Consider the following 143,822-nt stretch of genomic DNA (forward strand, 5'->3'; position numbering starts at 1 on the left):
ATGCCCAAAAATAGATGACTGGATCAAAAAGATGTGGTACACATACACCATGGAATATTACTCAGCATTCAAAAAAGATAAACACATGCAATTTGCAGCAACATGGATGGAGCTGGAAGGGATCTGGCTCAGTGAAATAAGCCAGAAAGAAAAAGAAAAATACCGGATGGTCTCACTCATAGCAGGAATCTAGAAAACTTAAATAAGGGACCAGGAAAATGAATAACTATAAGAAAGTGAAAATCAAAATCAACAAACAACTATGAACCAGAGACACTCTATGGGGGGTAGGGGGCGGGGAGGGGAGGGATTGGGGTCAAAATAAGGGGGTTGCAATTGTATGGGGAATATAAAAATAAAATTTATTAAAAAAATACTTCAGTATAAAAGAAATGAGTTAAAAAATAAATACAATTATTAAACTATGACATTTCAGAAAAACAACTATTTTGTAGCCTTCATGGTCACAGTTACTTTATTAGTGAGAAGCTGTATTTACATGTGGCAGGCCAGGGTCAACCTTCTCCAGCTAGGAGACTCATGTCCAGTCACTGGTGAAACAGCCTTGGGGATCCTGAGCCGTGGAGTTGTGCATTAGCAGGCAGGTGGAGAGAGTCACTTCTGCAGTGCCTTCCTCCCCTTGTTAAGTCTCTTGTTCTTTATCATCAAAGGGAAGAGAAAATGACCTGGTTACCCTTCATTATAACATGGGGAGATCACCTGGTGACATAATGAAATTCTCACAAGGAAAATTAGGCTTTGTAGCCAAACTGAAAACTAAAAATTTGATTTTGTTGACTGCTCCACTGGTTTTCTTAGGCTCTGCTTCCTTTACATCAGTCTAGTAGGCAAGGAAGAAAACAGTTGTCCAGCAGTAAGACTCTTAATAAGCGTTTTATTAACATACACTATATTATTTCTGGGATATAAGGGCCCTCAAAACGCCACCCACACACACGATTCCGTAAGTGCACAAGTCCTCCGTCCTGTTTCACGGCCCTACATCCTTTAACACAACCAGGCTTGCTGCAGCTTGCCTGTCCACACCCCATGTGGAAATGGTTCCCCCAGGCAGATGTAGACACTGACAGTGACACTCATAACAAGGACAGGGACTAAGCCAGAATGGAGAAAAACAGCATCTGCTGAACAAGTGGGATTCAGACTTTATATTCCAAAGTCACTCATTCTGTTTGTCTCCAGGGGAGGATGGAATATCTTCAGGATGAACACAGAGATTCCCACTGTCGGAATATTCGGAAGACTTTCCTTGATTTCTCAGACAGACTCTATGGGTAGAAAAGATCATTATCAGGTATTAAATTCTCTCATAGACAAAGGATTGATTTGGTGTGTAAATTTTTCCCACAATGATCTGCGTATGTCTAGAGATCGAGTACAATTACACCTTAAGCCAGACTATACACCAAGAGGCCAGGCTCCAATTTACGGCTCACGTTCTCCCTCCAGGTATCCTTCTTAATCTCTGCATGTAGGGGGGGACATTGCTAACCCACCTCAGTGAAGCAAACATTTTACAGTTCCTCATCTGTGATGCCAAATTATCCTAGTTCATTATTTTTTGTGAACCAGAATTCATATTCATGTGACGCCTTGCTGGGTTTAATAGCGCCATGCAAGGTCAAGGAATAAAACAAAGTTAAATGACCCTTAGCAGTTTAAGCTATGACCTTGGCCTCCTCAGCTGATGTTTTAGCTAGCAGAGCTAATAATAGGAGGAATTTCACTGCCACTTGATCGTGTCCATGAAGTGATGTGAGATCCTGAGAAATGGTGTTACAAGGAGAACGAAGCAATTCACTAAAAGATAAAAGGTTGCAGTGAGTCAGAACACTTGGTTCTCTTTGCCTTTGAGAGACACAGTAAAGGGCACAGGGGGCTCAGTGAGACACAGACAACATCTAACAAGATAATCCATGAAGTCAACTTTAGTGTCAGACATAGGGGATATTTTCACTGTTTTCTTATCCTTTCTGAGGATGAGTGCCTCAGTGAAGCAAAGTGCTAGGAGGGTAAAGTTTGTGCTCTTCCTAATGAGGAATACTAGAAAGATGGACAGAGGGAAATTTAGTTAATATAATGACAAAGTTGGAAGAAGTTGAAGTTGAAAAAATCCAACCAACTTTTCCTAACATTAAGATCCTTTACCATAGTCTCAATAGGCTTTGTATTTCCCAGTCTGAGTAGCCGTGGGAGGGTGAAAAGACCAGCTACCAAAAAGGATCTTGAAAATCCTGAAACCCAGGGTCAGTGATGAGGCCAACTTTTCCCACTACAAAGAAACCAAACAAACAAACAAACAAAACCCTTGTAGGGTTTCATGTTAGTAGGACGATGAGAGAGAGGAGTCACTAAATACTGCAGCACACTATTTCATGACTATGTCTCTAGAATATATGTACAAAGGTAAATGTAATCTCTCCAATTTGAGAAGTGAGTAGAACTTTTGTCTGCCGATAGTTTTATATGTTTTTAAAGGCTTTTTATTGGAAAATATAGATTTTTTTGGTAAAAAATCTGAACAACCTTTGCATATTTACTAAGGGTACATATTATTCTTGAGCTTTTAATGTCAGTATGGTTCCCTCCGATGGAATCCTGTAACTCCACAAAACCATGAATCTGGGAATGCTTCTTAAAAATATCTATTGGCAAGAATTATTTTACTTTGTCCATGAAGGGTGCAGAAATTATTAAATTTATAAGGCAGGTTATAAGGTAAATTTGGGAATGAGCCAGTATAGGAAAAAGAACCCAGTTCTCAAGATTCTGTAATGTCCACCCTATCACTTCCACCCTTTCCACAGAACAGACACTTGTTTTACCACGAAGGTCTGCATTTATACACATTTATAATCAGTAGCAGTCATTTCTGCGGTGAAGAGCTGAGGTTCAGCACACAAGTCCAGGGCATGGAGCAGAGCAAAGCAATGTACCCAGAGAGGAATGAAGTGGTCACTGGAGCACTGTGCTCCAGACAGCTGAGTTAACTGGCCAGCTTCCAAATGCAAGTGACAGCAACTGATGGGAAAAGCAGCTGTTCTGCAACATGAGGCCAAGCAGCTGTCTACTCGTCTATTTCTATGTTTGTATTTCTTTTCTGCCTTGAGTCATTTTAGTTGGAAGGACAAGGAATATATCAGAACTTGATGGGATGCCATACGCTGAACTGCAGAAGGATGGAACCAGTTCCATGCCTGTTCTCTAGGAAGAAAGCAGACTGCTGTCTACCTTGATGTGTGGAAGGTTAGCGCAGGGAGGGGGCTAATTATAGACCAGTCTATGCTCCTCACCCCATGAACAGCAAGTGCTGCACACACACGGGGAACAGCTTATCTCACCAAGGAGTCGGTTTCAGCTGGCTGGTTAGACTGTTTGTGTGCCAAGAGGATGCTCAGCACTGCCTTCCAGCCTGGCTCTGCCGGGGTGCTGGCATCTACCTCTGTGCCTCCATTCTCCCTGGTTTCCTTGCCAACTGTGATGTTCACCCAAGGGCACCAGTCTCTATGCTGAGAGGTAGGATCAAAGAAACTTCGGGAAGATGTGTCCTGAGGGAAGAAGAGAAAAATGTGAAGGGCAGATGTGAGGTAACTTCAGGGAGGTGCTGCTCCTTGTGGTCAGGTCCAGAATCTTGTAACAGTTTTGCTTTAAACCCTATGTTCCCTCACATTTTAAAATTTTCACTTTCTTCCTGTTAAATCTTATCAAATCTATCCCCCACCTCATCGCTGTCCTGTATGCCTGTTTAGTATCATTCTGAAGAAACTGTTTAGTATACTGTTTAGTATCATTCTGAAGAAACAAATGGTAAATCTCCTAAACTTTTCCTATTCTGGTTGCCCAACTGTCCCATCTTTAAACTTTTCCACAAGGCTGACTTATCGCACAGAACCAGGGGAGGCCAGGGACCAGTGTGGCTGTCCATAAACCATGGCACAGGCTGTTTGTGCTCTGTGGTTTCTGCACATGCAGGTGGACTCACCGAGCTGCTGGAAGAGCAGAGGCGAGCTCGCTTGGCCCTCCGGAGAGGGCTAGATGGCACTTCCATGCCAGCAGTGTCTCCTGTCCCCATGCTTCGGGTCACTGGGCGGCTTCTAGTGGTGGGGCTAGCGGCCTCGGGGTCAGGACGCTCAACAGGACTGGAAGAGTCCCAGCTCCGCGTTCGGGAGACAATGGGACCCGGGCTCCTCTCAGCCTGAAGGAAAGGTGAGATGACGGAGGTGCAGTGTGGTATTAATGTCTGTGGTCAGGAGAAACATTTCGAGAAGTAAAAGCTAATCACTTTATAGTTCAACTGTAAGAATTTAGTTTCTGAACTGTCTACATACCTAAAGGCTTCAAGACATATTAAATTTCTATAGAAAATAATGAATTTTACTTCTCTACTGCAACTGGTGAGTAAAAGCACGGGTGTTTGCTGATCACTGTGGTAGGAAGTGAAGCCTACCCACTTATGTTAATTTCCAACTTTTCTGTGAACAACACTTTTGGCAAGAATGCTGCCTCAAAAAAGTCCCCCTCGCACAAGCCAATGAAATGCATACCTGCTCTGAGCCTGGGGGAAACGTGGCATCCTGGCTCCGAGTCATCATTCGCCGAGGAGACTCGGGCACCAGTGGGAGACGCTCTGGCCGCCCCTCAGGGCCAACGGGTGAGCTGGTCAGGCCAAAAGAGGCATCCAGGTCGGTCATGGATGACTCGATCTGCTGGAAGCCCCAGAGCCCCACCTTCCTCATACACTGTGAACATGCTATCAGGGAGAGCTGCAGAGGCTCCAGGAAGGAACTAGGTAGGAAGATAAAAGAATGTGAGTCTTCTCAAAGGGTAATTATTTCCAAGGGACTAAATGTAGCGATCTTAGCATATACTTTTTATGTCATCACACAAATCTCTGGAATAACAATCCTTTGGACTTGGGAACAACAATCCTGAGAGGTCAGGACCCCAATTTCATCATTTCTTACATATTTCCCATAGAAAGATCTAGGGGTCTTGGTGTGCTCTCCACGGCAAGACTATTTTAAAGATACGCTTTATAAGTTTCTCTTGTTCCTCTTAAAAACTTTTACCTTTTAACTGAAAAATATCCCTTTTTTATTTTATTATTTGTTTATTTTATTATTTTTTAAAAAAGATTTATTTTTATTTATATAAGAACCGGGGTATAGGCCAGATGTGCAGGAGGGTGAGAGGATTCACCACAGACAGAGCGGGGAACAGAACAGGCAGACTGACAAAATACACTGCTGAGGGGAGCAGCGGGTGAGACAGGAGAGGTCTGCTTGCCATGTGGGTTGCTCTGAGGCTGGCGGGGATCGAATCAGCACTGCAGAGGCTGTGGACAGCTTCACAGTGCTGTGCTCAACCGCCTGCGCCACTAGGGAGGCCCAAAATATTCCTTTTTTTAAAAAAAAAAGATTTATTTATGCATACAAGAGCTGGGGTGTAGGCCAGAGGTGCGGGGGGTGGGGGTGGAGTGAGAGGATTCACCAGAGACAGAGTGGGGAGTAGAACGAACAGGAGGACTGACTGAAATACACTGCTGAGGGGAGCAGCAGGTAAGACAGGAAAGGTCTGCTGTGCCATGTAGGTCAGATCCCTGGCTGGGGATGGAATTCATGCTACAGTGGCTGCCAACAGCATCATGGTGCTGAGACTTAACCCCTTGCACCACTGGGAGGCCCTAAAAAATATTTCTTTATCTACCAAAGAAAGCATTTTTAAAGTAAATCAAGATGGGTTGAGTCTTCTTTCTTAGGGGAAGCTTATGCCAAATTGAGCAGCTGGAATGGAAACACCAACACCCGGCCTGGAGGACTCCAGCTGGGGTTTCCTTTAGTAGTTTTTATCGATAAAACCGATCTTTCTTCCTTTCTAAGAACAGAAAGGAGCTTCACTAGTTATAGGGATACAAATTCCCACTTGGGAAGTGACAGAAAAAGAAACAAAATTCAACTGTGTTCTAGAATTCCTGAGTTCTAATTCTATGTTTGTTACTGATTCTTAATGTTGCTTCCACCCCCTCAGTTTCTCTGTCTCTGTTTTTTGAACAGGAAACAGCATGTGATATATTAGTGACTGATGTATATGGGTGTGAAATGTTGTCACAGTTCATGTCCCCTAACAAATTACTGGCTCACCTACACGCCCAGCCACACAGTGAGAGAATACAGGCAGTGATGTGGACTTGGATGTCTGAGCCTAATTTGGTTGCAGTTTTTTTCTCATCAGTTCGGTGATCAAGCTCATCTTCAAGCAGGTGTAGAAGAAGACTGATCCTGTCTTCTGTCAAGCACTGCAAAGGAACCAAAATAAAATGCTTAAAGCTTCAACCACCACAAAAAGAAAAGTAATGATAATGGTGTAACAGGGACGATACAAGGCAAAATTCCTGAGGGAAATGACAAACATGAAACATTCTCCCTGTTAGAGAAGACTGACTTCCAGGATAGCACTAACCTACCACACAGCTTTCTGAATTGCCCTTGATGTGCTGATAGAGAAAAGTAGCTGTTTTCTAGAACTACCAAATCTTTTCTTAGAACTAACTTGTTTTCAATTACCAACTGCGGATTTTCCCAAGAACCTGTAAACTTCAAACCCAAGTAAGGGAAACATTCCTGTTCATATATTAGACTCACAATGAACTTATTTTTTGAAAGAACAACAAAGTTTGCCACAATCTTTATTTTTGTTCTAATAAAAAATTATCACAGGTTAAAAAAATATACCTTGGCTATAGAGAGGGTGGAATTTATAAAGGGCATCAAAGGTTAATATCTTGGTCCTAAAAGGTCTAGCAGCTTCTTAAACTGAAGCAGCAAAATAGCAGCTTCTATTTCCTATAGTAAAGCTGGTCTTCACAGAGTACCCAGACGATGGTGAAATGGGACAGTAACTATTTAGTTTCAAAGTACAAATGGGGGCCTCCATGGTGGCTTAGGGGTTAAGTCTCAGTGCTATCACACTACAGCCTGAGTTTCGTCCCCTGCTGGGGAGCTGACCCACATGGCATAGCAGAACTCCCCTGTGTTGCCCATTGCCCCCTCAGCAGTGTATTTCAGTAGCTTCGCCTGTTTGCTCTCCACTCTGTCTCTGGTGAACCCATTTACCCCCTGCACCTCTGGCCTATGCCCCAGTTCTATTAACAAATAAATAAATCTTTAAAAAAAAAAAAACAAAAATAAGGGCCTCCCCGGTGGCGCAGCGGGTTGAGCGCAGTTCTGTGAAGCTGTCTACAGCATCTGCAGTGGGGGTTCGATTCCTGGCTGGCCAGAAAGATTCCCACATGGGGTGGCAGACCTCTTCAGTCTCGCCTGCTGCTCCCCTCAGCAGCATATTTCAATCCTTCTGCCTTTTCTGCTCCCCACTCTGTCTCTGGTGGATGGAACCCATTTACTTAAACCCTCAATAGTTGCCTTTTTGATAGAGCCTGAAAACAGCCCATTGAGAGATAAATAGTTCTTTTCATACCAATCTGCCTCCTCTTGTCATTAAAGAGTCGCTTCATGTACAAATGCTGGGGGCAAATGAAGGCCACTGTAGGCTAGCCAAGAAAGACTTACCATGGTTTTCAAGTCCTCGGGCCTCAGGGAAGGAAGCTGGAGATCCAAATGACAAAGGCTTTGAAAACGATCTAGGAATTCACTAACAAGCACAGTAGGCTCATCCAATGGCAACATTCCAAATCGATCTGTGGAAAGAGTAAAGTGCAAGATAATATTGGCACAAATTGTAAAAAACAAACAAAAAAAGTGAATGATACAGGAAATGTAACTTTGATGATATTAACTTGGTGATATTAAGAAATACTCATTCTTTTTTTTTTTTTTTTGGATGGGATTACGATAATACTTTGGTGATGATGTTTCAAAAGCAATGTCTTAGGAAAGGTTTCTCAGAAGCTGTTGGGTCTAAGCTGAATCTCAAAGTCTCACAGTAGTGAATGAAAGCAAAGGCCCAAAAGCTGGCACATCTTGGGAATTTTAAATAGTTTCACAGGGATGGAATAGAGTGCCTGTGGGGACAGTACTAGGAAATAAGGTTAAAGTGTAGATAAAGTCCAGACCAGGATTTTATTAATGTATGTGATTTTTATTTTTAACATTTATTTTATGCATACAAGAGCTGGGGTGTAGGCCAGAGGTGTGTGTGTGGGGTGGGGTGGGGTGGTGAGAGGATTCACCAGAAACAGAATGGAGAGCAGAACAGGCAGATCTACCAAAATACACCGCTAAGGGGAGCAGTGGGCGAGACAGGAGAGGTCTGCTGAACCATGTAGGTAGCTCCCTGGCCAGGGATTGAACTCGTGCTTAAGTGGTTGCTGTGATAGCTTCATAGAGCTGAGAATTAACCCCTTGCACCACCAGGGAGGCCTAATGTAAGTGATTTTTAAAAGAAAACTATTGAAAGAAATCACCGAGCGATCATGTGCATGGAAAATAGGGGGAGGGAGGTCAGTACCATGTACTAAGATGAAAATAGAAGAAGCAAATTCTAAAAATAAGATGAAGAGGGCCTCCCCAGTGGCGCAGCAGTTGAGCGCTGGGTTGCGAAGCTGCCTGCCTCAGCAGCGCCGGTTCGATCCCCGGGCACTGGGCGAGGGTCCCACATGGCGCACAGACCTCTCCTGTCGCCCGCTGCTCCCCTCAGCAGTGTACTTCAGTCCTTCTGCCTGTTCTTCTCCCCGCTCTGGCTCTGGTGAATTCTCTCACCCTCCCGCGCTTCTAACTGTACCCAGTGCTTGTATAAATAAATAAATCTTTAAAAAAAAAAAAATAAGATGAAGAATTCAGTTTTGTATATGCTGAGTTCCAGGCACCTGCTATATATGAAATGGAGATGTTTAGAAGGCAGTTGAAATTATCTGTCAAACTCGAAAGAGAGTTGTGGACAGGAGTTAGGAATCTGCAAGTACATGGCAGCTGAAATTATGATTGGGATCAAGAAAGCAGGGTGTACTGCAATCCCCACAAGGATGGAGACAACCATCAATGAAATCTCAAATTATAAGAAAAGAAGGGAACAATATTATCTGGCATTAAATTGTTAGGAAAATGAATATAAGCTGTCATGTCATATAGACGTCTAGCAGCAATGACTTCATGGGCGTGCAAGTATGTGAAGACTTATCAAATTGTACACTTAGGTAAGTGCTGCCTAATTCATGGCTATTATGCCTCAAAGAAGCTATTAAAAAAATTCCTTTTCCAGCTTTGTTATTAAAAGGGGCCCCAAAGCAGTAGCAGAAGTACTGCTATCACAAATTGCATAACAGCAACCATATTTTGATTTCTAATATTATTAAAGGGATCAGGTTCTTTGGAAAATTACTGATTAGAGCAGGGAAAATAAATCAAGTTAGATCCATAATATCCTGTTGTTGCTAGAAAATAAAAATGCTTTTAAGAATGCCAGAATTTAGAACAGCAAGCTTAATGGAGACCATTACTTGAGCAGTGAATAGCTGAGATGCAGGTAAGAGAATAAACAGTGTAATTAATTAAAATTACATGCTTCTGAAAGGTCATGAGTTCTTACTGATATGCAAAAGTACCAAAGAATACAAAAACAATTCTTAAAATTAATTTGAATAAGTAGAACAGATCTATTTCTAAGCATTTTGTTTCTTCTCTTAAGTGCATGCCTACTGTTTTAATTTGAGAACTTCATAGGTGGGAATGTCAGAGTAAGGACCACTGACCAATAATCTGCAACTCTATACAAGCAGTGAGAACATTAGCAAAAATTGACAAAATCTCTTGAAACTCTGGAAATTAGTCAAAGGTTTACAATAATCTGGGAAGCACTTATTCGAGAAAAATGGCTGACTCTTGGCAAGAACAGTGAGCTGTGTGGCATTTTAACTTGTCCTATTTCCATCAGTCTTTTCCCAGCTCAGCAACACGGGAGCTTTGAAAAGCAACAACCCCACCATAATGATGAAAATCAGCAGTTTAGCAGTCACTGGAGCAATAGCAGAGGGCTGGAGTTCTTCCAAAGGCCTGTCCCAGTGACTGTCATTATTTGATCAGTCTGGCAGTTGCCTGGAAAATCCCACTGGTCCAGTGTCACTAGCTTTTTCCTAAGGGAGTTTTCAAAAATAACTAGCAGCAACTTTTGAACATTGTTGTTGCCTTGAAGCAGCAATAACAATTGAGGAAAACAATAAGCTAGCCAAAAACCTCAAAATGAAAAGCTGGGCAATGAGACGTCCATCAGGGGTTTGAAAAGCTCATACATTCTTAGAATCTAGGTTGCACAGGATGTATACATGGCCAGGAAAGACCTGAAGAGGCCTTAAGTTCTCACCTTTGGCCGACTTTGAGATGCTGTACAAGCAGGAAGTGAAGGCTCAAGCAGAGTTAGAAACTGCCTACTACAGCACTGAAAGAGTACCCAGCATGCACATGCAGCACCTGGGTAAAGGCTGAGGGAATTATCAGGTCCAGGTAGTAAGAGACAAAAATGTCACAAGAATGTGACAGAACCAAACCAAGCAGTGGTACTAAGTGAAAGATCATATTTGCGATAACTTGGGAGGTAGGATGGACAGGACTGGGCAGTAATGATAGAAGAGGTAACTAAGGTGACCCAGGTTTCTGGTTAGGATAATCAGAGGGGGAGGGAGGTCAGTACCATGTACTAAGATGAAAACAGAAGAAGCAAATTCTAAAAATAAGATGAAGAATTCAGTTTTGTGTATGCTGTTCCAGGCACCCGCTATATATAAAGTGGAGATGTTTAGAAGGCAATTGAAATTATCTGTCAAACTCAAAAGAGAGTTGCAGACAGGAGTTAGGGATCTGCAAGTAGGTGGCAGCTAAAATTATGATTGGGATCAAGAAAGCAGGGTATACACCAGTCAGAATTGGGATTCACCAACAGATCTCTGGGCAGACCCTAAATACCTGGAATGAGTGCACTGGACAGAGATGGAGTCACATCCTCATAGCACTGAGTTCTCTTGTCCTGTACGTTAAATTGTTAGGCCAACAGCAGGCAATCCTTGTTCTACAGACATCTTCACTTCAAAATCTCTATTTCTTTCTTTTTTTTTTAAAGATTTATTTATTCATGCACATAAGAACTGGGGTATAAGCCGGAGGTATGGGGGGGAAAGGGGGAGAGGATTCACCAGAGAGACTGGGGAGCAGAACAGGCAGATCTACTGAAATACACTGCTGAGGGGAACAGCAGGCAAGACAGGAGAGGTCTGCTGCGCCATGTGGGTCAGCTCCTTGGTCGGGAACGAACTCATGCTGTAGTGGCTGGCAATAGCTTGACAGTGCTAAGACTTAACCTGTTGTGCCACCAGGGAGGCCTGTAAAATACTTTTTAAAATCCTACTTGATATTATACTTTGGGCTCCCATGTTCTGAAAGAACACACATATCCATTGGTTTGTGTACATATCAGTGGTCCTGATTAAAGATAGAGGGCATGTCCTGCCATGGGTCTTAAACAGGGAGGAATGGTGCTCGCACCTCACCTCTGCTGTAGGGCCGACTTTGGCTGTGATGATATCCTTACTTCAAGACTGTTATTATATTGTGTCATTTTGCCGTAATAAATTATAGATTGCGGGCCTCCCCGGTGGCGCAGAGGTTGAGCGCTGGGTTGCGAAGCTGCCCACAGCCTCTGCAGCGCCAGTTCAATCCCCGGCTGCTCCCCGGCCACCGGAGGAGGGTCCCGCATGGCGCGCAGACCTCTCCTGCTGCCCGCTGCTCCCCTCAGCAGTGTACTTCAGTCCTTCTGCCTGCTCTGCTCCCTGCTCTGGCTCTGGTGAATTCTCTCACCCTCCCGTGCTTCTGACTGTACCAATATCAGTGCTTGTATCAATACATAAATAAATAAATAAATAAATAAAAAATAAATAAATTATAGATTGCAATCATTCTCATTTGGGGTCCTATGAGTCTTAATTGGTAACTGGACCCTGTTTAACTGACACCATTAGTGCCATATGTACACCTTCTAACGAAAGGCTGGTTAGAATATGGGGCTGCTTGTCAAGATGGGAAAAGCAGAGAATCTGAAACTGGATTGAACCATAGTTACAGTTCCTCACTAGTTGGTTATGGCACCTCTGATTCAGTTTCTTCATCTCAAAAAATTAGGGTTGATAATATCTACTTCCCAGAGTCCCTCTGAGGAATAGATGGGGGTAATGTATGTATGGCTACACCACTGGCTTGTCAAATGCATTAAAAAAGTTAAGTAATAATAAATGAATGAATTTAAGTTCCTGAAAGGAAAAAAAGGAAACTTCAAAGTTTAGATTTTCGCCAAGACACAGATAATATTAGAACTACGATGACAAAGAATAGACAGCAAACGGGAATTCTTGAAAATAAATACCTGGGGAGGGGCTGTCTGGCCAGAAACAGAACTTCTCATGGGCAGTACACAAGGCTTTCTTCAGCTCAGCACATCGGTCCTTATCTGAAACCCACATGGACAGCAATGCCTTAAAAAACATATAGATCCAAAATCCAATGGCCAACAATCTTTAACAATATAGATACAACTGCAAATAAAGATAACTAAGAGAATTTGAAAGAATATGAAAATATTATCTGCATCATCTTAATATTTTCCACAAAACAAGTTCTAAGTAAAGACCCTAAGATCAATATCAAAGAGAGATCAGGTATTTTATTTGGCAGGTTGTTTCAAAGCATGCACCTTTACAGAAGTGCTGTGTCTCTGCCCAAGCATAAATTCTGGAACAATAAACACTCTGCTGTTAGTTTCCCAGAATATACAAAGGTGAGTTCAAGTTCATTCTAATGTAGTTTATTTTTTTAAAAACGGCAATGACTGAAATTAATAATTAGGATGAAGATAATCATCATCCAAATCCATCTTGTTATATTTAGTGATAAACATTCTTTTTTTTAAAAATATTTACTTATTTATGCATACAAGAACTAGGGTATAGGCCAGAGGTGTGGGGGGTGAGAGGATTCACCAGAGACAGTGAGTGGAGCAGAACAGGCAGATGACTGAAATACACTGCTGAGGGGAGCAGCGGGAGAGTCACGAGAGGTCCGCTGCACCATGTGGGCTACTCCATAGTTGAGGATCGAACTCATGCTGCAGTAGCTGCAGACAGCTTCATAGGTTGCGTCTTAATGGCTTATGCCACCAGGGATGCCTAGTGATAAACATTCTTGATCAAACCAGTGACTGATCTTTTCAGAAAACCTAGTACAGGGCATTTTTGAATATGGAGGAAAATGTCATTTGTACTTTATACTTACATCTGTCAAAATCAAAAGCTGGTTGGAAGCTAGCACAGAGAAAAGCTTGACAACTGGAGCACTTGAGCATATCACACTCAACTGTGACCCAGCCATATCTTGCACAGACGAGTGGAGACAGCTCAAGGGGCTTACCCGCCCATTTCAAAGAGTATTCATGTTAAGAAAAACAACATAGCAAGTATACTGAAACAAATAACTCATAAATAACACCTAAACTCACTATGTACATACAAATAACCAGATTAATAAAGGGAAAATGCAGTAAAAAAAAGTGTTTGAAACTATTTTTAAAGCGCAGGTATGTACTTCACAAGATGAAGGTCACTGGAGTAATAATTAGAGGGCAAGAAGTTATGAATATTTTCTCGAAGAAGCCTTATATATTTTATGTATTTAAAGTGTTTATTATTGGTTGTGGGGTAGAATATAGAAGCCATCTGCTTTCATTTAACATGAAAAACTAGGGATTTAAAAACACTAGAAAAGCATGGGGCTATGCCGAAGCAACAATGGCAAAGGTCAAACAAGCAGAAATAATTTCCACCACTCATCTATATATGCTCTCCTCTTGAACCCTTCTATTTTTATCTTCCAAGAATAAGGCAAGAGAAATTAATAATATTCATTATTCTCCTATCCGAAATTTGATCATACCACCCAGAATACATCCGATCTTGTCTAAAACATTTTATGAGCTTTACTACCCAACACTTCACTTTTGTGTTTTTTCTATATATTTTTTGTATTTCGACTTTTATTTTACCAGACACAGGAAAAAAAAAAAAGGTAAAACATGAGAAAGGATGCAAAAAAGTTTTTATAAGGGACATGGGAATTTGAAAATATTCCAGTATTAGCAAAAAGACTAAAGGTTAGAAGACAGAATTTAGTTATAAATGTTAAAGGAAATGAGATTATACAGAACCAAAGTAGTAGTATCACTTAACAGGCTTAAATTAATTGAATTTATTGAAGACCTCAACCCAACAGCCATGAAGAAATGCATCCTGCCAACTACCACAGGAGTGAACTTGGAAGTGGATCCTTTCCTAGGAGAGCCTGGAGATGACTACAGGCCCAGAAGACACCTTGACTGAGGTCTGGGCCTGGATTCCTGATCCACAGAAACTGTTAAGTGTTTGCTGTTTTAAGCCACTAAGTTTTAGGGTATTTTGTTTAGGGTAATTACTATAATAAGCAACTATTATACAGAGGAAAATCTAGCAAGAGACAGGAAATGTAATATAGTCTCAAAAAACATTAGGTTTGGGTTGAGCTTTAGGCTATAAAATCTTGGCTCTGCCATTTGCTATAAGGTTGACCTTGGGCAAGTCACATCACCTACCTGGAACTGTATCCTCTTTTGTAAAATGAACACAATAATAATAATAATTAATACCCATTTCACAGGTTTAAGGTAAAGATCAAATATGCTAATATATGTGAATACATACTATATACAAATATTAGTTATGATTCCTTCTCTCAGGTTCTTAGATTTTTCTTCTGTAAAAAGAAATGGTTAAATAAACTCAAATGTCATAGGAAATTTCTTACCAAGTTTAATTCTTAAATTAAAAACATCAAAGTAATATAATAACCAAGAGGAATCAGAATTTCTGGAGCAGGCAGTAATGCAACTCACATCAACTACAAAAGGATATAGAAAATGTTTCCACTCTGCTAAAGAAGGCTTCTTTCTTTGTAGATTCCAAAGAAGGTTGTTCTGCTTGGGGTGATCCATTAACTGACTGGAATGTGGCAGATGTGTCCTTCCTAAAATAAAGTGGCAAAACTGTTGATAATCTTTTCATGATATCGCTCTGCCTAAGTATTTTCTTTGTAGCTTCTCTGTATATCGTCTCATCCAAGGCACCGCAGTGAACTTTAATTCATCTCAGTCATTTCAGTCAGGTCATGTGTCTGCTCAAGAGACATGGTAGAGCTAAGCATGCGGATTCATTTTTATTTTATTAACTTTTTTTTTTAAAGATTGATTTATTTATGCATACAAGAACTGGTGTACAGGCCAGAGGTGCAGGGGGTGAGAGGATTCACCAGAGACAGAGTGGGGAACAGAACAGGCAGACTGACTGAAATACACCGCTGAGGGGAGCAGCGGGTGAGGCAGAAGAGGTCTGCTGTGCCATGTGGGTTGCTCCCTGGCCGGCCGGGGATTGAATTCATGCTGCAGAGGCTGTGAACAGCTTCACAGTGCTGTGCCTAGGGAGGCCCTATTTTATTAACTTTTAGTGTTATCTATTGATTGTTATGATAGATGAAGAGTTAACCCTCTTATACTACCTCAATTGGTTTCCTTTCTTCCTAAATTAGTTAGTCATTATTTCCCCACTGGTTACCACCACAATTTCAAGTGACACTTTTAAGTTTCTATATATTCTTCCATTAACCACAGGCAGTGCCACTTGACTATTATGTCTTCCAAGGTCTATTACATTCAGCCTTCTTTCCACCTTTTATCCTTCCTGCTACCTTCAGGATTTATCCAGATCTCTTTGCTTGCAAATAATCAAGCTTGTTAGCACTAACATTTTATACTGTAATTATTGTCTATGGGTTGACTATAGAACATCAACTTCATTTTCTACCTTCACAGTGTTCCACTAATATTATGCTAGCAAAATATTCTAGCTCACTCATTATTCTCCAACATTATTTTGCATAACTTTAGTAAACACAAAATAAGACTTAAGGTTCCTATGTATTATACAATTTGAACCCCTTTAAAATTCAACTTTTTTAACAGCAGAAAAACCAAGTTTGATTTTTAATAAGTATGGCCAATTTATCCACCTACACCATCTCTTCATACTCCTTCCCCAAATGAACCAATTAGAAAATTCAAATCAAAGTAAAGAGCTTTAGGAGACTTTATGAAAACATTCAAGGAGGGAGAAACCCCAGCAAAAGAATTATTTCATTTTCAGTGAAAAGCATTCAACAGTGCCTGGGGAAGGGAAGTGGGAGTGATTGCTTATGAGTGATTTTAATAAAAAATAGGATTACACTAAGTTAACAGAAATAACGTTATCTTTCTCAGAAAGTCACAGAGAGCCTCGCAAAGATGTGGTTCTTGGGAAGACACAGAGGAACCATAAACTTGGATGGGGGAAAAAAATGATGTTCATTTTACTAACCACTAACTGAAATTTATCATTTCCTTCAGTTATGAATGAAGGTAATTTAAAAAACCACAACAAAAAACCAAGAACTCACAGTAGAATCACCAGTACCTGTGAATCTGTCACCAATGGAAACCACAGATATTTTGTCTCCACATTTTGATTGCTGCCCATGTTCTGATACAACGTGTATGCCCACCACTACCTCAAAATTATGGTAAAGAGACTCACTACTAGATATTATTTAACTCTTTAAAAAGGCAGCATGTTATTGCACCATTTTCTTTTACTATCTTGATAACTGCATTCCAACATAATCCGTTTCCTTTATAACCCTTTATAATATCCTTTTTAATTCATTTTATGCATTTAAAGATTCTGAGGAGTGAATAAGCTTTCCGGGCTGCCAAAGATAGTCTAAGCCTCAAAAAGGTTAGGAAGCCCAATTAAGAAGCCAGGAGCGCACACTCAGTGGTTTTCTCTTTCCCTTTTTCCCCTGGTGATGCGGCCTCCACTATTACATCCCCAGAAGATTAAAACCACCTGTGAGTGGTAACCCCAGCTTCTTTCAAGCCCCCGGGAAGACGCCATCCCCACCGCCCCAGTGGCCGACTTAGGGGAATGCCCCCAGGCCTGAATTCCCAGGGTCGGACCCAGAATGGACTCGCAAACTCACGCTTCTGCTCCTCCCTCTTCCGGGGCAATCCCCTCATCTATTAGCTGCCGAATTTTCTGGGGAGTCCCTTCTGGGGAGCGAACAACCGCACCCCAATTCTTTTCAACAACCCCGGCAAACGGTAGACCCTCACTGGGCGCCGCCATCTTGGTCCGTTGCCGAGTTGCTTCCCCGCGGGTTTGACGGGTCGGGAATTTCCGTTCTGGGCGGTTAAGATCGTCCTCTAGATGTTGCCTTCCGAGCTCTTTGCCAGGCGACCCCAGAGCCCGCTTGCGGGGTCCACCTGCTCTTGGCCATCTTAGAACGAAATAAACCCCAGTCAAAGAACAAGGCAAGACACACTGGAGGGCTGTGGTGTTTAGGATAACGCCTAGATGAGTCGTCTCTTTAATGTATGAGTGTATTGGGGTTGGTAAACGGTTTTCAGCGTGTTGTCTTTCCGTCTTCAGCAGTGATGAGGGACCCACCTTAGGTTTTTTTTTTTTTTTTTTAAGATTTATTTATTTATTTATTTATACAAGCACTGGGTACAGTCAGAAGCGCGGGAGGGTGAGAGAATTCACCAGAGCCAGACCGGGGAGCAGAACAGGCAGAAGGACCGAAGTACACTGCTGAGGGGAGCAGCGGGCGGCAGGAGAGGTCTGCGCGCCATGTGGGATCGAACCCGCGCTGCAGAGGCTGCGGGCAGCTTCACAGCGCAGCGCTCAACCGCTGCGCCACCAGGGGAGGCTCCCACCTTAGTCTTAATTACTCACATGGTTCTCCTACGTTATACCTTTTTAAAAGGGAGGACATGGCGACTGTCACTCCAGAGTGCATAATTTAGAATTCTACCTAGAAGCTGAGTGAAGGGGTGGGTATGGCAATTTGTGCCATTTGACATTAGTGAACACTCTCTTATTTGTCCAACAAATACGCGAATGTGTCCTAACTGACGCTCTCCGAGGCGCTGGCAATGACAGAAGTGAACAAAGGAGACTCCATTGGACGTTCTTAGTAGAGTTAGACATCGAACAAGTAATTTTCCTTTTAGTTCTGACATTGTGATTATAAGAAGTACCCCTGTTCTAATTTATTCTACAGATTATTTTTTTTTAGAGAAATCAGATGCTAGAGATTGTGAGAAAGAGATCTGCACAGAATCTTCCAACACCCCAGAATGAAAGAAGTTTGTCTCTTAGCATCAACTGAAAAAGACTTGACGTGACTGAGCAATGGGCAAATATAAAAGTGACATCACACCAGACACTTCCAGCCCCTTTCTCTGGACTCGTAGCTCCTAAAATGTTCCCACTCGTCAGGATCTCTGCCTATTGGTCTGTCTTCCTTTTCTGTCCCCATCTCCATTGGCCACTTTATTTCTTCTCCAACTTAAGTTCATTACCTATCATTGATCATCATTCCTTTGCAAAATTTGAATATGGATTGAGAATTAGGTAATATTAAAAATTATTATTAGCTTTGCTATTTGTGATAATGATGTTGTGATTGTAGTTTTTGGAAGTCCTTACCTCTTAGAGATACATCCTCAGGTGTTTGTGGGTGAACAGGTATGGTGTCTGGGATTTGCTTTAAAATTCTTCAGGAAAAGAAAATGTGTAGAGGAATAAATGAAAGAAGAGTATGTGATTGTTGGATTTGGGTGATAGACTTTTGGGTTTGCTGTATTCTTCCTACTATTGAGTATGTTTGACAGTGTCATAATGAAAAACAAAATAAGCTAAAAGAATACATTCTGTTGGGCCTCCCCGGTGGCGCAGCGGTTGAGCGCTGGGTTGCGAAGCTGCCCGCAGCCTCAGCGGCACCGGTTCAATCCCCGGCTGCTCCCCGGCCACCGGAGGAGGGTCCCACATGGTGCGCAGACCTCTCCTGCCACCCGCTGCTCCCCTCAGCAGTGTACTTCGGTCCTTCTGCCTGCTCTGCTCCCCACTCTGGCTCTGGTGAATTCTCTCACCCTCCCGCGCTTCTGACTGTACCCAGTGCATGTATAAACAAAGCAAGCAAACAAACAAATAAATAAATAAATAACATGCCTCTATTAAAAAAAAAAAAAAAAAAAAAAGAATACATTCTGTTGATTATCCTCTCAATTTCCTCTTACTTTTTTTTTTTAAAAGATTTATTTATTTATTTATTTATACAAGCACTGGGTACAGTCAGAAGCGCGGGAGGGTGAGAGAGAATTCACCAGAGCCAGAGCAAGGAGCACAACAGGCAGAAGGACCGAAGTACACTGCCGAGGGGAGCAGTGGGCAGCAGGTTAGGTCTGCGCGCCAATTTCCTCTTACTTTAATAGTACCTTCTGGTCAAAACCTCAATAACAGTCGAATTCAACTCTCCACCACTATTCCTATATCCAGTCAGGTTAAAGAAAAATGCTCAGCATGCTGAGTTGTCTCATTTAATATTATTGACCTCAAATGGGCCCTTAATTCTGCCCAATAATCATAATGCATTTCCTTCATCAACTTCCTCTCCCACTTTCATAGATAACTATTTTATATCTCTCTCCTCAAACTTCCAGTACCTCTACCAATCCATCCTCCCTATCTGCTGATGATTTTGTTTCCTATTTCACTTAGAAAATTAAATCAATCAGAAGAGAACTCTCAGAGATTTCAACCACCACTTCTACATCATAGCATATTGAGTACTAGGAATGTTTTTAAGTTCCCACATTCCCAAGATAACAGCCAGAAATCAGAGCCAGTTTTGAGTTCAATCAATCAATGATAACCACCGCAGTGAACATGCTTCCACAGGCTCAATCAATGACAACCCCTTGATTCTGAAAATCAGACAATCACAAAGAAACAAATCTTTCTCTGATTGCCAACCCACCAACAATAGTCACACAGAATTATCACTTCTACAGATAATGTCAACACACTTAGACCTCTGAAAGATCTCCAACCCCCAAACTCCCCACTTTTTCAAAATCCAATATAAGATTAGCAGTCTGATCTACCCGAAGTTTGTATGTGACCAGCATGCCTTTCGCTGTCTATACCAAGCAATACACTCAGTTTTGTGTTTTCATTTCATTGAATGATTGTCTTATTCTCTGATAGTCCTTTACTAGCAGTGCTTCTCAAATGGGAATAATTTTGCCTCCCGGGGGACATTTGACAATTTCTGGAAATATTTTTGTTTGCTACACCTGGCATGATAAGTTTTACATTGCAGATGAGGGAGTAGGTTTCTAGGAGGACTCCAAGATTTTGGCCTGAATAGCCATGTATGTCTACATCTATACATTCATGCATATATATTTCCACATACGTATACATCCATTTATACATATATTTACATATTTGGGTGTCAGTGTATGACAAACATTTGGTCTTTTGTATATGTGTTGGTAATCCTGTATATTTCATTTTGTATGTTCAAATCATTATTCTGAAAAAGTGACAATACACCAGACTGAAAGAGTTTTAGAATCCTCAGTTTAAACAGTGAAATTTTATTTTATTTTATGTTTAAAGATTTATTTATTTATTTATGCATGCAAGAACTGGGGTCTAGGCCAGAGGTGTGAGGGTGGTGGTGAGAGGATTCACCAGAGACAGAGCAGGGAGCAGAACAGGCAGACTGACTGAAATACACTGCTGAGGGGAGCAGAGGGAGAGTCAGGAGATGTCTGCTGCGCCATGTGGGTTAGCTCCCTGGCCAGGGATCAAACTTGTGCTGAGACTTAACCCCTCATGTCACCAGGGAGGCCCCAAGCAGTGAAATTTTTTTTTTTTAGTGAGAAACCTGAATAGCGTCTCTTGAAAAAATCCTTTGGGGGAAAAGCAAGTCCGTGGATTTTTTTCAACTTGAATACAGTGTGGTCAACAAGGGTATTTCCAGATTTCTCCCATTTAGAGAAATTGCCCTTTCCAACCCCTCCCCTTTTTTGTTTGTGTTTTTTAAAGATTTATTTATACAAGCACTGGAAACAGTCAGAAGCGCGGGAGGGTGAGCGAATTCACCAGAACCAGAGTGGGGAGCAGACTGACGAAATGCAGGCGCTGCAGGATTGGTCTGCGTGCCATGTGGGACGCTTGCCCAGCGGCCGGGGATCGAACCAGCGCTGCAGAGGCTGCGGGGAGCTTCGCAGCCCAGGGCTCAACCGCTGCGCCACCGGGGAGGCTCCTCCCCTTTTTTTGAAGTGAAGGATTTTTCAGGAGCTGAAGCAACTACAACTTTGCTTGAATTCATTTGTAGTCCTTGCATTTTTTTTCTTTTTTTAAACTGAGTTAATGTTGATTGACACTGTTGTTGGTATTTGGAAAGTACAGGCTCTCCCCTCAGGTGTTTTTACTGTAGCACATTCACCACCAAAGCATCGTAGTTCATTGTGCTCCATTTTTTTCTTTCCTTTTCTTTTCCCACCCTGGATGCCTCAGTTCTATAGTCAGATCTCAAGGGTTACTTTTTTAAGTTTGTCTTTATCTGGATTTCTTTAACACCTATTAGGTTTAGCGGCATTTGTAAACTTACATTCTAAGAGACAATATACTGATTTGGGACTAAGAGATCTTCACTTTTATTCTTTTTTTTTGAAGATTTATTTATTTATTTGTTTATTTATACAAGCACTGGGTACAGTCAGAGGCACGGGAGGGTGAGAGAATTCACCAGAGCCAGAGCCAGGAGCAGAGCAGGCAGAAGGACCGAAGTACACTGCTGAGGGGAGCAGCGGGCGGCAGGAGAGGTCTGCGCGCTATGCGGGACCCTCCTCCGGTGGCCTGGGAGCAGCCGGGGATCGAACCGGCGCCGCAGAGGCCGCGGGCAGCTTCGCAACCCAGTGCTCAACCGCTGCGCCACCGGGGAGGCCCACTTTTATTCTTTTCACCCAAGGTTATAGAATAGTTACAGATAAAAAAAGAAAGTCCTGCTTAAAAAAGGGTATCTATGCATCCAATGTACCAAATACATATTATATAAAAGGACAAAAGTTATCTGAAGAATACATTCTGAAGATGCAATTTATGTTACAAACGGAATTAGAATAACTGCATAGGTCTGCATATATGCATATAAATACATGCAAAAAGATCTGAAAGAATAGACATCAATCTGTTAACTGTCTTTGGAGTGAGGAGTAGGATTTGGTGGAGGGTGAAGGGGAGAGTTTCACTTTTTCCTATATATTCTATTTTTTTTAAAGATTTATTTATTTTTATACAAGATCTGGGGTACAGGCCAGGGGCACAGGAGGGTGAGAGGATTCACCAGAGACAGAGTGGGGAACAGGACAGGCAGACGACTGAAATACACTGCTGAGGGGAGCATCAGGTGTGACAAGAGAGGTCTGCCACACCATGTGGGAATCTCCCTGGCTGGCTGGGAATCTCACCTGCACTGCAGAGGCTGCGGACAACTTCACAGCGCTGCGCTCAACCCACTGCGCCATGAGGGAAGCCCTATATTCTATTTTTTGAAGCTGCAATAAAGATAATTCATTATTTTTTTAATTAAAATTTATATTTTAAAGACACACATAGCTATTGGGGCCAATTTTAGGATGATTCTGACTTTATATATTATTTTATTTCACCTCAGCTAACTAAATAAAAATTACTTCCTAGGAAACTACTTTGTGTTGTAAGTACCTCACCTTTGTATGGTTCTTTATGGTTTGCATCTATTTCTCACAACTCTGAAGGGAGTGTATTAATTAGGATTTTATTGGCTTCACATTAACAAACCCAATTTAACTTTAGCAAGAAGGAGAATTTGGTAGAACAGCATTTCTTAAAATTGAGTAATATTTATTCCATGGTTTAGTTTTGTTCATCCTGTTTTATTTTTCATTTTTGCACAATGTATGCATTTTCATCTTGGTTATAGTCCCCATACAATTCCTACCATCCTTGCTTTATTTCTACTCCCTTCTCCCTCCCCACCCCCTATCAGTGTGTCTCTGGTTTATAGTTGCTTGTTGATTTTGATTTTTACTTTATTGTAATTAGCCTTTTTTCCTGGTCCCTTATTTAGCTTTTCTAAATTCCTACTATGAGTGAGACCATCTGATAATTTTCTTTTTCTTTCTGTCTTATTTCACTGAGCGTGATTCCTTCCAGCTCCATCCCTTCTTCAGTGTTGATGAATTAGTTTTTTCAAAATGTTTTTAAATGCATAAATTATTTATAAGCTCTTTATGCTTATAGTACTTATAAAACATAAAATCATAATAAACTTATAAATTAAATAAACATAAACTTGAAACAATTTGCATAAAAGACATTAATTTACTCTGATGTGTGATTTGCTTCACTGAGCTACAGTCACCAATGTTGGAGAAAAGTAGAAAAATATGGCTCACTTTAGTTTCTCTACTTAATTTGCTGGTGTAATTTAGATTCAGTAGTATTAACAAATTCAGAGAGTGACTGTTTATGAAAGCTTGTCACACTAAAGATACAAAATGGTATAATATAATTCCAAGGCTTTGTTTACTTGTTTGGGGCAATCTGACTTAATAGTTCACAAATGTTTGTCAGAGAGCATTCTTCTAATGCCTATTTAATGAGATGTCACTTGCTATCTTCATAAAACTGTCTCGTTCCCTTGTTGTTAAATTAGTTACTTAAATTTGCATTAAATGAGTATATAAGCCAACTGTCGCTGAAATTTCAGGAAATAATATCTGGACTTCATGTTAAATATTGCAGATATTGAAAAAAAAAGTCTAGCTCCAGCCCAGAACTTTGTATTAGGTTTTTGAGGGGAAGAAGCAAACATCCAAATGACTCATTCATATAACTCCTAAAATGATTAACTATTATTCAGTTTTCTTTACTAGCTTCTAGTTTTATTAAACTTGGAACATTAGGACCAAGTCCAAACTTGCTTTTGGACTGCCTGCTGTGATGTCATGCAGACTTCATTTGGTGTAAGTGCATATTTGCATATTCTATGGCAACCTTTGTCCTTATCTGCTTAGCATGCAACAACTAAAGTAATATATCACTGCATCACATTGTGTCATTTTCTTGATGTAAAAAACTAAAGGTTTTCACTAACAAAAAACTAAAGTTTCATTCTGTTTCAGTCTCTCAGTTACAAAACTCCCCTACAAGAGCACTGTCTTTATAATTGATGGTTATAAGACACTATGTGACTTAGTGCTAGAACAGTATTGCATTTAAATTAGCCTAAGCAAGAATTCCAATCTTCAGTTATATTGCTCTCAAACACACATAATGTGACATGACAAGTCTTTGCTGTGGGAGGCAGAAGGTATTTGGGAGAAGAAGTTTTTTCCCCAAGGCTGTTGCCCATTGGTGGGTTCATCCACTGTGGTGGACAGCCTCCACTCAAAAGCCTTATCCCAGTTACAGTAGCTGGAGTGGTCCTTGAAAACATAAATCTGATCATGTCACCTCTCTGATTAAAGCTTTCAATGGCTCTGCACTCCATTACAATTCTGTCTAAGCTCCTTGATGAGACTTACCTCTTCAATGTCATCTCAAGCGGAATCATTTAACTCCTTCCCCATTCCACGATGAAAACCTGGTTTTACCTTTGTGAAACCCAACGTTCTTTCCCATGTACTTTCATATACTCTATTTCATTGGGCTCTCATAACATCTCTCAGATGCTGCCACAACAGAAGACATTACACTCCTTTTGCATGTGATAAAACTGGTACAAAGAATTACACTTGTGTTCTCAATCTAGCTATAGGTTTAGAATAACTCAGGGAATTTGTAAAATACAACCACAGCTTTTGTTCCAGAAATTCTGATCCCAATGGCCTGATGGAGACTCATCAGTATCTTCCAAAAGAGCCTTATTTTAGTCCAATGTGCAATCAGAGTTGAGAATCACTGGGTTACACAGTGCTGAGCTTAAAGACACAAATATGTTAAGTAAAAGCAGGTATCATGATCTGCTGAGTACTTTTCACCACTTCCCTCTTCTCTACTCCATCACACCAAATATTGTAATTATAGAATCTTTACTCAAGGACAATTTTGGCAATTTGCTTAATTATTATATATTTTCAACAATTATAAAACAATTTCCTGGAAAATATTCTCAATATAGACTTCTTGCTAATTTCGACTGACTTGTTTTCTGAGTTAGCATGAACTTGAGTTCTAAGCGCTTGCCATGCTATCTTCATGAGTAAGCCTCAGGATAGAAACTGCTGTCTCAGGCTACTAAAAATGGCAGCTTATATAAAAAAGCACTTCCATCTCTTTGTCCCCACTACTTTTTGGGTTACACCTCTGCTACCACACCCTGTAGATTATATTGTCCTTGATCTCTTTTCAAGCTTGCTTCACTCACAGACTGAATCTTTCAGTGCCATCTCAGTCAGTTTTGTGAAATGAATAGATGCACAACTCTGGTGCTCAAAACAGGTCTGCAGCTCTGGGCAGGAGGCGGTAGACATTGGCCCTCCCACTTCTCCCTTCTGTGTCTTCTATCTCTCAGCTCTTTTGCTGGAGAGATGAATTTTGATGTCTTTTTAAAGATTTATTTTATTTATACAAAAGCTGGGGTATAGGCCAGATGCATGGGAGGGTGAGAGGATTCACCAGAGACAGAGCGGGGAGCAGAACAGGCAGACAGAATGAAAGCACTGCTGAGGGGAGCAGCGGGTGAGACAGGAGAGGTCTGCTGAGCCATGTGGGAATCTCCCTGGCCGCTGGCAATCGAACCCATGCTGCAGAGGCTGCAGACAGCTTCATCAGCGCTGTCCTCAACCAGCTGCGCCACCGGGGACACCCTAAGATTTGATGCCTTTTGATTTTTTTAAAAAGATTTATTTATTTATTTATACAAGCACTGGTTACAGTCAGAAGCGCGGGAGGGTGAGAGAACTCACCAGAGCCAGAGCGGGGAGCAGAGCAGGCAGAATGACGAAATATGCTGCTGAGGGGAGCAGCAGGCGGCAGGAGAGGTCTGCGCGCTATGTGGGACCCTCACCAGGGGCCGGGGATCGAACCGGCGCTGCAGAGGCTGCGGGCATCTTCGCAACCCAGTGCTCAACCACTGCGCCACCGGGGAGCCCAATGTCTTTTGATTTTAACTAAGAATGGAATTGCCAGATTCTACATTATTTTGAAGCAAATAACTGACAAAATTTTATCCACACGTAATTCAGCGTGTTTCTTAAAAGATAAGGAATCTTTTATTTATATAGCCACGATAATTAATAATTGTTTAATATCATAAAATATTCATTGTTCAAATTTCCAATAGTCTCATTATGTTTCCACCCCAAGTTTGTATACATCAGGATTTGCACAAACCTATTATTAGAGTTGACTGGTATCTTTCAAGTCTCTCTCTTTTTTAACTACTTTCTTGAGATATAATTCACTGATTTAAAGTAAAGACAATGTTATTTCAACTATCTCCTCATTCACTACTGCATTCCTATATTATTAAAAAATTCATTGAGATATAATTCAATGCCATAAAATATACCATTTTCAAGTACACATTTCAGTAGTCTTTAACATACTGACAAAATTGTGCAAACATTATTATTCAATGATTTGTACTAACAAAGTTAATATAACCATCACAAGTCTCTTTTTAATCTATAGATTTTTTTCTCCATACCTGTCTATTTCTTTTGTAATTTATTTGTTAAAGAAACTTTTTTGCTTATCCTTTAGAATTTCCATAGTCTGAGTTTGCTGTTTACATCTCTGTAGTATTTCCACCCCCTGCTTCTCTGTATTTCCTATAAGTTTGTAGTTAGATAAAGATGACTAATGAAATTTAGGTTCATTTTTTTCCCCCCTACAAGACTACTTCATAATCAATTTTATGTTCTAGAGGCATGTATATCTCATCTTTTATTTTGTGAAGCTGGTAGTGGTTGATTCTCAAGAGTAAATTTCTAAATTCATTAGGAGTTACAAAAGGGAGATATTCTATTATCCTTTATTATTTAGAATACTCCTATAAGAAGAAAATTTCCCTCATTCATTTGGTTACTCAGTGGTGCAGCTTCTTTAAAAAAATTAACATATTTTGATTTTCCTGTTTTAGAGTGAAGGCTTTATTTCACTTATCAGACATTTTCAGAGGCAGTGGGTTGTAGTGGTTAATGGCTAAAACACCTGCCCACAGGGATTGAACGTGGGAAAATAGGAGGCAAGATCCGTGGTGACCTGAAATTTTCATAATTTGACTTAGAGGATATGCTTTCTCAGCTCCTGCACATTTCTCTATTTTTCTCTGCTCCATGTAAGACTTCCTAGATGAGCATCAGGAAAAACGAGAAAAAGTCCTAGATTTAAGAACCCTGAAAACTTGTTTTTCCTGAGGAATTTATATGCTTTTCCTTATCATTAATAAACATTAGTGAATCAGGCCTCCCCGGTGGCGCAGTGGTTGAGCTCTGGGTTGCGGGGCTGCTCCCCAGCCACCAGAGGAGGGTCCCACATGGCGCAGACCTCTCCTGCCGCCCGCTGCTCCCCTCAGCAGTGTACTTCGGTCCTTCTGCCTGCTCTGCTCCCCGCTCTGGCTCTGGTGAATTCTCTCACCCTCCCGCGCTTCTGACTGTACCCAGTGCTTGTATAAATAAATAAAAATAAATAAAATAAATTTTAAAAAAATAAACAAAAATAAACATTAGTGAATAATCTACATTTTCCCACTTTGCACTGCGCCCAGTAAGTTCAAAACCAAATTTTTTGTTTAATTTTGGAACAATAGAAAATTTCTGATCTGCACATCTACATTTTCCTCCTACCCCTACCTTTTGTATTTGTTCCTGTCTTTATGTTGATTCCAATTTTCTACAAGCCAACAGTAGTTTGATTGAATAAAAAACATTTAGGTAGCCATCGGTCATCTGCAAGAGCACATTTTCCTTGGCTTTCTGCTCACTGCCGAGTGTGATTTTAAAAATACATATTAATGTAGCATCCAATGGCTCCTCACTGGAGGTCTTCATTGTGTTTTTAAGATTGCTGGAGGGCTTGAAAGCTTCCCCATGTTAGCAGGTTTAAAACTGTGTGTTTGCTAGGGACGTGCTTTATGCCGAGTGAAGGAGGAGTTCAGTCCGTGGACCTGAATGACAAGACAAATAAATGAACCCCGGGATTATCTTTCTCTTACATTTAAGCTTTGACTCCGCCCAGGGTTGCTTCCCCCATCTGAGAGTCCTTTGTGTGTCAACGGTCGGCCAAGGGAATCTCAGTCAGTGAAAACAGAGGAACACTGTATTGCCCCCAAATATATTTATTATGTGAAAATCTCATTTCTGGTGCTAGTGTTTACGAGAAGGGGCTCCTGAACGCCTGCGGTCTCTGATCTCCGGTTGCTGGGACTCCTGCAGGCGGGGCCTCGCTCACTCGGTCTTCGATTGGTCCGCCTGACCCTGCAAGTCTCCCAGACGCGGTGTCGCTCTGCGCGGTGGATGCGAGCGTTGAGTGGCTGCTTTGGCCTTTCTTTGCCCCCCCCAACAAGTTTTTTTTTTTTTTAGCCATAGCTATGGTTACCACGTCTCTCCCCGCCTCCCTCCACCTACCAAGAAGGCGGCCTACTATTGGCTGTCTGTCACCAAGGAAGTCAGTCATTGGCCACTGTTGAAGGCCGGGCGCTCCCCCTTCCCCGGTCTCCCGGGTCTCTTGAGGAGCCCAGGAAGGAGGCTCCGCTAGTGCCGCCGGGCCAGGGGCTGCCGGGACCGGGCTGCGGCAATTGTTAACCGGTCATGTCGGCCGCCCAGGGCTGGGACAGGAACCGCCGGAGGGGAGGAGGCGCCGCCGGCGGGGGCGGCGGAGGTAGCGGGGCCAGCGGGGGCAGCGGGGGCAGCGGGGGTCGGGGGACTGGCCAGCTCAACCGCTTCGTGCAACTCTCCGGGAGGCCGCACCTGCCAGGTGAGTCCCGGGACCGGGTCCTGACAGCTTGCGGGCGCGGCGGGGAGGTGGCTGCCGCCTTTTTCTTTTCTCCCTGGTTTTCTTTTCCTTGGGAGGAGGAAAGTCAGGCCCCACGCTTAGCAGAGGGGCTGGGGATCAGAGAAAAGGAAAGGTGTCTTTGAGGTCAGGGAGGGATGAGGAGCACAGCGGAAAAAAAGTATTTTTGCTCTGTTGAAAGCTGTGTGTTAAGAGATGTGTTTTCTTTTCAAAGGAGAGGCCGCTGTTACATTGACATTACCAAATGTTTCGCTTAATCGGTTCCCAGTCTCTGCTTCCGCAGTTTGATCTTGTAAAAGAAAGACGTTGGTGCCCAGCAGTGGCAAATAGGGGACTCAATTAAGGGGAGAAGGAGAGAGATTCCAAAGAGTGGTTGTGTAAAAACCACCTCAAGTGTGTAAGAGTTAGGTATTCTGAAACAAGGAAGGAGGAGGAAGTGTGTGTATGGCGTGGGAAATGACTGGGGGAAAGAGCCTAGAGATTAGGAAAAACGAGTGGAATTATTATTTTGGAATATCCAGAGACAAACTATGATAGTAGTGTTTGGATAGTAAGAGGAGTAAACGAAGACCAAGAATTTCCTTAGTGACACAATTACGCTGTGTCTGCAATATAAAAAAAACTGATTGACAATTGGAAAAATGTATCCAATGCCTTTGTTTTATGTTTGGGCCTGTAATTTTCTATGCTTGAGTTTAGATGTCTTATAAAACAAAGACAAATCAAATCGATACGTGTGTGCAGACAATTTTAAAGACATGCATTTTTTAAGTGAATATTCAGTATGGTAGAAGGAAGGTGGGGGAGTAAATTCTGCACACAATGTGAAGTGTCATATTGGGCAAGCTTATTTTGACGGTGAATAGGAGAACTATCAGGAATGATGTCTTATTCATTCACCCTGTTTTTTATGTGAATAATGTTGAAGTTGATTTTTACCAGTGATATATTTGTTTAACTGATGTGCTTTGAGAACATGATGGGTTTTGAATTGTGTTTACTATCGTGTCTTGTACTTTTAAGTAGTTAAAAATTGTTTGATTAATTCGAAGATCAAGGGAAATTTACATATTCAATGAGACAATTGCTTATGCTTGTGATAAGGTTATTGATGTGTTGGGAGCACACATTAACTCATTATATGCACCATTAAAATGAACATCGATGCACTGAATTGGTCAGATGTATAAGATATAGTACCAGGAGTTGGGTTTGAGATAATAGTCAGACTGGGTATTCTAAAATTGCTAAATATGTCATCTGTAACATGAAAAAAAGGGAAAATCTTATTTCTTATCCCAAATTAATAGCAAAAACCTATATTTTGTGCATTGACAGATTAGAAGATAAATCTCTTACCAAAAACTATCACCCTTTTGCCTTCAACTACTACAATCTTTAGGTCTTTGATCTTAGATTAATTATGCTATGGACTTCATATTGGCATATCCAGGCTCCAAGAACCTGGTTGGTGCACTTCCTGGCTGCCACCACCTGATGGCAGTGGAAGCCATGGTTTCTAATAAGGTGTGGGACTGTTTCTGCATTCCTTAAGCACACAAGGCCAAGAGCATCAGTTTGTCCAGAGGTAAAGATACATGCCTCAAAGATTCATGGAATGGGGTCATCAGCCTGTCCTTTTCTGTTTTCTTTTCCCTTTCACTGGCTCTTTACTCCTTCTTTCCCAAGTAGGCAACCTCTTTTCTTTACTCTTAAAATTGGGAGCATCTGGATCTCAAGATATGCTCTAAGATGCTTTCACACCAGTTCTTTATTCTCCCAAGTATTGCATTTTAAACAGCCCCTCCTACCTTGTTTGAAAGGTTTTATTTTGAGATGTTTAAAATGATTTTAGGTGATGGGAGGATGAGAAATGTCTAGGCCTGTTTTATGGCTGACGCTGGAGGTAAAATAATTTTTTTTTTTTAAGTAGAAGCAGCTAACTTTCTCTGTCCTTTGAAATCTAATTCCATTTTCCATTTTTGATCCTTCTGTATCAAGACTTTCAGATACTCTGAGCACCCAGAACCCTCTCTTCTTGTGTCTCTACCCTCTATTCAGCCCCAGTGAATCAAGACAATCGGGTCTTCCTGGAGTATTCTCTCTCTCCTTTATTCTCTCTCTTTTTAAGTCATAGCATCTTCATACCTACAGTCATGCAAACCAAAATTTGGGCATCCTCCTTAACGTTTTCCTCTCCTTTAAAGTTCAGGTGTAATCCATCACCAAGCCCTGTTTATTTTATTTCTGCCATAACTGCAGTCCAAGCTGCGATCATCCCTTTTCTAGGTCTCCTGCAGTAGCTTTCTAAGCATTCTTCCTGCTTCTCTTGCCCTCCAATTCATACAATGTGCTAATCTTTTGCAAGTGCAAATCTAGTCTCATATCTGTTTTCAACGTTTACTAGAGTTTTGTTCTTAGAATAGGAAAAAATCCTTAATGTGGCAGAAAAGATACTGCATGGTCTGCCCCCTTTCACTCTCCAGTTAATCTTGCATCATGTTTTCTCCCTCCAAAGGACACCCTTTCCCACCTCTTTAGACATTCCACTTCCAGCCATTGCACATGCTATCCCACCATCTAGGAATCCTCTTCCTACTCATCTATCCTTATTTTAACTTCTCTTCCATTGGTTCTCACCTTGATCCCACCCTGTTTTTCAGGGGAGCCTTCTCTGATGTTTCTGACTTGAGTGCTTCCCCCTGTACACACTCACAACTCCATGTGGTTCTCCTTGAGCTTACATATTTGTGTGATCCCTTGATATGTGTGATTTAATATTCTTGATATTACACACCAGTATATATGTATATACAAACATGTACACATACTCATATGTATTTATTCTTAAATTTAAATTAATACTTTGGCATTACATATAAGCAAGTTTCTTGTGAATTTGATCTGTTTTAAGGCTGATCCTGGAGGTAAAAAATTATCCCCTTATAATCCCTTTGACCCTGGACAAATGGATGAAATCAAATTCTTAAATATGTAAAATAGTGAACTAGACCTTGCATCCATAGTGACGCTAAAATGATGATTTGTGAAACCTTGCTTGTGCAACTTCTTCCCTTTTTTCTGTCTCCTAAAATATAATAGTGATTATGTGTTTGCCCCATAGGCCAAGACATCCATACCTTCTTAGTCCTGGATTTCTACCAACTCATAATCTCTACATACCTAGTAAAGAATAGGTTACAGTGCTTTTTTGTAGAATAGGTAAGTAGAAGTAGAGTTCAGGGCCAAGGAGACCATGGGAATAAGGGAATTCAAGTTATATTGTGATATAACTGAGTAAATTTCATTAAATACTTTGCATTGTTAGCTGGGAAAAATTTGACATTGTGCCTAATATGAACAGGAAAACTGACATAGAGGAGGAAAGCCATAACAAAACTGGGTAAAGATTATATAGAAAACAACTTAAAAAATAATGTGATTTATGTTCATGGATAAAATCCAAATGATAAAAAGAGAATATAACAAAAGTCGTTTTCCTTCCACCTTTGACCCCAGCTAATTTGTTTCCTTTTCTAGAAATAACCAAACATACATTTCTTGTGTATCTTTTCCTGAAGTGTGTTTGGGGCCTGTGTGTGTGTGTGTGCGCACACGTGCGCACGCGCTCGAAGTGGGTGGAGAAAGCCGTGCATGTATATATAATTTTGCACACTGGTGAGTCTGTCTTTAGAATACATTCCTAGAAGTACAATTGTTGGGTGAAAGGATATGTACTATTTAATTTTTGATAGATGTTCACAAATTGCCTTCCTTAGAGGTTGTGCCAGTTTATATGCACCACGGGCATGCTGGCTTTCCATTCCTATGTTAACAGAGTGGGCAATCAAACTCTTTTAATTGCCCATTTAGTAGGTATATTTTTCTTTATCATTTCAATAGGCATACGAGCCTTATTTGTTTCCTTTATTTAAAATATCTTTTAATATATTTTTATTTACCTGGTTGTATCTTTGGTTCACCTTTTATTGGGATATTTCATATTGCTTATAGGAACTTTATATTTTAAGGATATTAGCCCTTTTGACATGTGTTGCAGATATTTTTCATTATTTGTCACTGGGCCTTTGACCTGGTTTATGGGATACTTTTCAGCAAAAATTAGGAATTTTTTATAGTTGTAATTATCAATCTTTTTTTGATTTTAGGTTTTGTCATAAGAACTTCTCTTCCATTGGTAGAGAAGTTTTTTTCTTTTTCAATATTATTTCTAACTGAAATAATGATAATGAAGTAATTTCACTAAATTGAAATTCTTCCCCTCTCCCCATACAAAATATCAGTTGCATTAAGTATTGAGGTAGGAATCCAAGTTTATTTTTCTTCCAGGTGGCTACCTAGTTATTGTAGTATTTGAAATGTTATCTATAGGTTTACTTAGTTCCTACATAGAATTTGGGGTTATTACTGGACTTTTCTTTTTTCTTTTTTGTTCATCAGCTTACCTATGTGTATCTGATGATCCCATTTTTATTGTAATCCTCACACATTTTACATTCCAGAGTTTTCCTGAGTAGTCTTGCTTGTTTATTTTTCCATAAAACTGAGAATAAGCATTTCATGTTTCCCTCCCCCACCTTGGGGTATGCTCATTGGTACTGCAGAATAAGTATAGATACAGCGATAATTGTCATCTTCTGAGGCTCAGGCTTCTGTTTAAGAACAGGGTATACATTCATTTCTTGTTGTTCCAGTCATCTTTTGCGTCCTTCAGTAACATTTTAAGGGTTTTTTTTTTTTTTTTTTAATGTAGCTTTTCACATTTCTTACTATGTTTATTCCTTGGTATTTTATCAGTTTCTTTTGCAATTGTAAATGGCTTTCTATTTCTGTTTTATCTGTTGTCTTGTTTGAATACAGGACTGCTATTCATTTGTGAGCATTAGTTTTGTACCTTCCCTCCTTTGGAAGGCTAATACTATTTGTAATAATTTTTCAGTTGTTTTTCTAGGGTTTTGCAGTTAAATATTCATATCATTACCAAATAAAGATAACTTTATCCCTTTCTTTACAATTTTTTGTATTTATTTCTTTTTGTCAAATTGATTTGGCTAAAATAAAGTAGTAGTGGATCTTTGTCTTATTTCTGACTACAATGGGATGTTTTAGTGCTTTCCTATTAAGATTAGACCTGACTTTTAGCTTGAAGTGTACATGTTTTATAATGTTAAAGTAGTCAGTTGTTGTCATTTTATTTGATTTTTAAGAATGGAAGTAAATTTGTCAGTGCCTTTTTAGGGCCTATGGGAATTAAGTAATTTCCCTGCTTTGACCTACTATCGTGGTACACACTTACTGTTAATGGACCACCCTTGCTTTCCTGATCAACTCACTTTGTCATGGTGTGTTACAATTTTAAATGTGCTGTTGGGTTGAACTTTACTTAGTAATTTTGCAGCACTCCTCATAAACTAAATTACTTCATAGTTTTCTGTGTTTTATCTTTATTAGATTATACCATTTCATAAAAATAATTTCAAAACTTTCTTTTTCTATGCTTCTCCCTCCCTTTTCCCTCTCTGACTAACTGGCGTTGAAGTTAAAGGTTTGGTTGAATTTACCAGGAGATATTGGCTTTCCCATTCTGGGGGTGAGGGTAGCTCCTTGAAAATTATCTATGAATATATATTGACTCTTTACAATTTATATCTTGGGGGTGGGGAAGATGTGATCATTTGTGGAATTTGGAAATAATCCATTTCATCTAACTTTTCAAAATTATTTGTGTGGAGATTTTTTTATGATTTAAAACAAATTTCCTATACTTGTGACTACATTATCAATTTATTTAATAACTTTTTATTCTCTGTATATGAAGTCTTGCCCTTTATTCTTGTTAGAACTACCTCTTAAATATTTTTTAAAAATTAGTTTTACTATTTCTTTTCCCCCCTTTATTATTTATTTTTCATTGTTTTGAGTCTTTAGCTTTCCTTAGGTATTTGTTTTGGGATTATTTTCCTATCTTTGTATGATGGATGCTTATAATGTTCTTTTTCATTCTTCCCAAGTGTTTAAATTACAAGGTTTTTCTGAACACTGTTTGTATCTATTGGATTAAGACTCTTGTAGAGATTTTCTAAATAGCTTGCAATTCCATTTTTTAATTTATTTTCTTTAGCACAAAAGTAGTTAATCCTTTTAACCTTTTCCCTCAGCATTCTACTTACTTGTTCTTGATAGCTTTATTGAGATGTAATTCACATGATAAGTAGTTTACTCAGTTAAAGTATATATTTCACTGGTCTTTTGTATATTCAGATATGTACAATCATCACCACAGTCAATTTTAGAACATTTTCATTACCTTAAGGGAAAAAGCTTTACATCCTTTGGCTGTCTACGACTTTATCTTTCTGCTCCCCTTACACCTACACCAGCACCATGCAACCACTAATCTACTTTGACTCTATAGAGTTCCCTATTAAGGACTTTCTCATATGAATGAAATCATATGTTATGGCCTTTATGACAGCCTTCTTTCACTTTGCATAATGTTTTCAAAGTTCATCCATATTGTAACAGGTATCAGTTCTACATTCTTTTTTATAGTTAAATAATGTTCCTTTGTATGGCTATACCGTGTTTTGTTTATTTATCCATTGATGGCCATTTAGATTGTTCCTACCTTTTTTAGCTATTATGAATAATGTTGCTCTAAACATTTGTGTACAGATTTCTCTGTAAACATGTGTTTTCATTTCTCTTAGGTATTTACCTAGGAGTAGAGTTGTTAGAACATATGGTAACTCTATGCCTAGTTCATTTCGGGAGCTGACAAAATATTTTCCCAAAAGCCTGGAATTTTACATTCCTACCAACAAGGTGTGAGGGCTTCAATTTCTCTATATCTTGCCAAAACTTGTTATTATTTAACTTTTGGATTCTAACCATCCTGATGGGTTTGAAGTGGCATCTTTTTCTTTAGTTTATTTTCCTATGGCTTTTCTTTTTTTGTATAATTGATATCAAGCATCTTTTCATGTTCTTATTTTGAAATTGGAGCAAGCCCAATTTTTAAATTGAATTTTCTTTTTTATCATTGAGTTTTGAGTACTCTTTATGTATTCCAGATACATGTCCCTTATCAGACATAGGATTTGTAAATATTTTGTAAATATTTTTCCTATTCTATTATTGTCATTTTACTTTCTTTTCTTTTTTAAAGATTTATTTATTGATTTGTTATTTATTTATGGTGTACAGGCCAGAGGTTTGGGGGGGTGAGAGGATTCACCAGAGATGGAGCAGGGAACAGAACAGGCAGATTGACCGAAGTACACTGCTGAGGGGAGCAGTGGGTGAGTCAGGAGAGGTCTGCCGCGCCGTGTGGCTTGTTTCCTGGCCAGCAGGGGATCGAACTCATGCTGCACAGGCTGCTGAAAGCCTCATAGGTTGCATCTTAAGCAGAGGCTGCGGAAAGCCTCATAGGTTGCGTCTTAACTGGTTGTGCCACCGGGAAGCCCCCATCATTTTACTTTCTTAAATGTGTCATTTGAAGCACAGTTTTCATGAAGTCAAATTTTTCTTTTTTCTCTTGTTGCTCTTGTTTGTGGTGTCATATCTAAGAATCCTTTACCAAATCCAACGTCATGAAGAATTACTATGGTTTTGCTTTACATTTATGTTTTTTATTCATTTTGAGTGACATTTTGTATTTGGTGTTAGCTAAGGATTATCTTAACTGGCTGTCCCGTTGTTCCAGCACCATTTGTTAAAAAGACTATTCTTTGTCCACTAAATGATCTTGGCACCCTTATTGAAATCAGCTGACCATAATAAGCATATAGATGTATTTTCAGACTCTTGACTCCATTTTATTGTTATTTATGACTGTACTTGAGCCAATTGTATACTACCTCAGCTACCATTGCTTTGTAGCAAGTTTTGAAATTGGAACATATGAGTCCTCTGACTTTATATTTCAGATTATTTTTGGCTGTTCTGAGTGGCATGCGACTGCATATAACTTTGAGAATTAGCTTGTCAGTTTGTACAAAGAGCTCAGCTGGGGTTCTAATAGAGATTGCATTGCATCTGTATGTTGGTTTGGGGATTATTACCATCTTAATAACATTAAGTCTTCCAATCCATGTACACGGGATGTTTTTCTATTTGTTTAGATCTTCCCAAATTCTTTCAATAATGTTTTATCATTTTCAGTCTTCATTTATGTCTTGCTTTCTTTCTCAATCCTGCCACCTATGTCCCTTACTACACTTCAGCACTGTTATGCTACTTTGTGGTGCTTCCAGTGAAGGGTTCATTTTCATGCTGGTTTTTTTTTCCCTCTTCATATTTCATCTCTTTCCATTATCTGTCTTCCTTGAGCTAGAATTTCTTAAGTCTTTTCCTCCCTTTCAATCATCATTATTTTTGGTAAAACTTACCATCTCCTACCTCCTACCACCACTATAAAAGGAATATAAACTCATTGTTAACATTTGGAAAATATTGAAAATTTAAAACAAGGTGAAAATCATCTATAGCAATTTCACTTATAACAATATTTTGATATATTACTTTTAGTTCCTTATCAATAAATTATGTTTTATTTAATATTATATAATTAGCGTATTACTAGTAACAAGTTGGGATTCTTTAAAACTGTTCTGTATTTAAATGTTTTACTTATAAACATTTCTTTATATTTTCTGTTATTTTACCAGGTAGAATTGAGATTTCTCCTCAATTTATTATATGAATAAACTTTTAGGTTTTTTTTTCCTAGTTGATGTCATATTTTACTTCTGACCTTCACAGACAAGCTTTCAGAAAGAATATTTATTTTAATTTCTTCATTTTTTTTCCCTATTGAATCTGTTGCAGTCTCACTTCTGCCTTCATTGTTCTACTCAAGTGCTTTGACTAAGGTAATAACTTTCTAATGGCTAAGTTCATTAGATACCTTTTAGTTTTCATCCTACCCAACTTCTGTAAATTTTGATTTTGGCTACCTTCTGTAGTAGAGCCTGGGAATACACAGTAATTAGACAAAGTCTGTATTCCTGAAGAGCTCTTCGTTCTCCTTTTATCCCTTGAACTCATTAGCTTTCCTTTATCTCTCCCTTAGTTGCTACCCAAGATTATATCTTGGTTATATATTTGTTTTCCCTTCTTACTCTTATGTTTTCCTGACAACACCCAAATCTGACTCTAGCCAAGACCTCTTTGCCTGGCCTGTTTGTTAATGGCTACCATGTGTTGCTACCCAATTGATTGATGAGTACCTTTAATTCAACATGCCCAAAACCACTTTCATCACCTTTCCTGCCAAACATGTTCTTACTGTGTTTCTTATCCTCCCTAATTGAATAGCTACGTCATCAATTTAGTGACTCAAGCCAGAAACCTGGGAATCACATTAGATTCCTTCCTTTTGTTCACCTTCACCCCTGATTCCTTGGTCACACAGTCTTGTCCATCTTTCTTTTTTGCCCTATTTTTTTTTTTTTTTGACCCTTTCTATGTCACCAGTCTTCTGTCCCTATTCCATCTTAGATACTTACACAAGATTAATTTTCCTAAAGTGTAACTATGATTCTGTTGCTCCCAGATCAAAAGCATTTCATGACTTCCTGGATTTAGAATCCAGCCTAGTCTCGTGTTATTGTATTTGTTATATATCAATAAATGTGCTCCAAGTCTTATCTACGATGAAAACATTGAGTTGTCTATGAGTCTAGACAGTGAAATTAGAGGTATGATGACTAGCAAGAAATAGTCCTTGAGATAAATAGTCTGTGGAGTTGAATGTACATTCTTGAGTTATTTCCTTTTTTACCCATGGTAGCTCCTGCCATATGGTTTCATCAACAAATTATCAACTCAGTTTGAATCAGATGTATAATTGATCAAACACCAACCCACAATTATCTTGATGGCACATAAAACAGATTCCTTAATGTAGACAAATACACAGAACTGATACAGGAATATGAAATTTCTAATGTGTTCTCCAACATTGGCACTTTAGGGGGTAAACATATATTTAGCTTTATATACATGTGTATATATAAGGTAAAACATTGAGAAAACCATTCAGGGAGTAAAATTACTTCTTAAAACTAAATAAATATTTTTCTGCTTAGTGATGATTTTTTTAAAAGATTATTTATGCATACAAGAGCTGGGGTACAGGCCAGAGATGTGGGGGGTGAGAGAATTCACCAGAGACAGAATGGGGAACAGAACAGGCAGATTGATCAAAGTGCACTGCTGAGGGGAGCAGTGGGTGAGACAGGAGAGGTCTACTGCGCCATGTGGGTTGCTCCCTGGCCTGCTGGGGATTGAACTCATTGTGCAGAGGCTGCAGATTCCTTCATAGTGCAGTGCTTAACCCCTTGTGCCACCAGGTAGGTCCCTGCTTGCTTATGATTCTAAATCTAAAATTTACCTTTCTTAATAGAAAAAAAATGCTTTAAGGCAAATTTTCTTATGAAATATTATCTTTCAAAATTTTTATTTCTGAATAGCTGTTATATCTGAATGAAATGCTGCATGCAAATGTCTTACTAGAAATCATGTCTTTGGCAGTTCATATTTGATATTTCTTAGTTTTGCATTTAAGATATTTATGTTGACCTCTGCTTGTTGCATAGTTTTTCAAAATAGCTCTTTTTAATATATTAAGCTTTTAAAAAGTTTTTAAAATATCAGACTGAAGTTTATTATTTAGTAAATATTTATTGCTTTTGGTCAGATTTAGTGCAACACAAGATTTTATTGCCTTTGGTCACGTCTAGGTATGTTCTTAGCAGACATTGCATTTGCCAACAGAAAATGGTAACCTGAGAGAAGAGAAAATGAGTACATAAAGAATGGTTTTCACTCATGTTCAAAATTATTTTTCTAGTTTTAATCAAGGAACAGACTAGCAAAATAAATAAATGACATTTCTAGATACAGTCATATAATTGTTAGAAATTGCAAATTTCTTTCTCTTTTGTTCTTCAGTTTCACCTGCAGAAATAGGGTGGGGCCTGTGTTTCTTTTTCTTTCTTTTCTTTTTTTTTTAAGATTTATTAATACATACAAGAGCTGGGGTACAGGCTAGAGTTGTGGGAGGTGAAAGGATTCAGCAGAGACAGAGTGGGGATCAGAACAGGCAGATCGACTGAAATACACTGCTGAGGAGAGAGAAGGCAAGTCAGGAGAGGTCTGCTGCGCCATGTGGGTAGCTCCCTAGCTGGGGATTGAACCCGTGCTGCAGTGGCTGCGGCGAGCTTCATAGGTTGCGTCTTAACCCCTTGCGCCACCAGGGAGGCCCAGGGACCTGTGTTTCTAAAGAATTTTTCACCTTTGCTGGGGAATTTGGACAGCTACATCTGAAAGAATAAGTTTGGATCATTCACTAACCTCATACACAAAAATAAACTCCAAATGGAATAGAATACATCCGAGAAAACATGAGTGATATATTCCATGGCATCAATGATAAGCGATGTTTTGACGCCTGTGGTAAAGGAAATAAAAGCAAAAATAAACAATTGGGGACTACCTCAAGTTAAAAAGCTTTCATATAATGAAAGAAATACAAGATGATTAAAAAGGCATCCATTGAATGGGAGAAAATATTCACATATTGTGTAATTGTTAAGAGATTAATATACAAAATATATAAAAAGGTCACACAGTTCAACTATAAAAAGAACAAACAGCCCAATTAATAAATGGGCAGCAGATATGAACAGATAATTCACCAAAGAGGATATCCAGAAAGCTAGCAGACATAAGAAAAAATTTCTATCATTTCTTCCAATGAGAAAAAGGCAGGTTAAAAATACAATGAGATGCCAGCTCAAACCTGTGAGAATAGCATGTATTATAAATACCCCCAACAAGTGTTAGAGAGGATTCAGAGAAAGAGGAACTGTCTTTTGGTGGGACTATCAATTGGTATAGCCACTATGGAAAGTAATCTAGATTTACCTTAAATATCTAAAAATGGAAATACTATATGACCCAGCAAAGCCCACTCTTGAGCATGTGTCAAAAGAGTATGAAACCATCAACACAAAAATCCATTTGTTCTACAGTGTTCAAGGAAGCATTGTATACAATAGCTAGGACATAATAGCTAGGACACGGAAGCTCATCGATGGATGTTTGGATCAAGAGGACATGGTATAGCCACACTATGGAGTACTAGTCATCCATAAGAAAGGCTGATATGTAGCCATTTTCAATAAAATTGAGGGAGTTTAAGAGAATTAAGTGTAGTAGTTATAGTAATAGCAGACAATTTGGTAATGTAGGACAAGTTCAGTGAACACCGTGAGGACTCTCAGGTTCAGAGGGAGAGGTAGGGAATCGGACAAGGGGCTACAAGGGATGGTGGTAGGGAAGAGAAAAAAGTGAACTCATTTTTGGTGATCCTTAGAGGAAGGTTGCAAAATTTTGGTTCATCAGGCATTGTCAAATGTATTGATTTAAAAATCTGTTTTCACATTGTGTCTCTTCGCCTTGTACATTCATCTTCTCTCTCTCCCTCTCTCTTTCTCATTTTTTTGGGGAGAGAGGTTACTCTGTGGATATTCAACTTAGAGTGCAAAAAATCCAGAAGCAAGAAAAGACCAAATAATATAGTATGACTTTTGAGTGTGTTATTACTGTAAAATTTTACTTCAGTATAATCAGGATTTGCATATTTCTTTGCTAGTAAAGAAACTGATTTGGCTAATTTAGAGTTATCGGATGCTTTCTAATATCACTGTTCTTTAAATAAAACTTTGCTGGAGATAAAAAGAAAGGAGGCAGTGTTAACAGATTCACTGATTGTAGTTAAGACAGACACATTGGCAGATACACTATAGAGCACAAATGCAGGCACTGGAGTTTTTTATTATTGTTATTCTTATTATTTTGAACACTGAAAACAGCCTATAAGAGGTTTAAAAAACTTTTTTTGTAAGCTGAAATAAGAATTTTCACCAGGGATCCTTTTTTTCTTTGTCTGTCTAAAGGTGAAAGAGTTACAGAAAAAGGGTGAGAGAGAGGCTAATTTGGGAAGGAATATCACTAAGTGAGAAAAATTAATTCATTGTATCTTAGAATTTCATCTGTTTAGCTGTGTAATCCTAAAGTAGCTAACAGTACATACAGAGTATGTTGAGTTGTGGAATTTCCTTCTCTTTTTTTCTCTCCACCAAACTACCTGTGCCTATACCCCATCTGCTAAAAATATTTTTAAATTGACTTTTTGTCTTATTCCTTTTTCATTTCCCCCTCTTCTGAGACTTCTTAGAATCATAAAGTGTTAAAATTGAAAAAGTTATTTTGCACTACCTTTGCCTTCAAATATGGGAATCCTTTAGAAGTTAGTCCTAATCTTCTTTTTAACCTCTGTCTTAAAGAGGTCTACTTAATTTCAACCTCCTAGATTAATGGGCTGCCCATTACTCTGTGAAGAGAGCAGTGAGATGATTTATTGGCTCTAATTATTAGAAAGAGTTCCTTAAATTCAGCTGCAACTTCTATGAGTTCCTCATGGTTGTTTCTTGTGGCGGAATGTGGAATAAATCTAGTCCTTTTTCCACTTAACTACCCTTTTGAAAACAATTAGAACATTCTGCTTCTAAATTCTTTTTTATGTTTTTAATCTGGGGTCCATCAATTTATGAGCCTGTGAATAGTCTTTCAGGGGATTATATCATATATAATATTGTGACTAGATGTGCATATTTTCTGGGAAGAAAACCAATAATTTTTAAAAATTTCCTACTGAAGTTAATATGCCAGACGTACTGGAATGGGCCTGGTAATCTGCTTTTTGGTTTTATAATCATTCTTTTTAACAAGCTTATGGCAAATTAGCTAGCCTAGCATCTCAGGAACTGTTGCACTAGGTAAGTTCTAAAATTCTTGGGATATTTCTGATTCCATTGAGAACTGCAGAATTACAAGTTTTGGAGACCAGTTAGTATAAATATAGCTTATAATGTAATTATAATTAATTCTTCCTATCAAAGGATTAAACTAGCCCAGAAGTGGGGGCTTTCTTACAAAATTCATTTCAAAGTTTTGGCGGCCATTTATAGACATTAAGAGTATATTTAGCAGGGCCTCCCCTGGTGTCGTAGCAGTTGAGCGCCGGGCTGCGAAGCTGCCCTCAGCCTCCGCAGCGCCCGTTCGATCCCCGGGTGCTCCCCGGCCACCTGAGGAGGTTCCCACATGGCGCGCAGACCTCCTGCCGCCCGCTGCTCCCCTCAGCAGTGTACTTCGGTCCTTCTGCCTGCTCTGCTCCCCGCTCTGGCTCTGGTGAATTCTCTCACCCTCCCGCGCTTCTGACTGTACCCAGTGCATGTATAAAACAAACAAACAAACAAATAAATAAATAAATAACATGCCTCTATTAAAAAAAAATAAAAAAAGAGTATATTTAGCAAAAAAAAAGTGAAAGCACTGTTATAAAAAGACGTATGTACTCCTGTGTTCATAGCAGCACTTTTCACTATTGCCAAGTCATGGAACCAGCCTAAGTGCCCTGATAGATGACTTGATAAAGAAATTGTGGGGTATATACTCAATGGAATACTACTCAGCTATTTAAAAAGATGAAATAGTGCCTTTTGAGACAAAATGGATGGACCTTGAAATGATTATGCTAAGTGAAATAAGTCAGAAAGAAGTGAAACAGATGTCAGATGGTTTCACTTAACTGTGGAATATAAATAACCAAGAAACATATACTGGCAAAGCACAGCAAAAAATTCCTAGACCCAGTGAAAAATATACTAGTTACCCCAGGGAACAGCACATGGGGTGAGAAGGGGGTGGGAGAAGGAAAGAGATAGGACATCAACACAGGAAGTTTGGGGGGGGCATGAGTGAAGCATGTGCACACACGGAGGAGTAAAAATGTAGCCCCCAAATTACACAGATGTGGAAACAACTGACAAATTGATTTTAAAAAGTTAATGCAAAAGAATATGATGATGCTTTTTTAAATCAAGAGTCTTCCTAAGATAGTTGTTTGTTAGAGTCTGATTTAAATTATTGCAGGTCTATTAATGGTAATACTTTTTGATTAATTTTATTCTGTAAAACACATTTTCTTTTTTTACCCTTTCTAAGAAAGGGGAGTATAGCTGAGGCTGCAGCCACTGTGAACGCTGGTTTCAGGGTCACATGTGCCTTTTGGAACTGCTTGAACTCAACACAACTCCTCCTTTCTACCTTCTCTGCTCCAAAGGCAAAACTCCTCAACCAACTTTAAAATGAAGTAATACTTTATTTTAAAATAAAAATAAAGTATTTGAAGCATACTTTGAAGAATGACATTGCAATGTGCTGTGATTACCTTAACTTTTATAGAAGGATAGAAATCTGTTATAGCCTTACTTTTTTCTACCAATGTCAGAGGGGTAGTCTCAGAAGAGATGAGACTGAAATGAAAGAAAACAGAAAACTCTAGGGAACTTTTAATGAACAACAGAAATGGCAAGCAACAGAGAAGGGGTAAGAAGCAGCAATTTTCATTTGCCATTTATTTTAGTGCAAAAAATATTTGTGTTGATTTTTAAACAGATACATATGAAAACAGAATGTTTGAAATATAGTAATAATAAACATGGGGTATAAAGACGAAAGATATAACAGATCTGATGTCTGGGGCATTTACCTTAATATTGTAACTCCCTAAAGCTCACATCCTAGCTTGAAGACCTTTAAAGTTATTTGCATGTTCAAGTTGCAACACAGTTGTTCTCAGCCATTTTTTTTTTAACTCCTAAAAACCTAAAGGATGGGAAATAGCAGTTATTCCATTAGTTACAATGACCTACTATAATTTTGCTTCTTAATGAGGGGCAGTATGTTCCTTGTGGCAACTTCTTTGATGGATTGGGAGAGTACCTTTGGGTGAGAGTCACTGCCTTCATATTCAGTCATTCCTTCACTGAACAAGTATTTGTCAAATGCCTCTGTTAGACACATATTTGGGTATCAAATTGTGACTAAGATTACTGTAAGTGTATGTGAGCGTATTAAGTTCTATCCAATTTTATCACATGTGGATGTGTGTGATGACCTAGGCAAGAAAAAGAACAGATCCATCACAAGGCTTCCTCATGTCACCTCTTATAGTCCCAGTCAGCTCCCCTGTGAACTGCTGGTGACCATTAATCTGTTCTCTGTCTCTAAAATTTTGTCATTTCAAGAATGAGCAAACAGAATTTTGCAGTAAATGGAATCATACAATATTTAATCTTTTGACATTGACTTTTTTCATTTAGCACTCCTTTGAGAACCATCCGAGTTGTTACACACATCAATAGTTCACTGATACTTAGTAGTATACATGGTATGGATATACTGTAGTCAGTTTAACCATTCACTTGCCTATTATGAGTAAAGCTACTATGAACATTTACGTACAGGTATTTGTGTCAACATAAGTTGTCATTTCTCTGGTATAAATTACCCAACACTGTAATTGCTGGATTGTGTGGGAATAACAAAATTAGTTCTGTAGAAATTGCTGTACTCTTTTCCAGAGTGGCTATACTATTTTATAGTCCCACCAGCAGTGTGTGAGTGATCCAGTTTCTCTGTATTTCTGCCAATATTCACTTTTTAATTTTACTCATTCTGACTGGTGTGTGGTGATAATCCATTTTGATAAAAATCAAACCAGGTATTCCATTTTGTTTTGCTTTTTTGCAACAAGTGTGACTAATCTTTGTGATTTTAAGAAAATCAGAGGGGACTGACTTCTAACGTATCTTTAGGTTCTCAGAGTGAGACTTTCCATCTCTTATTATAGATACATGGGTTTGCTTGTGAACTCTCAATTCTGTTCCTTCCTTATGGCAGGACTACACTCTTTTGAATACGGGATAGTCAGTTTTGAAATCAATAAATGTGAGTCTTGAGTCTTTCAACTTAGTTCTTTTTCAAGGTTCAAGGTTGTTTAGTGTTGTGGATTTCTTGCATTTTCATGTGAAGGTTAGCATTAGTTTGTCCATTCCTGCAGGAAAAGTTAATTGGAATTTTGATAGTTTGCTCAGTTATCTTTATATCTTAACTTTAAAAACTACTTTTTACTTTTTCCTTCTATACATTATTCTGGTAAATTTCTTGACTCCCTCTTTCAGATTACTAATTTAATTTGCTCTTAAACTGTTTACATTTTTCAGTCTTAACCTATTCAATTTTTTAGTGCAGTTACCGAAATTTGATTTCTAAGATCTCAAGTTGATTTCTTTTTAAAATAAATGTATTATCGTACATATCTCTGAGGATGTTAATTGTATTTAATTTAAAGTCTTAATTGTGTTTAACTTGTTAACTCTTTTTGCGTGTAGGTTCTTCTGTCTGTTACACTAATGCCTCTCTCGTTCATGTTTGAGTCTGAATTTTGTCTTCATCTTTATTTGAGAGTCCTTATTAGCCTTCCTGTGAATCTTGTATCTATTAATGCAGCAGGTCTCCACTCATATTAACTAGGGATGGAATGTGCAACAAGATGCGATGTAGCAATCTCCAGCCTTCTTTGGTGTGACTATGCCCTCATCTGCTTGGAAGTTAATATCTACACAGGGCTCTGAACAGAGCCTTTCTAATTCAAGTGCTTATACTCGTTGTTCCTACCTGGGAGTGGCACCTTTTGTGTTTGATGTGACTTTTCCCATTTGGGAGCAAATACGTCTGTTCTATAAAGTTTGACCCAAAGATGAGAATGGGTGAGAAAGATTCATCTGCTTTATAAATTTTATGCTGCCCTACCAGTCATACTGTAAATTGTTTCAGTTCTTCCTGCTGTCTTCCACCTCTGGGCTTGGTTTTCTCTGAAGACCACTTGCAACAGCCCTCTACTCTTGAGTATATGGGACTATAGTTTCTTCTTTTAAGCTGATTCTATCAGCTTTTCATCTTTCAATTATTTCTCATGGTCTTAGTCCACTAAGGTAATTTTTCTTCTTTTGATTAAAGATTTTAAAAAATGATTTTAAGTAGTTGCCAGACTTTGGAGGAAGAGAAACTTGCTCATATTATGCCCAGCCTACCATCTGGATTCAGTCAATGACTGTGTCATATTTATAGTGAAAAAAACTTAATAAAAGGATGATATTTTAAAGTCTAGCAAAAAAATAGAATATTGATAAATTCATTGAAGAAATTGTTTTTTGTTTTTGTTTTGAAGAATGGAAGCAATCACAAATGAAGATGGGTGGTTTTGGATATGTAAAAATAAAAGCATCAGTAAACAAAATATCAGAATGCATTTATATGAAATTAGGAAGGCATATATTGACTGTGTTACTGGTTTCTCTTTTTTCTGCTTTTTGGGTGAAGGAAGAAAATATGGGTTCTGAAATCAGCGCCTGCATTATATGAATAACAATTCACAGAGTCAGCATTAACCTATACCTGTGACAGACTTATGTTGTTTGTTGTGAGACAGTCAGGCTAAACATCTTTGACAGAGGTCTGAGAAAATATTAAAAAATGATTTTTAAATCAACCTGGGTTCAATAATATTCATTGTTATTACCTCAGTGTTACTCTAAATTTGTTTTATATTTTTCCATTATAAAATGTCATGGAATTTTTGATAATAGAAAAAGAGTGATAACCCCCAACCCCAATTATAAGCACTGTTGATACTTTGGTATTTTTCTTTACAGTATTTATATAATTTAAAAAATTTATAGTAATGTGGTATTGTTTTTCTTCCAGTCCAAAAGTAATGCCTACTCAGTGAAAGCTTGGAAAATAAAGACCAGCACTAAGGCGAAAAAAACAAAATTCACTCTAATAACCAGTCAAAGATAACCACAATTAAAATTTGATGTCTATCCTGGTATTTTTCATGAATATATACAAACATGTTTTTCTTGACTAAAATGGTATATTCTAGTACTATTTTGTACCTTCCTTTTTTCATTTGCAATATATTGTGAATATTTTCTCATATTAGTAAATATTCTTGTATATACTTTTTATTGGTATGTAGGATATTATATGTAGGATGTGTATGTTTATTTGGCATACTTATTTAACCATCTCCCTATCATTGGACATTGAAAGTGTTTCCAGTTTTTTGCCATTATAAATAATATCATAGTATCTTTGTCTATACATCTTTCCATGCATCTATGATTGTTTCTTTAGGAATAAGTTCCTAGAAGTGGAATAGCTGGGTCAAAGGGTATGTACATTTTAATGCTTTTGATACATAAAAATGTCAAATTTTAAGCTAATCACCTGTTATATTCTGTCTTGTATTGCTATCTAATTGTTTATGTGTCTGTCTTGTCTCCCTAATTAGAATATAAGCTTCTTGAGGGCAAGGGAAGTTTCTTATATATTTTATGTATCCTTTGACAGTGTGGTTTACAGTGTTGGACTTACGAGTCATCAACAAATATTGTATTGACTTAAAACTGTGATTCTACGGACTTAGATGTCATAAACCTATATTAAATATATATATATGTATATGAATATATATGTATATGTGCATATGTATATATGTATATGTATATATATGGGATATACATAGGCTTGCAAATTTTCTCTCTCCAAGAAAAGAGTATCAGCTACTGTTTCTATCACTTTATCTCATTAAATAAAGAATAATAACAGAAAATTTCAGATCTCTGAAAAAAAGGACAGGACTTAAATGGAGCACATTATTAATTTTTTGAAAAACTCACTGCCATGTCCATATTTTTCTCTTTTGTGTTGGACTGGTGAACCTTCACCTTACCTAGACAGAGGCCTGTAGTTCAGCATTTGGGAACTACTGATTTAAAAGGTTTAGAGGATTAAAAGATAAGTCCTTTTGTAGATATATAATTCTACCCCTTTCCTACAAGTCTGTCTTCTCCAAAATATTAAGTACACAAGTGTAGGTAATGCTATTTCATTATACAGAATTTGTGTATCTTTATGTGCCAGTACTACAGTAAGCAGGTCTTGCTGATGACTATCAATATATTTCCAATTGCCAAAACCAAAACCAACTTACTTTCTAAGGAATTTGAGATAGGGTAGGTGTGGTGCAGTAGAAAGGTGGCAGGCTTTAAATTCACAAAGTCTGGGCTTTTGAATCCTGGCTTTGGCATTAAGTCATTTAATTTTCCTTTAATTTCTTAAGCTTCCTTGTAAAATTAAGATCATAATATCTTCCTCAGAGTGTTTTTACAGCATTTACTTAGCTGTAATGCAATTATTAATTAGACATCTGCCTTTCTCAAATGACCATGTGCTCTTGTGGGTAGCAGTCTTACCCTTTTGCAACCCTAGAGCCTGGCTTAGGACTCAAAGCAAAACAGGTGCTTAATGAAATGACTTGCATCCACACGGGATTGTGGTGAGAACCAAATGAGGTAATAATGTGTGGAAGCTCTTTGTAAACTTTAAATACTATACAAATGTTAATTGTTTTTATTGTCAATAAGCTATCTTTGGGAGCTATCAAAACTTTGGGAAGAGACAAAATTGTCTCACTTAGCAGTTCTATATATAATGCTTTGCATTTTTCTTATGTTTTATAAGAAAACAAGTATGAGTTGGGGTCAGTGTGGAGCTAATTTGCTCCCTGGCAAATTAAAAGGCAGGTAAATCCTCACTGCATTCCCAACTTGCATGGAAGTGCCAGGATATTAAATGTTTGTTTTATTTGGTTGCTACCAGTTACCATAACATTTTAATTATAGCAAGATAGATTAGATTATTTCATATTTTAAGAATGGTGCCTGGTGCTAACCGTATCACTGATAAAACAATGATACCCAAATTTGGATGAGAACAGGAGCCTATGTTATGCCAAGTTAATTTTAGTCAGAGCTCCTTTTTTGACATTCACTGACTTTTAAAAATGTCATAATCTCTAATCTGTTTGAAATACTCGTGGTGAATTTTTGCCACAAGATGGCATTGGTGATTATTGAATGCTTGTGCTTTTGAACCAGAATTTCAACAATGGTGCACACAATTGTTCATATTCTTTTGGGGATAATTGTTGAAAACCTTCATCACTGCTTATATACTAATTTAATTTTGTTTTGACTTCCAAAACAGGGTTAAATGCTACTTTACATCACTTCTTTCTGTATTCAAGTATTGTTTTGTTTCCTGTTTTTCTGTCTTTATAACTACAGTAACTGTATTATTTGCCATGTGTTGTATGTGTCTGACTTATTGCTGATAATTGTGGTAACAGGTAAGAAGAAAATACGATGGGACCCAGTTAGGAGGCGCTTCATTCAGTCCTGTCCCATCATAAGGATCCCTAACAGGTTTTTGAGAGGTGGGTGATAACTAGCAAGAGATCTGTACTTCATATGGGTTAAAGGGAACTTTGAATGAATTTTCTAAACTCAAAAGTTTGGTTTTTAAAAATTGTCTAAACAGCTAAAATTGGAATAAGAACGATCTAGAGCTAAATTTTAAACCTATGTTTCATATTGACCAGTTGTGGAATTGTAAGTTTTAGGAAGTTAAAGTCTCTTAATGTGTATTAGATGGTTGAAAGAAATTTCACTGTTATCCATATTATTCCTCTGTAACCCTGTTAGGAAGAACTTTGAATAATTTATAAGAGACAGATGTGGGAAAGAATTTTCTAAATATGATTCTAAGAAAGAAATAAAAATTAGTTTATGTGACTATATAATTAAAAACTTCATGTTAAAAACCAAAAATAAAAAGATGAGGGAGACTAAGGAAAGAAATATTTGCAACAAATAGTTAATATCATATATAAAGAGTTATTATAAATCAATAGTTTAAAAGTAAATGCCCACTAGAAAAATAGGTAAAAGAACATGAATAATCAATTCATAAAAGTGAAAGCTCAATAAATGCACAAATATTTATTTTCACTCTTGTTGCAAACATGACAATCAAGATAATAAGATTATTTTCACCTATTGGGTTGACAAAGACTAAAAAATAAGAATACTCAGCATTGGCAAGAGTAATGGGGAAATGAGGCTCATAGTAGAAGAAAGTAGAAATTTTACACCATTTTTCTGGATTCAATTTGGCAATATGTATCAAAAGCCTTAAAAATGTTCACATCCTTTGACCTAGTAAATCTTACTTTTAGAAATGCTGAATTCCTTCTAAAACATAGTCTATACTAAAAAAGAAAATCTCAGAAGAGAATTGAAAATTCTAGTTCACACTATTTTTCTAGATAAAACAGATTATCACATAAGCATGTTTATTGTTGTGATTTAAACTTTATTAAATAATTTATAAGCCAGTGTATTTAATTTTGACTAAAGAAATTATAAAAAGAGGCAGCTTTTTATCCCGCAGCTCCTATAGATGTGTCTATACCTAGTGGCTAACCTACTTTAAACAGTTGAACTCCAGTTGTTGAAAAGAGTAAGATGAAACCTAAATGGGTCATGAAAAGATACTTAGGGTGGGTACCTTTTTGAATAAATAATTTTATTGTTATAAATTCAGAGGTAATTTTAAAAATTGTGTTATGTGACAGAAAAAATGTGCACATGTTGCCAAATAGGCACATCTAATTCTTTAACACTTTTTCTTTTTTATAAATTAGGATACTAATTTATTGATTTACAACGAGAAAGCTAACTTGGGTTGACTTAATATAATTAAGAAATAATTAGGTTATAGAATTTAATATAATGTCAATTATATACAGATATAAAAGTGAAAGGAAGTAGTGAAATAACATTATACTTTGGTGGTGGGATTTTATTTTCTCTTGTATGTTTTCTGTTTCTCAATTTCCTAATGTGGAACAAAGAAATTAGCACAGGTAAGTTTTCTACCACTGGTTATTTTATTGACCCTAAATTGCCTCACAATGGCTGAGAAAGATGGTCCTTGAGACTGCTGAGGAAGGCAGTGTAAACTCAGCATGGGCAATATCCACATCCAGTGACTGCCTCTGTCAGCGACCTGGTCTTAGTCCTCACCTTCTTTGACTTGTTTGTGTAGTGTTTGATGCTGTTGACCACCTGCACCTTCTTAAATTTTTCTCTTCTTTTGGATTACTTTACTGTACAATTCTAGTTGTTTTCTTCCTACCTCTTTAATTGTTCATTCTGTTTCCTCCACTAGCTTCTTTCTCCCCACCTACTAAGGTGGGTATGCTCCAGTGTTCCCTCTGTCCTCTCCATTATCTCCTTTGGTTACCTCATGAGCTTTCAGATGTAACTATCTTCTTTCTTTAGTTCGTTAGTTCATTCTTTTGTTCTTTCAATATTCTTGATTGCCTATCATAGAACAGGCACGGTGCTAGCTCAGTGATCTAGAGAATAAAGAACTAGGTTAACAGACAGTTATAGAATATTTCAAATTTAATTCTTTGTGATGAGTGCCCTGGTGAGGTAGTATGGCAGGGGTGCACAGCGAAGAGGTAGTTGCCCCAGATTGTAGGCAGGAGGGAGAGAGAGGAGTTGCCATCAAGGTGACTTTTCAGAAGGGATGTGCTTCAAGGCTGAGCAGGTGTTGGCAAGGGAGAAATGGAGCATCACAAGCCATGAGGACCAAGCAGCTTGAGTAAAGGCGATTAGGCAAAATAGAGCATGGTGTAGGATCTTCCACATAGTGGGAAAGAGTGAAGGGGGGCTAGAGCCAGTGGCACATCGTGCTCGTGGAGTTTTCTGGATCAGTTTGCTTTTTTTTTTAACTAGTGAAGAGATTTAATTGAAATACCAGTATAATGTTATTATAGTGATCAAGGTGAGCAATGATGGAGGCTAAAACTAAATTAATTGTAGCAGGGCCAGAGAGCAGGGAATTGATTTGAAAGATGAGGGAGTGGAATTCCGTGAGACTTGATGACTAATTGAAGAGGAGGTGGAAAAAGTCAAGAAGCTCCTAGTTTTCTGTATGGGCCTTGACACTCTTTACCAGGTGTTATGTAGGTGACTAGAGGGGCAGATTTGAGGGAGTAAATGATAAATGCAGGGTAAACTCCTCGAAACAATAGTATATCCTTGAACATTTAGTCTAAGAGTTATTTCCTGGGTTACTTCCTTAGCAGTCCTGTCTCCTTGTTCTGACGGAACCCTCTCTATACCTACCTGTGCCAGCACTTAGCACACTGTAGTCTCTTGTTTACTGGTCCCTGTCTTCCATTAGACTGTAAGCTCTGTAAGGGCAGGGATGGTGGGACAGTGCCTTTCCTTTCTTTATCTTCAGTTTGTAGTACAGTGCACATCGTAGGTATATTGTATGTAGGTATATTATATGTACCAAATTTAATAATTTGAATTGAATCAAATTATTAAAAAGGATGCTGTCAGGGAATAGGATGGGACTAAAATTTTTCTCTGATCATGGTGACAGTAATGAGTTGCTGAGAATATGAAAATGCTTTTCTTAGATAAAAAAAAAAACTTATCTATACTTGTGAAATTGACACTTTCAAGCCTCTCATTTCAGGAATCCTATACATTACCCCTGCTGATTCTGATTGAACAGTTTCATAGAGCTCGTTTTCTTGCCACTAGCTTCTTTCACTAGATTTTTTTAAACTTTTTTAAAAAAAGATTTATATATTTATGCATGCAAGAACTAGAGTACAGGCCAGAGATGCAGGAGGTGAGAGTATTCACCAGAGACAGGGTGGGGAGCAGAACAGGCAGACTGACTGAAATACACTGCTGACGGGAGCAGCAGGCGAGTCAGGAGAGGTTTGCTGCGCCATGTGGGTAGCTCCCTGGCCAGGGATCGAACTCCTGCTGCAGTGGCTGCGGATAGCTTCATAGGTTGCATCTTAGCCCCTTGCGCCACCAGGGGGACCTTTTTTTTTTTTTTAAACGTTTTAAAAAGACAGCGTTATTAGGGAAAGGAAAAAAAGAAGCACCTGCATAGTCACGGGTGGGTAAGGAGAGTTACCTTGCTGTTTTGCAAAGCCATAGTCACAGGTGTCAGGAGAGCTGTTTCACTAGATTTTGTATCTTCTCTAAAAGATAGTTTATCAATTAAAAGTGTGATGTGATTACAATACTGGTGTAGTAAAAACAATGGATTTTCATTACAGAATGATGAACCAAACGCACCCATTTACTTTCCCATACTTCTCAGATATAAATGAAAATGACAGTCATAAGATATAATCATAATTGTATTAAAAAATAGAAAAAGGGAATCTTTGAAGTCAGATTACCTACATCTGAGTCCAGTCTCCACATTTACCTAATGTGTGATTATAGGCAAGTTCTTTCTATCTTTTTTTGTCCCAGTTTCCTCTCCCATAAAATTAGGATGATGATGCTAGTACCTGTCTTTATCCAGGGTTATTGTAGGAATCAAGAGAGATAATATGTGTAAAGCATTTAGAAATGTGTTTGTGTTTAGCCAACGTTGAACTGATGTTAGCTGCCATCATTATTGTTACAATGCTAAAAAATTTGAGGAATTCCAGGGGTAATAGAAAGCAGTTGGAAAAAAAAAAAAAAAAAAAAAGAAAGCAGTTGGATTATCTTTATTGAGAAACCAGAACAGAATAATCCAAAATAGAAGCTCTGCTGCATGCTAGAAGTCAGAGATTATTTTAGGAGGGCCGCGTTCCTGAACCTCTAAGAATCAGCAAATAGAGAGGAGAGAGCAGGGTAGGGAAGAAGGAACATGAGAGCAAATAATTAAGGTACTCGAGACAGTTGTTTCCCCTGCTCCTCTCCCTCCCTTCATGTAAAATACTCTGGGTCCCTGCAGTGGCTCAGCTGGTAGAGTGGAGGACTGCGCGTATAAAGAGCTCTGGTAATGGCATGAGTTCCCTGGATGAAGCTATGAGAGCAGCTTTTTAAGCAAAGTAGTGGATTTGGTTTGGGAAGGGTTGAGTGGTATTGGAAAGTGAACTTGAGCACAAAGCAGAACTTTAGGTAATGGTCCCTCACAATAGATTGGAAGAGGAGAGTAGGGTGAGGGGAGGGAAAGAAAGGAAGCTCCATCAAGGTTTGATGTACATTAAAAGGACACCCCCCCCCCTCTTATTTTGGCAAAAAAAAGTCCTTTTTTCTCCATTTATTAGGGAAGCTTGTTTGTCAGTGTGCCTCTTACCTGCAGAGATCCACAGTTAATCCATTAGGTTTGGAGCGAAAGTAGTACAATTGTTGAGGAAATCCATGTCTCTGATAATTATTAATCAATGTAGACTTTCTTTTATTAATATGAATAGGTTGTCATGGTCCACCAGACATTTGCGGGAAACTAGATTTGAGAGATGACTAAGTTGAACAAATTAACAACTGATCAGGGTTGTTAGAAACAAATACTAAGGAAGACGAATGGACTTTCAGGAAGTTTTGATTATAGGAGGTTTCCTCAGAGTCAAGAATGAATTGGATCCATAAATAAAAAGCAAAACAGTGCAGAAAAATAAATGATAAGGAATTCTATATTGAAGATTTGATTGCTAAAATAAGAACACAGTTGGAAATGTTAAATATTAGACACACATAAGACCATTTATGAGGATAAAGTGGAGAAAATACACAGACCATGAAGTAAGAAGACAAAAGAATAAGTACATGAGGAAAATTGATATTTAAAGATAGTTCTATGTGATCCAATATGTTTTTTAGAGTCACATAAATTATCCATTTTAAGATAGAGACTTTCTCTGTCTCGGGTAGACTGTTTTCAAGTACAATGGGCCCACCAAAGAACAAGCAGGGAAAATGCAAAAACAAATGAAAAAGCATCTCTCTGGACATTTCTGAATTGATTATGAATCCCGAGGTAGGAAATAGATTACATAGGAAGATTTAAGATGAAGAACCAGACTGATACTGGATTTCTCATCTGCAACATAGTTTGCTGTAAGTGCCTTCCTTGTTCTGAGGGAAAACTAATTTGAACACAGAACTCTGTGTACCCAGCCTCACTAATGTTTACGTAGGGGTCAGAATAAATCAGAACTTTGAAAGTTTATGACAACCAGCCTCTGCCTTTTTTGAAAATTACTTGAAGAGAGAGTTCCACTAAAATGAAAAACAAATGCAGTGAAGTAAGGTTTGAGTATAAGAAGCAATAGATTACAAAGAAACGAGTAAAATTTAAGAGCAATGTCTAAAAAAAGGGACTGTGAAGCCTAATATAATTGTTCAGAAAAAATTTCTAAAAATACAGAAGAATTATATGTAAGTATGTGTTTGTATGTATTTATGTATTTGTGTAACATTCCGTAACATTCAGATTGAGGGTAGGGAGAAAGTAAAATTGCTGAAGATCTTTTAATTGTTTTATAATTTTTGGGTCTAATATGTGCTTATTTAAAAAATTGCAAATAAGGGCCTCCCTGGTGCCGCAGGAGGTTAAACGCTGCACTGTGGAGCTGTCTGCAGCCTCTGCAGCACAGGTTTGATCCCAGCCAGCCAGCGAGAATCCCACATGGCGCGAAGCAGACCTCTCCTGTTTCCCCTCAGCAGTGTATTTCATCAGTCTGCCTGTTCTGTTCCCTCTCTGTCTCCGGTGAATCCTCTCACCCTCCCGCACTTCTGGCTTGTACCCCGGTTCTTGTATAAAAAATGAAATAAATCTTAAAAAAAATGCAAATAACGTGGAAATATACAAGTTGAAAAGTGGAGATCATTATCTCAAGCATACATAATGAATTTGGACAAGCCAGTAAGAAAAAGATAGACATCTTAATAGAAAAATGTATAAAAGGCCTGAACAGAGACTTCCCAAATTGAAAAATTCATTTGTCTAAAAATATGAAAAGGTTTTCAACCTCATTAGTTAGCAAAATGCATACATCAAAACCACAATAAGGTATGTCTACAAAGCCCCAGGAACTGCTAAATTTAAAAGACTGACAATGCCACTATGAAGTGGTTTGTAAACAGTTTGGCTTTATCTCTAAAAATTTCCATACATTATGACTCAGAAACTGTTTCTAGATTTATAACCAACAATTGTGGGCTCCTGTGCACATATCAAAATGTTTATAATAGCGTTACACTCCATTAATGTGAAACAACCCAAATGCCCATTCATGCAGCATAGATGAGTAAACAAACTGTGGTATGTATTCATACAAAGAGATACCACTGGGCAATGGAAATGGACAGGCCACCTGTATCCTCCAGTAAGGGTGAATCAGAAACATATTATGAATGACGGTGCCCAGAAAGAATACATGCTCTGTCATTTCATGCAAATACACTTCAAGACTAGGCCAAAAATAGAGAGTACTGTTTAGAGATGTAGCCCTAGATATAATAAAACCATAAAAAAAGCAAGTTTTATAATTGCCATAAAAATCAGGAATGAGGTTTCCTCCGGAAGTAAAGGAGGTAGGTGGGAGAGGATGTAAACAAAAGGGGACATTACATACATTCCTAGTTTGTTGAAACCTTTTTTTTTAAGTTATGCACATTCCATACCTGTTTTATCTTTCACAATGAAAGACGTTAGAAAAGGAGAACAGAGGTCCCTCTTCACATCACTCTGCATGTAATACTATATTCCTTTTTTTTTTTTTAAAGATTTATTTATTTATGCATACAAGAGCAGGGGTACAGGCCAGAGGTGTGGAAGGTGAGAGGATTCACCAGAGACAGAGCAAGAAACAGAACAGGCAGACTGACTGAAATACACTGCTGAGGGGAGCAGTGGGCGAGACAGGAGAAGTCTGCTGCACAATGTGGGTTTCTCCCTGGCCGGCTGGGGATTGAACTCATTGTGCAAAGGCTGCGAATTGCTTCATAGTGTGGTGCTTAACCCCTTGTGCCACCAGGGAGGCCCCAGCAATAAAATATTTTAAAATTAAGGAATGTACATTGATTGTTAGACATAATACTAGTTATTGCATGCTTTATAGTGTAAATTTTATATACTTTTATATGCACTTAAAACTAAACAATTTGCTACTTGCTAGAATGGAACCTGCAACATCTTTGAGGTGTGGCTGTTTTAGTTGTCATGTATCTTTAGCCTTGACTTGATTTTGCAGCAGTGCAGATTAGTGACATTGTGCTTTGGTTTGGGTTTGTCTCGTGTTTTCTCATGATTACATTCAGCTTATGCATTTTGGGCATTAGGTGTTCATCTCATTGCATGTGATGTTGATTTGTGCAATTATTGGTGATGTTAACTTTTATCACCTGGAGTATATGGTATCTGTCCATGGGACTTTTTATAGATTTTAACAAACTGATTCTAAATTTCATTTGAAGGGTAAGTGTTTAATTAAAGATAGCTAAGACATTTTTGAAAAAGAATGATACAAAGGTGAATTGTTCCACTAGATATGGAAAGATACTTCAAAGCTATCATAATTAAAGCAGTGTGGTAGTAGTATAGGAATTGAAAATAGTGGAACTGAACAGAGCTCAGAGGACCGTGATAGTATGTAATTAAGGAGATAGAGTGTGACAAGTCTCTCAAGTAGGTTTTGCTAGATACTTGAAACCCATTCATGGTTACACCAGAATCTGTCAAAGCAAGTTACTAATATTGTTGTTATCTTAGACACTAAGATTATTCTGCCCTGGTATCCCAAATCACTATATATGCATATTATATAGTGTTTGGAATTCCTGCTTTTGGAGAAGTAGTACTGCATGCTAGTGTGAATGGTTTGCTTTTGCCCAAACTGCTTAGACTCTGGAAGTAGTGAAAAGGTCTCCCTGCTGGTCAAGGGCCAGAGCCAGCTGCTCAGTCTTCTCAGGTAGAGGTAATGGTGGGTTTTATATTTGGAAAGAAGTAACTATTTAAATAAAACTGATTTTATTCTTTAGGCTATTTGGTATTTATAATTAGTTAATACTTTTAGGAATAAAGGGTTTTATTTTTTAAGTCACTTCCCTGCAGTGTTTGATAGCACATCCAGAGGTACTACATCTTAGTAAGCAGTAAATATTATGTGCTACTTTGTTTGCAGACTTTTGAATTTAAGATGATGTGATACTATTATAAATTGATTTTGTGTATTCTTTTTTTTTTTTAAAGATTTATTTATTTATTTATACAAGCACTGGGTACAGTCAGAAGCACGGGAGGGTGAGAAAATTCACCAGAGCGGGGAACAGAACAGGCAGACTTGATGATATACACTGCTGAGGGGAGCTGCGGGTGGCAGGAGAGGTCTGCGCGCCATGTGGGACCCTCACCCAGTGGCCGGGGATTGAACCGGTGCTGCAGAGGCTGCGGGTAGCTTCGCAACCCAGCGCTCAACCGCTGTGCCACCGGGGAGGCCCGATTTTGTATATTCTTAAAGAGCAATATATTTTGGTCCAAAGTGATTAGACATGGTTATTGGGATTTTCCTAATTATACTCTAGAACGTGTCGATTTAGTATATGATAAAGGTGGTATTTTAATTCAGTGTAGAAGGGATGACTTTTCCTAAGTAGTTTGGGGACAATAGACTATCTGTTTTGGGGGGGAAAAACTGGGACCCTGCCAAATACAATGCACATATATATTCAAGTTCCAAATATAAAAATAAAAACTGTAAGAATATTTTTATAATTTTGTAAAGATGCAGAGATAAACAAGATGTAGATCAGAAGAACCTTAAAAGATTGAGTCATATTACACAAAAATTTCCATTTGTTAAAAATTACCATAAACAAAGACAAATAGCCTAGAAGAAAGAAATAATTTATACAAATCTCTGAAGAGACAACCCAAAAGAGAAGTGGCAAAGGATATGATCATGTGCTTTCCCAAGAAGAAATGCAAAGCCTGGAAACATGTGAACTGGTAAAAAAAAATTAGGGAACCGAAAATTAAGTTGGCATCACTCTGCACCCATCAAATTGGCGCAAATTAAAAAGGTTGAAGAGGGCTTGAATAGGCACTGCCATACACCACTGCTGGGAGTATAAATTGTTCTAGTCTTCCAGAGAGCAATAGGACTATATCAGTATTACCTCTATAACAATTTAAAGTGTATGTTCTTTTAACCCAGAAATTCTATTTCCTGAAATACTCATACAATTGAATATGAAAACGGGAAGCTTTGTGAGAGTGAAATCATTGGCAGCCACCTAATCATCTGTCACCTCCTCTCAGACAGCTAACGTCTTTCTGCATTTGGGCTAGTAGAAACTAAAGCACATTTCCCTGGTTACCTTCAGCACCTGCTGACTCCCTGGGGTAAAGAGCAAGTGTTTGTGACATGGTGAGCAAGGGGAGGAGAAGGTGGCTCAGACATCACAGATACACACACTCCCTCAGCTTGGTGCTCCCTTCTGGGTCTTAACAGCTCACCTCTCAGTTTTAATTTTTGATGTCTACATTTTCTAATGCAAGTTCCTAAATCAGGTAACCCGATTCTGTGGGTGATTTTATTAGTATCAAATAATTTTTAGGAGAGTGGGGATTTTACATGAGTAATTCAGGGGGAGGAATCAGAACTGTTTTAAGACTCTAAAACTCAATTTCATTTTGGTCAAGGTGGTTGATCCTACGCTATATCCCACATAATGAAAATTAATCCTTAATCTCCATGGCATTAGCTCTGACAAATTCCCATGATTTATTCAAGATAAAATTTGGCTTTCTAATATGTTAGTCACTCTTGGGCTATAAATATTTACAAAGAAATCTGTAGTTACTGACTAAAGAGAAAGAAGAATTACCTCTTTACTCCCAGCTATCAGATTCCTTGGCAGGATGTTTAATATTTATCAAACATTGATCAGATGCTCTGTACCCAGCAGTTTAATTTGCATAGGTAATGAAATTATTTACAGAAGCCAACAATTGAGATAGACCAGTGCTATCCGATAGGAATATTACATGAACCGCAAAATTAAAATTAAAAGTAAGATAGCTGACATTAATTTTAATATTTTTACTGAGCCCAAGATGTAAAAAAGATTATTTCAACACATGTCCAATATAAAAATGAGTAATTTTTTACATTCATTTTTTGATATTAAGTCTTTGAAATCCAATGAGTATTTTACATTTAAAACATATCCGAAGTTGGACCAGCCTCATTTCAAGTGTTCAGTAGTCTGTGGCTAGTAACTACTGCATTGGACAAAGCAGGACTAGATTTATAAGCTCCAGAGGACAGAGATAGTAATGGTGTTACCATTGTATTCCCACCACCTAGCACAGTACCTGGTAGATAGCAGGTATCCAGTGATGAATGAAATAGTGGATAAATATAAAACCATTTTCCCTGATTCTTCAACCTTCAACACATGTGTGAGCTATATTTGTCACAAAAAAATGTTTGGCAATAAATTTATGGACTATATTCTCTGCTGTATAGCCAGTTAGAGACAATCCTAGAATATACTATACTTCTTTTAATATTTGCGCAAAAGTAGTTTTAAAAATTATCTGTTGGCTCTAGAAAATAAAGCAATGACAGTATAGAGATTCATAGCATTCTTGTCTATTGGCCATGCCACTCTGTCATGTTTTTAATTTGTCTTGCTAATCTTAGAAGCACTTTTGTTTTGAGAAGACCATTGCATAATGCAACCCCTGTACTTGAAATCATATCTCTCTTAAGCATAATAATACCAAAGTCCACTGAGAGCTGTACAGTTTTTATCATTCTTGCCACCGTTTCCTTTGACCTGAAGTTAAAATAAACAAAACTGCCAATACCAGATTTCCAACTGCTTTAGGTGTTATAGGTGATACAGGGTAATTGTTATATATGATCTTTGCCTCGAGGAGCTTATAATCTATTTGGAGAAGAAAAGCAAATGTTGATGAAATGAGTAGAGAAAAAATGGAATTTGTAAATTTGTTTGATGTTTTCTTTGTGCTTTAATCTTGGTGAATACAAATATATATACCTCTTTCCTCAAATATCTCACATACTGGAAGGATTTTTTACATGTACCACTAAGCATCTGAACATAATAAACAAGTATAGTTAAGTCTGTGACTTACAGTAATGATATTCCCTTATATAGATAAGGAAGGTCAGATTCAAATCTTGATATTTCTCAGAGCCCATGCTCACTCTTTTACACCATGCTTTGTGTATTTCAAGACTCCTAGAGAGAGAGATTGAGTTCTTCACTTGAGGTAAACACAGCCTAATAGTAAGTTTTCTAACTGATCATAGTTTGCCGAATATTCATGTATTTACATAGTCACAGTGTAATGATTTTATTAATATGCATATCCTAATATTTGAGTAGTATGGTACTGAACTCTAAGGGCCCCAGGTCTTTATTGATGAGGCAGAACTACATGGGCTAGACTTGGAGGCACTTATAAAACTAGGCGTTCAAGGGTAGGTAGGCCAGGCCAAGTCTTAAGAGAAGCACTTGGCTTTCCAGCCAGATACAAACTTAAGCCAGCAGGGTATGAGAAACCGTAACAGGCCATGTCATAAAAGACTAAATTGCTGGCTTTGAGGACTTCATACTTGAGCAGTAAGGAACCATGAAAAGCTCTCGAACAGGACTGACGAGTTGGACTTGGAATGATTCAGTTATTCCCTGTTTTTTTAGTTACTCTAGATCTATGTGATTGCTTTTCAGTACTTGTTTAAAGGATACCCTTAGAAAGTGGGATTTTGATTAGGAAGGATAAATATATATAAAGCCTATGTTAGGTAGGTAATAAATGTTTATTTGTTTAACACGTTTATTAGGCACCCAGCATTTTTTAAATATTAAATAACATACTAGTATCTATTCCTAACTCATGAAAGTAGATAAGTCCTTAGGGGAACAGACAACTATAGTAGCTTCTTATTCCATCCAATATATGTTTAAGCATCTTTGGTTCTGTAGCATTATAAGGGTTTGTTCTGGTGTAAAAAAAAAAATATGCAAGGATAATCAAAATAATATAGTCTTTTTACTCTAAAATAATCCTGAAATACTATTAGTGAGCTAATTGATGTAATTTAAACTTCAGAAAGCTTTCAAGTATAAATTGTGGAATTAGCTTTTCTTAATAAAGCTCTTAAGAGTATGAAAGATACTCTTTGAGATAATATAAGGATATTCTTTGTTAACTGCCATAATGTCTGGAGTGGTATTTAAATTCTAAATTTTACTATAACTCTTTGAAATCCAGTTTTCTTTTTAAGTATATAATTATATACTGTGAAGAAACCATAGGTTTTATGTATGTGTATTTTTATTTATACGTGACTCATTCACATTTGTGATTATATTTATGTAGTTAATATTTTCAGTTTAATTTAGTTGGCCTGTGTTTTTTCCTCCTCTAAGAAAATTTGTCCTTTTAGCTTTTGGCTTATTAAACCCCTCCTCCTCCTTTTCTTGCAAATTCCAAATTACCAGCCATTTCTTGAGTTTTTAATGCTATTTGCCACCTTTGAGAAAATCTCTTTATAGCTATCAAAATCTGAAAGTAATCCTATGAACTAGAAATAGAAGCTAGCTCCTAAAAATCTTAAATAACCTAAGCAAATAAAAGTTACATCTGTCTTATAAATCTTCCCTTATCCCCCTTTAAGGCTAAAATGATTGTTACCAAATTTTTTTTGTGCTTTTTATCCTACTGGGCCATCTATGGAAAACTGTCCTCTTCTCTCCTAGGCCACAGACCTCCACCAGCACGAAGTGGACATCGTTGTGTGGCAGATAATACCAATCTGTATGTCTTTGGAGGTTATAACCCAGATTATGATGAATCTGGAGGGCCAGATAATGAAGACTACCCCCTCTTCAGGGAGCTTTGGAGGTATCATTTTGCTACAGGAGTATGGCATCAGATGGGCACAGATGGCTACATGCCCCGGGAACTGGCATCTATGTCACGTGAGTGAAGGCAGTTCTGAACTTCTGACTTTATGAAACGTTTGATAGGTCAGGTTCAATGTCATGTTTTTTTGTTAGTAATTTTTAATATAGTCCTGTATTGCTTAACAATAGGGACAGGTCTGAGAAATGTGATCTTAGGCAGTTTCACTCAGAGAACATCATGGAGTGCACTTCCACAAATCTGATGGCATTGCCTGCTGCACACCTACATTCTGTTGGGGACCACTGCCATTGTGTATACGTTCCATCACTGACCATATGTCATTACACAGTGCGTGACCGTAGTACTATAGTATGATTAAACCCTGTTAATGGATACACTTTTTACTATGGTAGTAATCTTGCACAGTGATTGAGAGTCACTTGGGGGTTGGATAGTCCTGAGTTTAAATATAGCTTTCTACCATTTACTTGCCAGATAAATGGAATTAATAATACCTCAGAGGGTTCAGTATAAGGTACTGTATATACAGACTAGGCAAAATGCAGTAGATCAACAAATGGGGTTTATAATGATGATAATAGCTGTTGAGCAGATGCCAGTTCACACATAGTATCTGTTTAATCCTCATGACTTTCCTGTGATGCAGGTACTGGAATTCTTGGCACTGTACAAACAAGAAAACTAAGGCTTTGGATAGGCCCTCAGGCTAATGACTAAGAAACTAACACTACCTGGGACTGAATTCTAGTTTTGCAAGGTTCTTTCCAGGAAATCTTCAACAAGTTATTTAAACCACTTTCCACTTTTGTTTCATCATCTGTAAAACAGACAAGATAGTAATAGTTCCTATCTCACGGTTGTGAAGATTAATTTAGAGAGATTAAAAAACTTTTCCTGGAGTTAATTGTATCAATTGAAGAATTGTTAAAAAATGCCTTTCAAATAATACAGTAGCACTGTTTTGAGAGAGATAGAAAGCTCATGCATGCCTCTCTCTCTCTCTCTCTCTCTCTCTCTCTCTCTCTCTTTGTGTGTGTGTGCGCGCGCGCGTGTGCATGCGTGTGTTGGCAGGAACTGAAGAGATAAAGAGAACACCAACTTCTAGCCTATTGGCATTTCCTTTTATCTGGTAGAGGATTAAGATGACAGAAATCATAATTTGAAATGTAGAGATCATTCCTCTGACAAAAACAAAATGATCCTTTTATCCCTTCATCCTCAGTTTCACTGTTCTTTGCTAAGGCAAAGGTGATACTTCATTTTCCTCAGCTTTCCTGCATGCTTGACCTGTCTTAAGTGGTAGGGGTGTCCTGTAGTTCATCCCATTCAGTGTTGTTATACATAGTATTTCATGAATTCCACAAATACCTTGACAACATCTCACATACCTAACAATGAACTGTGTGATGTATAGTTCATATAATGTGAATTATACCTTTTCTTGCAAAACTTTGTATAATTAGCTGTCATTGGTTTGAACTATTTCCTGAGCACACTAAAGCAGACATTTTGTCGTTTTTCAGCTGTTCTAGGTTTACATAGGAACACACTGCAGGTAGCCAGTAGGTAAATGGAATTTGTGCTTCTCCTTCCCCAGTTGTGCTTCATGGAAACAACCTACTAGTGTTTGGAGGTACGGGCATCCCATTTGGTGAGAGCAACGGCAATGACGTCCACGTCTGTAATGTGAAGTATAAGAGATGGGCTTTACTCAGCTGTCGGGGGAAGAAACCCAGTCGTATATATGGACAGGTACCAATCTGTGGCCGGTCATGGTGGATGTATTTGTTCAAATTTTTTCTAGGGGACGTCAGAATACTTATTACTATCATTTTTTTTTTTTTTAATGGAGAATCAATTTGCTGTGGTTAGTATTTGATTTTTCAGTTCCGATGTAAAATTTCAATTTAGAAATCTAGTTGCTTGCTTTTTCCCTTCCTTTTTCTCCCCTCATCTTTGTTTCTAATCCAATTTAGGATCATGATCTAAACCTGTAAGGAAGTTTCTTTAAATGTCAGACCACACTCTCCCCCCACTCCCACCTCCAGAGAGTGGACTACATATTTCCTGGTTCCTGTCATTTTTGGAGTGATCTGATTCTTTGAAGAGCTTTCTGACCTAAGTAACAGAGTTTTAGATGGCTAAGAGACTTTCGTACGGGCCTGAAGTAAGACACAGAAAATGTAGAAATTAATTTTCAGTTGGGTTTCAGTGCTTAAAACTTTAGGTTCGAAAAATTAGAACCAATAGAGAGCAAACCACCATACGTCAAAGACCCTTTGAGAGAAATGGGCTCGTCTTAAAACAACCACGCTTTGGCTTCTTAACTAGCTGGCATTAAATCTCAATAATTCTGAAAGGCTGCTGAGCTACATGTAGAGACTGACACTCTCACAGACCAGCTAACTCACAGACCAGCTAACCCGACCCCAGGGGGCATTTAAATTCCAACTGATGACCATAACAATAGCTGATTACACATGGAAGAAGAGTCTGGTGGAAAATGCCCAGTTTTCAGGACTGCCAATTCTAGACTAGACTTCTTAAGGGATTCTGGTAACCTATTTTCATATCTGTTCCTTCTTCATAAGAACCTTTTTCTTCAGACTACTTAAAACCAGAAGTAACTTTCAATGGAAATGCTCATGATCTACAAATTCTTTGGTTGACTTGGAGCCTGTAGGCCTTTCTAGGTAGAACTTGCTTTCCAGTCGAGGAAAGGCTTCCTTTTCTATAAGTCATCTATTTTAGAAGGTTGAAAAGTACAAGAGAATTTCAGGAAACCTGGTTTTGGGTATCTAGTAAGATTACAGTCTTTAACAAGGTGTCAATGAGCAAGTGTTTTTCCTCTTTCCTCACTCTTCAGGCCATGGCGATCATCAATGGCTCCCTTTATGTCTTTGGAGGAACAACTGGCTATATTTACAGCACAGATCTGCACAAGTTAGATCTCAATACCAGAGAGTGGACACAACTGAAACCAAACAACCTTTCCTGTGATCTACCAGAAGAGAGGTAAGTTTCTAGGATTAAAGCATATTTATTCTTTCTTGCTAAGATTTAACGTTTTTCAGAATGTTGGCAATAGGGTTTGAAGAAAACCTGTTGGCCTGATCAGAATAGCAAACTGGCTGTTAGATCTCAGTTCAGATTAAAGAAGGGTCTCCTGATCAGAGAATTTTCTAAACCATAATGGAATGCTTTTCATGTCCCTCTTGTAGTTAAGTTTTTCTGCATTAGTAAGATAACACTTTGAAGGGGAACCAATAATAGCAATTGTAATTAAATTTCATATTATAGGCAAAACATTACTTTTTAGTTTTTGATTTTCCTTCTTAACTTGCATATATTAGTATTCTTTGGCTTGTTTGCTCACAGATAGATTTCCATGACAGGGCATAGTGCCATGCCCGTAGTGGTACTCAGTGATGTCAATTGGAGGGAAGGGAGGTAGGAAAGAAGAAAGGAAGGGGTAAGGGAGGGCGCACATTTTAAGTGCTCTGGTTAAATATTCAAACATCATGTGTTTTTCTCTCTGAGTTACCTTCTAGCAGCAGTCTTAAACCGTCACTTTTCCCCCTCATCTTAGAATTAAGCTCACTGAAAGGCTTAAAGAGATTTTTTCACATCCAGTTTTAAAAATTAAAAGTAAAATAGTTTTTATTTACTCTGGTTAGACTAATCTAATATCTCTTTGTTGCTGTTAAGCAAAAGGGTGTGTAGGTGCTCAAGAAGAATTTATCTTTCTTGTGGGATGTTAGTGGGCTGATTACTACAGAACTACCAGGAGAGGACTTGGGTGATGGACTGTTACTGGAATAATTTTGATGTAATTTATTTTATCAGCACCAGGGCCTTCAGGGAAAGGAGGAAATAGATTAAGTTTTCAAAGCATTTTCACATGGTTGCCTTTGAATCATTTTATGGACATATTATAAATTGTTTCAGCCTCTAGCTAGACTGCTTGGATAAAAGTTCTGGTAGGTGTTTCACATTATATTCACAGTTCGATGTAGCATAATTTTTCTGATATCTTTGTATCTGTTAAAGAAGTATCTTAATTTGAAAGCCCTTAGTCTAGGGCTTCTAATTCAATGTAGGCAGATAACTTTTTAAGACTAATAATTTCCACTCTTATACAAAGTTATCACCGAAAAAATTGTAGAAAATACAAATAAGCAAAATGAAAATATAAAATATAAACCCAAAGGTAACCGTGGTTAACCTTTTAGATGTATCTTTGTAGTCCTGTCTATGTATAATTGTATCTCTAAATGGGGGGAGGGGCTATAGTCTTATCTGCTCATACATAGCTGGTTTGTTCTTTTTCTTTCCAGTTAATTCTCAATATATTAATCATCCTCTAGGCCTATATTCTTACTGGTTGCATACTAACCCATTTCATGTATTTTCTATAATAGTTTAACCAATAGTAATTTATTATAATGGTGTAATAAAAAGCCTTGCAACTCAGTCTTAAGTAGATCATTTTTCAATTAATTGTAAGTGGATTTCATTGTATATTTTCAGATACAGACATGAAATCGCACATGATGGGCAGAGGATTTACATCTTGGGAGGTGGTACTTCCTGGACAGCGTATTCCTTGAACAAGGTATATTTCAAAGAGAGAGAGAGAAGGCTAGAGAGGGGCATATTTCATACCAAGCAAGATAATTCTGTTACTCAGATTATTTAATTTTTGAGCAGGTTTTTCATCAACATCTTTGTTTGAGTTAACTCTTTATAATATAAAGCCAAATTCGGCACCCCAGTATGCTTTCCAGTTGCACTTACCATGCACTGAAACTACTTTGCGGATACTATCTGCTGTGTAAGCTAGGTGAGGAAAGTGACTAGTAAGAAGATACAATAGCTTGAATGGAGCAACTAATTAGAATTGGAACCAGGATTCTCAGAATGTCACGTCCCTCTTATCGTCAGTGCCGTGTATCTAAAAGAACAGGCATGTTTAGGGCTACATGTCATTAACTTTAGAAAGCTGAGCTCTGAAGGGCTTTTATTTATCCATCCCTGTGCCATTTCTAAACCCACATGTCATGGGAATTCTAGTTAAGGCTGCAGAGCTCCTGGTCTGCGTTGGATTGTTAATGGTGTTTTTTAAGTTTTGTCAAAACTGCATTCCTGCATTCACTTATCACACTCGCTTCTCTTCTATTATAAAACTGATACATGTTCAATTGCAGGAAATGGGGAAGTTACAGATATACAACTTTTTGAACTGCTTTATTTAATTTTTTGCCTTGTATGAGGATTAGGAAGGATCAGGGAAAAGAAGTCTTTTCAGCCAAAAAAATATGTTGGATAAGGCTATTGTTAAAAATTCAGTTTTCAGGCATGCTAAGATTCTTGGTGTGTGTGTTTTTTTTTGTTTTTTTTTTTTTTTAAGATCCATGCATACAACCTTGAAACGAATGCCTGGGAGGAAATCGCAACAAAACCCCATGAAAAAATAGGTAAATTTAAAATATTCATTTATCTTTAAATGTATTTTCTACTTTCCCTTGTTTTAGAAGGGAAAAAGTAATTTTATTAAATTGTATAAGTAAATGATAACTGCTCTTGTATACCTAGTGCAGTTACTATTCTTCATCAGCAATTGAGCACTTTTGTTGGAGGTGTTGAATTCTGTGGAAGCAGGGAAATATGCGTGGGGTAAGAATAGGCCCTTAATCAGGATTCTCATGTCTCTTTGTGGGTCAGAGGGCTTGGTGACCGCTGCCCCCCACCATCCCATTTTGTTTTCCTGTCACCTTAACATTGTACAATTATTGGGAGACTTATGACTTTATTTTGGTATGAAATGGGATTAGAAAGACTAATTAATGTTTATTTAATGCAACAAAGGGACTGTCTTGATGGGATTCCTCTTACTATGTCTTTCACCATGTCATGCTAACGTTATCCCTGGTCTTTCTGTGAATGATGGAATTTCCACGTTTGTGTGTTCGGCAGGTTTTCCTGCAGCCCGAAGATGCCACAGTTGTGTTCAAATTAAAAATGGTAAGGATTCTCAATATTGTTCTTGTTCCATTTTTGTAAGTGTGCATGCTGAAAGAGTCTTATTTCTTAATGATGGCTTTTTAGGTGAGGCATAACTTAGGGAAGAGTCTATTTCTTGTCATATAAGCTTAAAAGGAAATCTTTGAAGTTACACCTGTTTCAGCAGTTTTCCCAAAGCACACCAGTATGGTGTTTGGGTTCCTTCAGTCACCAGAGAACTCAAAGATTGTCAATAAATAAGCTTAATCTTTCAGCCCCATCCTCAGCCGATGTCATACAATACAGACCATGGTGGACAGTGTATTAAAACTGTAGTAACTCCATCAGAGTATTATTTCATAAAGTTTATTCTGTTCCCTGTCTGATGCCAAATAGAACTCTTAACTCAATCTTTGTTCATATTACAACAAAGGCATTGTATGACTTAAGAAAGCAGGTACAGCTGCTTTACTGCGATAAATGACTCCTCTGGATAATCTGTCTCTTAATTTACAGCTTATTTTATAGTTTGATATACCACCTTCAGTTTTTCCTGGGAGGAAGGTGTATGTAAATGAGTTTGATATGCTGTATCCTTTCTGCAGCTTAGTTCAGATTTAAGTAGAATGTGCTGCCATGACTAGCACGAGGGTCTTATGTTTCTGCTTTTTTGCCTAAAACTTACGGGTAATGGCATTGTGTTGGTTTCCCTCAATTGAGAATGGAACTGTACTTGAACCCTAGCCCCCCTAGTTTTTATTTTCATATCTTTCTGTCCACGACTGTATCTATTATGAAGATGTTGTTAAAGATGTTAGCAAGAAAAAAAGATTCTGTAATAGCAAACTTCGGATTAAGAATGTTTTTAAAACTTTCAGTGTATTTTGTAGTTTAAGTAAGTTTTGGCTTAAGTTTGATCTAGACTTGAATTAAGACGTCTATTCAGTTGATGCTTTTGAGACCAGGTACCAACACATGGAAATCTTAGTTCTGGCCATTTTATTGGAGGGTCACAAAGCCTTGATTACAAGTTGTCTAATTAGTTACAACAAATTTAATTTACAAAAAACAAGCAAACACACCCTTTGATTTGGGGGTCATTTTGTTCCCCTCATTAAGAACTGAGTCTGCAGTCTGCCATCTTTTTGGTTGAAGAAAGGTGAAGAGCCTCTTATAATCCCAAACTGAGTATTGCAGGGCATGTTTCTCTTCAGGTTAAATGGACATAGGAGATATTTGTCTCTATGGGCAGATAAATATCTACCCTTTCCAGGACATTATTTAAAAGTTTCGCAAGCTGGAGGTCTGCAGATTTGTATTTTGTTTGGCTCATATGTGTGTGGAAATTTTTTGAATTAGTGGCAAACACTTAAAAATGAAAATGTGTCACTTTTTTCAAAATCCAGATTTCCAGCTTCTCTTGAAATATTGGAAAACCTGGTAGTTGCTGCTGTTCAGTCTGCATGGTGTCCATTAGTGGGAGCTGCACTTCCATCTCCCCCTTTAGAGCTTGTGCACCCCTGTTTGTTCCCCCACATCTCCTATTTGTTCACTTTCCCCAGACCTCGTTATTACTCACTTTCCATATATGCGTGGCATCTGTTGCTATTTAAATTTGAGAATCTAGACATGAAGCCTCCAGAGAGACTTGCCTCTTGGGATCTAGCAAAGATTCTAAACAAACCAAGGGATGAGACGGCAGCATGGAGCACCACCCGCTCTTGTCCTCTGTGGCTTAGGGAGACCCACTGAGCTGGCCCCGTAATCCGCTAATAACGTGCGGTAGCTGTGACTCTTTTCCCTTGTGTGACCTTGGCGCTCTCTTTTCTTGATAGATGTGTTTATTTGTGGGGGCTATAATGGAGAAGTGATCCTTGGGGATATCTGGAAGCTGAATCTACAGACTTTCCAGTGGGTGAAGCTCCCAGCTACCATGCCAGAGCCTGTTTATTTCCACTGTGCGGCTGTGACACCAGTAAGTTTTTATTTTCATATCTTTCTGTCCACGACTGTATCTGATATTGAAGATGTTGTTTGGGATGTTAGCAAGAAAAAAAGATTCTGTAATAGCAAACTTTGGATTAAGAATGTGTTTTTAAAACTTCCTTTCAAAGCTAACCCTTGCTCTGAGAAAAGGGGAAAGAAACTCTTGTAGACAAGTTTAAAAGGGCAGCGCAGGGCCTCCTCGGTGGCGCAGCGGCTGAGCGCTGGGTTGCGAAGCTGCCTGCAGCCTCTGCAGCGCCAGCTTGATCCCCGGCTGCTCCCCGGCCACCGGAGGAGGGTCCCACATGGCGCATGGACCTCTCCTGCCTCCCGCTGCTCCCCTCACCAGTGTGCTTCGGTCCTTCTGCCTGCTCTGTTCCCCGCTCTGGCTCTGGTGAATTCTCTCACCCTCCCGCGCTTCTGACTGTACCCAGTGCTTGTATAAATAAATAAATAAATATTTTAAAAAAAAAAAAATAAAAATAAAAGGGCAGCGCAGATGTCAGAGAATTGCTGCATGTAGCACTCAGGCTCTGCTAGTGATAGCAAAGCTTCTTCCCGGAGGCCAGGACAGTTTAACCCCCAGGATGCCATATTATCGGAGATTCCACTAGTTTCTTGAAGGCAAAGGACTTTATTTCCATCTTTGTGTTGTCAGTATTTGGCACAACAGATACTTCATTTAGTCTTAGTGTTTGGTGAAGTAAAAAAAATAAAAAAATTTCCCTTTAGTAACTCATTGTTGTTTAAACCCTTTTTAATCTCTGTACGCTGATGGGATCATTGAGAACTGTTTAGTTGCACCTCATCTCAATTCAACCTGCTGTGCATCTTTTTGCTGAGTCCTTAGCTTAAGAACCTGTTTCTCTCTCCCCTTTGAATTTGTCCTCTTTTGATTGCCATCTGTTCACAGGCCGGTTGCATGTACATTCATGGAGGAGTGGTGAACATCCACGAAAACAAACGGACTGGGTCATTGTTTAAGATCTGGCTGGTGGTACCTAGCCTGCTGGAACTGGCATGGGAGAAGCTGCTTGCGGCCTTCCCTAACCTGGCAAACCTCTCCCGAACACAGCTTCTGCACCTTGGACTCACACAGGGACTCATCGAGCGCTTGAAATGAGGATTTCTGGACTGTTCATTAATACTGGAAATGTTAATTTAAAGAGACTCCTTTATTTATGGGCAGTATAGAATGTGCTACAAAGAGGATTGGTTACCCTGATCAAGGCCTTATTCAGAAAATACATCAGATGCCTTTCTGTAAATTGGTTTTAAGTTTATGGAAATCTCACTTTCTCTTGTGCTTCTTTCTTTGCTTCTCTCCCTCTTGCCCCAATACACATACTCACTACCCTTCTTCCTTGATGGAGTTGAGGGAAAGTCTGAAAGTATCTTAATAATGTTATGAATCAAGTTAAGAGAAAGAATTTTGTAAAGGGACTCTGAACATATGATCATGTCAGCCATTGCTCTGCAGAGTAAAACAACATTAACAACAAAAATAAAAATAAAATAATTTTTAATCCAGAAATTTTGGGGCTAGAACAAGAAGGCTAACCTTGAGACTTCTGCAGGTTATGTAAACAGATGTTTAACTGTTCTCAGAGTGCATCAAACTGAGTAGCTGAACCCACTGGCAGTGATGGTGGACATCTTGCAGTCCCCTGCCTTTGGAGGAAAGTCAAGCAGCACAGCAGCTCCTGATTAGTGATTTCTTTCCCCACGGTGCCAGCAAGGTTAGAGTTGGCTTGTCAAAAGACGTGTGTGTGTGTTGTAGTTGTGCTTTTTATTGTTGCTCTTAGAAATTATGACACCGAGTACACTTCAAATCAAGAAACTTCTGGTGGTCAAAGTTTTTCATTCTGGCAGTTTTGAAGTTCTCTTACACTTATTGCTGGCTTCAAGTATCTCTTTGACTTCTTCTTGGGGAATCATGTACCCTAAATGTGTGGTGTAGTGTCATGGGGCATACGCATAAGCTCGTGAGAAGTCAGGGAGGAGCAGGGCAGAGAAGGCATGTGCCCTCTGGGTCTGTTAGCTTGGCTTCTGCTCTGGGCTCTGAGCTTTGATCTCATGTCAGCCATTTCCATTTCAGTACTTGTTTCTTTCCTAACTCTGGGCCATGCATCTGCCATTTTCTCAGGCAGCGGGTTTTGTCACTAGAAAGCCACCTTGCCCTTGATTTTTCTCTTAGCTTATTGCCGCATTTTCTATCTGCTTTCATGTGGATGTGCTGTGATAACTTCTAGTAATCAAATAAAAAAGTCTTGGAGAAAAAGCCACAGGCCATCCTTCCTGAAGAACTTGGTATATCATTTTAGAAACTAGCCTGAGAAAGGAATAAAACTGAGTATCACCTTTTTGCTGTGAAATTTTAGTTCTAGTTAGGTTTGTTCTAATTCTGAAGGAGAAATGACTGAAATGTTTACTTGCTTTGCCATCAGGCTGCCAGAGTAGTTGAGCACGTCACTAAGATGCCAGCCCTTGGATGTCCTGGGGTGCATGGGAGGCGCTGGAGGCAGACAAGAGGGCACAGTACTGGTTGTCCTGCTGGCTACCTCATGACAGGAGACCCAGACAGGAGATTTAGGACATATTTTTCCTTTAAGTGCCTCTTTTTCACATAGCTTTTAAAGTCACTCTTCTTTTTCCTTCATCCCAGAGTGATCTCTAGCTCATGTGTGGATTTAAAACCAACTCTGCATGATAACTAAAAAGTCACCACACCATATTCAGTTCTAGAAAAGAAACAGACACTGCGGCCTCTAGACCTGGACTCCCAATTACCAGGCTTTATTATAACAACCCGTCCATTTTGGGTTGAGTTTAGGGAGCCTAGATTTTGCAAAACCTGTAATAACCATCCATCTATGAGTTTGGGTCCTTTTGGGGGAGGGCATGGCAGAAAGGCAGCCTAAGGAGCAACTCCTCCAGAGGGCCCACCCTGTCTCGCCCCAAGAAGGCTGTTCGAGTTTGGGTCCCATTGCAGGGCTTGCTCCAGCAAGGCTCCTTCCAGAGCACGTCAGTCTGAGCAGCTCTATTCAAAACAAAATTTTGCTGTATGACTCCAGCTTGATCTCCAGATGCTCGATGGAGAGATCCCAGAACTGAAAAAGTCATGCTGTCTAGGGTGGCAAGCAGATCTTTGTCATGGATCTATATGGGGACCAAAGATGGAATGCTCAGCCTGGGTGCTTACATGTCCGTGGTCCTTGGGCTATGAGCAGGTGTCCAGTTCTGCTGCAGCAAGAGCGGGAACATGAGTCTGGTCCAATCCACACTTGAGGCATCCTTTTGTTTTAAATCTTTTCTAAGGGCAGTCTTTTTTGAGGTAGACATTGGAGGCCTGACATCCAAGACCTGGCATGTGAAGGTTTCATAAAAGTACACATCCTTGGTCTAAAGCGCCTTGTTTTAATCTAACACTAGTGAAAACGAGGGAGTATGACCAGCCCTGCGTGCTGTCACGCCACACATGCGCACGTGTTCTGGATGCCCAATGAGACCGTGTGTATGATGACTTCAATGTAGATGATGAGACTTTTATCTAAGGGGTCACCAGGCATTTAGTGTACCTATAACCAGCACTCTGAATTCCTGACACTTACTTGACTTAGGAAAATGTTACGCCTGCTGCTTCTCTGCCTCTTTGAGGTACTCCCAGCCATCCTACTGCAGTCCTATGAATTTAAGTGCAATATATAGAATCACATATGGATATATACAGATTATATATAGGGTGTGGCTAGAAAACAGGTAGACTACTTTTTTGTATCTGTCTTGGGGAAGCCAGTGCTTTAGAATCCAGTTATACCAAGAAATTTATGATGTGATTGACTGGTTTCAGCCAACTCTGGATAAAGCTGGATTTTAAGTTCTTGAAGACTTACTGTTCCTTGGGTTTCTCAGAGTTGAGACTTTTTCCCCAATCATCTTTGTACTTGCTCACGTTTGCTTATCTCCCTACGTTCCTTCGCCCTGGAACAAGGATGTCTACCTGTAAGGAGTTTCCTAAATGAAGAATTAAAAGCTAATATTTAATACTATCAGTTTTCCCATGTATATACTAATTTATCTTTACTAAATGCTTTACTAAATGATGAAAACAAGGCTTTCTTCATTTAATGAAGTATTTTTCACATGCTGGAAAATCTATGAACAAACATAGAATAGACTGAAATGTTAGCTCTTCTTCAGGGGCCAAATTGAAACCCTTCCCACTGGCAGAATCTTCTTTTTTTTTTTTTTTTTTTTTTTTTATTTTAGGGTCCTAGTGACATGACATAAAATTTTGCTCTAGACTATTCATATTGATTGCATAGCTAGATTTTAATGTATAATAAAAAAATTAACACTTACGCAAAGGTGTATTAACAGTGACCTTTGGTGATCCAGAGTAGCAAGAGAGTAAAGCACAGATAATTGAAATCCATAAATAATCAGTGTTTCAATTTTTCTATCAAACAATTGATTCATTTACAGTTGTTCTTCCTCCCTCCTGTTTTCCCATAAGCCCGTCCTCTTCAGTGGTGTGGGATTAATGAGTAATTAGGAATGGAAGAGGAGGATCGAAGTAACCAGCAAACATACACGCAGCCCCGGTGGCAATAATTGGTCCGCCGATGACCACTGTTGAGAGCTGAAGTGAGGAGCCATGGGGTAGACGTTACTCTCCGCTCTTCTGCTTCAGCAGAGTCTCCGGCCCTGAGTTCTAGGCTGTCCTTCCTGCCACCACCAAAGAACTCTTAGCGCCTCTGGGAAGAAAAGCTGTGTATGACGCAGAGGAAACCCCATCATTTCAACACATTTCTTTGGCTCTTGACAAATACTTGCTTTTCCTCTGTTCTTGCAGGAGCCCGACTTTTCCCTTTGGAAATACCTTTTTCTCTCCATGTAGCTTGGCATATGGGAGAGGTTGTCCTCTAAGACTTTGTTGGTCTTCATTCTGTAAAGCCAGTTTGTTTTTCTGTGGTCCTACGGATGTTTTGAAAGTGGCACAGGTTACTGAACTGTCTGTCTGCCAGCATTCTGCTGTAGCACAAAGCCATTCGCCTGATTCTTCATTGTTCTGCCATGAGCTCCAGGATTGGGGGGGGGGGCAGAATTTATGGTCCTGTGAGCATTAAACTCCCCCAAACTGGTTATATTAGCATCAATTCCTTTGGTTTCCCAAATACTCCGAGATTCTAGGAGTGCTGGCAGGGCCTGCGGTGGGCGGGCTGGAGTCCGTAGTCTCCCTGCACGTCGCCCTGGAGCATGCCCAGCCCTGCAGCGTTTCCCTTCCCAGCCTGTTAGATTCAGCAGAAAGCAACTTCTTCTTTAGTCTGGTGTTATGAAAAGAAATTCTGAGTTGTGCTTCAGAAGTGGTACCAGCTTTTTGGTATCATTCTCGTGATCGCTTTTTTTTTTTTTTTCCCACATTTTAGACGTTTTTTAAAGGCCCTGCTTAGTCAGTGTACAGGGTGAGTCAGAGGCAGTTTCACCAAGCTGTAGTAATTGCTGTTTTCCTAGTTGCACATTTAGAATACAAAGGAGGCATCAGAGACAAACTGTCTTTCTCAAAAGCACTTCCTTGTACACAGAGTCTGAGCAGGGACAGTTCCAGGCATCTCCCTGTAAGACACCTGCCAATGAGGATTTTGCTGGAAGAACCTAAGCAAGAAAGGGAAACCTCTCTCACATGCAGTCTGAGGGGCGAGACTGGGCTGGGCTCTTGGTACAGGGTATGCTTAGGCCACACACGATGCTTGCCTTACTTTAAAGCTATTTGCCACAGTCCTATTAAATAGTGTGGACGTCCTTTTGCAGTCTGGTGTGCATGCCATATGATCGGGACAGCTTCTCCACCGCACCTGGTTTCCTACCAGCAAGTAGGAGATATAGTGAATACCCTAAAATGTCCAATCTGTATTTATGTACCTTGTCAGTGTTTTGCTGTCAGTTTTCTAAAACAATCTGATCAATAAATCTTACCCAAATCTATTCGTTCCAGGCCACCTTGATTGTGTGATTTGTGTGTGTATGTGAGCTCCCCTTATATGACCAAAGCTTCAGCTCCCCCCCCCCACCCCTGCCACAGTGTCTGCCTTTCTGTCGTAGCTGTGAGTCATCCGCCTTCCACCCCTACCACTGAGGGCCCCTCCTCACCATCTGGATTCCTGGACACACAGTAGTCCCCTCATCAGGACCCTGCTCCCCCAGGAGGACATCAGCAAAGGAGTGGCTGTGGGGCAGGTCACACTCCCTTTCGCTGCTCTGTCCTGTAGATCCCCTGAACCAGCACTAGGTAAGGTGTATGGGCAGAGCTTTGAAGTGAACTCAAGTTTCTGTCTGATTTGGTTCTTAGATAAGGCCCCTATCAGCTTGGAGGAAGGTGGTACAATGACTTAGTTGGTTTGGGTGGTTTCATTCTTTCAGGTACAGGAACAAAATTCTAGTTTTCTTTTCCTTAAAACATGCTGCTGTCATGTGGCTTAAATGAACAGACATGTATAAAATGCACAGGATGAAGCCAGGCACTTCATCAAGGTATTCACCGGCGCTGCTCTTTGTAGTTAACGGGACAGAAAAGAAACCACAGTCACTCAAGGTTTGTGTGTGGTTTTTATCCTGTTGCCCAACTTTTTTTTCTCACCATCCTGTCCCTTCACGAAATCAGGTAAGACCATGATTCCAGGCCAGATACTTATTCTGTCATATACTCCACAGGTGAGTGAAAGGTTTCTGAGCAAAGCAGCCTGGCTGATCCGCCCAAGTGGCACAGGGCCCGGGCCTGGCCACGCCTCTCAGGTGCACACGTGAGGCGCTTTCTCAGATTCTCAAATACAAAAAAAGTGTCTGAGCTCCTCTCCAGCAGGCAGCGCAACAGGAGGCCCTGGGCAGCTCACACAGGAAGGAAGGTGCACAGCATGACTGCAGGGGGCACGGGAAGCAGCCGGGTCAGAAGCACGGCTGGGAGGAGAGAAGGCCAGAGACAGATGGGGACTCTGGCCACTAACTATTTCAGGACGCTGCAGCAGACCAAGAGCGCTTGAGCAGCATCACAAATGGCAACTGTGAAAAGAAGAGAAAGCAATCTGCCCCCTTGGAGAGAACAGACTGGTCAGTTCATCCTTCTTGAAACTTCCACCGAAGGCTAAGGCTACTCTCACCAGGACTTTCAAGGGTTTTGACAAAATCTTCCCCAGCCCAATACAAGGGGGCAAAACTTACTTGCTCTGCTGGCTGCAAAGAAAAGGGCGGCCGTGCCCGCAACTCCAGGGGCCATGGTCAGCAGCGGCAGTGGGTGGTTAAGCAGACTATCTTCCCACCCTAGCCCTCGCACTTGCCCTCACCTCCCAGGCTGGGCAGGCTCCTGGCTGTGCAGAAAGCATCATGGGGCTACAGCCACGGAGGTGCCGGGTCCTGGAGTGAGGGCCCAGGAGCTGGACACCTGGTGCACACAGCGATGGCTGGCAAAGTGTGTTCCTCCCACTGCAGCAGGATGGCCTGGCACTGGCATTCAGGGTGGGAGAGCCCTACTGGGGAGCCCAACTCCCCCTTAGCAGGGAGGGGAGGGCTCCACCTGCCTGCCCCCCAGAGAGGTGGGGCGGCCAGCTGGGGGCACTTACTACCCGAGGGCCCAGTGTGCTGTGCATCTGGTATACCCGAGCACCGCCTTGCTGTCAGCGAAGCTGTGGTCTGGGGAGGAGCAAGAGGCTAATGTGAGGAATTCTGACACTTGCCCTTGAAGAGTTTGGGAAAGCCTCTCAGAGGACGCGGTGAATGTGCAGGGGGAGCTACAATGGAAAGTGTGTGTGCCTGAGGAGGAACGCTGTTCCATCAGGGATGTGGCATTCTGGACAGGAACAAAACCCAGCTCCCATTGTCTCCTGGAAGCAGAAGCAGCCACGTGGCAGGAGCAAGAGGAGCCCCAGGGGAGGAGAGAGCTGGGAGGATGAGGAAGGGAGACAAGCCACACAGATCAGGAAGAGCTGGGCAGGTGGTCTGACTTTTATTCTAAGAGCAGTGGGAAGCTCGAAACCAGAGAACAGACACCCCTGCGGGCTGCTGCAGAGAGCGAGTGGGGAGCAGGAAGCAGGGCCCCCAGAAGACCTGGTGGTCAGGGCGCAGGGCAGGCTGGCCATCAGCTCCCACCACTCCTCACCCGCAGCAGGTCGTCCCATCCCTGCAGGGGCCTAGAAATCTGGGGCCACAGCAAGGAAAGCCTTGCTGGCTCAGCAGGGTAGGAGGAGGGCGGGAGTGGCTCATCTGAGTGGCTTCTCGGGGAGGGGGCCCCACGATTGCTGCTCCGGACCCCCGAGCCTGGCTCCACAGCCCACCACGCCTAGCCAGAGAGGCTCAGGAGGGGAGGGGGAGCCTCCCTGAACCGGAATGATCTGGTTTAGAGCAGCTGGCTGCCCCTCCTCCCTCTCTCCTTCAGTGACTGGCTGGTTTTTGCCGCAGCCCCTGACCAAGGTAAACAGCTAGGAGGGAGGCAGGAAGGATGCTCTGTTGCCATGGCAACCCAGAGGGCCGTCGGCTGAGCTCGCTGGGATGGGTGAGTGTGACCCAGGGGGAAGAAAGGACTCACTAGAAAAGCAACAGGGAGGAAGCCCCTCCACACACAGGTGGGGGCCACGAGGTGGGCCTGGCAGCGGGGAGGGGAGCAGAGCCCCCTTAGTGGAGTGGCAGATGAACAGGAGGGTGGGACACACAGAAAATGCAGCCACACACGCTGTTGCGACAACTGTCTTCCCAGAGCTTAGTCCTCACACCCACGGAGCAGGAAACAGAGATGCCAGCGCCCTCAGGGCTCCCCAGCCCCTCACCTGGCCGGCCCTTTCCAGAAGCCCTTTCTTGGGGCACTTAGCCCTGGGGTAGCCATCGGCCCAAAGAGAGGTTTTGTCTGAATCACCAACTTTGGGTGGCCTTCCTCCTTCAGACCCCTGGAAGGCGGACCCCTCAATGTGGCTCCTGAAGGGGGAGGCTGGAAAGTCGAGTGGGATAGATAACAGAATGACCCTTGTCCATGGGTGTGGAGGTCAGTCAGGGTGCCCCCCCCCACCCCCCGCCACTGGGGTCTTCTCTCAGGAGCAACCATAGGGCATCAGAAAACTCTTGTGCTTTCAAGTCTTTGTACTGGGTTCCTCAGAAGCTCATCCCATCAGAGACGGGCCCAGCAGCTCCCACGAGAGGCCTTTCTCTCCTTGTTTGACCCTCACCTGTGGTGCTGCAAGGAGAGAGCACCTGGGACAGAGAGCGGGGTGTGCTAAGCGTCCTGTCCCCAAAAAGCATAAAGAACCTGGGGCAGCTCAGCCCAGAGAGCAGCGGGGTGGCTGCCCTTGGTGGAAGCTGCAGAGAGGTGGCCCCAAACCTCAGTGGCCCCAGTCCTGTGGGGAATCCAGGTGTTGGGACTTCAGGACCCAGGACTTCCCAGCCCTGGGCTCACCCACATGCTCAGCCCACACCCTCCATCTGTTGGATGCTGTTGTCTACCCGGGAGAGGCCTTCAGCAAAGAACCCAGGGGTGGGAGGCACGATCAGGAACAGTGCAGAGACACGCTTTTCCTTCGCAAAACATCCAGAAATGCCAAGTTTGCTCAGTTTTTTCCATGGCCGTGGTGCCCAAAGTCCTCAGACCTTCAATCCTGCAACTGTTCCTGACACTCTATTCCAGCAGCCGCGCCTTCTTGCCTCCATGCCCCGTCTCGGCCCCTGGCCCTCGAAGGCTCCTCCTCCAGTGTCCACAAAGCCTCAATCTCACCTCCTTTTGTTCTCCTCACATGTCACCTTCTGGATGAGGCAGAGCCAGAGCAAGGATGGTGTGAGCGAGGCACTGGGCCCACTGTTTTACCAGGCCCCAGGGGCCCCAACCACCTTTAAAGATTCCTTCTATGCCACAACCCTGACTGCATGATTGAAGCCGCCCTGAGGGCCAAGAACCCGCGCACTGGGCAAAGCAGGGTGGAGGGCAATAGCTCAGCTGTGCTCCCTGCCCCCACCCCATAATGAGGGTGTTAGAGGATTGCTGGGGGTGGGTGGGAATGAGGCTGTGCTCTGGGAGCTTCAAACCCAAAGGGGACCTGCTGGGAGGCCTCCACCACTGACAGACTCAGCTGATGCATAGGATCGAGGTGTGGGGGTAGCAAGCGCAGGGGGTGCAGGAGCACCTCTTAGAGCCACACTAGCCTCCCAGTCGGGGCTCATTGACGTCAGCAGCCCAGCGTGTCCCTCTCTGCTTCATGAGGCCTCATGAGGCTCCTCTCATCGGTGCAAAGCCCCCTGTAGCTAACTGGCAGCAGCAGGTTCTAACAATCCGTCAGTCAAAGCCCCCACTTGCAGCGTGAGTCACCTTCAATTTCCTGCCTGCCTGCCTCTTTCCTGATTGACCTGATCAATTCAGGACAGCTTTTATTGCTTTTGGCAAAAAACTGCCATGAAGATTTACAGAAACAAAAGCTGCTACAATGTAATCTTCAGAGTAATTTACACAGTGAGTTTCAAAGATGAAAAGTTAGCATTTCAGAGGTAATTTCATAAAAAGGATTATCAGATTAATCACTGTGTCAAGTTAATAGTGGTGTCTAAAATAATTAATTAGCTTTCTTGCAGTCAGCAATGCAAAGAGGGACTCTAAAAGGTGTAAAAATAGCTGTGTCAGACAGTCAGTCTGTTTTGGGTGATAGATCTGGGGAGAGTTCTTGTTGGAATTCCTCTGGTGGAATGTCTGGGTGGGTTCCACGCCACAGAGACAAGAGAAGAAAGTGGAAAACTGTGAGAGCACTCAAGTCTCCCCAGGATCTTTGGGATGGGACTGGAGGGAGCTTGCCCGCCCCCCTGACGAAGCTGACGTACCCACCGCACGCCGAATTGTCCAGTGACACCCGGAGAAAGCGCGACCAGGCTGCGCTGACAGGCGGTCCTGGTGGACAGCCAGGTGTGAGCTGCCGCCTGTGTGTGAAATTACCTGCAAGGGCGGCGGGAGGGAATGAAATCAATTCAGGCTGGACTAGTTACAAACACGTCTGGAAGGCTCTGCGCCCGCGTCGCACTCAATCAGCCACCCGGTGCTGGGGCCAGGCTGTGCCCTCGGTGGGTGTTAATGGGTCCTGTCGTGTCCCTTCCAAAAAGATGGGCTGCCGTCCGAACCCTGGTACATCAGAATGTGACCTCATTTGGGGGAAAGGTTTCCATAGGGATCATCAAATCAAAGTGGTTAGGATGGGACCTAATCCAATATGACTGGTGTCTGTAAAGTGGAAATTTGTTTTTTTTTTTAAGATTTATTTATGCATACAAGAACTGGAGTACAGGCCCGAGGTGGGGGGAGAGGGTGAGAGGATTCACCAGAGACAGACGGACTGAAATACACTGCTGAGGGGAGCAGCGGGGAAAAGGAGAGGTCTGCTGCACCATGTGGGTAGCTCCCTGGCCAGTTGGGGATCGAACTCATGCTGCAGTGGCTGCAGATAGCTTCACAGTGCTGTGCTTAACCCCTTGAGCCGCCAGGGAGGCCCTAAATTGGAAATTTGAATGCAGGGACACACACGGGCACACGCTAAGAGAATGACAAGTGAACTTAAGACAGACATAGGGTGACCATCTCCAAGCCAAGGAACACCCTTACTTAGCGCAGGGACCAGCCCCACTGAGACCTTGATCTAGGACTCCTGGGACTCCAGACCTGCGTGACAATACTATATTTCTATTCTATATCCGCCACCTTGTTGTGACACTTTACTATGGCAGACCCCGGAGACAAGTTCAGTGGGACATGGGGAGATGGATATGCAATGACGGGGCTTGTTGTTCTGGGCATCCTGTATTGTTTTGTTTCTTTAAGGACTTTTTTTTTTTTAAAGATTTATTTATTTATACAAGAACCGGGGTACAGGCCAGATGCACAGGAGGGTGAGAGGATTCACCAGAGACAGAGCGGGGAACAGAACAGGCAGACTGACGAAATACACTGCTGAGGGGAGCAGCGGGCGAGACAGGAGAGGTCTGCTGCGCCATGTGGGATTCTTGCCAGGTGGCCGGGATCCAACCAGCGCTGCAGAGGCTGCGGACAGCTTCACAGAACTGCGCTCAACCGCCTGCGCCACCAGGGGAGGCCCTCTTTAAAGACTTTTTTTAAAAGAGCAGTTTAAGGTTCATAGCAGAATTTTTTTATTTTTTTATTAGATTTATTTATTTACACATACAAGAGCTGGGGTGTTAGGCCAGAGGTGTGGGGGATGAGAGGATTCTCCAGAGACAGAGTGGGGAGCAGAACAGGCAGATGTACTGAAATACACTGCTGAGGGGAGCAGCAGGCAAGTCAGGAGAGGTCTGCTGCACCATGTGGGTCAGCTCCCTGGTTGGGGATCCAACTCAGGCTGCAGTGGCTGTGCATAGCTTCATGGTGCTTACACTTAACCCCTTGCGCCACCAGGGAGGCACCCAGAATTTTTTTAAAGAGAGCGTAAGTTTCACACAGAGAAGGTTTCCCATATACCCCAGCCCTCCCTTCCCTCACAACCTCCCCCACTGTCACCGTCCTGAACCAGTGGTTCTGATGAACCCACAGACACATCCTCACCCCCCAGAGTCCGTGCGTTACATGGGAGTTCACTTCTGGTGTTGTATGTTCTATGGGTTTGGACAAATATATAAGGACATGTGTCTACCACTACGATGTCACACAGAGCAGCACCACCACCTGAAAATGCTCCGTGATCCTCCCATTCGTTTCTCCTCCCACCACTCCTGGCAGCCCTGATGATTGTCTTCATGGTTTTGCCTTTTCCAGAATGTTCCAGGAAGCCTACAGCAGGTAGTCTTTTCAGATTGACTTCTTTCACTTAGTGATGTGCATTTGAGTTTTTTCTGTGACTTAGTAGTGCTTCTTTTTATGAGCAGAAGAATAGTCCATAGTCTGGGAGGGCCACACAGCACGTCCATTTCTGTATTTTTTTTTTTTTTCTTTAAAAAGGAAAACTTTTTTTAAACACCAGCCTAGGGCATTAGGTAAAAATGTCACAAATCTGAGAGGTAGGTGCAAGAGTATTCTCTGTACTTTCTCTTAAAGAATTAAACTGAGAAAAAAAGCAGTGTGTGGGGGGGGTGGGGATTAAAATGACTCAATTAATTCCTGCTGAGGTTGCTGACCTGGCGCGCTGAGTCTTGCAGGCCCCAGTTGGGAAGAGCCTGCCGTGAGGAGAAGGAGCCAGCCTCCCCGCCTCTGACCTGAGTTGTGCGCCAGGACCCTGCTGCTCTGTGTCACACGAGCTTTAAACAACATGGGCTGGGGGCTCAGTGATTCTACTTAGAATGTCATCTTCTAGCCCGTTGCTGTCTTCCCTAAAATAAGAAAGGACGACCTTGAAAGGTTGTAAGGATTAACCCCAAGAAGAAAATCAGGATAACCTGGAAAGGACCAGGTTGGTAGGTGTCTGGGGATCAGAGCCACACGGAGCAGCACAGGAAAAGCTCTGGTCCCAGACAGGAGCTACACTGGCCACCCAGGGGCCACCCACCCGTCCTTGTCCCAACTCAGGCCTATGCCTACCTTACAAGGACTCTGTCCAGGGAGCATGCTTTTCCTCAGCACTCCTGCTTCCCACCTGGCCCCTCCAACCTTGCAGCCTGGAAGAGCCCTTGAGGGCATGACAGCCAGGTCCTTTAGAAAGGGCACCCATGACTAAGATGTGGGTGACCTCCTTGGCCTGCTTGCGGGCCCATCCAGTATGGCGGGGGGAGGATTTGCCACAGGTTGTGGAGGAAGTTTCCACAGGCTTCCACAGGCAATGGTAAGGAGGGTAGTGGGCTGAGAGGGGCACTAGCCACAATGCTCGAGGCTGCAAGTACATCGTTCAGTGGGGACATTTGCCTCGTCTGCCAAGCCCGTCTTGGGGAAGAAGAACCCAAGCCCCTTCCTTCCTCACAGCGCTGCAGAGAAGGGAGCCAGGGCCCGGCTCCCCCTTGAATCCCGCCACCCAGTCTTCCTTCTCGCCTTTGCTACCTTTTCCCAGGGACACACCAAGAGGAGCCTGGGCGAGGGGCCTGGCCAGAGGAGGAGGTGTAGGGATTCGGGGATGTGCAGGGATTCTCTTAGGTCTAGAAACTTCAGGTCTCTCTCTCTGCGACTCCTTAAAAAAAGGGAGGCCAGCAGGAAGCACCAGCTCTCTCGCTTCCTCCTTTCTCTGTGGTCTTCGCCCCTGCTGGGCGTTTGCCTGTTAGCCCATCTTTGCTTCACAGATTTAGGTTCCCGCTTTCCCCACGAGAACAAGATGGCTCCGGGAAGGGGACTGGAGCCTCTGGGGTTTGGAGGAAAAATTCAACCACTTTTTTGTTTTTGTTTTTTTTTTCTACCAGTGTAATTTATTTTCTGCTTCTAGACTTTTCTACCACTCACTCTGAACTGTCAAGCCTTCTGAAGATGCCATGTTGGCTATTTGGACCCAGAAGGGGGAACAGAAGAGGGCTGGCTTGGGGTGGGACGAGAGGATGCAGGAAGCAGATGATGTTTTAGATATAAGCTGTTTCGGGGCACAACTGTTCTTAATTTGGGAAGTAAAATTTTTGTAAACTTGGATCCTAAAGTGGTGTAATTGCTCACGCTTCCCCGGGAGGGAAGTCAAGGCCAGATGGTGCGATCCATTTCCCATGCACTCTGGCAAGGTCACTGGAAGGGCCAGCTGGCGGCTCTCTTATTATTGTGGAGTTATTTAATTCTTTAACGTCCTACTGATTAAAGTCCTTAGGTCTCAAGAGACCGGATGTGAGCCAAATAATCTAGCCCTGTTGGTTTCCTCTTAATGAGATGAGGACTGGAGAGGCCTGGGATGGACTGATGGGGAGGCCGTCTGCGGGGGTGTTCCCTGGGCCCCGCGGCCCACTTGGTGAGCTGTGAATTGTGTTCATCCTCTTTCCTGCAGGGAGTCTTGTCAGTCCCTATTTTCCAGAAGACTCTTGTAATGGTTTCTGTAGGACTTTGCGCTTCACAGACTTCAATTAAAATTTGACTCAGCTCGGGGGGCGGGAGGCTAAGGAACTGTCACAACACTGGATTCTAAAAGCCCGCATCCTCCCACTCCACCAGGGCTGCTTGGTCCAGGAGCGTGGAAGGGGCAGCGAAGATGTGCCACCCCCCAGGTCTGGCAGTCTGGGGCCAAAGGAGGTGCATTTTCAAGTCCTGTTTGCTGCAGAAAGGCTTGGAGCAGCTGTAGGGCAGTGGGTGCCCCCAGGTCCACCGGGCCCAGAAGGGCCAGCGCCTACCCAACCTTGCTTGCAACTAAGAAGACCCCAGGCCACAGGCCAGCCACCTGTTGCACCGCCTCTGCTGTGCCCACGTCTCCTCCCCCTCACAGTCACATGGTGATGGGGCTGGGGGGAGATCACCCTAGCCCGGGGGCCCCCCATAACTCCAGCAACATGCATACTCTGTTATTTTTTTTTTAGCAAGCAGTTTAGCATCAGCTGGGTGCAGAACCCCCCTCTAGCCCCTGGGGAGCAAAAAGAAAACAAAAGAAACACAAGACCATAGGCTGTCCAGGATGCTCCGCTGGTCAGGGAGCAAGAATCTACCTGCCAAACAACCTGACAATGGGACCCACGGGGGCCAGTGTGTAGTTATGGCGTGTAAGCCTCGAGCCTTCACAAGATGGGGCTCCTCAGATGTGACATTCACCTGCAGGAGCACTAGGCCCCAGGGACAGTCATGACCCGGGCCGGGCCAGCACTGTGCATGAGGTGCCAGCACAGGGCTCGGAGCCCGCCGCCCCAGTTTTTGCCATTAGCTGTGAACTGAGTCACCACCTCCCGCGGCCGTGGTTGTGCCGAAGGGTGAAGGCCCCTGGCTGGCGTTCCTTTACCAGCCCTGCCGTGAAAGAGCCTCTTACCTCAGGCGCTGAGATTTATTGATCTCATTTTGCAGACGAAGAAAATGGAAACAGGCAAGGATAGTGATCAGCCAAGGTGAAAGCAGCGAGGCCCTGAGCATATTAAGTGTTGAGATAAATTTGCTGACACGGAAGGCAGGGGAATGACACTGAAGTGTGACAGTCAGATGCCTTCTTCTGAGGTCGGTGACCACAGGGGCCAGGGGCCGGCCCGGGCTGGCCCTTCCTCCTCTGAGGCTGGCCAAGGAGAGGCGTGGCCTCCAGCCTCCTGGACTCTTGCTGGTGCCCGCTGTCCCCCCAGATAGGGCCAGGATGCTTCTGGCAGGAGAGGGGTAAATACGAGTGGCCGCCACACAGGTGTAGAAAACTCCTTGGGCCTGGAACCATTGGCACTGCTGTGGGAAACTAACATCCAGCAGCTGAAGCTCCCCCTGAGCCTAGGGAGAAATGAAGAACCACAGAGAAGTATGTTCTGGCTGTTATGGGGCCCAGGATGCAGGGTGAGGGGCCTGGCGCCTGGTGAGTTTGCCACAGCTCTCCAGCCCATAGTAGCTGGGCTTCCTTTGTCCATGACTCCCCATGTCACCAGCTGCAGAGTCACGGAGAGGCAGGGACATGCTGTCAGGCTGGGAGCAATTCGGGGCACCGGGCCAAGGTGCCCTTCCCTCATGGGGTGTGGACACGGCCTGTGCTATTATCTGTATTTCTGCCCCTGCTGGGGTCCAGGTGTGTCCTCTGGCTAAGGGCTACCCCAAGGCTGGGGCAGTGCTGGGTGGGAGACTGGGGCCTTTGGAGGCATACAGGGCCAGGCCACGTTTCCGTCACAGCTCATTCTTCAAAGTGGGAATTCAGTGTGTGATGGGGGTGGTGGGGAGGAGAGGCCAGTGGGGGGCCGGGAGGGGCAAAGGACTGAGGATGGAGGGTTTGGGGTCAATGGGGATGAGCCAGGCCCGGATCAGAGATGCCAGTGGACTCTGGATTCTAATCAGGAGCAGGTGGGTATTAGCCCCCAGACTCCAGGCCCCCAACTCCTGCGGCTCTGCAGGAAACCTGGCACCTTACCGAGCACCAGCTGCTCGCCTGGCACTGAGCTGGCACCCAGGAGAGCCCATTGCGCACGGGCGGCCCAGGGGACTGGAAGCGTGACTCACTCCCTGCTTGCTAATCACTCCCCTCTCCTCTACCTCCCGTCTCATGGCCTCTGTCCCCTAGAGAAAAGCATGGCCATCTGACGCCTCACCCGCCTTGGCCTCTCGTGCTCCCTCATCTGTCCTTGCTGCTGCCCCTGCTCTGTGCAGCCCACCCCCAGCCCCGGCCCCCCACCTCCTGCTCCAACCTCCATCGGACGATGGTGTGTTTCTGCCCACCCAGTCACTGTCCCTCAGAGAGTCCTGGCCCTGGCAGGCAGGCTGCGTGTGGGTGCAGCAGTCCTCCACCATCCTCCACCTCTTGGGCCACAGACCCTCGGTCTGGAGGCAGCTGTGGAGGGAGAACAGAGCACAGTGGCCATCATTCGCCTTTGCAGGGTCAGAGGTACCTCCATTAAAGGGAGCCAACAAGAGAGAGGCCCCTTCTGTCCACTGGAACCAGAGGCTGGAGGGACAGTTGGCAGCGGGATGTGCTGGGTGTGTCAGGTCATGCCTGTGACCTGGCACCAGGCCCACAGAGGCCGGTCTATAGGAATAAATGATCACCTCCTGCAGCCGGGCCAGGGCGCTAGTGAGGCAGTGTCTGGAGGCCTCACAAGGGGGCCAGCACCGAGGAGGATCCGGGGCGCTTGCAGGCCCCCTCGGAGATTCCTCAGCCTTTTTTTTTTTTTTAAGATTTATTTATTTATTTATACAAGCACTGGGTACAGTCAGAAGCGCGGGAGGGTGAGAGAATTCACCAGAGCCAGAGCGGGGAGGGGAGCAGAGCAGGCAGAAGGACCGAAGTACACTGCTGAGGGGAGCAGCGGGCGGCAGGAGAGGTCTGCGCGCCATGTGGGACCCTCCTCCGATGGCCGGGGAGCAGCCGGGGATCGAACCGGCGCTGCAGAGGCTGCGGGCAGCTTCGCAACCCAGCGCTCAACCGCTGCGCCACCGGGGAGGCCCAACACCTGTAAGTTTTTGTGGCCCATGACAAGGAATAGCATCTCCCATAAAAGCTGAAGAAACAGGAAGTCAGAGACTCCACAATAGAACAGCTCCTTGCCTCTGCCAGGACGTGCACAGCCGGCTGCACGAGCCTGCTGCTTGCTGGTGCTCAGGAGGGCCCTGACTTGGTTGTCTTGAAAATCCTCGATCATTTCTGAACCAGGGGGGTTGCATTTTCAATTGCACTGGCCCCAGAATCACGTTGCTTTTGTTGGCTAAAATCACGTTGCCAAGTGCTGGGCAAAGGAGGAACAGCGTGGACATATTTGCAATGCTTCGCTCTACAGGGTTTTGGTGTCCGGAATACAGAAATGTTGACCATGTCCTCATTTCCAGTGCCTGGCGGAGAAAGGGGACCAGGGGACAAAGCAGCCCACATCCCCCGCGTTCCTGCTCTTGGGGTTAGGCGCAGAGGGCTCTACGGGTGTAGTCAGACTGCTACGTCACTAAGTCACCTTCTCCTTCTCTCGGGCCAGGGTTATTAGCTGGCTCCGGCCATGGCGAACAACACTACTTTCCCCTGCAGCTAGTGTCCATAAGATCAAGTGCGGGCCCTATGTGTGCCCCGTGCAGGAGCCAGCCTCGGAGACAGCTGGGTTTGTCCTGACTTCTCAGCTGTATTTTCGACTTACCGTTGAAAAGCTTTAAACCTTTAGGCTAATATCTGAAGGAGTCAGAAAAACATGCTATTCGTTGTCATTATTCCAAAATAGAAATTTATGCGAGTGTGAATTGGCACATGGTGGTCCTTGAATGTCTATTAGTTCAGAGAGACGATAACACTCATGTCCCATCTCTAAGGGGGAGGCTGGGGGGGGGGGCAGCTGATGAGTAACATCTCAGACATGTGCAGTGAAGAAGAGCTGCTCTGGGTGGGGGGGCTGCGAATTGTGGGGTGCTATTTTAGGGTAGCAAGAAAGGTGGGAGGAGGTGATACTTGAGTGGAGATGTTGATGAGGACAGGAAGGAACTGTTGCAGAGAGCTGGGGAAAGAGCATTCCAGAAAGAGGGTTATGTTCAAACTGTTTTGCCAAAAGTGGGGATCCTCTGCTTAGGATTCAGACTTCTATTTCCAACTAGCTGTTGTCATCTCCATCTGGATGTCCCAGTGGCAGCTCAAACTCAATGTGTTTAACATTTCTCTTCAGCTCTAAACCAGTTCCTCTTTCGCAGAGTGCTATTTCTGTTATTAGTGCCACTCTCTTTCTAATTGCCTAGATGAAATCTCAGAGTTGTGTGCACTAAGTTCCCAAGTTGTGACCTTTTGAGAGGTAGGGGGTGGTGGTCATTTTTCTTGCACAAATGCTTTCTAATCTTGTCCCCCATGTCTAAAATCCAGACCAGGGATTACTGCAAAGGGCTCCCAGCAGGCCCACCTGCCTGTAGGTGCTTCTGCTCTGTCCAGCTTCCGGGCTACGGTCCTCTTCCGCTTCCTCTACCTCCATGTGGACTTAATTCTCTGCTCAAAAAGACCAGAGTCTCTACAAATGAAGCCTGCCTCTTTGCCCAGGAGTGAAGGTTTGCATTTCCTCCAATCCCATCTTCTCAGGCTCTGAAATACACGTCAGTTTGGTTCTTTGCAATTTTCCAAAGACAGCTCTTCCTTGCCTGTCTTCATGCCTTGGTTCCTGCTTCTTCCTCCTACTGAAATTCAATTGCCTCCTCTCCCACAAACTCTCTCCTCAGTTTCTCACTCAGCAGTGACCTATAAAATCTTATTTGCACCACTTTCTTTTTTTTTTGCAACTGGATCTTTTCCATCATAAAAGCAACATGACACTGAGTAAGAATTGAAAACAGAAAACCACGATCCATCTTCCCATTTCAAGGAGTGAGTTCACATCGGGATAGTCTTTTCTAGTCCTTGGCGGTCTGCATGCATATTTTTACAGAACTGTAATCACGGTAGACCTACAGCTGATTTATTTTCACGTCCACCCTTCTATCTTTCTACATCGTCTTTCCAAAGTTGTAGGAGTTTTTAAAAAGAGGTCAAAATAAAAGTCTGTAAGCTTCTGATTCCAGGGTGTATCTCACTGAGTTGATGCACTATAATTTATTAAATCATGTCCACCACTGGACATGTGGATGGGTTTTGCTTTTAGCTGTTAGTCTAGAAACTGTTAGAGGAAAAGAAAGGTATCTTATCTTGGTATTCCTAGTATAGCCAGTGATAGTTACTGGATGGATAGAGAAATCCATGCAGTGAACATCTTCAGGCATAATTATTATTTTCTGTTGAATATTTTCCTAGGATTTATTTTCTGGGGATAAGTGAGTCAGAGTATTAATCTATCTATCTATCTATCTCTCTCTCTATCTATGGCATATATATTGCTATATATATATATATATATATATATATGGCACATTATAGCAAATTGTTTTATCAAAAATGGCCACTCCAATATATGTCCCATCTCACATGCTGTGATGAAGGACACCCCTCCATTGAGAGGTGGGGTCTACCTTTCCTTTCTTCCCCCTGAAAGCGATCAGTTCTTTGTAACTATCTTGGTTTCTTCACTGGAGCAGCAGATTCCAGAGAGGTCCCTCAGAAAATACTTCCTTTAGTCCAATTAGACACATACTTTCAGGGAACAGGATAATGGTGCCTTGTGAGTGGATCCCATCAGGGAGGCTGGCAGAGCCTTCTTAGTCCCAGTCCTTATACCTTGCATCACCCAGTATAGTTCCAGCTGTAAGATGCCAACAATTTTGCATCTTACTGAGAAACTAATGGCTTCCCCTACCCTCCTTCATCCCTTACCCCATATGCATCCTTAAAAAAAAATTAAAATCAACTTCAAAGAGCCCAATGAAAAGGAATGGGAATATAGAGGCCCCCCTGCCCTCCCTCCTTCTACAAACTTAGATCCCACTGCCTCTGGCCAGCTTCTTGCTTTTCTTCTCTGCCACTTCCGTGTGAAAAGCACACCCACTGTAAATTCCAGAAAAAGATTGTTTTTCAAATGAATTGTGTCTACTTAACACAATTATTAATTCCGTAAGTTTCTATTGAAGACCTTGGGGAACCTGCAGCTTAAGAGAAGTTCCATCATTTATAGGCGTTCCAAGCACCCACGGGATCAGCAGTTTTTCTTGGTCTCTGAATAATGCCTTTTTGTTACTAGTTTGATGAGGTGGACAGTCAGTCCTGGGGAGAAGGGCCGCTGTGCGGATTCTGCACCTTCTCATGTCTGGGTGGGTTTGTCTTGGGAACTCTGGTTGGCTCTGGCATCACCACTGTCCCAATAAGACAGGGAAAGGGAGCGGAGGGGAGGGAGAGAGAGGAGAGAAACCGGCAATGGAAGTATCTTCTGTCCAGGGCCCTGGTCCCACCTTTGCACCTGGAGCTGCTGGATAGAGTCTGAACACCCATGACCCTGAAATGGAGTAAGTGGGTCGGATGGTGAATGACTACTAATGATTGCTGAATATTAGAAGCGTCTGGGGTCTTTATTTAGAAGTTTGGGGACCTCCCTGGTGGTGCAAGGAGTTTAGCGTCAGCGCTACGAAGCTGTCCGCAACTACTGCAGCACAAGTTCAATCCCCCGCCAGGGAGGGGACCCACATGGCGCAGCAGACCTCTCCTGACTCACTGGCTGCTCCCCTCAGCAGTGTACTTCGTCAGTCTGCCTGTTCTGTTCCCCGCTCTGTCTCTGGTGAATCCTCTCAACCCCCCCACCCCGCACATCTGGCCTGTACCCCAGTTCTTGTATGCATAAATAAATCTTAAAAAAAATACTTGATGTTTTATAAGCAGAAATGTCACAGGAACTTAACTCTTGTTTGTATCAGTTATCCTGTGGTCAAATTGGTTTCCTTATACATCACTTCACTTAAAGCGGCAGTTTCCACCAACCTATGGAAAAGTGAGGCTCACTGCAGTAGCGCTAGCACTGCCCACTATTACACCTAACAAGACAGGCTCAGCAGGGCAAGCCAGAGGCAGCTGCAGCTCCCTCACCAAAAGCAACTACTGGGGTGGGACAGTAGGGAGGTGGATGTGAGGGGAAAGAGTTGTGAGGTGGAAAAAGTAGCAGCTTACTCGGAGAGATACAGCAGTTTAAATGAAAGAGAATTCTCTGGCTACACAGAAAATACCTATGTCTTATTTAAGAGACTGTTCTAGGACAGGACGTTGCCTCTGAGTCCTAGCCCAGGCACTCCATCTAAGTGGAGTCTAACCACCACTTTAAGGTAGTTAACTCCAGGAATTTTCAAGATGGCATTAAAAAAAAAACAACCAACTTTAAAGAACTCATGCAGAATTTTCACTGGAAGCAGAACATTGTAGAGGATTTATTTTTAGGGGCGGTTAACTGGAGATGGAAGCCATCTAACACCTTTTCAAACCGCCGGGCTCTGGGGCTGATGGCTGTGGTTCAGACTCCTGCCAAGTCTCCCTTTCCGAGTCAGCTGGGCTACCCTGCCCACAGGCTGTCCAGTGGATGATCCCCTTCCCCACTAGGAACACAGGGGCCTTTCTTTAGAGTTGGAGCTCAGTGAGCTGATGCCTGTATTCTCGGCCAAAACTACCACAGAGTTGCTGATCCCAGTCTCCACACCATGTGTCTGGGGAAGAATCATGCCTGGCTGCTGGTCCTGAGAAAACAAAGTGTCGCCCCCAACAGAGCAGATCACCACCTTCTGACTTTCCTCCTACGGGATGCAGTCCATGAAAGCAGAGTGTGATTCAGGGTTGTTATTTTTCCTTCTAGTTTAGAAACGGGAAAGGAAGGAGACGGTGTTTTCTTGGCATACCAGAGAGCCCGGCCTTCAGGCTCCAGTGTGGTACTATATCCTGACCAGACTGCCTTTGAAATACTCATTTTGGTTTAGGGGCATGAGAGGATTTATTTATTGCTGTAAATATCATCCATGACAGCCCTGGTTTGCATGTGAATTTGCTATGAATCTTTTGGGGTAGCTGCTGTCCTAGGTGGACAGAGGTCCAGGTGCACCTGGGGTTGCTCTCCTCGAGGCACTCCCTGCAGGATTGGACTCCTCTTCCTAATCCCGACTGAGGGGCCACTTTGGGCAGAATTCGTAACTCGTCTCACCCTAGGGCAGTGCATTTCATGTAGTGTGGAATGGAATTAGTGAGGAAAACCCAGGGAGCGAATTGGAGATGTGGCTCAGAGCCTCACCATGCTGCAGGCCCAACAGAAAGTCACTGGCACACCCAGTGAGAGGTGGCGATGTCACCGGGGTCTGAGAGGCACGGGTCCTGATCAGGCAAACTCCTCACACTCTTAAGTGGGCACCTGAGGCCCACACAGATCCCTCCCAGAAACTTTCCTGCCTGAGCGCCCAGTGCTCTGCTGCTTTATCCCTCACCTTCATCCCTGTCCACAGCCCAGGCATGAGTAGGACTGAAGCCACCAGGAAGACAGATGGGCCAGCCGGCCTCTCCTGGGCCCTCACATTGGATGCTGAAGCATCTGGGACAACTTGCTGCAAAGAGAAACAGCCTCACCCCAGGTCACTAAGGAAGACCCCCTGAGTACACAGAATCAGCTGCATCATTTCCCTAACAGCCTGACTTGTTAGGCGGTCCCCCTGCTACAGCTGTCTAGTCCTGGGAACGCTTCCTCCTCCTCAGGCCTAGCCACCAAGGAAAAGCTGCTTGGCTGCTCAAAAGGTGTCCTTCAAGGAAAAGGCAAACCTTTCCCAAAAGGTAGTTTACGTTTTCCTGAACAGCAGCACAGCTCAGACTAGTAAAACACACAGTTCTTTTATGAGGATCAGACAAGAGATGAGAACCCACAGTTAAAGAGACTAATAGTCACTTCTGAGCCCATTCATATGGCTGCTGAGTGCTTTTTCTGTGCCAGAAAAAGGGGCACAGATCTAATCACCCTCGGGGAGAAATGACTGCCAGCTGGAGTGGCCATGACCAGCTCCAAAAAATAGCAGGTTTAATTAGAGGGAAGTCTCAAGGCAGGGGTAGACTGTAGAGGGGCGGGGATATCCCCAGAGAGTGAGCAGGAAGAGCAGGAGGTAGCAAGCAAAGAGACTTGGCTGGAGCCAAGGATTGGGGTGGGTAAGGCTAGCCTGGCCAGATTGTGAGGGCTTTAAATGTCAGCCTAAGGAATTTATCAGGGGAATGAAATGATCAAACAGGTGTTTTAGGAAGACGAATTTGAAGAGAATGTGCAGGATGAATTGGACAATCTGGAAGCATGGCAACAATTAGGAAGCTGTGAGATTAATTAGGCTGTTGTAGTAGTCCTGTGTGAGTTGATAAGGGTGTAAAAGAGCATAGTGGCAGCAGAAATGGAAAGGGACAGCTGCAAGAGACATTGTTAAGAAAGAATGGATGAGCTTCGCAGCCTGATTGGATTGGGGACCCAGGGAGCTCAAGAAATCAAAGATGACACCAGAGTTCTGAGCGTGGGCAACGGGTAGTACAATGAACAGAAAAAGATGTTAGAGGAGGGAGCTGGTTTCAGCAGATGTGAATTCAGCTCCAGATGTAGAGTCTGCAGAAGGATATCCGAGTGAAAACGTCTGACAGGCCACAGGAAATGGGACACAACAGCTCTAGAGAGATGGTACAGTTGGCGATAAACTTGGGAATCAGGGCAGAGGTGATCAATAAAGTTGTGGCATGAATGGGGTCTCCAAGGAAGGGTATACTGCGAAAGAGGACAAAGCCTGACCATGAGGAATGTCCATGTTTCAGGAATTTATATCACAGAGATGACCTGGGAGTGCCATCCACATGTCGCAAGTCTTCACCATGAAGACATCAGTGTAAAGTGTATATAAGTTTGGGAAAGCCAAGCAACACAGTAGTTTTTGTTTCATCAGGAATTAAATGATAAACACCTAAATATGCCCCTAAAAAAAATTTGGTGTATTTTGGTTGTCTGCCTGTTCTGCTCCCCATTCTGTCTCTGGTGAATCCTCGCAGGTGGGGTAAAAAGATGATACAGTGAATGTGATCTAGAGGATCAGTAGATATAATTCTACAAAGGATGAATCAAAAGAAAACTTGTGAAAAATATTTTGTAATTAACATTTAGAGAAATTTTAACTCCAGGGCCAAAAAAATTTACCACATTTGCAGTGTACTGTCTTCCTGAAATGTGAATTCATCAGAGTATTTTTAATAAAAGCTGTATTAAAGTATACAAGCTGGCTCCAACATCAGTGAATACAAGTTATTATAAGAAAGTAACCTAGGGCACAGTAACCACCGCTAGACTTAGCAAGCAAACAAAATACCTTTTGTAGTGTGTACTCTAGTCTTTTTATAAATATTAGGTTGTCAACAAAGTCATGAAGCATTTTTGCTTGAAAACAAAAATACACCACGACTTTTCTGACAACCCAATATATTTATTGTATATTGTATTTTCTGACAGTCACTTAAAATTACTAGTTTTGAACTTTTGTACTACAGGCCATCATAAGTGCCATAAAGAAATTCTGTCTGAAAATTGTTAAAATTTTCCTCCTTACTGCTTTTTTAAAGATTATGCAACTGAATAACTTAACAGCACAGCAGTTGTTATTCCATAATACCTTTCAATAGGTGACTTAGATTAGGAAATAGGAGACTTAGATTTTACCATGTTTTTATATTTAACATGCTTAATTGACATAATCTTTTAAATTATCATAACAAACATGTTTGACATATAAAAAAATAGTGGAAAGACAGGAACTTCTTTCCTCTGAACTTCTGACTTTTTTAAAAAACAGAATTTACAAATTATACAAAATGCACTGCATATATAATACTGACATGCAGTTATTCGCAGATTCACAAAGGTGATGGACGCAGTCTCTAGTAAGACGTCAACTCAGAAAATACATGAAATTGTCTGCTAGCTTTAGAGACCCGACACATATATATAAGAAAACAAAACTTGGAGAATGAAACAAAACTTACAAACTTGATAACTTCTTACCCTCCAGATATTTCAAACATAACTAAAAAAAATCTGAACACGCATCATTAAAATAATACATTAAAATAATACATCACAGAATAGAACTGAATTGTTAAAATCAAACATTCTTAAAACCAAAGTTTTTTTGATGTCCCCAGCCTCTTAACTCAGAACCAAATAGTTTAATTCTTTCAGTGAAATTTAATCCAAGAGTCACCAATACTATCAAACTTTTTTTGGTAATCTTTAAAAAAACACATGGTCTAACACATTACTTAGAAATTTCTCTGATTTCTTTAAATATTGGCCTTAGGCTGATTTGCAGAACACTAGGGAAATACAGAGATTAAAAAAAAAAAAAACAAACCCAAAAAACAGAACACCTAAATTAGCAATTTGCTTCTTTTTAAGTTTTTATACTAAATAATGATATTAAAAAATCATTTTTGTGAGGAAGAATCAGATAGATGATTCTCATTTGGGAATTACAATGCAAATGGACTCTTTATATTTATTTCATTAAGGAAGAACTGTACTGTTTTGGTCAACAAAAACTTAAAGGACTGCAGTTTTATACCTAACTGGAAAACCTGAAATGTGATATAAAATTGCAGGTAGTATCTAGTGGTGTAGAAGTAGTTATGGAGATAGTTTCACAAAGAAGTTTCCCAAGAGCTAATATTTTGTTAAATCCAAAGAGTCTGTAAAGTACATGCAACTGTCTTACTTCAGAAGAGGCAATGACTCCGAGATGCTTACATTCAACTTCTGTGTCCAGTTACATAAAAGTCCAAATGCTTGGAATTGACACACTACTCGCCAAATATCCATAAAATATTCACACCAGATAGACCAAGATTAACTCTCCTATAGAGAGAAAAAAAGTTTTAGTGAAATTGTCTGCCAAGCATTGAAACATTTCAAATAACGAAAGCAAGAGTTTTAACAAGGAATACATGTTTAATTGATGACATTTAATGCTATTCTGCAATGAGTTATGTTACACATGGTTTATCAGGTGAATACTTGTAACAGTAATTACTTTCTTAACTGTGCTTAAAACCCAAATTTAGAATAAATGGTTTTATGGAGTGTTGAAAATTAACTTTTCAGTGGACCTGAAGAACTATTACACCAGATAATAGAGTTAACAGGGTAATTTTAGCAAGAAAGATTAAAGTGGAAGTGTCAACTGAATTGAAAAGATGGAGGGTATAGAGATGCTAGCTAGGCCTCTTAGAAAATGTTCTCTTTGGGGTCTCCCTGGTGGCGCAGCGGGTTGAGTGCAGCACTGTGAAGCTGTCCGCAGCCTTTGCAGTGCCGGTTCGATTCCCGGCCGGCCAGTGAGATTCCCACATGGCGTGGCAGACCTCTCCTGTCTCGCCCCCAGCTCCCCTCAGCAGTGTATTTTGGTTGTCTGCCTGTTCTGCTCCCCATTCTGTCTCTGGTGAATCCTCTCACCCTCCTATGCCTCTGGCCTGTACCCCAGCTCATGCATAAAATAAATAAATAAATTTTAAAAGAAAAAAATTTTTCTCTTTGACCTGAATTAGGAATTGACTGATTATTAGGGATTGTTTAGTGAACTTGCATAGGGGTATTAACTAATACAAAGCTTAAACTAAACCACACTGCATGTAAGAAAGGGAAAAATCTACTTCTATTTCAGAGAGCAATCTGACTGTATTCAAAGTATAAGGGGAAAAGAGGGTCCTAAGATAAACCTCTTGCCTAATAAAACAAGAAATCAACCTGAAATGTCCAAAACTGAAGAATCAAGAGCGACATAACTTTATGTGAAACTATGGGCATAGTATCAGAAGAAAAAGCTGGGGAGTGGGCTTGGGGGACACAGGGAACTGCCTTCATGAACCATTAGTACTATGTGACTTTTAAAATTGAGTATTAATTTTGACAACAAATTAAAAGTACAGATTACAAAAATGCCTTTCAAACAGGTCATTTGTCAACTGTGTTTTTCCATTTCCTTACTCCCTCACCAACCCTGTAAATGATCAATCTCAATTTGATAGAAAAAAATATTTTAGTTTGTTTGTATATGAGACTAAGCGTTTGTGTGTTTATTAGCTGTTTGCATTACTCTTCTGTGAAAACGTCTTTTGTGTCAGATCATTTTCTATTTTTCTAATTTATATATAAGACACATATTCCTATATTGTGAAAAAATAAACAAGGATGTTTAAAAAATTAAAAAGGGCCTCCCCGGTGGTGCAGTGGTTGAGTGCTGGGCTGCGAAGCTGCCCGCATTCTCTGCAGTGCCAGTTCAATCCCCGGCCGCCAGAGAGGGTCCCACATGGTGCGCAGACCTCTCCTGCTGTGCCCGCTGCTCCCCTCAGCAGTGTACTTTGTCAGTCTGACTGTTCTGCTCCCCGCTCTGGCTCTGGTGAATTCTCTCACCCTCCCACGCTTCTGACTATACCCAGTGCCTGTATAAATAAATAAATCTTAAAAAAAAAAAATTAAAGATATATACATATTATATACATGCTTTTTACATGTGATGGATATTGACTTGGATCCCTTATGTATTGCAATCATAAAGCTCTGTCTCAGTTTATGATTTAACTTTAAGCTTTACTTACGGTATCTTTTGCTGAACATTTAAATTATTGTGCAGTCAATTCTGTCTAGGTCTCCCCCCTCTCCCAAAAGTAAAACACTCATTTCATTCCAGTAACTGTGTAAATATCTGGCACTGAACAGATAGTGTATTTGAATAAATCTGCTGCTTTATGGGCACGATTCCAAATGGATTATATTTGAGCCATTCATTTCCTTTAAGGTACAGGGTAGTACTTTTTAATTGTTTTTACAATGTATTAAAAATATCTGTCAATCATATTTTAAAAATTAGTAACTCAAAGCCCCTCCGTTGGTTAAAAAAAATCCCAGATAAATAAAACACATATTAATAATCTTAATCTAAATTGTTTTGCTTATTAAGAGAGTGCTTTAATTCTCTTTGGTCTCTAATTGGCCAAAACTAAAACTGCCCAACTAAGTTTCCAAAATTTTCCATTTTTATGCTTGTTACAAACTATATATGGCACTCAACACAAGCTTCACGCTATGATGATGACAGATCATTTATGCACCCAAATATCAACTTGGGCCTATAGAGGAAAAGATGCATTTTCAATTAAAACCAAAAATTCCTTGATTATTTAAAATATTCTAAATTAATCCTTCATTTCAAAAACATGGCTTTCAGAAACATGGTTAAGTGGAGAATAGTCATAAAATATTTATAGCATATTTCACCTAATATATAGATGCACATATTTATGATTAAATGCTGCTAGAAATATTAGGAAAAACAGTTGCATTTACTGATATGCAGAAGTATACAAGATACACCGTAGATGAAAAAGGAGGTCAGAGTACTACATTTGGATAGAATACATTTTTTAAACATAATGAAAAACCAAACTGAATAATACCCAGAAGTAGTCTGGAAACACACACCTGAAACTACTATTATCTATTAACACTGGGTACCTCAAGGAGGGGCACTGAGAGAGGCTGATGAGAGGGGGAATTTTCAATTTCTAGTTTATCCATTATTATAACTTTTAAGCATTTCTATAACTGAACATGCATTATTTTTGTAATTAAAAAATAAAGAGAACTGAATTAAGTTTTAGATGCCCCTCAAAGTGAGTTTCCTATTTAATCTTTCTTCTTTTAAGAAATATAGGATAAAAGAACTACTGTTTATAAATTTCTATTTATGGTTTTTTAAATCTTTGCATCCAATATATATCTTTTTTTTTTTTAAGATTTTATTTATTTATTTATTTATACAAACACTGGGTACAGTCAGAAGCGCGGGAGGGTGAGAGAATTCACCAGAGCCAGAGCGGGCAGCAGAGCAGGCAGAAGGACCGAAGTGCACTGCTCAGGGGAGCAGCGGGCGGCAGGAGAGGTCTGCGCACCATGTGGGACCCTCCTCTGGTGGCCGGGGAGCAGCCAGGGATGGAACCGGCGCTGCAGAGGCAGCGGGCAGCTTCGCAACCCAGCGCTCAACCGCTGTGCCACCGGGGAGGCCCTCCAATATATATCTTTAAGGGTATATATTGGCTTTTTCTAAAGACATGCTAGAAATAAAATGTGATTTAAGTCACAAATGTAAGCCATACATATGATTTAAATTTTTCTAGTGGACACCAAATAAACATTAAGGTAAAAACAGATAGGTGAAATGAACTTTTAACAATATATTTCATTTAGCCCAACATATTTCAACATGTAACCAAAATTATTGAGGTATTATTTTATGCATTTTTTGCTACTAGGTCTTCAAATTCTAGTCTCTTTATTTTACAATTATCAACACATCTCAATTCAAATCATCATGCTTTAAGTGCTCAGTGCCCCCTGTGGCTATGGCTACTGTACTGGACAATGGAGGCCAGAGCTCGTATAAAGCAGGACGCCTAAACAAAACTCACAAGGCATGCCTATCAGAACTGTGGTGAACCCCCGATGTGTTCTACTCCAGGCTCTTCTTTTTTTCCTTTCCTGAGCCTCTGGGTGGGCAGAGCTGAACTTAGAGCAGAGGTTTTGACTCCCTGACTTGCATGACCAGACTTACTAGCTGGGCGGGGTCCACTTACTTCAAATGTTATTTAATACAGTAAATTTCATATTACCAAATGATAGTGAGTTTGAATTTACTGTAATAGTATGTGAGCTTTACTACTAAACAAAGTAACCAATTCAATTCCCATTTTTCCATCCCAGTTAAAAATATTGTGGAATGGGCACTGACTCAGTTTCCTTGATAGTGTAAGCATATCAAAAGTTTTATATCTGAAGTGGGATGGTTTGGGGAAAAAAAAGACTAGTAGTTTTTTCAAATTTGAAGTATAAGAATTGATAGGGATCTCAGAGTTGTTACATTTGTAAAGCCAATGATGTGGTCTAACTACCTTTTTTACTAATTGGGAATTGGAGGTTCTGGGGAATTAATAGACATGCCCAAGATAGCAGAGGTCCTTAGTGCCAGGGCTCAGCTACTACTACAAGCCGTATCTCTTGTTGCTCAGTCCACAAATCTTTTCAGTCTATGATAGTGACTTTTGCAAAATCTTACCTTAGGAAGGAAAACAGTAAGCAGATTAAGTACTTGTGTTTTTAACGCATAAGTACCTACCCAAGCATTCCTGACTCTTTGGTCTTTATGATGTAGAGGAACATTAATAATGTGTGAAACATATTATTTCGTCCCTAGATGAAAACAAAAAAAAGATGAACCATCAGCATTGTATGACTATCTGACTATAATTTTAAACCAAACCAAAAAGAATTCAATCTGTTAGGGAAATGCAAATCCTATCAATGCACATTCTGTTAATTCAGAATTCTAAGTACTTCAGATGTTTGTTCATTATTAAACAAAGTGTCTACTTTGTGCTAGGAAGTGGCAATACTGCAGTGAATAAGACAGAAGACCCACATAAGCAAAGAGCTTGAGGTCTAGTATGAAAGGCAGAGAGTAAACTACGAATGACAATACAGTGGGTATGAATGCTAAGAGAGGAGGAGGAGTACACGCTGCCTTGGGAACATAAGTGGGTGTCTGATCTGGAATCATGAGGCGGGGAATCCCTCCTGAAGTAAAGATTTTAAAGTTGAGACCTGAAAGATGAGCAGAAAGTAAACAAATTGGGCTGTTCCAGAGATGGGAGCACCATTTATAAAGGCTGGCAGAGAGTTAGCCAGAGGGTGTTGCTCCTGTACATTACACACGAAAATGCTCTATCCCCAACATTAACAGCAGAAACAAGAGTGATGATTAAAAATTTTTAATTATACTTCAAATTACAGTGTAAGTAACAAATTAAACAATAACTTTATTTTATCTATTAGGGACTTGAAGGCAACATTTTGTGAGCCCTAATATATCAAACTATTATATAAATAATTTCTCATCTGCAATATAGCTCCTCACATTAGAGTTTCAATTTACCTGTTTTACTCTGATTTTTACCTGTTTACTCTGATTTAGTGTGCTTTTACTCAAGAACTTGAGGAGGTATGATTTTTAAAAGACAGTGTTTCTTTAGGGGGAAAAAAAGGATTTGCATGGACACTCATAGGAATGCTAATGGCTAAAAATATTTACACTTACAAATGTATTATTAAACTTGAAACAAATGAAATTAATATACTCTGCTGGGAGCTGAGAGAGAACACAATTTATAATTACTGTCAATGTAAAAGTTCTTAGTAAAAATCCAGGTAACAAAAATAACTACAAAGGTCATCAAGAAAATAGATGTTTATAATTAAGAATAAAATATCTGGATCAGAGTATAACCTGGTACAGTAATTTTTTAAATCAAGTAACATGGTAATATATTTTAAAAACACTGAAAAAATTCTGTGATCTACAATTTGATTTTTGGACTTTGGAATGAACGAATTATCTAAAATGCAGATGGTTATAAGCATAAAAATGAATATTCAGCAGTACTTATGAAAATGAAGAATTAGAAACACCCAAAGTGTCCAGCAGTAAGGGAATGGTCAAATAAATTATGTTACAATTTTACAAAGTTTTTATAGCCATTAAAAACTATTCTTATTTAGATTTTTAATGGCATGGAAAATTATGTTATAAAGTTAATTCTAAAAAGGACATAAAACTACATAAACAATGAATTCAACCCATAAGAAAACACAAAGACCAAAATGAAATTTATCAAAAAGACAATACACTAAAATGTTAACAATAGCTGCCTCTATGTAAGACTAATGAATGACTTTTCTTACTTTTCTTTATACTTTTCCAAATTAAGTATATATTACTTTTATGGTTAAAAAAAAAGATATACAGGAAACACATTTCCCTTAATTTTAAAAGTTTACCTAGTCCATAAACAAGAGAATGTAATTTTAAAAACATATCAACGCAAGCCATCCGTGACATTCTGTAATAGCAACTTCTGAACAGAATCGTACCTTTGGAAGATTGTAGATATGACTCTGGTAGATTAGCTCATAATGAGGAGGGTTAACAGCACTCTGATAAATGCAAAAAACATTTTCATTGGTCACATCTGTAAAGGAAATACACTACATTAAACAACAAAACCACCAGAAACATTTCATGTGAAAATTTCAACGCATTCTTTCAGGTAAGGGTTCGTCTACCTGGCTTATTTGGTGTCTGAACAAAATGCTGAGAAGTAAATGTTTTTCCGTCAGGATACTTAGGATGTGGAGGTAATCTGGAATCAAGATAGGTGCAAAATACATGCATGATGATCTAAAGAGAAAACAATTTTTCAAAGTCAGCATGAAATTCTAACACGGTTATAGTCTTTTAAAAACATCTGTGCTTTATAAGGACTCCAACTGAAAAATTTTCCCTAAACAAAGAATTAACAAAAATGCTTTCAAGTGGCTGTAAGAGGAAATCTACAGAAAGAAAAGATAAAAGTTAGATATTCCTTGGGCCTCCCTGGTGGCACAAGTGGTTAAGCGTCAGCACTATGAAGCAATCCACAGCTACTGTAGCATTAGTTCGATGCCCAGCCAGGGAGCTGACCCACATGGTGCAGCAAACCTCTCCTCTCTTGCCCGCTGCTCCCCTCAAGAGTGTGTTTCAGTCAATCTGCCTGTTCTGCTCGCCACTCTGTCTCTGGTGAATCCTCTCACTCCCCTGCCCCCCAACCTCTGGCCCACATGCCAGCACTTGTATGCATAAATAAATCGATCTTTAAAAAAAAAAAAAAAAAAAACTTTGGAAAAAAAATAAAGTTAGATATTGCTAGATTTCTGTTAAAGTTGATCAAACTCATAGAGTTTGAACAAAATCAAGATAAAACACACACTCAATTCTCTGAATATCAACATTTAAAACTTCATTTTCATTGTCACTGTAACTTTTTTTTTAAAATTATGGCTTTATTTATTTATTTATTTTAAAGCTTTATTTATTTATATAAGCACTGGGTACAGTCAGAAGCGCGGGAGGGTGAGAGAATTCACCAGAGCCAGAGCAGGGAGCAGAGCAGGCAGAAGGACCGGAAGTACACTGCTGAGGGGAGCAGTGGGCAGGAGAGGTCAGCGCGCCATGTGGGACCCTTCTCTGGTGGCCGGGAGCAGCCGGGGATCGAACTGGCGCTGCAGAGGCTGCGGGCAGCTTCACAACCCAGCACTCAACCGCTGTGCCACCGGGGAGGCCCGTCACTGTAACTCTTGAATGCTCAAAAATTTTATACTCTTTGATCTCATAAATCTAACTCTAAGAATCTTTTTTAGTGATAATCCAAATAAGAAAGAAATATGAGCCAAGATATTGCTTGTAACATTACTTAAGATAAAAAAACAAAATCTCTTCCCTACCACATTTCTCCAAGTTTCAGGTCTAAAATAAGAGACAAGTTAAATAAGTATATAATAATGAGTAATAATGAAAAAAGATTGTACTATAACAAAAAACCGCAGAAGACAAAAATCTTACATACTGGATGATGATGACTATGATAAAAACATTAAAGATAAAAACAGTAAAGGAGCAAAAAAAAAAAGAAAATACATGAAAATAGTAACAATGTTCGAGTTAAGATGCTGGTTCAATTCTTTATTCCAAAATTCTGTTTAATACATAGTTTTATAACAGAAAAATAAAACCACAAAATCCAATAATAAACTGAAAAAACAAACTAGGAACTTACAGCAGAATCAGTGGGGAGGTCAGTATCCCACTTGCGTCCCTTGAAATCTCCACCTCTATTCCATCGAAATGAGCTCATACAGCCACCTTGAGAAAGTTCTTTAACAACAAAAAAGAAATATAGGAAGCTATGAATATGCAAAAGGCAAAAAATGAAAAGAACATGTCATCTTAAATATTTGATCAAAAGACCTTACCAATTTATGAAACAATTTTGCCAAAAAACGGGAACCTGAATTTACAGGAAATACACAGGACAGAAGATCATATAAAACTATACCATGGGGATGCATCCAACAAAGTGCAGACCAATGGAAACTTTACAGACAAACAATATATTTCTTTGAACAAGTTTCAAAGGAAAAAAAAAAAAAAAGGATGGAAGGGAAATCTATAGCTTAAAATAAGCTTAAACATATCAACCAATCATAACAGAATATTATCTGAGTCCCAATTCAAACAAATAATATCAAAAAGGGGGCAATAAATAACATCAAAAAAGGGACACTGGCTGGAAATTTGAATATTGGCTAAACATTTCATAATACAAGCTGTCAAAAAATCTCAGGAGTGATAATTGTAATGTGGTTATGTTTTTTAAAGGCCTTATCTTTTAGAGATAATGTTTACAGATGAACGATAACAATACACAGGAGTTCTTCAAATAACATATGAAGGGAAAAGGCAACTAGGGGTATGGTATGGCAAGGACAGGGACTGCCCAGGCTGATGGTTATTGGGGGCAGGGTGACACAGACAAGAGGGTTGAGCCTACTGTTTTGCCAACTTTACGTGTGTTTGTATTCCTCTTATCTAAAGTTATAAAAAAAAAATCATGGTCAGTGATTACTCTTTAACCTTAGTCCAAACCTAGTGGAGAGAGGAGGCACAAAATTAAGATTTGTGATAAATTTGAATAATGAAGTATTTCTAAAACTTGTTTTAATGATAACAAAATTATACTAACTTTTATCCAAATAAAAGTAGAAAGACATAAAGAGTGTGTTGGGAATATGAGAGAGGTAAAGTTCCTGATTCTCAAGTCAGTCTCCTTAGAAGATCACACTCCCCCACAAATAGTAAGAATATAACAAAAGAATAAGAAAGCAACATATTAAATATGAATTATAAAAATGCCAAGAAGGATCAGCACAATGAAATTATAAGGAACAGAGAATAAGTAAAATAGTTACAAAATTCTGTTCAGCTCATATTTGTTTCGCTATATAAAATTTTTAATTAATGTATTCAAGGCTAACTACATTATTTTGACAACTGTTAGCATATGAAAGTCAAAAGTTGTTCAAGTATAAGCCTTAATTCAGTCACAATTCAATATATATTTGTAAAACACAGGATCACACTTAGTAATACTTTTAATTTCCTCAAAACATTTTTTCCTAATCATCTTTACATATAAAATCTCAAGGTAATGAAAAAGTGCTTGTTCTTTTCTTCAAATCAATAAATAGTTACCTTTGATCCTTTCAAACAAGTATTCCTGATTGGGCGTGAGGTCGAGATACTGCACGATGGTGTTCAAAGTTGGAATGAGAGGAGCTTTGACCAATGCGGCTTGCTTCAAGCTAGTAATACTAGCCTCTGTTGGAAACGAAACACACAGAACACGGATTATTCTTCATGTGGGTCTCTAAAAGAACTTAAAATACTCCTCCTTTTGTATTCCAGTAGCTGCGTCTTCTCTGCCTTCATGTCCTTACACAATCAGTGAAGTCTTCCCTAACCCCTTCCCCCGCCCCTCCTCTGTGCTGTTTTCCTCTCTGGCACTAGCCACTATCTAATATACCTGGTTCATCTTGTTTATTGTCTGTCTCACCTGTGAGAAAGAAAGCTTAATGGAGAGATCTGTGGCATTCTGCTCACAGCTACGTCCCCAACACCTAGAATAGTTCCTAGCACAGAATAGGCACTCGAGAGGTGCTGAAAGAGTAAGTGAATGTAATAATAGCTCATCTAACAATCTGCATTATCTAATTTATCTAGAATGTAAAAACATACAAACACACTCCAAAAGCAGCAGCCAAATCCATTTTGGCAAATCTATAAACGATTAATATGTTGATGATTTTTGTAGGGAAGGCTGATGGTGGGAAACAGGTGAAGGCTGCTAAAGATGACGAGCTTTCTTTTTTGGGTGCTGAAACATTCTGAATTTGATTGTGGTGATGGTTGTCCAACTTAAACCTTGGAACTGTAGACTTTAAGCAGTTGAACTGCATGGAATGTAAATCATATCTTGGTAAATTGTTCTACTTGTAAAACCCTATAGACATTGTAACATTCAGGTTCTTTGTTCACCTCAAGATAACAAAGGAAGTGGTTAAATAGCTCATTACAAGAGGGAATTTTCCACTTGGCAGATTCATTAAAGGTAAAGTCAAACGCTGGGCTCTATTTTCACATACCTCCTATTTGCAGTTCTGGACAACCCATCCGTCTCATCTGCGTGCTGACAGACTCAATCTCTTGCACAAGTGGCACTAATATTGTCTCATTGATCCACTAGTAAGAAATCAAGTAAAGATTTTACACACATAATTCTAAGTTAGCTCTCAAATAATTATTTTTAATGAACTCCAAGAACTGTTCAACTGTTTTGTACTTGAAAATTAAGTGAGTACAGTGAAAGAGAATTGAAGTGGCAGCTACCTGAAGTCTAGATAATTAGGTAAATAGGCTTAACTAACATATGCTTGTTTTTTCCAGAAGGAAAGATGAAACATTCAGCTGTAAAGTTTTTCTTAAATTTTATGATTATTATACTAAGCTAAAGGATAACCTTCAGTTTACATTTCTAGGGTAATTATTCAAACAGTTATTCATGTAGTGTTTATATTGATTTGTGGTAAGACAATTTTCAAACTAACATACTTGATTAACTTCCAGCAGGCTCACCCAATCCTCTAACCACAGAAAAGCAAATGTATTATACTTGAAACTAGTGTGTGAATGTTACAATATTACTTTAGGACTAAGGATTTTTAAACACCATTTGCAAGGCTAATATCAAACTCATTCTGGATGTGGAAAGACTGTCCAAGGAAACACCATCTGGTTTGCTGGTGTGTCATGTGTGTTATGTGTGCTCATAGCAACTGCAATCACTATTTCTGTTTCCACGTCTCTGTTTAACTAAAAATGGAAGGATGCAACACAAGCCTACAATTCCTTATACAAAATTCTGAATTAAAAACAACAACAAAAAACAAACGTTTTTGGGAATCCATTTAGCAAGGAAATTTGTTATGTTGGCAAGACCTGGACCTGAATCCTCATGAAGCTATTTAAAGACTTTATCCCACTTAGTGTAACTATTCATTTGCTTTATTGCAGAAAAGTAATGTGGTTGATTACCGAATGTTAATCACTGCACTAGTGGTATTACAAAAATATAGGGTCTAGACATGTTGCTTTTCAAAACAATTTTAGGGCCTCCCCGGTGGCGCAGCAGGTTGAACGCCGCGCTGTGAAGCTGTCCTGCAGCCTCTGCAGCGCAGGTTCGATTCCTCGCTGGCTAGGGAGATGCCCGCATGGCGCAGCAGATCTTTCCTGCCTTGCCCGCTGCTCCCCTCAGCAGTGTATTTCGGTCATCTGCCTGTTCTGCTCCCGACTCTGTCTCTGGTGAATCCTTTCACCCTCCCGCGCCTCTGGCTTGTACCCCAGCTCTTGTATAAAAATAAATAAATCTTAAAAAAAAAAAAAAATTCAGAACACTGTCGTCTATGGAATTCAGATAAGGGATTGTACCTGTAATTCTTTTAAGTTAATATTCCAACCAAGATTTCATATTTTAAATATATTAGCATTTTTAGACAAACCTCAAAGTAGATATAAAAATAATACAGTTCCAGGAGATTACTTCAGCCATTCAATCTTCAATATTTATTAAATGCATCCTACCTGCCAGTCACTCTTTAGCTGCAAAGGAATGGTCTAAGGGTTCCTGGAGAGAGATTTAGACTTCATCCTCAGGAAGTCTGACTGGGTAGTTCTAGAGTTGGGCTCAGAAATTTATTTTTAAAAAGCCGTTCAGGTTACTGGTTTAAGAAAGCAGGCTGCTATTTTTTCACCACTCCCTCTTCAGCCCTATTAAAGTTATAGTAAAAGAGACTAAAAAAGGAGTACAAGTGATTTTAATGTATTTCTAGAAACTGCAGAACGGATGGCTAAGTGTGGAAGGATGCAAAGTGGCAGCCTGCATAGACCATGAACATAGCCTGACTGCAGTGGAGCAGGGCACCCGTCCGGCAGAGCCTGTGCCACGCAGGTACTGTGGAGAGTGGGAGAAAGAGCCAGGGCTGCCAGGGGAACTCACTCTACAGGGAACAGCCTGCCTTCTGCACCATCATATTTGTTTCCCTTACAATTCTGGACACATAAAAGACTGGACAGAAAGCTTTTGAAAACTAAAATTGAGACACTGGGAAATGGCCATCTTAATTTCCTTTATCAATTCAAGATACAATGATTTACTAAATATGGAAGGAAAAAAGTCCCACAAAAATGAATACCATAAGATAAATGTCATGTTTAAAACCCTGACTGCACAACTGAGACTACCAGAAGGTAGGGGATAGGTAGCAAAATATGGAGGGGACCCAATGGTAGAGGATTATGGGTGCCTAGGTGATGGGTATGGTGTGGCAACAAACATCTGAAGAGATGTGAACCTACATGTCTGAATCATATAGGGTGCTTTATACAAACACCACCTCAATTAAAAAATAATTATTGTTAAAAAAGTCATATTGGCCTTATAGATGTACCACCTAAAATTTAAGTTTATTAATTCTGATATTCCAATAATTGATAACTCTAACTGATATTCCAATAACATACCTTGTATATTAACAGGTACTAATATTGTCCAAAGAGTAATGTCAGAACTTACATTTCTGAACTTGGCTGTCCATGAATCCATATGATCAAGAAGCTGTCTATTCATAGTCACTCTTGCCCAAACCTATTTAAAATGTTTAAAATGAACAATTACTGATTTATTACAAATCAGTTATTATCTTCCCTAAACTATGTGAAAAACTTTGGGGGAAAAAAATCTTAAAATATTTATGAAATACACAATATTCTTATTACCAACTTGGCTGTTACTCATGTAGATAAATATTTAAATTCCTATGTTAATATGTTTAGGGAACACAGGTCTTACTTTTAAGAACAAAATTAAAATCTTGTATTCTGTATCAAACTGATGAAGTTACAGACTGTCAAGTGTTCTAATCCAAATGTACTTTAAAAGCAAGAGTTTTGGATATATCAAGTACAATTAGATATGTGAATCTTTATAATGAGTGCAGAAAAATGTTTTATGCAGGACATTAATGTCAACTATGTGCCATAAAGCATAAGACATACAATAATTCAGTTTTGGGCTTACAAGTAAGATAGGAGCCTTGCCTTTTCCTAGGCTATGCGTCTAGAAGTAGAAGTGGAGGTTACAGGACAAAAAGCTTCCAGACTTTCTAATAAGCTGTAAATCACAAATAGTAAGTCATTTTTATTTTCCACTTACCTCTTCTGCAGCTTGTTTGGAACTGAGATCGGCTTCATCTTTGTTAGCACTTGGGGCCTGAGATCTACAAGCGAGCTGATACTGAAACTTCTTTAAAGTCTGTGCATAATCCCCCATAGAACGACTGTAATTCCAGAAAGTAGGACTGGTAGAAGGTGAGGTAGAATCTGGGCTCCCTGTAATGGTCAATGTAAAGAGCTTCAGTCTGTTACAGAAATGCTTACACCTTGAGCTAGCACACGAATACTGGGTAGCCAGTTTCCTAAGCGGGGCAATCAAGTAAGACCAAACCTCAAGGGTCTTCTCTTCTCCCCAACACTGTCCCTTCCTTAGAGAACATAGACTGCTTGTGCTAGAACATTTTCTGTGCAGTTTAATAGTCACGACATGTAGTTGGCTGACAGTATCTGCTATCTGCTTATTGTTGTTGTAAAATTAAGCTTGTTTCATTCTGTATGACTTTCAAATGATTCAGTGAGAAACAAAAGACAAATTTCTTCAAGAAATAAACAGGCTAAGGGGGCCTCCCTGGTGGTGCAGGTGGTTGAGCGCCACACTGTGAAGCTGTCCGCAGCCTTTGCAGTGCAGATTTGATGCCAGCCGGCTGGGGAGAAGCCCACGTGGCGCAGCAGACCTCTCCTGTCGTGCCAGTGGCTCCCCTCAGTAGTGTATTTCATCAGTTTGCCTGTTTTGTTCCCCGCTCTGTCTTTGGTGGGTCCTCTCGCCCTCCCGCACATCTGAACTGTGCCCCAGTTCTTGTATAAATAAATAAATCTTAAAAAAAAAAAAAACAAAACAAATAAATAGGCTAAGGAAATTCCTGCATTTTTAGAAGCTTTTTCTGAATGGGATAACTACAGTCTCCTATTAATAAACTACTCTTTGGACTAGCAGTTAATCTCACTCTTCCCTGTACTAAATTATATTCTATATATAGCCTGGAGTAATTCTTGTGTTATAGCAAACGAGACTGATTGCACTTCTAAATTTGTAAATTTACTTGAGGAAATGCAAATAGTTATGGTCAGAGATCTAATCCCACAGAGACCTCTGCTACAGTACTCATCACACTTGGAGGTATGTTGTCTCTTTTCCCAAATAGAATTTAAGCTCTTCGAGGGCAGTCTCGCTCTCCCTAGCATCTGGCACACTACTTGAATAAGTAGCACGTGTTCAAAGACAATTATATGATCCTTATGAAAGTTATTATTTTTCCTGAATTTAACTATTACCTGAAACATTTACTGACACTTTGCACCCAAATATAAAAATCACAGAAAGCTAATTCTTTAAAAAAAAAAAAAAACTTATTAGAATTTCTAAAAGGAGTCCTATAAAGTAATAAAACTGGTTTTCTTCTGATGTTTACAGGAAAGGATGAGAAATCATGAGAACAATATATGGCAATATTTCAATTTATAGCCTCAAAACTTTGAAGATCAGTCAGTCTTGTACAGTAGCTTAGGTGACTAACAATATGTTCCATGTTGGAATAAATAATAACAGAGTAACAAAGTATCACAAAAAGTATATAGTTAAATTTCCAAGTAGGACTTCTGATTAAATTGACTTACAGTAATAAATTAATGTCATGAAAACAAATTTTAGAACAATACAAACATTGAATAAATAAGGAATAAAAAAGGAAGAGACATGTTTACGACAAAGCACAAAGCTATGCTATTCTGATTAATCATTTTGACTATTAACTTAAAAATTAAAACCAAGCTTTCTGAAAGAAAACTTAAACCTGAGAAAACTTTCAATGAAGACTAGTTTTAGATGACGGAACAAGTTTTACAAAGCTTAAAAGAATTAATATGATAGAATTAAGAGGTTTTACTATTTGTTATACATTAGCCAAAGTACAAGCAAAATATATACAGAATCACTGACAGAATAGGGCCTCCCTCTAGTCACAACCACAACAGAACAGCCCCAAATCTGTAGCTGGAGAACCCCATAGACTTGAGAATCAAAGCATACAAGAGATTTGGAATTCTGGCAACATAATGAGCCGCAGAACCTAAAACATCTCTCACTATAAATACCTAAAAGTGTTTACTAAGTAAGACACATTATTTAGATGAATGGAACTTGTAAAAACCAAGGAGAAATAATCAGTGGTTAAAATGAAGAAAGAATTGAAAATCAGAGTGGCTATGCATGAGCTGATGCTGTGGTGGCTCTGGAGAATTTTGTGGGAATTATCGGCTTGTATTTCAGAGTCCAGGTGGGAAAGGGAGATAAGAATGTGGGTCCAGAAGAGGTAAAGAATTGCACCGGACCTTCTTCTACCTCCATTCCCTGCATTAACATAATGCCAAGAATCTCAAAGGGCCACAGAAAAAGTATCTGTCCAATGGCACCAGAGATAACAAGGAAATTTATCTCAGGTTGTTTTGAGAGTATTTTTTTTAATCCCCGAAATTTAAAAGGTATAGATCCATCTTCATGTGGGTTTAGAGTACCCAGTTACACTACCTGTTGAGGTCTAGGAACCTCCAAGTCTAGAAATGTCTTAAGTTCAAGATCAATGATACTATTTAAGCACCTACCAGGCACATATATAAAAACGGAGAGAGAGCTTCCATCCAGCCTGCCCAGGACAGGACAAAAACACACATAAAACAGCACTGAAGATGAGCTTACCAAAACAAACATAAAAATACATAAATCACAAAGAAATAAGTGTATAAGATGCATAAGAGTCAACAAAACAAAAAATATTTATATTTAACTTTCAAAACTTCAATTGAACTACTGGACAGAGACTTTTACAAATTATGTTTTTAGTGACTGAAGAGTTTTAAGAAGTTGAAAACATAACAAGGTACTCTAAAATAAATCAGGAATAGATGAAAGGGTACCAAGTAAAACTTGAAAAAAATGAGAACAAAACCATGACAAAAAACTGGAATGAGTTAACTAAACAGCAATTTAGACACTGCTGAAGACAGAACTAACCATGAGTCCAAAGTGACTATAATGAAAGACTGTGGGATGACGGGCAAAACAGAGAGCTCCTCTTAATAGAAAAATGCCAAATTATTAAATGTAGAAGAAACAAGAATATTAGAAAGTCTTCATTTTGTAACCACTACTATAATAAGTCATTTGGCAAAGGATCATCAGTGAGTGCCGAACTGGGTGGAAGGCTGTTAGAGAACAGGACAGTCACATGCCTCAAAGAATCACATGATAGATTATTTTTTTTTTAAAAATCAAGGAATTTTATTTTATTTATTTTTTTAAAAAGATTTATTTATTTTTTTTTTTTAAAAAAAAGATTTATTTATTTAGTTATGCAAGCACTGGGTACAGTCAGAAGCGCGGGAGGGTGAGCAAATTCACCAGAGCCAGAGCGGGCAGCAGAGCAGGCAGAAGGACCGAAGTACACTGCTGAGGGGAGCAGCGGGCGGCAGGAGAGGTCTGCACGCCATGTGGGGCCCTCCTCCGGTGGCCGGGGAGCAGCTGGGGATCGAACTGGTGCTGCAGAGGCTGTGGGCAGCTTCGCAACCCAGCGCTCAACCGCTGAACCACCAGGGAGGCCCCACATGATAGATTATTAATATAAGAAAAGTTATGATGAGGAAATCAGGTGACCATCACAGTGGCCAAGTGATTCAATTTAATGTTACAAAATAAAGGGACAAACTGATATCATGTATCTCCTGATGTGACACATTGAAAGGAACACACACCACCTAAGCTGCATTCTTGCAAAAAAAAAAAAAAAAATTTCGAAACACCTAGCCTGACTTCTTCAAAGTGTAAATGTTATAAGGGACAAAAGACAAACAAGGGCCTCCCCGGTGGCGCAGTGGTTGAACTCTGGGCTGCGAAGCTGCCCACAGCCTCTGCAGCGCCAGTTCGATCCCTGGCCGCTGGCGAGGGTCCCGCATGGCACCACAGACCTCTCCTATCTCGCCCACTGCTCCCCTCAGCAGTGTATTTCATCATTCTACCTGTTATGTTCCCTGCTCTGGCTCTGGTGAATCCTCTCACCCTCCTGCACTTCTGACTGTACCCAGTGCTTGATAAATAAATAAATCTTTTTTTTTTTTTTTTAAAAAAAAAAGGCAAACAAGAACACACAAATGCCCTAGATTAAAGAAGAAAAAAGAAGTGTGACAACTAAAGGCAATCTGTGATCCCTGACTGAATCCTCCATCAGTAAAATTTAAAAAAGCTACACAGGTGGTTACTTGGGCAACTGCGAGAAATGTGGATATGAGGAACAGTGTTATCTTAAGTATGATAATATAGCATCAAAAAGGAAAACTGGACTTGTTCTTAGGAGATGCATATGCATGTGAAATATTTAGGGATGAAGTGGCTGTTCAGTTAAAAAAAGGGTGTGAACAAGGAAGAGTAGATATGAACGTCTGGTTTCTTGTTATTGGAGAAAGGATTTACAAATATGGAGAGAGAAGAGGCTAGAATAAATCCTAGATAGTTTGACTGGAATTGAAGGTATCACTATAAACTAATGGCTTTTAATACATATGGATGGATGGATGAAGAAAGACATATGAATATGTGTGTATATTTATGTTTTTGTTTCTTGTATGAATGTATATATATTTCCTAGCTGTCTGCTAAGAGAATCTAGAATAATTATGCCCCATCAACAATGGCATATCCAGTACCCAGACATTCATTTCTAAATATTCACCACTTAAAGGAATCACACCTCCTTGGAGAAACGGGCTGACTCTAGAGTGAGTTAGCCAAAGAAAGTACAAGGTAAGCCTGGAATGGATATCTTCTGATTCTACAAAGTTAAAAAAAAAAAGTCCTCAAAGAGTGATGGCTTCATGTCAAAAGTACACAAACTCTAGTTTAAAGAGGATCCACTAGCCAAATCTGATATAATCTAAATATTACATTAAAATGACCTAATAGAGGAGGAAAAATTCTAACCGTAGAATGCCAAGACATAAATGTAAAAGATGGTTGCTTAAAAATGTGAATGTATTTAATACCGCTGAATTATATTCTAAAAAAATGGCTCATTTTATCAGAATAAAAATGTTTATAAAATATAAAAAGGATCAGGGCCTTCATGGTGGCACAAGGGGTTAAGCGCCGCACTATGAAGCAATCCACAGCCTCTGCAGCACAAGTTCAATCCCCAGCCGGCCGGGAGCAACCGACATGGCGCAGCAGACCTCTCCTGACTTGCCCGCTGCTCCCCTCAGCATTGTATTTCAGTCAGTCTGCCTGGTCTGTTCCCCACTGTTTCTGGTGAATCCTCTCACACCCCCCGCATCTATGGCCTGTACCCCAGCTCTTACATGCATAAATAAATAAATCTTTAAAAAAACACATAAAAAGGATCAGTATAGATAATGACCAACATAGTAAGTAATTTTGAAAACAATCTCAAAGATGTTAATACTTATAAGTAAAAATTTGATGAGGAACAGACTCATCAAGACTTTAAGACTATTTGTATAGTCTTAAAGCAACTCCTCAAAAACATTTATTATCTGCATATTAATTTGTACAAAACACTTAGTTACCCAAAACCTAAAGGTATAGAAGAGTTACAAATATAGGGATAGATACAGATATGCGAGGAAAACATTAACCAAAAGAAAATTAGTATAGCTGTGTTAACTTTAGACACAACAGACTTGAAAGCAAAAAGCCTGATAAAAATCTCTGTGTGTGTGTGTGTGTGTGTGGTCAGAAAAGTCATGGAGTATTTCTTCTATGCAAAAATGCATCAGACTTTTCCAACGACCCAATATTGAGCTAATTTTTAACTTAGAGGAGACATTTAAGGGAGACAGCCAATGTGAGCTTTTAGTACCCTTTCTTTCTTAATAACTAATAGATTAAGCAGACAAAAATAAAAAGACAAAGAATTTAAGAACACCATCATGAAAATTGATTCAATGAACACCAGTATTTAGAGACTATGCATTTTTTCACAATATCAAGAAGCATCTGCAAAAAGCAATCATAGAGCAGGTCTAAATGCAATTTTCAAAAAATTAATACGGTACAGATCAGAATCTCTAGTCACAGTAAGTTAATCATTTAGAGGAAAGAAATAAACAAAGCTTTCATTTCATGTTTGAAAGTTAAAAGCAACACTAACAACTATAGGTTAAAGAAGAAATAAAATTGAAAGTGAGAAAATATCTGGATATGGAAAAGATGTGTAGAGAATACAGATGCTGTACTTTATAATTTATACTTTATAATTTCCAATATACCTGAACTATCTCAAATTTTTAAAAACAAGAAAAAGCATGTATCAACAAATAACAAGATAATATTGATTTGTTTCTTTGACATTTGTAGCACTTTCAGGCAAAATTAAATTAAAAATCAATGAAGAGATTTCAAGTGACACAAAGAGTCATGGTCCAATAACCTGCTTCCTCATCGTGACCACGCTTTAGCACCTAATGTGCTTTCTGTCAAAGTTCCTGAGGGGGAAAAATCATTACTCGGTTCAATAATGTAATTTGGTTTCAAATAATTGACTTTGTAATAATCAAATCCACCCCAAATAGATTAAGACTTGCTAACATTGTTTCCCAAGGTAAACTAAAGATGAGTTCAAAAATGTTCTGAAAAACAGCAGCACTTCTAGAGTAAAAGTATGCTTTCCCCTGCCACATCAACCTCCCAAGCACTACCTGACAGGGGACCAAACAGCACTTCAAATTTTGGTATGAACCACTTCAAGAACATTTTATGGCCTCAACTATTAAGTAGAAATTATTAATTTGACATATGTGAAAAAGCTTCCATCTTTTTCTTATAGATGAAAGGCTCAAGATTACTCAGTTCACCTACATTTTACTTCTTAAATCTGGTAACCTTAATTCTTTTTTAAAAGATTTATTTTTATTTATTTATGCATAGAAGAACTGGGGTATAGGCCCGAGGTGTGTGGGGTGAGAGGATTCACCAAAGACAGAGTGGCGAGCAGAACAGGCAGACCTACTGAAACACACTGTTTAAGAGGAGCAGTGGGCAAGACAGAATTCTGCTGCGCCACGTGTGGGTTAGCTCCCTGGCTAGAGATCAATCTCAGGCCTTAGAGGTGATAGAATGATAGAGCTGAGACTTAACTCCATGCCACCAGGGAGGCCCCAAACTTAATTCTAATGGCATAAAATACATAACATATAAAACAAAATGCATTTCTCTTAAGGTACCCAAGGAAAGACACTTAAAACTGAATTGTGGGTAACAAAGTAATGGAAATAATGGGCTAAGGTTCATAGGGTTCATATACAGTGACATAATTGTGTACATTAGATCTAAAAAAAAAATACATATGTACCCAGCTTAACTCTATGCTGTTTCTCCTCTTCACTTCTAAGAAAAGTATCCAAAGTTCGTAGGTCTGTCATGTAGTCTTCTTTGTCCGTGGGGGAGTTATAGACAGTAGGTGAAGAACGGTAGCGAGATCTCAAGCCACTGCTCTCCACTGGTCCAACAGTGGCAGGGTATGGAGAAGAAGGAGAGGGGCTATAGCTTGCCAACTAAACAAAATAAAAGAATTTTATTTTATTTTTCTTTCAGTAAAATGTATTTTTGCTTTGATTTTTGACGTTTAAAAAGTAACACACAAAGCAGAACGACCAAACTCCAGAACATTGCCAATACCCAAAGATGGCCATGATGGAGCAACAGGAACACACATTCACTGCTGGTAGGATAGCAAAATGGGACAGCCACCTTTCTACAAAACTAACACATTCTCACCTTGCAACCTAGCGACTGTGCACAGAGCAACCTATATTGGGGTGTATGAGTAGCTTTGTTCATAATTGCCCATATTTGTAAACCACCAAGATGTCCTTCACCAGATGAATGCATTAATAAGCCGTGGTACCTCTGGATAATGAAACCTTTTTTTTTTAAAGATTTATTTATGCATGCAAGAACTGGGGTGCAGGCCTGAGGTGTGAGGGGGCTGAGAGGATTCATCAGAGACAGAGTGGGGAACAGAACAATTAGATTGACCAAAGTATACTGCTGAGGGGAGCAGCGGGTGAGTCAGGAGAGGTCTGCTGCACCATGTGCGTTGCTCCCTGGCTAGCTGGGGATTGAACTCATGCTACAGAGGTTGCAGACAGCTTCATAGGTTGTGTCTTAACTCCTTGCGCCACAAGGGAGGCCTTTTTTTTTTTTTAAGATTTATTTATACAAGAACTGGGGTACAGGCCAGAGGCGCGGGAGGGTAAGAGAATTCACCAGAGACAGAGCGGGGAACAGAACAGGCAGACTACTGAAAACACTGCTGAGGGGAGCAGCGGGCAAGACAGGAGAGGTCTGCCTTGCCATGTGGGTATCTCCCTGGCCGGCTGGGAATTGAACCCGTGCTGCAGAGGCTGTGGACAGCTTCATAGTGCTGTGCTCAACCTGCTGCACCATCAGGGAGGCCCTATTTTTCTATATTTTAAAAACCAGTCTGATGCCATGTGGGTAGCTCCCTGACTGGCTGGGGATTGAACTCGTGTTGCAGAGGCTGCGGATAGCTTAACAGTGCTGTGCTTAACCCCTTGCACCACCAGGGAGGCCCGTGTTAAATACTTTAGAAATAGATTACTAGTGATGGGCATTACTTTTATTAACTATTTACTCTAGCACATTGACACATTTTTTTCTACTGGGGTTTCACAATCAATTTCTATTAGTTTGTAACAAATTAAGGATTAACAAAACTTTTAATGCTGTTTGAAAATAAAAGTTAATCCCCTTTCAAATGCCCTAGTTTAGTTTTGCTCAGAGGCATAATATTTTAATCAGTAAGCTTTAATAGCAAGAGCAAAGTAGCCCAACTCTTACTCAAAATTTTCTTGGTTCATTTATTTTTCTATAATTTATTTATAAAAATTTATTTTTTATTTATACAATAGCTGGGGTACCGGCCAGAGGCACGGAAGGGTGAGAGGATTCACCAGAGACAGAGTGGGGAGCAGAACAGGCAGATGGACTGAAAGCACTGCTGAGGGGAGAAACAGGTGCGACAGGAGAGGTCTGCGGCACCATGTGGGAATCTCCCTGGCCAGCTGGGAATCGAACCCACACAGCAGAGGCTGTGGACAGCTTCACAGCGCTGTGCTCAACCCTCTGTGCCACCGGGGAGGCCCTATTTTTCTACAATTTAAAAACCAGTACATAAACTCTAGAAACACATCAAAAAGTTGGTGGATTAGAACCGACTGGATTGTATTAACATTATATATTATTGTGAGAAGAAAATCTTTATAATATCTTATTATCCAAGAAAATGTGCTAAGGAGAAGAAAGATCTTTATACATGCATCTTATTTATCCAAGAGAAATGTGCTTAGGACGGTGTCTTCAAACCTTTATTTTTAGTTTTAGTTTTTTAAATTCTGGTCAGAAATAAATTGTCTAATTTTTTTAATGATTATTTTTAAAAAGAAAGGTGCAATATTCAATAGTTATTGATATAGTTTTATTAAATGTTACTACTCAAATCTTTCATATCCTTAATGCTGCCTACTTTAGTAGACATAAATTGATAGTTAGTCTTCTACTAAAACTGAATTTATTTTTTTTCATAGCTTGAAGTTTATGCTATATTACATAATGTATAAGGATCATGACAGTAACATTTATTATTATTTCTTTCTTTCATCAATGTAAAACGACCTTTTGGCTGATAAATTGCTTTCTCCCTTTAAAATTGTATTTTGGTGATACTACTGCTAACTCTTACTTTTGTGTTTTCCTGATATATATTTGTCTTCTGTACTTTCTTTTGATGTTTTCTTAATACATCATTTAAGACTTTAGAACAAGAAAGATTAATAAGGTGAAAGATCTCAATTCATCATTTCTTTCCATTTAATTTGTAAATTCAACAATGAACAAGGCAGAAAAAATCACTGGAAAAGAATGGGTAGAAAAAGAGTTAAAATAAGGAAAGATTATTTATTTAAAAATAAATGCTTTCCTGGTATTTTGGTAGTAGGTGTGACTCCTTTTTGTAATAAGCTCTCATTTAGCCATTTCTGAAACAAAACAAGCAGCAGTGTTTGACATTATTTGTTAATTCACTTAATACTCACTACAGTGACATTGCTAAATGTAGCACTAAAATACATATCAGGGAAATAGAAGACATCCCAGAAAAGGACCCTATAAGAATATATATATAATGCAAAGGAAGAATCACAAAATGATGAAGGTAATATTTACTTAATATATTGGTATTTGGAAAACTAATTTATTTTGGCAAAAACCCCAAACAAGAAAACCTTCATCTCATACATCATAGAGAGGGCGGAAAAATCAATCCTCAAAGTTTAAAAATTTTTAAAGTTAAAACAGAAGCACGAGCAAAAGATAGATTTGACTACTAAAAATTTAAAACTTCTATTTTTATGTTTTTTAAAAATCCCATGGAAAGTGCTCACACTTAAGAGTTAAATTCTATAAGCCTAATTTTTGGCTAAGATACTACTCCAACATGATGAAAATCATACAAATTCTATAAGGATTTACAAAAGTTTCATATAAAACAGCAAAGAATGCAAGAACATGAATAAAGGAAACTAAAAAAAGTATAGTTTCAACTTCAAAAGATCTTGCAGAAAGATCCTAGATGGTGAACTGAGGTTCATTATCTTTGTAAAATATAAATTTTTTCTTTCATTTTAAGATGTGGTATAAAAAACTTCTGACTAGTGTCAAGAAATCTGGGTTGTATTTATGGCTCTTAAGTGGATGATATTGGCAAGTCAATTGCCCACTGCCGCTCAGTTTCTTCATTGATGAAATGAAGAGTCTGAACTTAGTAATGAGTTCCCAATTTCAAAATAATGTGGTTGACTGAGAAAAAAAAAGTCATTACCTTATTATATCCACTGACAGGAGAGTAGGTCATTCCAGGGCTATAAGAACCACTGCCACCTGATGACAGGCCTTGAAGCTGAGGGCTGTATCCAGTTATACAGCTGGTGGTGAACTTGGGGCTGGTACTAGGTGAGCGAGATGGGCTATAACTCAACACACTCTGTCCCTGAATTGAAGGTGAGGGGAGAGAAGAAGGGATTTGGGTTGCTGCCATATCATGTGGAGGAGTAGTCTGTACAACTAGAAGGAAAAAAAAAACAATAATAAAGTATGTGTGTACATACAGCAATAACATTTCTGTGAGAACAGAATTAAGGAACTTTTTCTTCAAGAAAAAGGAAAAGCAACTTGGCTGTTAAGTTACAAAGTATTATCACCAAATGACAAATTACATACTATTTCCTTAGCTTCAAAATAAGAAACCGGCCTTAATGCAGCAAGTTAGTAAATTTAATTTTAATTGCAATTAAATAATGGAACAAACTTTCCTCAGGTTGTTGAATGTTAGCTGCACTCAACTCATTCAAGTGGGAATGATAATCATTGGTCTTAAGACAATTTATTATAGACCTGTTTAATATAGTTGAACCAGATGGCCTTAGAAGTTCCTTCCCACTGAGTCTATGAAACAGAAAATTAAATTGAGAAAGATTTATTGCCAACCTTTCCCCCACCTTTGCAAGAGATATAAAACACTTACCAGCTGTTTTCAGACCTAAAAGTGTTTGCTGTTCAGGGCTAACAACCAGACTTGTTGGTGCCACAGTATATTTGAAATATCTCCAAAAATCAAATAAGGCATTTAGGCTGAAGAGAGATGCTAGGGCAAGCTCTGGAAGAGAACAAGAATTTACTAGGAAAATAAAGGGTAAAAGGGAGAAATAAAATCCTATTTTAGCAAATTAACAGAAAACTGAAAGTTATCTCTTAATTCCTCACAAGTACCATTTAATGTCCATTTTGTGTAATGAGTTTATCATTTATCCTTCAAGTTTACACAATAAATACTTCATGGTCACTGTACAATGAATCAAGAGCTGCAGAGAATTCAAGTTACTTTTGGAGAATATAATGCTAGTTACTGAAGCCATGACTCTCATTTGGGCCTGCTGATCCAAAGGTCTTGCTCTTTCACTTGCCCCACCACCTCCCTCTCATAGACTTCAGGGCTAGAAGGACTCTTTATACCCAAGATCTCGTGAAGCAGACAGAAAGGAATGAAGAATCCAAGGCAGGCATTAAGAGATTAGAAATCTGGTTGGTCTTGAGAGATACAAAGGTAGAGAAGTAGGAAGGACATTTGAGGGAGAATAACAAATACAAATCTCACCAGCCCAAACTTTTTCTTTACAGAACCAACAATTCCCTGTAGTCATATTGTTTATTAATTTGACTGTCTCCTCTATACTAGACTATTCCTTCCAGGATGACAGGTACCTTGTTTCCTTTCTGCCTAGTGCCACATTCTGGAACACAGCAAGGCTATCAAATATTTATTGAGTGAAGGAATGAATACTAAGTTCAATTAAATTTAAACAAAACCTTTCATTGGTAGTAAATCAAATTACAGTGAAAAATTACTTACCAATATACCAGAGGGGCCAGTATGTCACATTATAATATGAACTAATCAATTTTCCAGTCCTGAAAAAATTAGAAAGTCTTTTCAGTAACTTAAAAAAATCAAAACACACAAAACCCCATTGGCTCCATAACATTATCATGGAGGGAGGAGAGGTGTAGGGTTGGGGGTGGCTAATTAACTTACATTTCAGTATATATCATTCCAGCTACAGATACATTTAGGAGTCCCCAGGCTAAAACCACTTTCCTAGCTTCTGTTTCTTTTCTCATCTTGATAGTTCTGTCAATAAGGGAAGCACTGGGACTTGGCTCCCCTTGCATCTATTCAGAAACAAAAAACACAAGAATTAACCCAAAGTAAATAGTTTTCCATCTAAGAAATCAAAGTGGTGTCCTTTATAGAGGTAACTAAAAATTGCACATACTTCCCCTTATCTTTAAAGTATCTTGCCAAAATGTTTTACATTTTAACATATGAAAGGGAATCCCTAGGTTACAAGTTCATTGGTGCCATTTGCAATCAACAGAAAACTGGCAGGCCACTTGAGGGAACAAATTAATATTTCCACAAAATAAAAATGTCTTATTTTTGTAATTTAAGGGTTGGTGATTATGTCTGCAACTAGTCTGTAGTGTGATTTTGGATTATGTCACAGGGGCCCAGGGCCTAATCTAAGTTTTAGCAGTAAGTACTTCACAAAAACTATAAGCCACAAAACTCTCCTACATCTTCAGGCGGAGGCCATTGTTGGTCTGATCCTAAATAACAGCACTGCACGCTGCCAGCTATTTGGCGTCGCTGTTAAATTATTAGGATTTAAGTTTTAAAAAGGCGAGTACCCCCAAGTTTTAAAAGGATGAGAGGGTGAGTGGAGGGAAAGTGTGCATTCAGTTTTGGTCCACAATGATGTTTATATTTCCATTGTTCTGCTAGGTTTCATCGCTTACAGACAGGTTTAAGGGCAGCTACAAGGAGTGGTACCCCACTGAGTACGGAGCAGCACCCCGCCCGCCACCCAGTCCCCAAGTCACACCTCCCCGTGGGGGAACTTCCCTCCCTGGCTGTACCAGCACAAACTTGAGCAAGCCCTACAGCTTCATTCCTCCCTCCCACTACGGATGGTGGGACGCCTGGCCACATCCCACTCTGGGGGAACCCTAGGCAGATCGGCGGGCGCCGAAGCCCCACGTCCCGCGCGGACTTCTCGTCCAGGAAGCACAAACATGACCCCGAAAACGCACCATGTTCTTCGACCGGAAGCCGCTGGCTCGCGCCACTCCCTACTGCACATGCGCGAAGCCAAACGCCAAAGGGAAGGCGCCGGGCTTGCTGGGCGGGAGTTACCGGAAGAGCGAGACTCTCTCGTCTCGCGAGAAGATGAAATGGGCAGGGGAGGCGGGACCGAGGCTGGAGCGTTACCAGGGAAACAGCTCTCGGATTTGTGGCTCCCGCTCTTCTGTGAGGAGAAAGCTGGGCAGCAAAATTCAGATCTGGTTCTGAACCCGCAGTAAAAAGTAATCATTGTAACAAGCTGAATTTCTATTTAGTAATATAGTTTTAGCTTCCTCAGGGCATTTAAAGTAGATTTTATTAACCAGAGTGGCTAATTGTACGCTTCAGGGTGCGTGGTAAATGTGTCCACACACCCTCCGCAACGACAAAACACTTCTCACCTTCTGTGTTAAGAAAAAATAAAGTGTTCTGACCCGATGTAAAATTGTAAATATCCATGTAATGAGGGTGCAGTAATAAATACCAAAATGTGTTGTTGCTAGTGGTTTTGAGGTGAAAAAAGAAAAAGTCTTTCAGTGCATATTGGTTGTAAGAATTTCTGATCCTGAGGAAAAGGCTCATTATGGAGGTCAGTTTGGTTTTATTTAACAAATACAAACGGCTACAATGTGCCACTGAGCCCTTCGCGGGGCCGTAAAAGTAAGAGCTCCCAGGTTGTTGCCAGGAGGAGCTCAGCCCCAGGGAGGAGGGCAGGTGCACTAGGGGTGCAGGTGAGTTGAATGGCCGCAGATGAAGGGCGTTGGGCCCAAGTGCCCAGGAACTTTCTAGACTAGGCGAGGAGGGCTTGAAGCACACTGCCAGGGGCCAGGGTGTGCAGGCACCCTCCCTTGAGGAAGCAGGAAATTGTGTCCCTACCAAAAGCATTAGCCCGTGTCACAACAAGCTACTGGACTGTTACGTCGTCACATGCATCCCAATGACCCAAATTTTTCCTAAAATGTTCCTAAAGTGAAAGGGAGGAAAATGAAGTTTTCTCATGGTTTTGCATAATAATGAAAACCTGTAGGTATATTATGCTCTTAAGGATCTAATAGGCTTTTTTAAAGAGGGATTTTTACATTGCCTTAGCAACAATGGTGTTTTGTTCATGTTACATTTAGACATGAGCTAACTTAAAAATTGTTCAAAATGTAGTCAGTTTTAAGAGGTTATAAGTCAAAGTAAGAAAACACATCCTCTCCATTTCATATCTGATTCTTCCCTGGGAAGAAATTGTATAGGTTTGTTGTGATTCACAACAGACACATCTATATTTACTTTCTTAATGTAATCTCTATATAATCAATGTCATATAATCTTAATTAAATTTACACTTTTTGTGCATTTATTCAAAGCTTAAATACGAACATTACTACCAAATTTGATATTTACTATTATGTTTTAGTTTGCTAGGGTTGCTATAACAAAATGCCGCAGTCTGGGTGACTTAAGCAACAAAAAATGTGTGTGTGTGTTTTTTGTTTTTACAGTTTTGGAGGTTGGAAGTCCAAGATCAAGGTGCCAGCAGGACTGGAGGTAGGCAGGTGCACTAGGTGGGCAGGTGAGATGGGGCACATTTTTCTCCTGAGGGCTGTTTCATTGACTTGCAGTGTCCTCACTTGGCCGAACCCCTGATGTCTCTTCTTTCAAAGGACATTGGAATATGGCCCTATCCTTATGACTTCATTTATTTATTTATTTATTTATTTATTTTTTTATAGAGGAATGTTTTTATTTATTTATTTGTTTGTTTGTTTGATTATACAAGCACTGGGTACAGTCAGAAGCGCGGGAGGGTGAGAGAATTCACCAGAGCCAGAGCGGGGAGCAGAGCAGGCAGAAGGACCGAAGTACACTGCTGAGGGGAGCAGCGGGCGGCAGGAGAGGTCTGCGCGCCATGTGGGACCCTCCTTCGGTGGCCGGGGAGCAGCCGGGGATCGAACCGGTGCCGCAGAGGCTGCGGGCAGCTTCGCAACCCAGCGCTCAACCGCTGCGCCACCGGGGAGACCCCTTATGACTTCATTTAACCTTAACTACCTCTTGAAAGGCTTTCTGCCCAAATATACTCAAACTGGCAGTTCAACATGCAGATTCTGGGAAACACAATTCCATCTAAAACCCATCAGAACTATGTAGGCCAATTTACAGTATTATGATACAAATTGAAGAAACAAACCAACAAGCTGAATGACTACCTCAGAGACTTTCAATTTTAAAGCCACAACAAATACCATATATGCAAGTTTCAGAAAAAAATTAAGGCAGAATACACTTTATTGAGATATGTGGCAAATAGCAAACTTTTTCATAGAAGTAGTTTAGATATCTCATCCAAAGAAATCCAAGAGCTATTGTCAGTTGTGTCATAGTTGCTGAAGTGTATGTCACAATAGGTTGCCAAGGAAGTTGTCATACACATGGAGTGGAGTGCTTCCCACACATCTTCATCCCTTTGAGTATGTTTTATTTTCGAAGCCAGAAGTCATCATGGGGGACCTTTTTTCCTTATTTTGGCACGTGGATCCTCCCCCTATTCCTTTAAGTTTTTCCATGCCAAGTCAGGATTATGAATGCCGGAAAGATGACTCTTGTGGAACAATAGGGAGCTTCCTGCTATGGTATTTTGTCATCATATTGATCCTGATGGCCTTGTCTCGAGCTTCTGTCTGGGTAGGATATCCTTTTTCATTAAAAAAAAAGTATATATTAGGGAATTTTCCATACTATATGTTTACTTTGATGTAGCTGCTTTTTATTTTAAAGATTTATTTTTGTTTGTTTATGCATAGAGGAACTGGGGTGTAGGCTGGAGGTACAGGATGGTGAGAGGATTCACCAGAAACAGAGTGGGGAGCAGAACAGGTGGATCTACTGAAATACACTGCTGAGGGGAGCAGCCAGTCAGACGAGAGGTCTGTTGCACCAAGTGGCTTAGCTCCTTCACAGGGCATGGAACTTTTGTCACAGTGCCTGGTGATAGCTTGATAGGGCTGAGACTTTCACCCCTGTGCCGCCTGGGAGACCCAATGTAGCTACTTTTTAAAAGTTTGTTTTGTAATTTTAAAAACAATGCAGTCTCATTCTAGAGAACCCAAAAGTTAAGTAAAGAATGAAGAGGAAAGTTAAAACTACTATAACCCTATTTCCTAGGGGTAATACTATTAATGTTTTGGAGCATGTCCTTTTAGTATTTCCCTTTTTCTCTATCCAAATATATTGCTCTTCATCTTGCTTTCTATCTTTGATCTTACATGTTTGACCTTATATCATTTACAGTCTTACCCTTGCTTTTTAAAAATCTAAATATTTTGTAACACTTCCCCAAATTATATGCACACTACAGCATTCTTTTTTTTTTTTTTTAAAGATTTATTTATTTATTTATACAAGCACTGGGTGCAGTCAGAAGCGCGGGAGGGTGAGAGAATTCACCAGAGCCAGAACGGGGAGCAGAGCAGGCAGAGGGACCGAGGTACACTGCTGAGGGGAGCAGTGGGTGGCAGGAGAGGTCTGCGCACCCATGTGGGACCCTCCTCCGGTGGCTGGGGAGCAGCCGGGGAATCGAACCGGTGCTGCGGAGGCTGCGGGCAACTTCGCAACCCAGCGCTCAACCACTGCGCCACCAGGGAGGCCCCACACTACAGCATTCTTAATGACTGCATAATTTTCTGTCTTGTGAATATACTGTAATTAATGTGCAGTTTGAGATACTTACCTTGTTTGCAGTTTCTCTATATGCTATGTGATATTGGGTAAACTTCCTTACTGGTTAATGAGCTCCAAATTCCTTTTGTAATTTTAATAAGATAAATATAGGATCTGGGATTTTATAATAAAGCAGGGCATTCTGCACTGAGAATAAGATGCAGAACTAAACTAAACAGGACTAACCACCACTCTCAACCACCTCTTCATAGAAGAATATGCCATCCTCTTAGGAATAAGATAGCTTACTTTATCAGCATTAGAATGTTTCAACATATTATGAGTAACTGAGCTCTTGTAAATTGCTGACATGGAATCCTTATTAGCTGTTAGTACCAGGCTGATGATTAATCAAACCACCATCATTTGGTATTATAGTCAGAGCACTGGACTGGCAATGGGCAGCTAGGCTGGTGCACTTATCAGCTCAGGATGGAGAGAAGGTTTGTTATTGTCTTTGCCAGATGGATTCCATTATAATAATCAAAGACGCTTCCCCTCACCACATCCTCCCCCCAAAGAAGTTTCATTTAAAGTCCAAATGCTTCTTTAGGTAGATATTTTGCCAAAAGGAGATTTAGAATAGCGATAGCTTATACACATGTCTTACACTCCCTAGCTAAGTATATTGAATTTGTCTAACCTGGCAAGAAATGCTACTTTAGAAAATTAACGAAAAATTGAAATTGATTCCTGGCAATTTCATCATGAAGACCACTACCGAGGTCTATGCTATTCCTTTGCTCCTTGCTTGCATAAGCTCTTTGGAGTTACAGAGTCCTGAACCTCAAGGACCTTAAAAAAGCATAAGGTCCAGTCTCCCATTACAGGCAAGTGAGACTTAGTACCCACCCCCCTGCCTTTTTTTTTTTAATTGATAAGGCCCAAAGAAATTAAGTGATTTATCCAATGTCACACAAGTGGTTAGTGACAGAGCGAAATAGACCCAGGCTTCCTGCCATATTACTTGTTTGCTTCAAAGCATAGTTCCAAATGTTGAATCAAAACTCTTCAGTGCTGATTAAAACCTTAATTATCTTAGAGGTTTGTCTTTCACTTTGTATCCTTATGGCAGCTACAACTGGCTGGACTGCTGCTTCTGAAGGGTCCCAGATTGGAAATCTGAGAACCATATGAGAGCTAGTCAAGAAGGATGGAATTTCTCCTTTACTTTGAACTTCATTTTCTCTGCTTAACTCAGTCTTTATTTACAAACCTCGAAGTAATGGTAAAAGCGTGATGGAAATGTGGTGGTAATTATCCTCAAACATGAAGCACGCTAATTTCCTCTGGATTTGCCACTTTTAAAGATGCCTTTACCCTTTTGCTTTCAGATGATAAGTACTATATTTAGCTTATATGTTTGTTTAGTGTTTATTCAGACTGTCAGTGCTGGGATTTTTCCTGACCATACCAGTCCAAACTCCTCATTTGCATATGTGGAAACTGAGGTGTTATCACAGAGTTGCTTAATGGAAGAAGGCAGAACTGTCCCCCCATCCCCACACGATGCTATCCTGTCCTTCGGGGAAATACAACTGCTGTTTTAGCTCACTGAGTCACACACATACACAGTTCATAAAATGCTTTGGGTAACCACAGTTCATATGATTTCACTTAGCTTGATGTAAAAATCTTTCTTTTGATTTTGTGATTATATTCTGATTAGACATCAAATCAAATATGAAGACTTTCTGTGAGATTGATATAAACAAAGTGTTTTTTTTTTTTTTTTAAGATTTATTTTTTATTTATTTATACAAGCACTGGGTACAGTCAGAAGCGCGGGAGGGTGAGAGAATTCACCAGAGCCAGAGCGGAGAGCAGAGCAGGCAGAAGGACCGAAGTACACTGCTGAGGGGAGCAGCGGGCGGCAGGAGAGGTCTGCGCGCCATGCGGGACCCTCCTCTGGTGGCCGGGGAGCAGCCGGGGATCGAACCGGTGCCGCAGAGGCTGCGGGCAGCTTTGCAACCCAGCGCTCAACCGTTGCGCCACCGGGGAGGCCCAAACAAAGTGTTTTTAAACACGTTCCCACTTACACTGCAAAAGCAGGCGTTATAGAAAATAGGGAAATAGGAAAGTAGAAAAAATAAAGTTTGCTCTAGATTAAATAGGAACACCCACTGATGATTAACTATTAAGTTTATAAACTAATTTCTCTCTCTCTCTTTTTTTTAAAAGATTTATTTATTTATTTGTGCAAGCACTAGGTATAGTCGGAAGTGCGGGAGGGTGAGTGGATTCACCAGAACCAGAGCAGGGAACAGAACAGGCAGACTGATGAAATACACTGTTGAGAGGAGCAGCGGGTGCGGCAGGAGAGGTCTGTGCGCCATGTGGGACCCTCGCCTGCGGCCGGGGATCGAACTGAGGCTGCAGAGGCTGTGGGCAGCTTCGCAGCCCAGCAGTCAACTGCTGCGCTACCAGGGGAGGCCCTATAAACTAATCTCTTAATAATCATCTCGATGTGTATTAAATTGAAAATATTCCAGACCTGCCACAAAAGCATTTTTTTAAAAAGAGAATGGTAGCAGTAAGGAAAAGAAAGAGGTACCTTGTTAGAGATAATTACCTAGCATTGGCGAGATAGATATATAGAAAGGACTGGGCCAAGGAGTATAGATTGCAATTATGAATATCCAAGTATGGCACTTTCAACCCAAAGGAGTGTGACTTTCTATGTAAATCCATTTTCCCCAGTTGTAGACAGTTTAAAGAATTAGAAGGGGGCCTCCCCAGTGGCGCAGCGGTTGAGCGCTGGGTTGCGAAGCTGCCTGCAGACTCTGCGGCGCTGGTTCGATCCCTGACTGCTCCCCAGCCACCGGAGGAGGGGGTCCTGCATGGCGCGCAGACCTCTCCTGCCGCCCGCTGCTCCCCTCAGCAGTGTGCTTCTGTCCTTCTGCCTGCTCTGCTCCCGGCTCTGGTTCTGGTGAATTCTCTCACCCTCCAGAGCTTCTTACTGTACCCAGTGCTTGTATAAATAAATAAATAAATCTTAAAAAAAAAAAAATTCAAGTTAAAAAAAAAAGAATTAGAAGGAAAAACGTATATTGCCACTCAAAGTCAATCTTTGCTAATACTTGCATAGATTCTTTAAAATCTGTTCTTTCATATTTTTAGCTAATTTGTGATAATGCTGCCTATGCAAGTTTGCAGCTTGATTTTTAACAAAACTTTCTTTTCTCATGTTATGATCCTTTTACTATCCTGGGATGACTATTTTTCTGTGCACCAAACTTTCTCTCTTCGGAGGGTTACTTCCTGGTGATAGATTTCTAGAAGAATATTTATGTGTCAAAAAGTATTAGGAATATTTCTAACATTTTTGAAACATTCTGAAAGAGTTATTTTATATTTGTGTCTTTGGCAAAGACATTTTCAGCACCAAAGACTTACCTGGAAAATGGGACAAATATTTTTTGAGTGTTGGGGCAAGAATAACTGAAAATGGAACTATTCAAAGAAATCTATTTCTCCTGGTTCCCATTTTCACAGATAGTATATTATGGTTGCATTTTGGAGGGGCATGTCTAAAAGATTTAGGAGATATTTAGCCTAGGAATTCAGGTAAAGATTTTAAAGAATTATCAATCAGGTGACCAGATAAAAAATGCCCTTTAAAAAATAATTTTAAACTAATCCTAGTATGATAAAATCTGTTTGTAAATGTCATTTCTCTATAAATGTGAGTGCAAGAAAACTTTTTGACCTATAACTTTTGATTAGTATTATTTTCTCTGAAGTTTTTGTTCCATTTTACTTGCTTCAAATATTTTGGTAGAGTCTGCTACCAGAGCCTGGTCTTCTTTAACGGACATCAGAAGTGAGATGACTATAACAAAAACTCAATAAATATTTATTGAATTGCACTGAATGTTTAAAATAAGACATTATAAAAAGGGTCTAGGGTAATTATGTTTCTTAACAAGTAAATGTGAGTGAAAAGCAGCCAACTGACATCACTATCACTAATTTATATTTCTGAAACAGATGTCTGAGAAGAAAAAGGATGAAGACAGTGGGGCAAGCACTTCAGTAAGTAAAGGTGAGAGCCAGGACACATGGTATTGGACTATGATGATAGAACTATGTGTTGAGTGTGAAGTAAATAACAAAGGTGAACACTGCAGAGATTGGTTCCCCATGCCTGTGGTGGCCCAGTTGGTGGGGTCCTTCCTTTAGAGCAGAAAGATAGCTTGGCTGCTTTAGCAAAATTATTCTGAAAGAGTTATTTTATATTTGTGTCTTTGGCAAAGACATTTTCAGCACCAAAGAGTGGGACACTTACCTGGAAAATGGGACAAATATTTTGTGAGTGTTGGGGCAAGAATAACTGAAAATGGAACTATTCAAAGAAATCTATTTCTCCTGGTTCCCATTTTCACAGATAATATATTATGGTTGCATTTTGGAGGGGCATGTCTAAAAGATTTAGAAGATATTTAGCCTAGGAATTGAGGTAAAGGTTTTAAAGAATTATCAATCAGGTGATATTATCAATCAAGATGTTATAAATTACTGATAGGTAGAACTCAAGTTCTCTTTTTATTCTGTAGCATTCTCCCTTCACACAACTTGCCTTTCACATGCCTTTATTGTTAGTTTTATTAGAGACTTGTGAACTGTATGTTACATCTTTTTCAATAACCTATATAGCCAGTGGTATGCTGGTAAGTACTTAACAATGGATTCTCCAAAAATGTGTGTATACATATATTCTTAATTTTAAAAAATGTAAAGGGCATATATCACACAATTTTAATTTTTTATTATTTTTATTTATATATTTTACATCATTATTAATTTTTGAATAGTGTCTGATTTCTCCTCTCAGTTGCTGTCCCCATAAAATTCCCACCACCAAGACTCCTGTGAACCGTTACCATAGACTTGTGTCCTCTTCCCTCCTGTTTTGATTCCTCTCCCTCCCCCTCCCTTGCTGAATCTCTGATTTATAGTTTGCCTGCTGGTTTTGTCTTTTTTTTCCCCCTGATCCCTTGTATGGTTTCCCTATGTTCCTCCTATAAGTGAAACCATCTGATACTTTTCTTTTCCTTCTGACTTACTTCACTGAGCATAATCCCTACCGGCCCCATCCATGTTGCTGCAAATGGCGTAAGTTTATCTTTTTCAATTGCTGAGTAGTATTGCATTGTATCACACAATTAAAAAGGAAGAAAATATGTAACACTCTGTTTAGTTCCATATAGAAAACTGATTCTCACATAATACTTTCCATGATTTTTGCCAGACCTGTGCAGCCCTAAGCCAACCTATGACTGCAATTGATGAACAAGAGTAGATCATTCCCTTTAAGTTCAATGAAATTTACTTACCTTTCAGTTAAGGAGTAAGATAAAAGTGAAACAGGAAAATATATATTGGAATTTAATTTGGTTGTCAATGATGTGAGTGACTTCTTTTCTGACTTGTATGGGTATAGAATACACTGGAAGACTTTTCTCATTTCTAGATGTCTTTCACAATGTAGTGGCTACAGGTCTGACACTTTTCAATGTAATCTATGTTGGTAACATGTTCTCTATCTTTTTCTTAAGCTTAGCCAATCAACAAAACCATAAAGCAAGTCCAATTTTTAGCATTTGTGGATTTCCATCCCATAAAACTGATTTCAAGTTTCTAACATTTGTCACTGAACATAGAGTTGGAAAGAGATGCACTAAAGCACATCATTTTTAGTATTTCTAATATTCAGGTACAATAGACATAAATAGCTTCAAGAGAATACATTATAATAAAATGTAAAAATAATTAGGAAGTGATGGGTTTTGAGTACTTATTATGTTTCTTCATAATAAATTGTTTAATGGTAAGTTTGCATAATTTAATTTTTACTAATGGCTCATAAAATTACTGAAAGTTTAAACATCAGTTCTGTGAGCTACTGGTACAGGCCATCCCTGATACACCATTGTATAAAGAAAAGATCCTTTTTAGTTTCTGATACCCAAATCACATTCATGTACACACTTGAATCTTTAAGACTTCAAGGCAAAGGAAATAAAAGCTATTTCCCTGGAAAAATTTGGAGTCTTTTCCCTTGATCTAATATTGGGGTTCGGATCACAAAACTTTAAAAAAAATATACCAAATATCTCTCTGACCCTTCTTGTGTCTAGGAGATTTGGTATGGTATTGGAAACTGCAGTGAGCAGCCATTATCTGCAAATGAATGGAGAAAAGTGGTGACTTGGAGAAAAATAGTGATTAAGAATGAGCCCATACATCCATAGGCTTATTAGGTAATGTGACATTGTAGTAACCAATAATGTGCCTAACTTATTGATTTGTTTTGTTGGTTGTTAGCAAGTAAAGATTCTTCCCATAAACGATCAAACAAAGATGGTGCCTGGGACTCTTCACAAATGATGAAAAAATCAAAGCTGAGCCAACTTACCCCTGTGACTAACTCAGAAGTGGCTTTGGTCAATGCCTATCTCGAACAAAGACGAGTCAGCCGCCATTTTCAGTTCAGCCAGGTGAATCAGACCCATGACAGCGATACTACTGAGTGTGACAGTGACGAATCTAACTCTGGAGCCTCCTCGTGGAAGGAGAGTGAAAGTGAACACCACCTACCCCCAGTCCATGTTAAGAAGAGAAAAATAGTTCAGAGGCAAAAGAATCTGGGAACTCACCAAACCAGGGACAGGCCCTGTCTCCACTGCAAAGCCATGAGAACCAATGAATGGTTGATACGCCATTTCCTTCAAAACACTTCAGTAACAACTCCCATAAGAGGAGATATTCCAGAGGAAAATTGTTTACCTGACATTGACAAAAAATACCAGTAAATTTGGAATTTTATTTGCTACTTACCTTACTTGAAGCCAAATGAAGAGATGAATGAAACATGAAAAATCACCAGAGCTCTAGGTGAGGAGGCTTTTACAAAAAAAAAAGTCTTTCTACCAAAAACAAAAACATACTTTGAACCCAAGCGGTAAAATTTCAGATAATTATTTGTCCCAAAACAGGCCAGTGAATTTGTTTATGGCATCATTGGAACATCCAAGTTCTGTTCCTGCCATTGTTTTTTATTCAAAAGAGCCCAAGACAGATATTTTATGCTTTGAGTGTATGTATTTTGTTTTTGTCTGTATACAAATAAGGAAGCTCTTTGAAAATATACTTACGTTCAGAAACCATTTCAGTTTATTCATGTCTTTATTATCTGACTGACTAAATGAATTAGGTGAATGGAATTATGAAATAGAATTGACCATATTCTCCAAGGCCATATTTTCAGGTGACTCTCCCAAAGTGGTATTGTTATGCAAGTGTCAGCTTCGTGCTGGTGAGGAGGAGCAGAGAAGCTCAAAGCTGGAACAGGTCTGATTCCTAGGGTAGACCAAGGAGCAGGAGGCAGCATTACCAGAGGGGCAGCTGGGCTGTTGGCTGTCCGTGGTTATTGTCCACAGGGCACGGCAAGTATTAAAGAAAAAATCATTCTGACACTTAGTAAAATGCCAAGAAACACTTAATTCAACATTATTGTAACAGGGGTCAAATGTATTGCAAGAGGGGCAAGAAATGGAGATCATCTCCAAATATGGCAAGGAAATAGGGGATTTGATAACCAAGGAACTGTTGCTAAACTGACCTAGCACCATTCTTTCTGAACTAGCCAGGCCAAAGACAGGACAGACACCAAAGCTGAGATCTGGTTAAGAAGAGACCTCAGAGGAGCTTGACTAAAGGTAGGTCAAATAGAGAGACTTTGTCACAAGTTAATCTCAACCTAGACAGAGTTAGGACTGGGTTTTCTAGTTTAGTGGAGACGGCACTGGTGGGGAATTCAGGCAAGCCTAGATAGATGAGTTGTCATTGGAGTTCTTTCTTCCGATGAATGACAGAACCCCATCTGGGAAATGAAACAAGATCCAGATCTCAGGAGAGTTGGCAGAGGAGATAAACAGCAGGGGTTCTGGTCACAGGGCAAAAGTTCAAAGATGGGATTAAGACTTGGGGAAGGATTTAGGTAACAAAGTATAAAGACTGCAGCTTCCTACCAAGAAGTTAGACTTTTGTGGGGGTGGGAGAAGAAATCACAGAGACTTCAGGCTTAGGGATCTCCATAGTAGCAGGTTTCTTAACTGACTGCAACAAAGAGAGATTGGAGGGCAATATGGGAACTCCACATTGGAACTAAGTCAGTAGAATCCAGGACATGGGGTGACAATTCTGAGCCCATTTGTGGAGACCTGTCTTATTCAGATCACCTCAGTACTGGAACAGATCTGAAGCTACAAGTGAAAAACAGGACAACTTCAAGATTCAGGTCAGATATTATCAGCCTTTTCATGAAGACTTCCTTTACTCTTTGACAACCCCCTCCATTTTGCTTTCCACAAACAGAACTTATTGCACCCTTCCTCATGATCCAGCATAACTTGAAAAGTTCTCTATCTCAGTACTCTTAACATTTTAATGAATGTGCTTAATGAATGTATTTGTAAGTCTGTCATATATGTGTATATATACACACGTATGTATATGTGTGTATATCATGTCTATATGTATGCATATGCATACATATATATCCTTAAAGTAGAATTCATGATTTATGTTTGCATCGGTGTGACCTAGCACAGTACTAGACAATATGAAAGATAAATAATGCAGTTGAGTCAATGTACAAAGTGACTCTTGAATGCAAAAGGGAAGAGCAACCTGAGGCCAATATCTAAAATTTAGTGAATGATTCTGAGATTTCTAGCTTGATACGATCAAAATACTAAAGTTGTCTTACTTATTAAATAGGCAACAAAACCAAAACTCTAAAAAACAAAAAGCCAAACTAAAATTATCAACATGAGTTGCAGAGGCAGGATTTAGATCCAAGTCATCTGGCTTCAGAATTTGGGTTTTTAATTATTATGATCTTAGCTATTCTCTGAGAATGGAAGATCCTGATTTTAAGACAATTTCATCATCCTCCCACCCACACAGCCAGCCATAAATGATGTCCAAGCAGATATAGTATTACCAGGAAAAGGATGACAATTGCCATTTTCTAAACAACAGAGTAAGAACCCATGACCTAAATGTTTTGCTTGTGGATCTAGGATATAACCAATGACACTATTACCTGAAGAAGCATTTATATTAAAAATTGCTACTTTTCCTGGTCTTAACCAAGGGCCTAGAATAGGCCACAATGGGGGAAAAGGAGGGAGATGGCTGGCTGTAGGAAAAATGAATCAGGGTTGAACTGAACCAGGGACTCTAAATATGAGGGGACACTGTAATCTGTGAGTACATGAAACCGAAAACAGGCCAAAAATAGCTAGAAGGGTATCCAAAACTAAGAGAAAGGCACAGACTTAGAGGAAAAAGGCAATGATATGGTAGTATGAGAAGCAAAAGCATGGCCAGCACTTGGTTCTGGCTTGTTGAGTGAGGTACAGAATGGGTGAATTGGGAGAGAGGTCATGAAACCAGGACTGCAAACACTAGTCATGCCAGGGTGTTACTTTTTATTCAGAGCCTGGTGTGGACTATCAGACAGCAACCCCCACCCCCCCGCCCTCCGCTTCAGCCTATCTTTGCTTAAAGGGATAAATTAGTAAAACTGATTTCTAACAGTAAAAGGTAGTAACCTCTTTGGGAGGCTTGCTTGAGGGAAGACATGAAATTCTTGGTCTATCTGTGGCTCATGCATACAGCTATGTAACCAGAACTGACCTCTGTGGCAATGTCCACCTACATCAAACAACACAATTCTTGCCTGGTACTGGGTTGCGGGGAAAGTTCTAATTAGCTGGATGTGGTAAGGAATGAGTATGCACATAGGAAGTGTTTGGAGAGGGGTTGGAACATGGGGATGCTGGGAAGTATGTGCCAGGGTAGACGGTCTCAAATTCTGAACCATTATCTGCCGTTATAGGACTGGTGGTTTGGTCTTGGTGGGAGGAGAGCTGAGCCAGTAGGTTAAATCTAAACCAATAACCACAATAATAGTGTTAGGGGGAAAAGGATGTCCCAAAGCTAATTCCATATAGGCTTTGTGGACTCCACCCCCACCCCAGGTCAAAGCCAAAGACACTGGGAACTCCAAATCCCATCACCACCAAAGGGAAGGTGGCTGGGACCTGAGGGTGGGGTTAAGCAGCCAGGTGGATATAAAAGGCAGACACGTGGGCTTTGGGGATCCCCCATTTTTGGCTCTCCGCCAGCTCGCAGCGTCCGGCCAGCTCTGAGAGTGACTTTGGGTTTCCAGGTCGTCGGATCCGGTAGGACGCATTAAAGACTTTATTTCCCTATTTTCTCCCTGAGTTGTACATTTTCCTTATTTCCTTTTCTCTTGTAAATAAACCTTTTATTAACCTTTTGTGTGTGTCTGTAGTAGAGTATTCATGAGTCCCTTGTAAGCGCGCGGGTGAGGACCCACAGTCAGGAACCCCGTTTAATATCGGGGTTGCTCTATAACAGCTTTTATAGGACTGGTGGTTTGGTCTTGGTGGGAGGAGAGCTGAGCCAGTAGGTTAAATCTAAACCAATAACCACAATAATAGTAGTGATAATCAGTAGCATTCGGAGAGCTTGTCATATGCCAGGCCCCACAGTAAGCATTTCATAAGGAATATTTACTTGTCACAAGTGTGCAGAATAGGTGTTTCCCCAAATTCTCAGACAATTTAACTGAGGCTTCTGAAAATCAAATAACCTACCCAAGATCACACAGCAGGCGAGAGTGTGGTATCTGGGTCTGTACTTTTGTCTGACCACAAAGACTTGGTATTTAGCCACATTCTTAATTGAGAGCAACTTGGAAAACCAAACACCAAATGCCAAAGCGAGTCCAGAGAGACTGTTATAGGACAGGGAGAGGGGTAGCCCAAGCCCCGCAAACCTGCCTATTCTAAATGGGTTCTGCCATCCGCCGCATCAACACAAAACATAGGAGACTTTAATGGGAAGGAACTTTAATAAAACTAGGAAACAATACAGGTAAGGCAAAGAGTCTAGTTTCTAAATGAAGCATCCAGAGTTACCCATCCCCTCGTGGGTAAAAGTCCATCCAAATGGGATTGGCCCAGAGCAAGGCCCCAAAGCCTGCTACACATCTAAAGCATCTTCCAGTGGGGACCCACAGAAAAGGGTCACAAACAACTGGACAAGCCCGGAAGGAAAAGAGCAAAATCAACATCAAGATAAAAGCTGCCATTGTCACCTCCCCATGGGTCTCACCCACGTCTGTGTCACCCAGTCCACAACCCAAAGACAAGCGCAGTTTCTTTACGTGTCTCTAGGCTCCATGCGCCTCCTCCAGGTCTCCTGGCTCCATCCTGCTTCCTTCCTTCCTCAGTCTCTTCTGCAGCTTCTCCTCTTCCTGCTCAGCTCCACCCTTCCTTGGGTGGGGCAGGGAACCTGGAACCTCCCCCTTTCCTGGGGACCACCCTGTTACAAGACCAGAGAAGGACTGTTAATGGAAGATGGACCTAAAAGTCCGAAACTGAAAAGAGATGGTGTTACAGGCTCTGGCCTGAAAGAGTGGGTCCTTTGCCCTCGAGGGAAAGAATTCACCAGAGAATGCAAGGTGTAGTTGAACCAAGCAAGGTTTTATTAGCGACTAATGCATGAGGGAGCCAGTGCAGGAAAGGCCTGGCTACCCGAAGCGCGTTAGAGGAGGCATTTAAAGGGTAGGTCCATGAGGCAGGGGCAGAGGAGAGCAGCAACATGGCTTGTTCTGGGTTGGGCTACACCCGAGCATGCACAGTTGGCTTACGTTCCAACTATGCACGTGGGCCCTTGGCCTTCTCCCTCCAGGAAACTAAGATAATCATTAGTCAGGATCCAACGCTTTTGTCTGTTACGGTGCCTCATGGTCAGTGTGGGGGCCAGACTTTTTGGAGTGGCTGTCTAGACCATGACTCAGTCCACCTGGTCAGACAGTACTTGGGGCAGATCATCCTACCGGCTGGCAGTTTCTCTTACCCAGGCTGTCTCCCTGTGACTTACTTCGCCAAGTCAGAGGGGCATCACACCTGACTGGGGCGGCTGGACTGCGTCAGCTCTCCTCATCTGCAGGGGAAACCTGACCAGCTTATAAGGCACAAACTCAGGGTGGTGGTTTGGAAAAAGGGAGAAATGGAATCCTAGCCAGGAGCGTTGATGAGGATAGGAATGAGCTTGGTGTTGAATATCTGGGATCAAACGGCAGTTGGGGGCAGAGCAGCCAGGTTGATGGCCAAGGATTTGAGAGGAGGTTGAGGGGAGCACACCATCTAGAAGCCAAGACAGCAACCCCGATCCTTTCACAGGAATACCCTCTCCCAAGAGATTCTAGAGTAGTGTTTTCAAAACAGCAGCCCATTGAGGGATTGTGAATTCAGTTTAGTGGGTTGTGACTTGCATTTATTAAAAAATAAATAGAAAATAACCACAGTATCGCACAGAATAAGGGTAAGCATTGTTTTTGTTTTAGAGTATGTGTACTGAGTTGCCATGCAAAATGTGTTTCTTTACTATGGTGAGATAAAAAAATAAAAGGCACTGTTTGGAGGAGTTTCCTTTGTAGATTTTCTGTATTCATCAGCTACTCCACTAAGTTAGTGAAGGCAGTTTTCAACGCTCCGTGCATTCCTGATTGCTGTGTGCTAGTAATGAGTAAATCTTCACCCACACTATAGAGTGGACCAACTGTCTAGATTAGTGGAAAGCCTGAATGAAATTATACTACTTAAAAAAGAACTTTAGGTTTATTATTTTCAAATAGAGTAAATGGAAGCAAGCTAACCAACTGTTGCGGGGTACACAGGAGTGGGTTTTGCCTTGGTGAATAGACAAGAGTAATTTGTAATTGACATTTCAAAGAAGCCTTAGAAACAGGCCAGCCTTTGTTTAAATCATAATTACCCTGTTTGTATGTAAAAGAATACTTCTAAAGCTTTTCAAAACAACTGGTTCTTTTAAGTAGATAATTATTCCCCTTCCAATCTTGTTTACACTATTCAGAACTTCAGTGAACTCTTTTTTTTTTTCCATAGATAGTACAAAGGTTAACTTCAGCCAGCCCTTCCTCAAATGATCACAAATTCCCAATTAGTGAATTCTAAACAGGGTTTCCCTGTAACAATATACCAAAGACTTGTATGCTGTGCTCTTTATTGCTTTGAATACCATCTGACAAGTTTCCAAGGACCAGGCCACCTGGATATTCTCTATCTGTCAGGAACATGTGGTCAGAGAGGTGCAGGAGAAGGTGAGGGGAAATACAAATCAGGCGCAAACATGCAGGGCCAGTGAAAAAAACAAACAGAAGAGGTTTTTTTTTTTTTTTAATTTAGTATCTATTACATATCTACTGAATATAAAATGACAGGCACTGGTATAAAGAAGAATTGCACTTTAAATGTAACAAAGCGACAGACAGAAACAAAACTAAGCTTTGTTGGTATGTAGATGGAAGTGATTAAGAGACCTGGAGAAGTGGGCAGAGGAAAGGTGTATTATGAAAAAAAATGATATGTGTCCTCTTTTGAATAATGTATCTGTCACAGATACATTATTTCCATTCAGTGCACAAAAGGCATTATGGGAACTCTTTTTTTTTTTTTAAACAAAAATGTTTAGAATCCCGGGCAATACTGTTTCCCATTTCTTATCTTTTATGTTCTGAGCGTGGCCTCTTGGAAGGCAGTTCCTCAAGCTGCCTCACTCCAGGGGCCTGCTGTCTCTAATTGTCTTTGTTTATTAGCACCCTCTGTCACCATGAAGTTTCATGTGTTCAAAATCTTGATTTAGCAGTGAGAACATCAGACAGGGAGCCAACTCTGCTACTAATTAGTATAAATCAAATGGGGGACTCGGGAAGACACAAACCAGGTCCCCCTGGAAGGGTCTGGGGCCAGGGTTGGTAAGACTGACTGGCAGGTCAGAGAGTTGAGTAAGAGACAAAGGGGCTTAGTGATACTCCATTTAGGACCTGGCGCTTTTTTTTTTTTTTTTTTGCCTCCTTTCTCTGGTTGTACCCCTTCAGATGCAAAAACCTGGGAGCCTCCATGGATTGTTCTCCTTGCATTCTGGCAGCTCCGTTTTGTTCCATTGTTCTCCTTGCCTTCCAGGCCTTAGAGTTTAGATGCAATGGTCTGTGCTGACCGGGTGGTGCCCCTTCCTTGTCATGAGTGGTTCCCACATGGACATGCGATCTAGTTCTGGAAAGAGAAGTTTGGGGGTGCGGGCATTCTGAGAAAAGTTTCTTCAGTTAAAAAAAAGACCCTCACCGCAAGAGATGGTCTTGCCTTAGGTGGATGACTGAGTCTGAATGTGACAATTTAACTGGGAAGCCGCCTGTGTCCATGCAAAAGACTAGGTCTTAAGTTGCTGAATTAAATTCTGCAGCCATCCTGCTTTTGGACTTCTTGGGAAGCAAGAAAATTCCCCTTATTGTTTAAGCATTTTAATTTTACTGGCAGCCAATATAGGGTCTTGGTCATCTTCTAAAGCAGCTCCTTTTATCTAGAAGGTGAAACAGGAATGGAGGACTTGTCTCCCTATCCCACCAGAGATAGCCCTGGTGAGCCCCCCCCATTTCCTTTATTTACCCTCTAGGCTTAACAAACTTTACTTTCTTACATTCTGAAGAAAAAGAGCA

At 40.4% G+C, this 143,822-nt stretch overlaps 4 protein-coding genes and 1 long non-coding RNA gene across 11 annotated transcripts; 2 read left to right on the forward strand and 3 right to left on the reverse strand.

The window, feature by feature from the left end:
* Window positions 1-457: 457 nt before the first annotated feature.
* On the reverse strand, window positions 458-17,346 carry ZC3HC1 (zinc finger C3HC-type containing 1). Of its 2 annotated transcripts, none has more exons than XM_037513146.2 (10): window positions 17,109-17,346; window positions 14,954-15,065; window positions 13,287-13,437; window positions 12,382-12,465; window positions 7,587-7,714; window positions 6,162-6,316; window positions 4,566-4,806; window positions 4,004-4,216; window positions 3,363-3,569; window positions 458-1,289 (listed from the first exon to the last, which is right to left on the reverse strand). In XM_037513146.2, exons 1-10 carry the CDS (start codon window positions 17,252-17,254, stop codon window positions 1,221-1,223), a joined length of 1,506 nt encoding a protein of 501 aa, XP_037369043.1. In that variant the 5' UTR covers window positions 17,255-17,346; the 3' UTR covers window positions 458-1,220. The 2 variants fall into 2 exon arrangements, with proteins under 2 accessions (XP_037369043.1, XP_037369042.1); XM_037513145.2 differs by having other exon boundaries at window positions 4,566-4,677; window positions 17,109-17,341.
* Window positions 17,347-28,650: 11,304 nt separating this feature from the next.
* Window positions 28,651-77,594, forward strand: KLHDC10 (kelch domain containing 10). Of its 3 annotated transcripts, XM_037513147.1 has the most exons (10): window positions 28,651-28,951; window positions 50,181-50,267; window positions 63,457-63,678; window positions 65,223-65,377; window positions 66,492-66,640; window positions 68,156-68,240; window positions 69,036-69,102; window positions 69,602-69,649; window positions 71,464-71,603; window positions 72,525-77,594. In XM_037513147.1, exons 1-10 carry the CDS (start codon window positions 28,786-28,788, stop codon window positions 72,732-72,734), a joined length of 1,329 nt encoding a protein of 442 aa, XP_037369044.1. In that variant the 5' UTR covers window positions 28,651-28,785; the 3' UTR covers window positions 72,735-77,594. The 3 variants fall into 3 exon arrangements, with proteins under 3 accessions (XP_037369044.1, XP_037369045.1, XP_037369047.1); XM_037513148.2 differs by lacking the exon at window positions 50,181-50,267 and having other exon boundaries at window positions 28,679-28,951; XM_037513150.2 differs by lacking the exons at window positions 28,651-28,951; window positions 50,181-50,267 and adding an exon at window positions 60,101-60,229.
* Window positions 39,694-42,504, reverse strand: LOC129145352 (uncharacterized). Its single transcript, XR_008550855.1, has 3 exons — window positions 42,296-42,504; window positions 40,367-40,463; window positions 39,694-39,798 (listed from the first exon to the last, which is right to left on the reverse strand). It is a non-coding gene; the product is annotated as an uncharacterized LOC129145352 (long non-coding RNA).
* An 18,858-nt stretch (window positions 77,595-96,452) lies between the features above and the next one.
* TMEM209 (transmembrane protein 209) lies at window positions 96,453-125,550 on the reverse strand. 2 transcript variants are annotated; one of them, XM_037513151.2, is made up of 15 exons: window positions 125,467-125,550; window positions 124,409-124,545; window positions 124,226-124,284; window positions 123,341-123,472; window positions 122,639-122,880; window positions 119,090-119,291; window positions 111,778-111,953; window positions 111,139-111,210; window positions 108,653-108,749; window positions 107,703-107,828; window positions 106,228-106,325; window positions 104,699-104,813; window positions 104,507-104,604; window positions 102,696-102,769; window positions 96,453-98,386 (listed from the first exon to the last, which is right to left on the reverse strand). In XM_037513151.2, exons 1-15 carry the CDS (start codon window positions 125,467-125,469, stop codon window positions 98,332-98,334), a joined length of 1,686 nt encoding a protein of 561 aa, XP_037369048.1. In that variant the 5' UTR covers window positions 125,470-125,550; the 3' UTR covers window positions 96,453-98,331. The 2 variants fall into 2 exon arrangements, with proteins under 2 accessions (XP_037369048.1, XP_037369049.1); XM_037513152.2 differs by lacking the exon at window positions 125,467-125,550 and adding an exon at window positions 125,293-125,459.
* Window positions 125,551-125,622: 72 nt separating this feature from the next.
* On the forward strand, window positions 125,623-136,365 carry SSMEM1 (serine rich single-pass membrane protein 1). 3 transcript variants are annotated; one of them, XM_054691908.1, is made up of 4 exons: window positions 125,623-125,739; window positions 126,988-127,033; window positions 133,193-133,247; window positions 135,530-136,365. In XM_054691908.1, exons 3-4 carry the CDS (start codon window positions 133,193-133,195, stop codon window positions 136,015-136,017), a joined length of 543 nt encoding a protein of 180 aa, XP_054547883.1. In that variant the 5' UTR covers window positions 125,623-125,739; window positions 126,988-127,033; the 3' UTR covers window positions 136,018-136,365. The 3 variants fall into 3 exon arrangements, with proteins under 3 accessions (XP_054547883.1, XP_054547882.1, XP_037376540.1); XM_054691907.1 differs by lacking the exon at window positions 125,623-125,739 and adding an exon at window positions 126,467-126,520; XM_037520643.2 differs by lacking the exons at window positions 125,623-125,739; window positions 126,988-127,033 and adding an exon at window positions 127,890-128,167.
* Window positions 136,366-143,822: the final 7,457 nt, after the last annotated feature.

Source organism: Talpa occidentalis, unplaced genomic scaffold (assembly GCF_014898055.3).
Source record: "Talpa occidentalis isolate TD23 unplaced genomic scaffold, MPIMG_talOcc4v2.1, whole genome shotgun sequence".
Taxonomy (NCBI): domain Eukaryota; kingdom Metazoa; phylum Chordata; class Mammalia; order Eulipotyphla; family Talpidae; genus Talpa; species Talpa occidentalis.

Bases quoted from the DNA above. Each gene is read 5' to 3' on its own strand.
- ZC3HC1 (XM_037513146.2), bottom strand. From the start codon at position 17,254: ATGGCGGCGCCCAGTGAGGGTCTACCGTTTGCCGGGGTTGTTGAAAAG. The intron at 7,715-12,381 runs GTATTTATTTTC...CTCTTTCCACAG, and splicing joins GCCAGACAGCCCCTCCCCAG to ATCGATTTGGAATGTTGCCA. The intron at 6,317-7,586 runs GTAAGTCTTTCT...GTTCCTTTGCAG, and splicing joins CCGAGGACTTGAAAACCATG to TGCTTGACAGAAGACAGGAT.
- KLHDC10 (XM_037513147.1), top strand. From the start codon at position 28,786: ATGTCGGCCGCCCAGGGCTGGGACAGGAACCGCCGGAGGGGAGGAGGC. The intron at 65,378-66,491 runs GTACCAATCTGT...CTCACTCTTCAG, and splicing joins CCAGTCGTATATATGGACAG to GCCATGGCGATCATCAATGG. The intron at 69,650-71,463 runs GTAAGGATTCTC...TTTTCTTGATAG, and splicing joins TTGTGTTCAAATTAAAAATG to ATGTGTTTATTTGTGGGGGC.
- TMEM209 (XM_037513151.2), bottom strand. The intron at 108,750-111,138 runs GTAAGTTCTGAC...ATTTCTTACTAG, and splicing joins GGACAGCCAAGTTCAGAAAT to TGGATCAATGAGACAATATT. The intron at 98,387-102,695 runs GTAGGTACTTAT...TTCTCTCTATAG, and splicing joins AAAGAGTCAGGAATGCTTGG to GAGAGTTAATCTTGGTCTAT.
- SSMEM1 (XM_037520643.2), top strand. From the start codon at position 127,985: ATGGGGGACCTTTTTTCCTTATTTTGGCACGTGGATCCTCCCCCTATT. The intron at 128,168-133,192 runs GTAGGATATCCT...TTTCTGAAACAG, and splicing joins TGTCTCGAGCTTCTGTCTGG to ATGTCTGAGAAGAAAAAGGA. The intron at 133,248-135,529 runs GTGAGAGCCAGG...GTTGGTTGTTAG, and splicing joins AAGCACTTCAGTAAGTAAAG to CAAGTAAAGATTCTTCCCAT.